Source organism: Equus przewalskii, chromosome 10 (assembly GCF_037783145.1).
Source record: "Equus przewalskii isolate Varuska chromosome 10, EquPr2, whole genome shotgun sequence".
Lineage (NCBI taxonomy): Eukaryota > Metazoa > Chordata > Mammalia > Perissodactyla > Equidae > Equus > Equus przewalskii.
The window spans coordinates 24565836-24702759 of record NC_091840.1 but is presented as its reverse complement, the minus strand read 5'-3'; the positions used below and the strand labels follow the sequence as shown (position 1 = coordinate 24702759).

Below are 136924 nucleotides of genomic sequence, written 5' to 3'. Positions count from 1 at the left end.
CATGCTAGTGGGTACGAAGTAGTATCTCGTGGTTTTGATTTGCGTTTCTCTAATGACTAATGACGTTGAATATCTTTTCATGTGCTTTTTGGCCATCTGTATATCTTCCATGGAGAAATGTCTACTCCAATCACTTGCCCAATTTTAAATTAGGTTATTTATCTTTTTATTGTTGAATTGTAAGAGCTCTTCCTATATTCTGGATACAAGATTATCAGAGCCATGATTGCAAATATTTTCTTCCATTCTGTGGTCTGTCTTTTAGCTTTCTTGATAGTGCTTTGTCCCACAAAAGTTTTTAATTTTGACAAACTCCAATTTATGTGTTTTTACTTCTTATGCTTTTGGTGTCATATCTAAAAAACCACTGATTAATCTGAAGAAAGATTTACACTTATGTTTTCTTCTAAGAGTTTCATAGTTTCAGCTCTTACTTTTAGGTCTTTGATCCATTTTGAGTTAATTTCTGTAGATTATGGGTGGGAGGGGTCCAAAATTCATTCTTTTGTGGATGAATCCGAATGTGGATATCCAGTTGTCCCAGCCCCATAGTTGAAAAAAATGATTCATTCCTCATTGAATGGTCCAGATACCCTGACCATAGATATATGGGTTTATTTCTGGACTCTTAATTCTATTCCATTGGTCTGCATGTCTATCCTTTGCCAGTACCACACTGTCTTGGTTCCTGTAGCTTTTGAAATTGAGAAGTGTGAGTCCTCCAACTTTGTTCTTTTTCAAGATTGCTTTGGCTGGAGAATACCAGCTTTAATACTAACTTTTTTTCATTCCAGGTGGTAAATACACGGCTGTTTGTTATATTATTCTCTTTAATTTTCTGTGTTAAGATTTTTGTACTAATAATAAGGGTGACAGTCAGGTGTGTGTGATGATTAAGTGATTAAAATGGGTCTAAAATGTAAAACACGTACAAGAGTATCTGGCACCGACAACTGTTAGTTGTCGTTATTCTTTCCAGTGAAATTGTTAAGAAGCATCTTTTGAAGCTAGACTGTCAGGGTTCAAATACCGGCCCTGCCACTCCCTAACAGAGTGGGCTTGGGCCAGTTATGAACACTCGCCATATCCTAGTCTGTAGCATGTGGATCATAACCCTGGCCTCACACAGTCACTGTGAGGATTAACTGAGGTAGACATAATTAAAGGATATAATAGACATAATAGGAGACACTTGAACCCAGTAGGCGCTAAACTGTTCTTCGCCTTCCTACAGTTCTGCCTGGAGTGATCAACGTGGTGAAAAGCCTGGAAATCATTCCACATGAAGGACATGAAGGAAATGGAGCATAACGCTGTTTTTAAATATTTCCAAAAGCCAGATGTGGAAGAAAAGATCTTTCCTTCGTAGTCTAGAGAGGAACAGGACCCCTGAATTTAAGGAACTCATTCTGGCCGCCCCCTCCCCCCCGCAACTTCTGGAAGCTCCCATAATGCTCAGTGTCATACATACCAGCACTTGCTAATTTGTAACGATAACTATTTGGTCTCAGTCTCTCCCATTGGATAGTCCCATCCGTAAATATTTACAGTGTTTACAGTTTACCAGACACTCTGTGTTAGATCCTGGGGCTCATGGATGAATCAGTCGCTGCCCTAGCCCTCCAGAAGGTCACAGCCCCGCTGAAAGCCCACTGGTGAAAGTTGGAAGGAGCCAGATCTCGGCTCAGTACAGCCGCTTGCTGTCCTCTCCTAATTCCCCCAAAGTCCTTAGTTTCCAAACCAACGCAGCCGCTGCTTCACCGTAAATCGTAAATCCCCAGACCCGAAAGGAAAGTTGCAGGGTGGGCTGTCCAAGCGCTCTGGCCGGAGCTCGCCGGGCCTGGAAACATGTGGGTTTCTGAGCACGGAGCACCCTCTAGTGTCTGTTCACGGTAAAGCAAGTCCAACGCGCAACTTTCCAAATATCCCTACTTACTGCCTAGAGTTTCTTCCCCTAGTTGACCGCAGCTGAGGCTAAGCTGCTCTCAGGATCCGCTGCAAGACAACACTGACAGTTTAGAAAATAATAAATAACATAGTTTCCAACATTTTTTGAGCACTTACTATGTCCCAGGCCCTGTGTTTATTGCCGTTCCTGGCTTACCCATGAGGCAGACACTAGTATTATTATTATCATACAGATGAAGAAATCCAGGCAAATGAGACAGCCGGCTGGGGGCAGAGGCAGAATTCAGTCCGAGTGGTCAGACTCCATAGTTACGCTCTTTGGGTTTACTGTCAAAGAGAAGCAAACACCACAGGGAACACCCAGATAATTCGTCAAATTTCTCCTAGTTACTTGGGAGAATTTTAAAGATTGGCACCTGAGCTAACAACTGTTGTCAATCTTTTTTTTCCCTACTTTTTCCCCCCCAAATCCCCCCGGTACATAGTTGTGTGTGTATATATATATATATATATATATATTTTTTTTTTTTTTATTTTTTATTTTTTCAGTTGTGCGTCTTTCTAGTTGTGGCATGTGGGATGCCGCCTCAGCGTGGCCTGATGAGCAGTGCCATGGCCAAGTCCAGGATCTGAACCGGTAAAACCCCAGGTCACCAAAGTGGAGCAGGCGAACTTAACCACTCGGCCACAGGGCTGCCCCGAGAATTTTAATTTATATACATCCAGCAGACTTATGTTGAAATATTAAGTATGGAATAAGAACAAGCCTTTCTTGGGTTCATACTGAAAAGGAGAGAAAGAAAGAATTTAAACTAGAGTTTGCAAACTGCGGGTTGTGACTCGCTGATGAGCTGTGTAACAATTTAGTGGATTGTGATCAGATCTTTAAAAATGAAATACAAAAGATCAGGAAAATACTAGAGTGCATGATGACCCAGAACATTCTCTCTCTATCTACACACACACACACACACACACACATATGTGACATATTATAGATATATATGAATATGTATGGCACTGATCAAAAGCATTTGAAAACCATTGATAGAGCAATCTTCCTGCCTCCCCAGGACTGTAGCCAAGCCATGTCGTCCAGGTGAAGCTGCCTTCTGTGCTTCGAGACCCATTAATGTATCTGCAGCCTCTTTCCCCTCTTCTTAGTCCCTAGTTTTCTTTCAGTGACCCACGCTGCCAAAAATGTCATCTTGGGCCTAAATTAATTTCTTCATGCTACAACCACCCATCTCCATTTTTGGAGATGAAGAATTGAGATTTCTTCTTTTTGTAACAGGACCTGTGGTTAAAAACAGTAAGTTTATTTTTAAAATCTAATTTGCTTATCCAATAACATTTTTTGTCTCAACTTCAGGGTTTGGAGTTAGCCTTCTCTGTGATGGTACATTGAAAGATGATAGGCATTAGTTATTCCTGATTTGTATTTGAGTTTCAGAGAGGTTAAGGAATTTGTCCCAGTTCACACAGCTAACAAGAGGGTGACCTGGGGTTTGAACACAGGGCAGTCTGACTCCAGGACAGCAAGCTTTCAATCACCACGTTAGGCAAAAGAATTACCCCTTCCGTAGCCAGAGCTGAGAGCACACAGACACAGTGTCCGGGATGCTGATGAACTGAGTAGGGCTAGAGTATGTGTTGAGTTGTATTGTAGGAGCTGCTACGTTATAGGGATGTTTGAGTTCCAGAGTGTTGGAGGTTCCATGGCAATGAGTTGGTGGTGGGTCCTTGGTGTTCGTGCCCTGATCTCTTACAATGAGGGTATATGTGTTTCAGTATGAGACACTGGGATAGGTTTCAAAACAACTCTGAGATGCTTGCTATTATTGTCCTCACACAACAGATGAAGAAACTGAGGTTCAAGTTGGTCCACAGAGAGTAAATAGTTGAGATGCAAATAAGGTCATAAAATGATAACTAACAGTTATTGAAGGCTTACCATATGCCAGACACTATGTTAAACTATTTCCATATATTATCTCATGTAATCGTCTGAAGGAATTATTAGCTGAGTTTTAAAGTAAAGGAAGCTGGGGCTCAGAGCAGTTGATTAAGGTGCCTGAGGTTACACAGCGATTGCAGAGCCATGAGTCAAACTTTGGTCTGCCTGTCTCCAAAGACCTAACCAGAAACTGTTGACCTTTGCTTGGGTCATAGGATCAAAGTGAATTTAAAAACAGAAAAAGTTCACAGCCATAAAAGAGTCAGGATGGTATGGTGGTTATTACTCAATAAGTGTTGGCTATTATTTCTTCTAGTTATCTATTGTTGCATAAGAAATCACTCACAAGCTTGGCATCGATGCCTCCTTGCTAAAATGAAAATGGTATCTGCATGACAGAACCAAAGCTCGTCTGGTAGCATATCCCGTTTGAAGGAGGGGGTGGCTTCCCCTGTCCTCAGTTCCTAGCCAAATGCCACAGTGCTGCAGGAGGTCATCCCTCTCCCAGACCTCTTGGCTACTTGGGGAGCCCACTGGGATCAAGTGGGTGAACGGCAAAGGGAGTTCGTACACTTTAAGGCTGACAGCGCCACAGTCATCCTTGATGAAGCTTGCTTTCCACCTGTGCCTCCTACCCCTTAACTCACATCTCTGAGAAAGTCCATGCAGTTTCCCAAATGCCAGCAGCCGTCTTAGCAATAAAGGACGCCTTGGCCAACAATTGGCCCTGTCTGCACATTTTTTCAGACTTTAGGCCATTGCCAGTGATCTGGTCCAACCAACGGCAACAACAACTCTTTATCCAAGAGTTGGGGTAAAGAACTCCAGGAATGTTCCTGCTTCAAAGATAGCCAAAAATATAAATCAAGGTCAGTCGTGTCTCTGCACGCACTAAAGCCACATACAAGGCCTCGCCAAGACACTCTTCATCTCCTTCAGCGTTCCAGACATTACTGAGAGCGACCAGGGCATTCACTTCCCTTCTAAAAATACATAACACTGGGCACTTGAACAAGGCATTTGATGGAACGTTCAATGCCCTTACTGGCTTCAGGCTGTAGGCCTTGTAGAGAACCATAATGGCTTACTTAAACAAGTTCAAATATAGCTAAATGAACAACACATTTTAATCATCAGTCAAACATCAAGAGTGAATTATAATAGAGTCTAGGCTTGTTAACAGGCTTGATCGTCTTTTCATATGATTATTGGCTCATAATCTGGGCAATAAAATAATTATTAATAAATTTAAAAGGACTGAAATTATGCAAAATATGTTCTCTGACCAAAACAGAATTAAACCAAAAATCAATAACAACAGATCTGACAAATCATCAAAATTTCTGGAAATTAAACAACACACTTCCAGTTAACTCACAGATCATATGAAAAATCACAAAGGAAATTAGAAAATATTTTGAGCTGAATGAAATTGAATAACACAGTATACTACAATGTGTGGATACAGCTAAGGCAGTGCTTACAGGTAAACTATAGCATTTAATACCTATATTAGAGAAGAAGAAAAGCCTAAGAGCAACACTCTAAGCTTGTACCTTAAGAAATTACAAAAAAATAAAAGAGCAAATTAAACCCAAATTAAGCAGAAGGGAGGCAATAATAAAGACAAGAGTGGAAACCAATGAAATAGAAAATGTAAAAACAATAGAGAAAAATCAATGAGACTAAACAGTTTTTTAAAAATCAATAAGGGCCGGCCCAGTGGCATAGTAATGAAGTTCATGTGCTCAGCTTTGGCAGCCCAGGGTTCACAGGTTCGGATCCCGGGTATGGACCTGCACACTGCTCATCAAGCCATGCTGTGGTGGCGTCCCACATACAAAATAGAGGAAGACTGGCACAGATGTTAGCTCAGGGCCACTCTTCCTCAAACAAAAAGAGGAAGATTGGCAACAGGTGTTGTTAGCTCAGGGCCAATCTTCCTCACCAAAATAAAAAATAAATAAAAATATCAATAGAACCGATCAACTTCTAGGCAGACTAATCAGGAAAAAAAGCTCAGAAGCCACAAATTACCAGGAATGAATGAGGGAACATCACTACAGATCCTATGACATTAAAAGAATAGTAAAAGAATATTGGGAACAACTTTACACCAATAAATTCAATAACATAGAATACAAATTCCTTGAAAGACACAAACTACAAAAGTTCACCCAAAAGAAAATATATAACCTGAATAGTCTTGTGTCTATAAGAAGTTGAACTTGTGGTCAAAATCTTCCCAGAAAGAAAACTCAGGCCTAGACGGCCTCAGTGATGGATTCTGTCAAACATTTAGGAAGGAATACCAATTCTACACAAACTTGTCCAGAAAATAGAAGAGGAGGCAACATTTCCCAACTTATTTTGTGAGGCCGGCATTACCTTGATATCAAAATGAGAAAAAAGATATTATAAAACCAAACAAAAACAAAAAACTGCGAATCAATAATCCTCGTGGACACAGATACAAAAATCTTTAAATTGTAAGCAAACCAAATGCAGCAATAAATAAAAAAGGCTGATATGTCAAAATCAAGTGAGGTTCATCCTGGGAATGCAAGGTTGGTTTAACACTTGAAAAATCAATCAGTGTACAGTCATGCTCCACTTAACAATGGGGATACGTTCTGAGAAATGCCTCATTAGGTGGTTTTGTCGTTGTGCAAACACCATACGATGTACTTATACAAACTAGATGATATATAGCCTACTACACACTTTAGCTTTATGGGACTAATGTTATGGGAGCACAGTCATATATGTGGTCCGTCGTTGACTGAAACCGTGATTATTCGGTGCAGGTAATTCAATTCACTATATCAAAAAACTAAAAAAGATAGAGACTAAAAATCATTTGATGAAATTTACCATCTATTCATGACAAAAACTCTCAGCAAACTAGGGATAGAAGAAAACTTCCTCAACTTGATAAAGAGCAACTAAGGAAAACTTACATCCAGCATCATATCTACTAGTCAAAGACTGAATGCTTTCCCCATAAGGTCAGGACAAAACAAGGTTATATGCTCTCATCGTTATCATTGTACTAGGGTCCTATCCAGTGAAATAGGTAAGAGAAATGAATAAGAGGCATATAGATTGGAAAGAAATAAAACTGTCTTTATTTACAGATGAAATAATCATCTATGTTGCAAAACCTTAAAAATCCATAAAAAAAGCAGCTAGGGGTAATAAGAGCTATTAACAAGGTCACAGGATACAAGTGAAATATACACCAACCATCCCACCCAGCTCCTGTGTATTTTCCCAAGAGAAATGAAAACATCTGTCCAGGGGCCAGCCCGGTGGCGCAGCAGTTAAGTGTGCTCATTCCACATCGGTGGCCCGGGGTTTGCCAGTTCGGATTCCAGGTGCAGACATGGCACCACTTGGCAAGCCATGCTGTGGTAGGCATCCCACGCATAAAGTAGAGGAAGATGGGCACGGATGTGAGCTCAGGGCCAGTCTTCCTCAGCAAAAAGAGGAGGATTGGCAGCAGATGTTAGCTCAGGGCTAATCTTCCTCAAAAAAACCCAAACCAAAACAAAAAACATCTGTCCATATGAAGAATAGTAGTGAATGTTTATGGCAGCTTTATTCATAATAGCCCCCAAATGGAAACAACCTCAATGTCCTACAATTGGTAAATTGATAAATGAATTGTGGTGTATCCATAAAAAAGATGCACTCAGTGATAAAAAGAAACCAACTACTGAAACGTACAATATGGATAAATCTCAAAATTATCATGCTAAGTGAGAGAAGCCAGACAAAAATACTACAGTCTGAGTGATTCCATTTGGACGAAATTCTAGAAAAATCAAGACAATAGTGACAACAAGTTCACGGATCAATGGTTGCTTGGGGATGGGTGGGGAGCAGATGGACTGCAAAAGGACACTTTTTGTGGTGATAGAAATGTCCTATGTCATGACTGTGGTAGCTAGTTACATGGCTGCATACATTTGTTCAAAATCATTGGGTTGGAGGCCAGCCCCGTGGCCGAGTGGTTAGGTTTGCACACTCCGCTTCAGCAGCCCAGGGTTTCGCCGGTTCGAATCCTGAGTGCAGACATGGCACGACTCATCAAGCCACGCTGAGGCGGCATCCCACATGACACAACTGGAAGGATCCACAACTAAAAATACACAACTATATACTGGGGGGATTTGGGGAGAAAAAGGAAAAATAAAATCTTTTAAAAAAAGACAAATTGGATTATACTCTTTAAAATAGTGAATCTTATTATTAGGGCTAATAGTTTGTTATTATATAGTTTTAGTATCACATCCTCACAGGCAACTTCCCTGAACCACCTTTCAAATTATGCTCCTCTTTTTTCTCTATCATAGCACCTAGTTCCCTCTTTTTTCAATCACTTTATATAAATTTGTAATTAAATGTTGGCTTCCATGTTAATAAATTTATTTAACATCTAAGTTCCCCAAGAATGTAAGTTTCATGAGTTTAGGAACTATGTCTATGTTTGTTTAACAAAACAAAAGGGCATTTTCATCATGGTTGACAGATGAAGCGTTAAAGATTAATACTTACCAAAAAGCTAAGAGCTCTCACAAAGGGACAGTGAAAAGACCAACAATTAAAGTGAGCTAAGGTTTTAAATAGGCAATTTACAGAAGAGCCAATAATCAAATGAAAAGATGATCGAGCCCACTAACACACTTGGACTTTCACACCATAAATACCAATAAATCTCAGCTGTATCAAAGGCTTACTTTTTTTTTTCTTAAAGATTTTATTTTTTTCCTTTTTCTCCCCAAAGCCCCCCGCTACATAGTTGTGTATTCTTCGTTGTGGGTTCTTCTAGTTGTGGCATGCGGGATGCTGCCTCAGCATGGTTTGATGAGCAGTGCCATGTCCGCGCCCAGGATTCGAACCAACGAAACACTGGGCCGCCTGCATCGGAGCGCGCGAATTTAACCACTCGGCCATGGGGCCAGCCCCCAGGCTTACATTTTTTTAAAAAAAATAAGGAAAAATAACATTTAGATGTTGTGGTAGACAGAATAATGGCCCCCCAAAGATCTCCACGCCCTAATTCCTGGAACCTGTAAATATGTTACCTTACAGGGCAGAAGGACCTTGTAGATATGATTAAGGACCTTGAGCTGGGGAAATTATCCTGAATTATCCGGGTGGGACCAATCTAATCACATGGGTCTTTAAAACTGGAGAAGCTTTCCTGGCTGAGTCAGACAGATGAGACCAAAGAAGAAGGAAAAGAAATTTGAAGCATGAGAAGGACTTGACCGGCCATTGATGGCTTTGAAGATGGAGGAAGAAAAGGGGCAAGGAATGTGGGTGACCTCTAGAAGCTGAGAACAGCCCTCTGTTGACAGCCAGAAAGGAAATGGGGGTCCTGCAGGGCAGAAACTTAATTCTGCCAACAATCCAAATGAGCAAGGAAATCTCCTCCCCTAGAGCCACCGGAAAGGGATGCAGCCCCTCCAATGCCCCGACTGCAGCCCAGGGAGACCAGAGTGCGAATCTGACCTATAGATTGTAAGATGACAAACCCGTGAGAATTTTTTATAGTAGCAATAGAAAGCTAATACACGTGTCTATGTGACCACCTTATAGGTTGGGGAGAACTTTCTAAATAAAGCCAGATGTCCCAAAATGCTATTTAAAAAAGGAGATAAGCATCTTTGATGTTATTTTTAAAACAGATGGAAAACACTATAAAAAATCAACAAGTTGGGGGGAATATTTGTAGTGCAGGTAATTGATAAAAGGTTGATAACTATAACATGTAGAATATTTTGTAACTTTCTAAAATACTAACTCAGTACAAAAGGGAGGAAAGTTTTTAAAAAATATATATACAAAGAGCACATCCAAATGGTCAAAAGATATAGGAAAAGATGGACAGCCTCTACGATATTCAGGTAAAGGCAATGAAACAAAGAGAGAAATTTTCTCTATCACATTGGCACAAATGATAAAGGATAACAGTATTAGTGGAAATGAGAGTTACTGTAGCCTTTTAAGAAAGTTGTCTGGCAACAGCTATTGAAATGTACATATCTTTTGACCAACTCCTAAAAACAAGCTGGCCATAAAATTATATATATATTTCATTACATATAAAGTATATCAAATCATATCAAATACATATATATATATAGCATGTTTCTCTCTCTTTAAAAATAGACAAACAAACAAAGAAAAGTCCTGTGTGTATGTGTGTGTTTATGTCTGCAAAATCAAGAGAAAGGTATGGAAAAATACACCAGGCTGCTAATATTGGCTACCTCTGAGGAATGAAGATGATTAGCTTTATTTTTATTCGTGTATAATAGTTTTTGTTTTGTTTTAGTTGTACTTGTTACAATGTTAATTTGTATTAATATAAATCCTAAAATTTATATAATTTGGAGGAAAAAAACAAATGAAGGATATTTTAAAACACACACGCATAAACTTTAAAAATGTGCAATGCTTGACTCATAAGTCTGTGTTGAAGAACAGATATATTTGAAATGAATGGAAGACTCCCCTCTCCTGCCCCTCACCCAGGTAAGGGCCCTCCCCAGGGTCCTGGGACCCGTTTCCTGACACTTTGCAAAATGGCTTCAGGCTTCCTCTCTGCCTTCCCCTCCAGAACGTGTGCTCTCTGACAGCAGGATGTGCCTAAGTCTTAGTCACCTCTATCCCTCCCAATGCTCTCCAGGGGAGGATACCCAAACTTCGATAAACACATGAAAAAGTGCTCAATTTCACTAAGCTTCAAAGAAATGCACATTAAAACCACAGTGAGATATCACCTCATTAGGATGACTGCTATTAAAAAACAAAACAGAAAATACCAAGTGTTGGTGAGGACGTGGAGGAACTGGAACCCTTGTGCACTGTTGGTGGGAATGTGAAATGGTGCAGCCGCTGTGGAAAACAGTATGGGGGTTCCTCAAAAAATTAAAAATAGATGTAACATATGCTCCAACAATCCCATTTCTGAGTATATATCCAAAAGAATTGAAAGTAGGATCTCGAAGAGATATTTGCACACCTATATTTGCAGCATTATTCACAATAGTCAAGGGTTAGAAGTAACCTAAATGTCCATCAACAGATGAATGAATAAAGAAAATGGGGTATATACATACAATGGGATATTATTCAGCCTTAATAAATAAGGAAATCTTGTCAAATGCTGCAACATGGATGAACCTTGAGGACATTATGCTAAGAGAAATAAGACAGTCACAAAAAAGACAAATACCGTATGATTCCACTTACATGAGATATCTAAAGTAGTCAAATTTATGGAAACAGAAAGTAGAATGGTGGTTGCCAAGGGCTGGGGGAAGGGGGAAAGGAGCTGCTGTTCAGTGGGTATATATAGTTTCAGTTTTGCAAGATGCAAAAGTTCTAGAGATCTATCGCACTACCCATGTGAACATAGTTAACTACTGAACTGTACACTTAAAATGGTTAAGATGGTAAATTTTACTGCCTTTACCACAATTTTTTAAATGGACACACACACACACGAACACATTGCAACATCGCTATAAACCCACCAGAACCCCTAAAATGAACAAGATAGGCAATACCATGTACTGGAAATGGATCTCTCACACATCGCTGGTGGGAGTGTAAATTGGTCAACCACTTTGTCTGGATCTAGCGAAGAGAAACATATCCCCACCCTACAACCCGGCATTGCCACTTCTGAATCTCCACATGCAGGTGTCCATCAAAAGGCACGGACACAAATGCTCACAGCAGCTTTTCCATAAGAGCCCCAAACTGGAAACAACCCAAATGTCCACCAAGAGAAGAACAGATAAATATGCTAGGATATATTCATACAATGGCATACGACACTAAATGGAATATGGCAAGAAAAGAGGATGAACTACCGTGATATTCAGCAACATGGGTGAGTCCCACACATACATTACTGAGCAGATGAAGCCAAACACAAAAGAATACATATCATGACTTCATTTGTATGAAGTTCAAGGACAGACAAAACTAATCTACGGTGTTAGAAGACAGAATGATGGTAACTTCGGGGTGGGGGGCTATTGACTAGAAGGAGTTCTAAGGGAGTCTTCTGGTAGGCTGGAAATATCTTGGTCTAGGTGGAGACTACACACACATGTACATATGCAAAACTACATTGAGCCATACACTGAATATTAGCATCCTTTGCTGCATTTATACTATATATCAATAAAAAGTACAGAAAAGGAAAATAGAAAAACAGACCCGTTCATGGAAGCAAAATTCAATTTTGTCATATTTCAATATGCACATTTAAGTGGCTATAGAATAAAATCACCGTTTGGATATCTTTTTCTCTCAGCAGTGCCAGTTCACCAGAACCTGCAAACCGGAGGAGGATGCAGAGGCAAAATGTAAATCACACACTCTGCCCTTCTATTTTACAGCAGGAACTTGGGGGCGGGGATGCAGTTGAAGTTCCACAATAAGTTGGTGGCAGAGCCAGGCCTAGAACTCAGATCTCAGAACACAATCCCACTCCCTCTTGGACAACCGTTTTCAGGAAGGGGCTGGATTATGAGCGAGTCCCCAGCCCTATGCTGGCTGAGGAGGAAGGTCTCAGTCTGAGGCCCGGCCAGCAGGGCACCTCCTGGAGACCACCCAGCTGGGAGTCAGGAAGGCCGGAACTCCGACTCTTTGTGGCAGCTTCGCTAATTGTCGGGAAGTTGGAACCTCTATTTGGGTCTCGGAGAAAAAGAGCGGAGCCTCTGGTTTCAGGATGACACTCTAGTAACCTGAAGGGCCAAAACGCAAAACCGTCTTAAGGGCTGGAAGGGAAAGTGAAACTTCCAAGCTCTCCCTTTGACCTTGGCCAAGGTCGTTCCCTCTAGCCTCACTTGTCCTGTTCATTCAGTGTAGGAGAATCCTATTTAAGGCCCAAGGAACAGAAGAAAGGAGCAGGTAGAAGGGCAGCTCTCGGCCTGGTGTGGACCCCCAGGCGGGATCAAGCCCCAGAGAGGCAGGGCAGCAGGAAGGGAGCTCGAGAAGTCGCCGGGTTGCTGCATCCAGCAGGCTGCAACAGGGCGAGGGACTGGGTGGGGGGTGGGGGGATGGAGGAGGGCCCGGGCTCTCCTTCTCCTGGTTGTGCGTCTTCTACGTGGATCGGTCTCCTCCAGCCAAGGGTCTGTGCGCCCCCTCCTCTTCTCAGACTCCTCTGCCCTCGCCCCTCCCTCTCACATTCCCAACTCCCAAGGACAACTTGTCGCTCACTTCAGAAGCTGGGGCTTCTTTCCGTCCCCAGACTCTGCCTTCTCCCCTACTTCTTTTGTCTATTTCTGCGTTTGACGGCTTCTCTGGGAAGCATGCCTCGGATCTGTTTCTCTCTTGTCTGTTATCTCTCTCTCTTTCTCTCTCTCTCTCTCTCTCTCTCTCTCTCTCTCTCTCTCACACACACACACACACACACACACACGCACGCACACACACACCCTCTCTCTCCTCTCTGCCGGCCATCTCGGCGCCTTTCCTCCGTGGCTCTGGCCTTTCAGAAGGCGTAAGGCCCTTTCTTTGAGCCGCGGTGAGGTGGTCCGACGGCGCCCCGGGGAGGGGGCAGGTGAGATTGGCGGGAGCCCCGCCCGGGCGGACGCGGAGGAAGGTGGCGCCCGCGCCAATCCGTCGCTTGGGCCCTGTGCTCGCCCCCATCTCGCTGGCGCCAGGGGGACGGAGGACGCAGGAGTCTCTTCGCGCTCCAGGGCCGTCGGCGCCGCCGCCCCAGACCTAGACACTGCGCCCAGAGGCCTCTCAGGGACGGGGACGCGGCCGACGACCCGGAGCAGCCCGGCCCCCGGCCCCCGGCGCCATCACCACGGTCCCTAGGCTCTGTCGCGCCCAAAGCCTCGGGCTCCTGCAGCCTGTGAAGACGCGCGGAGGACGGCGCGGTTCGGAGAGGTAGGTGAGACGCTCCCCGCCCTTGCTTTCGCCGCTGGGGGCCGCGACCACGCAGATCAGAGCGGCGGCGTGAAAGACCCCTCTGCGGCTGGACAAGCCCCCGGCCCACTTTCAGGACTGATCGGCCACGGCGAGCGTGGGCTTCCCGGGGCCAGCAGTTAACCTTGAGCTCTGGACCGATCCAGCCTCCCCAGTGGAGCCCCGGGGGGCCCCCGCAAAAGCCTTGGCCTTCCCCGCCCGCTCCTACAGGACTCTCGCTCTCCAAGCGAAGGTGTGTAGGGGGGCAGAGGGTCGCCTCCCAACCTTGCCCCGCAACTCTGGCTCCCCAGAGCGGGGTGCTGAGCGCCACGCCCAGCCTCAGGCCCTGCCCGCTGGTTTCCCCCGCTCACAACCGCGGATTCTAGGCGGATGTAGCCAGAGAGACAGGCCGGCTTCCCTGAGCAGCCTCGTGGGTGGGGTTCGCTTGGAAAGGGACAACGGTTATTCTTTCTCCACGGAAATTAGACATTGGCCTGGAACTCTGGGTCCAGACGGAAGCCCCAGGCCCGCAAGGTGCAGAATCAGCTCTCTCTCCAGCAGCCCCCTGGAAGGGATGGGGGGGGGGGGGGGGGAAACGCTTGGGGGAGTCTCTTGCTTCGGACCGCCTTTCACTGCTGGTCTTCTGCCTGGAGAGCATGTAGCTCAATCTGCAGGGATGCCTGGCGCCGCCATCTTACTTGAAACACACTCACAAAAAAGATGCGTGTGCATTTTTGTAGAGGGGCTTGTCGTTTACGGAAGGGGGCAGAAGGCCGGGAAAGCGTTTCAGTCTGTGTAGACTGACTCGTGGGTCAACACCCGCTGTTGAAAAGGCAGGTAGAGAGAAGCAGGCCTAGCGGAGCGTGCATGGTGGAGATTGTGGGGTCTCTTAGGAATTGGTAACCCTCAGGAGTCAGTGGGGAATCCTGTCTCAGGGCAGCTGTGCCTCCCCCAGTATTTAAGCACGGTGTTAAAGATTGAGGATTCCTACAAACATGCAAGAGAGACATGAAATTATACGCTCCCGGTTGTGCTCAAGTGAGAAATTCACATTTTCACCTTTATACCCCACCTTTGAAAGTAGAACAGTGCACAGAACATTTCACATATTCCACGTTTGCTAAATGTGGAAGCATACAGCACAGAACTGTAGTTTCCAGTATCAATAGAAGCATGAAGACCCACACCGGAGGGGAGGTGCTCCCTGAGTGAAAGACCCCATTTCTCAGGGTACTTCCCTGACCTGCGGAGGAAGACGCCTGGGGCTTTTGCTGCTATTATCTTCCCTCCAAATCCCCCCTTGGAGCTGCAGCTTCTCCCTTTCCCTGGAGTCCGGAGCACTTGGCTCCAAGTCCAGAGCGGCCTCCTCACTCCCCAGGCCCAGAAAGGATGAAGCCTCATTCCACTCCCAAGCACATCGCCCTGGGCTCCCCAGGAGGCGAGCTGCCCGGCCTCTGCCCTGGTTCAGAGCCACCACCCCATCACACTCAGACACGTGCACACTGCCCCAGAAGAAACGCAAGGAAAGGCTTTACTAGCCCCAGGAAAGGGTCTGTGGGAGACCTCAGGCGCCCTTAAGAAGGGCCCCTCACTCTTCCACCCTGCAGTTTGGGGGCACCCAGACCCCTGTTCCCAGCAGACTGTTGGCAGTTCTGCCTTCTCACCACCTCAGAAGGCAATGACCCCATAACTGGAGCATCTGTTAGGCTGGAAACTTAGACTCCCACCTGGCCTGCCTCTGACTTCTTTTTCTGGCCTGATTGAAACAAACATCAGCCTTCAAATGCTGTTGGATTAGAGACTTTGATTATTTTAATCTACTGGAATTCTCTTCCTCATTTTCTCCTCCCTCATTTTTCTCTTACTGTCGAGTTTTGTCTTCTGTTTCTCCTCCAAACATAGAAAGACAGAAAATCTATGGCTTTCTTGAGCTTGGAGGGAAAGGATAGAGACAGAAAGGAGGGAATATTTGACCCATCCAGGCAGCACCCAGAACTGTGACAGCAAGGCATCATAGTAAACTGCCCTCCGACACTTACGGATTATCTGATTCCACAATCCCCCCTCATCCCACAATCCAATGGGGGCTTCTGCATTTCTCAAAAACAAGAAGAAAACATGCTGCTGTTATTTGGGTGGCCAGATGTGGAACCACTCTGCAGTCTGGCCAGCAGGCCTGGACCCGCAGAGAAGAGTCCTCAGGGCTGAGGGCCTTGGGGCCAGGCCTGCCACTGACTGAGCCTTGGCAACGGCAGGCTTGGCCCCAATCTGGTGGACAGGGAACCATGGGCTGCTCACCAGATGGGGGTGAGATCTGGACTCAGGGTACTGGAGGTCCAGGCGCCTCTCCTGCCTGGCTGCCCCACTGGCCCAGAGCCCACTCTGGGCCCAAAATCAGGAATAGGTAAAAGGAAAAAAATTCCTGAAAACATCCAGGTTTGTAATCTGCTTAGACACCCAGACCCATCCTGAAAGCAGTGGAAACAAATGTCTCCTTGGCTGACTTGCAGCTTCTCACTCTTCAATTTGGCAGCGTGTGGATGGGGTCAGCTTGAGGTTTCAGATCTTGGGTCCAGAGCTCAGTGCCGAGGGAGCTAGACTGCAGGGTTTGGGGCCACTCACCTCCTTTTCCCATGCACCCCCCCCCCCTGCTTCCTTTCTCTCCCAGAGCTTCCCAGAAGGTGTCTAGGGCTTTCTTGTAGAGCCATGAAATCTCACAATTTCAGAGGATTTCAGACTCCTTGAATGTCAGGTTCAGAACTCCTGTTTGAATTGATCAGGGGAGTTTGTGTCTGGAAAATTCCGAGACCAAATATGATTGTTAATGTTGGTCTTCACTGTTTCCCTTTAGCTGATCCCTCCGTGCTTCCCAGGTCGAACTCCACCTGTGAAGGCACTCAGGCAGCAGTGTCTCCCCACCACTGTCAGCAAAACAAAGGGCGACAGCCACTGGGCCTGAAGGTTGGGCCCAAATCTCAACATCTTCTTCCTTAGGAAGATGCCCGAGCGGCCACCCTCAGCCCACTTTCCATCCTTACCCTACTCCCTTCCGCCCTCTCCTCAGCCGGAGTTATAGGAACAACAGCCTTTACCTCGCAGGGGTCATTAAGGCCAAAGTGCCCCCACCCCCATCCCGCCGCCCATCTTGGGGCAGCTCTGAGTTGCCTCCATGTCAGCCCTCCGCTTGTGCAGTATTCCCGTGCTACTGTTGAAGGCTGAATCTCGGCCAGAGTGGAGGTGAGGGCTTAGTCCGAAATAGTCTCGATATTAAGTAATAATAATGAGAAAAAATAGCCATGAACTCCCGAGTCTCCACCATCCAGAAAAGTTCCTCCTTAATATACGGCCGAGGTCCCCTCATTGGCCCAGACCCGAGAGGACTGGTCAGAATGCCTGAAACTCTTTTATGGAGAGAGAAGTCAATACCCAGAGACCTTATCCTTTAAAACAATAAAAAGAGAGAGGATCCAAAGTTTTACTCGTTAAACCGCTTACCTTTTCCTAGTCCCTTCGCCCCTTGGCCCCGGGGATCCCGGCTCCTAGGCTCCGAGATGAACCGGAGGGAACGATGCTCCTCACAGCAACCTTTTCCCTCCGAGGCGCCTCCGGGGCTGAGATGCCCCTGCCTTGCGGCTCCTGAGTGACTGGCTCCTGGGAGAGACCGCACCGCTGCTGTGGGACCAGGTCGCGCGTGGCGATTGAGATAGTCGCAGAGGTCGTGGTGAGGGGTTGGAGACCGACCGCTGCGCCCTCAGTCCCCGATCCCGGACGTACTTGAGACTGCGCGGGACGTATCCAAGTCCTGTCTAGGGTTCTCTTGCGCTGGGCCAGCGCAGCAGTCTCCGACGGCGCGCGCCCCGCGGTACTCCCTGGGGATCAGCACCTTCGCCTCCGGGCTGGGTTCAGAGTGAAGATCTCAGTGCAAGCCGCTGGCCTGCCCCGCGACTGCCTACCTGCTGCGGGTAGGAGGACAGGAAGGTCCCCAGTCCGGGAGGTGGCGAGCCCGAGCGCAAAGTTGGCGTCGGGAGCAGGGTCAGGGGCACCTCCGGGCCCCGCGCCCCTCCAGCCCCATCCGCCGACAGCCCAGCCGCAGGTTGGCGCCTCAGGGGTGGAACCTGGAAGTCTGGGAGGGCCTAGCTCGGAGCCCTGGCCCTCCGGAGGCGGGAGCCTGGCAGAGGGATTAGAAAGGCGGCTTTCAAATTCGGCAGCGGCAATTCAGGGTAGAAGGGAGATCGCAATTACACAGGTGCCCCTTGGACGCCACAACGCCAAGGGCCTGTATTCTTACAACCTCTGCTGTCTGATGGGCGGAGATGAGGTGGGGTAGGGGGCTCTGTCCAGCCACCAGCGCTGGGAGTGGCTGTAAACGCTGACCCAGCGCCTCGCCGCAAGCGGGGTCTCGGCCGCGGGGACTGCAGAGTCTGGGGCGGGCACCAGTTCCCAATGAGCATCTCCTTCCTGCTGTCCTGATCCGAGGGGGAGTGGGTCCTAGTCTCTGGGTCTTAGCGTTCGGCTGCAGCTCACGAACCGTTCATCTACTCCCTCCAGGCCGCAGGCGCCAGCACCATTCACCCCCCATTTCCCCTCCCCGGATGCGCCCTTCCTCCCCGCAATTGAGAAACCATCTAGAGCAACCCCGCCAGGTCCCGGCGGAGGGGCACCTCTATCCTTCCGAACCGGCTAATTAATCAGAGAGCCTCGAGAAAACCGAGGAGTTGTAAATGGGCGGTTTGGAACGAGGGGGCGCTAACGAGGTCATTAACCTCCAGGTAAAGTGGGAAGGGAGACGCGCCTGGTCGCTTCCGCGGCCCCTCTGGGCCCTTCTCAGCACGCGGGTTTTGGCCGCTCCACCTGCCCGCCTCCTGCCTCCTGTCCGGCTGTTTCACTTCGCTCTTTGCGTTCTCTATCTTCTCTCTGGTCGCCTTCGAGGGTCCCTTTCTTTGTGTCTGCTTCTGTCTACCTGCCCAGCTGTCTCTCGGCCCTTTTCGGCGGCCAGAGAACTTTAAGGTCATGGCGAGCAGCCCCGACTGGCGGTCTCGGTCCCGGGTCTCAGACGCGGCACCACAGGCCTGCCTGGAGCTGAGGGAGCTAGAGATCCGGGGAAATATTTCCCCTTCCTCCTTCTCCCCTGTCTCCCCCCAAGAGCGAGGGTATTTGCAAGGGGAAAACGGATCCTGAAACTTTCGGTTCTTTTCTGGTATGGACCAACTCTGGACAAGGCGACAAATAGTTGGGGAAGATCCAGGTCCCAGTGGAGAAAAGCGTCATATCATTTTGATTAGAGATACAGAGACCTTGCACACTCTTTCTCTACGTGGGCAAGGGTGCACCCGTTCGGGATTGGGCATGGTGGACCGCCTTGTCTCAGTCCTGGAGCCCTCAGCACCTGTGAGCAGGTGCCCATTGTTCACGGGAAGGCCAGGAGACAGTATCCACCCACCTTGTGATACACACAATTGTTTGTCCTCTTTTAATTCATCTTGTCGGATATCCAAGTCTATTTTACTGCCTCCCTCTGCATCACATTTGGGGTATTTATATATGAGTGGTGGATGAAAGGTTCTTGACATTTTGGGAGTCACTCACTGATACTTTAAAATGTAATGAAAGTTATTGATTCCTTCCTCTACAGAAAAAAAAATGCACTTATGTAGTACTCAGCAAATCCCACTATTTCAGAGGGCTTCAGACCCCTTGGGCCCAGGTTAAGAACTCCCATTTGGATTGATCAAAGAAGGTGCTGTTTGGAAAATGGTCAGTTAACGCAAGTCTTGACAGTTTTTCCTGTGGCTGATATCTTGGTGTTTGCCAGGTCAACTTTCACCTTTAACAACACCCATGTGGCAGTGTCCCTCTCCCTATCACTACGGTGGGGTCTGGGTTCCTAGTGGGGGTCAGTCTTTCCTCTCTCCTCAGGACCAAGGGGCTGGAGAACGTGGGAAGAGCTTTGCTGGGGAGAGCTGATCGCGGACTGGCAAGGGGTGGGACCAGCTGCTGGAGGGAATTGGGGCTTGCACATCCTCCCAGGGAATAAAAAACCTACCAGAACTCCTGGGAAGGGAAGGCTATCCAGCGACAACCCCCTAGATAAATGCTGTCTGTGAGCCAAGCAAATGCGGATCAGGCAATAGAATGTTCTTTTGTGTCCCTTATAGGTCTACCTATTCACTTTCCTCGGAGACTCCAACTCTTTGTGGGGCTGAGGGCTTAGCCAAGGCTAGAAGCTGGGGAACAACAAACTAAACTCTGGCCTGAAAGGGGAAGGGTTCACTTCCAAACATTTTTGTGATCTTGTTAGTAGGAACCAAACAGCAGGTGGCCCCTGACAAGCCTGGGGGACCTCCTGGTTTCACCCAGTCTCCTGTGTGGCTTGTTTAGATTTAATTTTCCTCCACAGCCTTCTCCCTACTTCTGTGACTTGATCCAGCCAGATCTCCCAGAAGAAAATTCAGATTTCTTTGGGGTCCAGGAAGTGAACAAACTTTCCTCTTTTAGGACTGTGTTCAGACAAATTAGGAGAGCTAGAAATCATCTGGTTTATTGCGCCCTCCCCCTACACGTGCACAAACACACACACACACACACACACTCTTCAAACCCAACCCCTCCGGGCTGGTCCTCAATTGCCTACACATTCCAAGCAAATGTGACTTGGGGCAGGAAAGACCCCACCCCATTCCTGGCTGGCTGTCTCTGAGCTGAGCTGGCACAACCTCCACCTACCAGCCCCAGCACTTCTGTGCTGGAACAAGAAGCCAATGGTTGGCTAATAGTATTCAGACCCCTGGCTGAAAATAAAAAGAAAAAAAATAGACAATTTTCTGCTTGGGACAACTTAAACTGAATAATTCTGGTTGCAAACACCTGACCTAAATGCTTTTAATCAGAGCAGAAGAAATACATGCCATTTGTTCCCTACTTTACTAATTAAAAAAGCTAATTGGTGTTCTCAGGAACTTCCGACTGAGGGCCAGGAGCCTTCAGTCATCTCTTCACCCCTCCTCGCTCTGCTAAGCTCCACCCCTCCCCCCACAAGGCCATCTCCACCGTGGAGTTGGCCTCTTTCTGACAGACAATGGGGGGGGGGGGGTGCCCTCAGACCAGCTGGCTCCGCCCCTGCACCAGGACTTTGGCCCTGAAAAGGCAATGCTGCCATTGGCCAGAAGTTCTTGCCTAGCAGGGTCGTCCCTCTTCCCGGGGTTTCTGGTCTAGTTTCTGGGAGCAGAGCCCTCTCACTGGCTGTGGGTCAGCACCCCTAACTGGTGGGATGGTGCTCACACTGGAGCCCCAGAGCCCAGCCCAGTGCTGGGCACACAGTAGGCACTCAGGATATGTTTGTTGAAGGTGGAATGAAAGTTCCCACCAGACAAAGGTCTGTGGCTTGTTAGGGGGAGTCTCTGAGGCCGATTCGTGGAGAGCTCCAAGGCCTCCTGGCTGCCCAGGAAACGAGCAAGATCTGGTTTTTCTCAAGCATTGCTCAGATGTTCTGTTTTCATTTCAGCTTTCTGGGCCCCCTATTTCTTTTCTACTTATCCTCTAAGGCAAGCTCTTGCTCCCTCCAGCCAAGGGAAAAGGCTCATTGAGAAGCCAAATGAGAATCTGCCACCACTCCCCAGACCTTCTGAAACCCCAGCAGATCCAGATCCTTCAGGCTAAAGGGAGTTTGAACCTGAAATGAGCCAGATAATTGCCGCAATATTCTATTCCTTATTGAAGAGGTAGGTACAAGCCAGGGGTTCAAGGGGCCTCATTTTACAGACATTGCTCTAAGTCAAAAGAATACATTACATACACAGGCCAAGACACACAGGCTCCAACCTAGACTGGTTCTCTGAGAACAAAGCAGGCTCCCTCCTCCTTCACCCCCTCTTCCTTCTCCACCTCCTCCTCCTCCACCTCCTCCTTATTAATAGTTACTATTTACTAAATGCTCCCTGTTCACCAGACATTGCGCTAAATCCTAGACCCATCGCACATTAATTAATCCTTAACAACCCTGAGAGTTAAGACATCCAGATTTTGCAGATGAAGAAACTGAGTTACTTTTTGGGGCATGAAGCCTGTGTGTGTGTGTGTAATAATGTTGGAGTGATATTGGCACATCTGAATGCTCAAGTGGTATAAGGAGGATGGAAATAAAGAAAATTGACAATGAAAAGATCTTAAAGTTTTTGAAATATGGAATGTTTTCACGGAATGCGGATAGTTTCTTCTGCCCTAAAGTGAACAAAGAACTGATGCAATTAACGGGCTAATTCCGAGCCCCAAATGCTTTCCCTGGAAATGGGCGGATAATGATGCCCACAGTATGTTCGCAGTCGTATTCGCCTGATGTCGCTCCATTTTCCCCCTAACTTTTGTGCATCGATTGGGCAATCTCAGTGAAATGCGCAGACGCCGCCCGCAAGCTCACATACACACACGCACACACTCCCACACACAAGAATGCTGACACACACAGACCCGACTTCATCCTGCTTGAGTCTTTTATGACTCAGCCTCGGGAATGAAAATAGGGTTTGTAGCAGAATAATGTGCCCGAGGCCAGGTTGGGCGCAGCTGCTCCAGATGTGCGCTCGGTAATTAGGCGACCGCGCGAGAGCCCCTGCCCCGCTGGGAAAGGCGCGTCTCGTGGGGCGCAGCGCTGGGCGGGCGCTACGTCCTTGTCTGCCCCAAGGTAGGCGCGTGCCCTTTGCTGACCTGGCCCCAGAGGCCCCCTCGCCCCTCTTCTTCCCCTCCTTCCCTGCAGGAGATTCTCTGGGACCTCTATCCTAAGAATAACTTTAGAGAAACGTCTTGCAGAGGGCTCGGCACTATAAAATGGCATCTCTGCCTTGGGGGGGAGGGGAGGAGGGACCCCAGTTTCTCCGACCCCGTGCTTCTCAGCTTCTGGAAGTCTTTGAGGCTAGATTCAGAGCGCTTAGGTCCCGAAAAAGGTTTCTTTTCCCTTACCCCACCCTGTAACTCAACAGGCGACATTCGGGCCAAGGACTGCCTGCCGTAATCGCCCCTTCTTTGGGTATAAAGAACAGTGGTGTGTTTGACACCTCCCTTAGTCACCAGGGCCTCATTTACAAAGTACTCAAACTTCACGACATCGCCATTCAGTAGGTCGTTTTCGTCGGAGCCTTTGAGGGCCTCAGGCACTTGCCCACGAACGCAGCTAGGGAGGTTGTAAGCGTCCAGCTGGCGGTGTCCTGGAAGGGAGGGGGTCGGACGCGTCTTGGCTGCCAATCCTAGAGGAGCTGCTCCTATATCCGCCTCCAGTTCTTTCATGTGCTCCCCCAAATCTTAAACCCAGAAAACCCCAAACTTCCAACATAGACAACCCCTAAAGGCTGCCTTTCGTGGAAATGAATTTTGCTTACAAGAAAGACACTTTTGCTGGCGTGGATGGCGGTCGTAATTTGGAGTAAGAATTTTCCATTCTGAACAGAGAACACGTCCTCCCGCCTTACTTCGCCACTTCTAATAGCTACTCTGATCGTGAGCTAACCACTTAATTTCTTGGGGCCTCAGTGTCTTCTTTTGTAAGTTGGGGGAGGGGTTGGAGATTCTGGCGCTGCCCTTGAGCAGGCTTCTGGGGAGATCAAAGGAAATTCGGGCTGTGGAAGGCTTCCTAGGGTGGGGGTGGGGGTGGGGGGGTGGGGGGGGTGGGGAGCGGATGGAGCCATGATTAGCTGTCGAGTCCTTTCCCAGCCGTCACTCGTTTAATCGTGTTTCTCTCGCTTGGCAGAGGGCGCCAAAGGCGACGCGCCAAAGGCGACGCGACGGCGGCCAGCTCCAGGCCGAGCCCTGCGTGTCTGAAGGAAGCGGCCCCTCCGCCGGCGCAGGACACAGAGCTGCGAGAGGATCTCGTTCAGCGGGGACTCAACGCCAGGGCGCCGCCTAGAGGTCGGCCGCGGCCTCAGCCTCACACGCCAGCGACCGCTGAGCTGCTTCCCCAGCCGGAGCCAGAAATTGCAAAAAAAAATTAATCCAGCTCGGGTCTCAGGGACGCAGCTTCTGGCACCTCTACTTCTCTGAGATCCAACCCCCCAACAACAATGAAGCCTAGGAAAGGAGACGGGCCAGGAAGGCTCAGAAACTTTTATTCTTAGAAAGGGGTCTCAATTTCGGTTTTTGTTTTGTTTTGAGGATCCTGTGTTCTCCATCTGTGTCTTCATTGCCTCCTCTCATCATGCAAATTGTCCAGCCCCCTCCAATTATGCTACAACTCTGTTTTATCTTCAAGGAGGGAAGGAAGTAGGGAAAAGTTACCCCTAAATCTTACAGCTTGGTCATCTGCATTTTCAGTTTTCTGAATAATTTGGAGATCGGTGTGCTTTTGGAAGAGTATCCAGAAAACTGTTGAGGGTGAAAAGAAACGTTGCCTAAGTGGCCTTTACTCAGAGTGATCATCAGCTCAATAATATCTGAGTGACATTCAGGAGGGGGCTTGTTGGCACGAGTGCCTCTGTCGGTGGGTGTCTGAGCTGAGTATTTGAAAGTTGACTGCTCTGGGGCCAGGCGACCTCGGAATGAGAAGGCTGGCTGGCATCTATGGGAATGGGTTTGAGGTGTCATTTGGCCCCAGGCAGAGAGTTTTATTTTTTAGGCCGGGATCCATGGCCTGGGTTCTGGGGATGTGGGCAGAGGGAAGCCACAAAGCCCCTGAAAAGCGTATGCAAAACTTGTGTATGCACAGGTGTGTCATTTTAAGGCTGTGGCCTCTTCAGATTTTCCAGAGTCTAAGACTCTAAAATGGTTCAATCTCCTTTCCACGGCCCAGGGAGCCACAGAGATCCTGGTCAGCAAGGGGCAGGGAGCCAGCACACTAACTTGCCCCCGCTTCAGGCCCTGGGGTGGGGCAGGGGCTCTGGAGTAACAGTCTTGACTGGTGTGGAAACTGCTGGCCTCTCAGTCTGGCCCTCCGCCCATCGGTAACAGCTCCCAGAGGCAAACCCTGATAGGAGGGGTGACAGCTGGTGGCTGCCATCACAGTATTTTTAATAAAAATATAGCATGATAAAGAGCGAAATAAGGGAGTATGGGGCACATAATGAGGAGGGGAGTTGGAGGGGCCTCGCCCCCAATATCCTGGAATATGAACGTTGGGATGGAAACAAGCTACTTCCTGTCCTCCTGCTGTTCAAGAGCTGTCCCCTTCCTCCTCCTTGGTGCAAGGAAGGGGCCAGAGGTGCCCCCACCCCAACCGGCTAGGGCAGAGTGGGACTGCCTGCAGCAGAGTTAGCGGTTCAGAAAATTCAGGAACTGTAGACCATAGCCTAGTATTTTCCCTGGCCATTCCATTTTTTGTCCATTTAAAAAAAATCCCCTGCAGAGTTTTGGCGCCTTTTCTTGGAAGAGAGGGTGGAGCTGGCTGGTTACCCAGGGCCGCACCTGTGTGTGAAGCATGATCGAATTCCTTGGCTCTCCCACCAAGAAGCGCACCTGACCAGGCCCCTCCAGCAGACAAAGTGAGCAGGAGATCAATGACTTCCCTCCCAGTTATCTGGAGCCCAAGGCAAAAGGGGCACCTCCCTTCCACAGACACACACAGGTGCGGCCCTGGGTAACCAGCCAGCTCCACCCTCTCTTCTCTTAGTTTTGGTTCACAATGACCTAATTGCGATTCCAAATCTGGATTCCACAAAGTTTTGTGAAAAAGCAAGGGGCGGAAAAGAACTGTGGAGAGGGTAGTGGAGGTCTGGGTGGTGGTGGTTTTTGTTTGATTTTGAGGCGGTTAGGGAGCCGGAGAGGAGGCGATGGCAGTGCTCTCGGCAGAGGCCAGTTTGGACACAACTCAGCGCCGGCTGGTCGCTTTCACTCCAGCGAAGACCGGCCCCTCGGTTTCTCCTCTGGGAGCCCCGCTTAGCCCCTTCAGGCTTTCTGACCCCCTGTCCCCTTCCAGCAAGTCCCTGGCAATAAACGGGCGGGACAGAGCAAAGGTCTGGCTGCTAGAGATGAAAAGGAGAAAAAAACCCGCTTTCTGCGGAAAGATGCAAAGCGTGGAGGCCCCAAGGCGTGGCGGGCAGGGCCAGGGCTTCAGCAAGGAGGGACCAGGGCCCTAACTCCGCTTGGGCGAAGGGCTGGGAGGCTGGTCCCGGGCGAACGGAGCCTGAGGATGTGCGGGGCTGGGTGAACTTTCCGTTTAGGCGGTGGCTTTCAGTCCCGCCCGGCGACTCCTCCGAGGGACCGCGCGCCCGGCGGCGGGGACGCGCGGCCGAGGCCGCTTCTCTGCACGCGGGCAGCGGCGCCGGCCGAGAAAGGGGCCGAGGCGGGGGCTTCCCCGGCTCGTAAATTTGTTTCCCCTGCCTTGTAACCCGCCCCCCCCCCCCCCCCCCGGCCGTCTTTCTTTTCAGGACATGAGGGGATGTAAACCGTTTGAAGTTCATCAACATGGTGAAGTTTTATTGTCTTTCCGGTCCCCAAGATTTATACCCGGGAGGGGGCGCGGGCGGCCGGGCAGACTCCTTCGCTCCCTCGGACTTCCCCGCCGGACACGTGGCCACTCGGACACTCGCCTCCGGGGCGAGGGCGGGAGGGAGCCGGCCGGCCGGGGACGGGGAGGCTCGCGCCGCACCTTCCGACGGTCGCTCCCGCCCGGCCCGCCGCCGCCGCCGCCGCCGCCGTCCAGGTAAGTCGGCCGCCGGCCGGGGCGCGGTGTGCGCGCGAGCATCTGTGGGGATGCGGGTGTCGGAGAGGTAGGGGTGGCAGAGGGGGACATCAGTGCGGGGCGGCGAGCGAAGGGCCCAGGCTGGAGGTCAAGAAGGTGGAAGCGAATTGGTTCTCAGCCTCCCGGTTTCTTTCGTGGATTCGGAATAGATTGTCTTACCTGGGACAGCTCAGCCTCTGCGGAGCCGGCCCCCGGACTTTTCGGGCAGGGGGACTTCACAGCGACTGTTCAGGTCAACTCGCTTTCCCTTCCAGTCGTGTTCTTCCGTTTGCTCCCTAGTGCTCCTGATACTTTCTCACACTCTGCTTTTCCGTCTGTTTCTCCGACCGTCACCTTCTCGGCCCTCCTCTCCTCTCTCCTGTCTGTATCCCAGTCTCGAAGCCGAGGTTTGGGGTAGGGCTTGAAGATTCGGCTTCTCAGAGTTCCCCGGGGTGACCCTGGACTACAGGCACTGAGCAGACGGTGAGTGTAGACCACCTGGATAACAGTTTGAAGTGAAGAAGTCTTTTTATCTATGGAGACCTCCAGCTGCTGAGACAGCGGCTGAGAGGGGGTGACCCAGCAGGTATATCCACAAGGCCCTGCCCAGGCCTGGGGCTGGGTCCAGGGTCCCCTCTAGCCAGGGCTTCCGGAAGAGAGCAAAAGTTTCTGGCATCTGAGCTGCCAGGACTGGTTCCAGATGGTTGTGCCTGGAGTCCTGCCTCCAGTTCTTTGGAGATGTTGCTTGCTGGCAACTGGGTTCTGTTGGGGAAGAGGTGAAGGAAAATGAAGTTAGCCAGCCAGCCGTTTGGGCCCACAAAATGGCTGCAGGGACCTGCCCCCAGTGAACCCTTGACCTGGAGCGTGAACTGGAACTGCTGAGTGAGTTAGGTAGTTTCATGTTGTTGGGCCTGGATTTCTGAACACAACGACATTAAACCACCCGACTCACGGCAGTTACTGCTCCTCGCTTAGCTGGAGGAGTTGGGGGGGTGGGGAGTGAAGCAGAGTCACGACTAGTCTGTCATCCTTGCAAAATGGTGAAGAGGTTTGAGGTCCCTCACCCAGGAGCCGTAAGGATGTTCCCCAGAGAAGAGACCTGGGAAGTTCTTGGTGTCTTCCCTGTTCTGTATTTTTTTAGTATGTGTTGGGGGGGAAAGGGGGGCATTCCACTCTCCAAAGGCACCTTGCTGGGCTGTTCTGTGCAGCCGAAGGATGATAGTTGGGGTTTCAAGCTTCCTGCGTTGAGGTCTTGGGCTCCTATCTACATTCAGGCTTTCCAAAGAAAGTCTCCTCAATTTGACAAATGCTCCATTTCAAGAGACACAGGGGGTCCTTGAGGTATTTGTAACCCTTTGGGGCACAGGGCTCCACCTCAACAGGAAGCTTCAGGTCCTTGAAGAGGGCTCAGTATGTCCCATTCTGAAAGGGAAACATCAGGATCCCTTGCAGTCTCAGCCTCTAGGCCCCCAGCGTCCTTCCTAGGGCCCCCTAGTGGGACAGATGTGAGTCAAAGTCTTCACTTTCCCAACCCCTCAGTTGGCTCCTTCCCCACCAGGTGGCCAAGGCTTCCCCATAGACCCTTGGGCTGGGCTGTGGGTTTACATACGTCGTCGGAGGGCCACCCCCTGGGTGAAGGGCCTGACTTATGGCTAGTGGGGACCCTGGGCTGTTGGGCAGCTCAGTCCAGACTGATGGAGTGACAGGAGATGAAGCTGGGGGTGGGGCAGGGGCAAAGCAGTGATACCCTCTTTGACCCCAGCCCTCTCCAGGCTGCTGGCTCTTTGCCCAGGAAAGGAATAACTAGAAGTGCTGGCAGAAGGAGGGGGACGCTCTAAAGCATAAGCTAACTTTTGTTCCCAAACTTTTTCCCCCTGCTTGAGGCAGAGGAAATATGGAAAGGGGCCGGGGAAAGAGGCCCCGACCGGATGAGGCTCAGGCGCCAGGCTGACTTGGAGGGTGAGGGGTGGTCTCTGAACAAGAGGCCTCTGCTAGGGTGGAGGGGCCCTGGGGAGACCCACCCCCAACCCAGAGGAAATGCAGCATTCAATCCACTGTCCTGGTGAGCAAAGGCCACAACGCTGTCCCTTGACATTTTATTGTCCTCTGGTCTGGGTGAAGATGGTCTGGAGTATCCTGCTGCCTTGCCTTCCTTCTCCCTGGGCCTCTCACAAACCTGCCCAGCCCCTTGGAGCCTGACTGTGCCTTGGCTCCCCCCTCCCAGGAATAGTGCTGTAAAAAGAAAAAAGGGGGATGTTAGAAAGGAGGAAATAAAGTCTTTGGAAAGCAGAGAGTTTTACAACAGCCACAGTTTTATGGAAGCAATTCCGCAATAACCTTCTACCTGCTCAGCTCCTTTCCGCCCCGCCTGCCGCCCACCCCGTTTGGCCTCCTGGATGCCCCCCTCCCAAAGAGCCAGCCACCCCCTTCACCCTCCATCTCCCTGATGGCTGAGAGTGGGTAAGGAGATTCTCGACGGCTGCTTGGGCCGCTGACCTCTCCGTCCTTCCCTTCACCTCTGACATCCGGGGAGGGAGGTTTGGCAGAAGATTTCGTTACTTTGTAATTAAAATCCCCTCGTGGAGGATGTGGAAGCACTGAGGTTGGAACCCGTGTGTGCAGATTTGATGTGATCCATTTGGTATAAAGGGTGAAGGTTCTGGGGACCTTGATTTCTTCCCCTCTGGAACAAGTGTCCCCACCCCTCATTCTTTCCCAGAGTGGGTCTGGACTCTGATCCTGGGTCAGAAAAAATGGCTCTGGGTTCTTGGAGACATAGACTTGGGGACTTTCCTAATTTCGTTGTATACAGCAATGTGTTTGTGTGACCTACAGAGCTGGCTGAGGGCTTTCGCATTCAGCTCATCTCTGCCCACTGGTCAGATTCACACTTGTGTGGGACACACTTGTGCACAAGTAATAATGTCTTTATCCCCGTGCCATCGCTACCACAAAATAAGCATCATATGATGCGCACTGTCCCTCTAGTTTTGGGTAAGATACACAGGAAAGGATTTCATGGTCTGACAGAAAAGTCACAAAATTTCATGACCTCCCCTAGGCAAATTTGAGGTGTTTCTTTCACTTTCCAGAGAAATATTTCAGAAGGAAATTGTAAAAGCATCCAGACTTAAGTCACATGCATTTCTTTGGAGTTACGGTATATATTTTGCTTGAATATCAAGTCAACAGGCAGATTTTCAAGTGAACCTTCTGAATCAGCTGATGTTTTATAGCCACAATTCAAGTACACAGATACTTAAGTTTTTGCCCTTTGCATAGGTGTGTGATGGTTATAAAAATGTACACACAAGCTTTTGGGTCATATATCTTCTTACACAAGCAGAATTGTAAACCCACATCACACACAAGGGTTATACACGCATCCACATATGCACCATTACAAATTTTATATATGAACGCCCAAGCACATCAGCATTACAGTTGGGCAGATTTATTTATTACATATTGTATACACAGCATAGCGCACAGCCCATTTGTACACTGGGCTCCCCATGAAGCAATATTGATTTGAAATATACATGCAGGATACACACATCTATTCAAATACAGCATGCGTAAGTTTCAGCTTAGCATATTGATTAAAAACAAACTTTTCCCCTTTTCCCATTTATTGTTTTCCTTTTTTTCCTTCTCTAATTTTCTTCCCTCCATCTAGATTTTCTCTCTTCTTAACAGGACCCTTCTAAAAGCCACCCCTAAAACACGGGGACTCACCAGCTGGTCCTGAGCAGGGTCGGCCTCTGCTCTCCCCACCTCGGCCTGCCTCTTGGCTGCTCTGGGCCCCAGTGTGGCCAGGGGCTGCAGCTTTTCCCTGCCTCCCCTTCCCCAAGCTTCTGGCCCCAGCTGTGTTCAGGCGCGGCTCCTGTGCAGGGAATGGGAAGAGGCTGCGAGGGAAGGCAGGGTTTTCCTTCTTTCTCTTTAGGATTGGGGGTGGGGTGGGGAGCCATTTTGCTTTCTCAAGACAAGGTGGCCCCCACTGAAACAAGCCCTCTATTAGGCGTCTTTAGAAACTGGGCTCCAGAGTCCCTGATCCTGTTTGCCTCCCTCCATCATGATGGGTACCATTTCTCTGGGAGAGAAAATAAGGATTTGGGGGTGGTCCATAGGCCCTCAGAGCACCCAAACTCTCCGTCAATCGACCCTTTAATCATTTGCCTGAGCTGGAGTTGAGCTCCAATTTGGGGCAGCAATGCTTTCTAGAAAGCCTGGCTGTGAAGGCACCCATTGCTTGGTGCATCCGCATCCCCACTTGGAGGGAGAAGAGCTGGGATGCAGACTCCAGGGCTCGGGCGCTAGTTCATTCTCCTCCCTCCAGATCCACCTCTCCTGAGAAGACTAAGACCTCTACAACCTGTCATGTTGAAGTTGTTCCCACCCTCCAGCTTCTTTGTAAGGAAAGACTAAGCTTTGCTCTCAGAAAAGAGGCTTGGGTCCCCTCCTCACTCAGCACCCAGGAGCCACCAGGAACAACTCAGACAGCAACCCACAAACCTGAACTCTGCTTGCTGAGTGACTCGGCCCTGGTGAGGCACAAACCATGAGCTCTAAGGTTCTTCCTCCTCTAACTTCTTCCCCCAACTAAGTGGCCCTCTTGACTTCTCTCTTGTTGCAAAGAGAAGCGGCGGCAAACCAGGGCCTGCAGTGGAACCAGAAGGGCTGCCGTCAGAGCCCAGCGCCTGCACAGCCTGGGTCTTAAGAACAGCCCAGCGCTGTGACTCTTCCATAAATAAAAAAGCCCCTGGCCACAGTCCACATGTCCTTTTGGGCCCTAATTTATATACTACAGAAAGTCATATACTCAGCCCGCCATGCTTCATAACACCGTTATTTATGGCAGGAGAGTTTTTTTTTTTTTCCTGAAGAATATATTTATTACAGGTAAAGCCAACAGCAGACTCCATGCGTCTGGCAAATCGAGAACAGGTGCCTGGCCTTAACTGTGATTCATTCGCTCTGTGCCCAGCTATCTCGCTGGCGAGTCCGGGGAGCTCCCTCGATGTTCCCAAGAGTCCAACTGCTACTTAGAAGAATTTGCATCAGACTTTTGTTTCTCTACTTGGGTCCCATGGAAAAAGCGGATCTTCACGCTGTTTGGTTCCTGATCTGCCCGGCTGCCGCCCTCCGAGAGCTGGGATGGAAAAGGAGGGGGCCGTCTGGGCGCCGGCATTGATCTTTAAAAAATCATTTTGAAATCGCCATAATGTGAAGAAATATGGCGCTTCACCCTCGTATTTCACACGTAATGACATGAGATGGCTTCATTTGGAAAGAAAAGCGGGCGGGAGTGTGTCTGTGCGTGTGCGGAGGTGATCCTCAGCCTTCTGCATGGCAGAGGGGTACACGGCCCAAAAGATAAAACCTCGAATTAGAATGGCCCCGCTTTTGTTAAAAGGACCAGGCTGGGGGCAGCCTATCTTATCAGGGCTCAGGGTCGGAGAATCCCGAGAAAACCCACCCCAGCATGCCCCTAAATCCAACCCGAGGAGAGTCGGGTCTGTGCAGAGGCCGCGCCTCCCAGAGCGTCCAGGACACAAGAAGCGGCGGCACCCAGGACAGAAGCTGGAGCAGCCGCGGCTGGGAGATGAGCTAGTGGTCCCGGGGGAGTCCCAGCGCAGGGCCGCATAGTAGGTACTAATAAAACAAGAGATTTGGAAGCTCCAGCCAGAGTCCGCAGGAGGAGAGGCGGCAGGAGGGCAGGAGACTGACCCCGCAGGCTCTCCATCCTCGCTGGTGTCCAATACCGGCGTTTGGAAAGCTTCCCGAACGGCAAGGCCGAGTGATAGGAGCCGGAAGGAGAGGCGAAAACTCGGACGCGGCTCCTTCATCACTGGGTGGAAGGGAGATAACTCGGGGCCTCCGCTCTACTGACACCTCACAGAAGTTCCCGTCACCCTTCTCACGTTCAGCTCCCCCATCTGGGCAATTCTAAGGGCTCAGCCCGTTATTCAGTGGAGGAAAGGAGAAATGGCTGTGCCCCTCGTCCCATACTTCCCTCTGGCCAGGACAGAGAGAGGCCCAAGAAATTTAAAGGCTCTTTGGCCAGTTGTATTAAACTCTTTCAGAGGCTCGACTTTGCAGGGCCTGCTGAATCCCTTTAACCTCACGCAGGTTCTAATTTCGGGACAGCTAAATGTTATGACTCGATCTTTAGACACTCACCCCCTCTTACCCTCTTCTCACTTCCCTCAGCTCCTGAAGTGTCAGGAGACGCTCTCAGGCCTGTACACCTCCCCAAATAGTTAGAGAGAGCCCCCTCCAAAGGGATAACATCCTGTGAAATCCCCACTTCTCCTCCATCCCCTTTACTTCCTCTCCAGTGGATTGCTGCTGCCCCGTTGTTTAATAAACATCTTGTGTCAAGGGGACAGAGAAGAGGAAACGAGGGCCTGCAGGGTGGAGTGGAGGTGTGCTTGTGGGGGGGACAGGACCACCTCCTCTTTAATTATGCTGTCGGCCTCTCTGGCTGCTCCCCGGCCCTCTCCCTCCTGCCCTGCTCTCCCTTTCTCCCTCCCGGACCCGCCTGGGGAGAGGGCTCCACAGCCTGCGTCCCTCCCGAGGCAGCCCGCTGCTTTCCCTCCGCCTCTCCTCCGCCCCCGCCGCCCCATGTCGAGAACTCCCCCCGCCTTCCTGCAAAAGGAGGGGGGGACCGGGCGGCCGGCAGCTCCGGCTGAGGTTACGTGGCCACCGGAGCCCTGACGTGATAGCACATTGCATCAGCATAAAACAATCCATCCTCGATATGGAATGCAGTGCGGACGGATGACAGCGAGAGCGCAGCCCCCTCGCCCGATTGATTTATGTCGGAGCTGACGCTTTATCAGGCAGTCGGAAAAACTTTGACCAATCATTTTGCAAGGAGCGCTGAACCGGGCTGCTCCACTGTACTTTGTTGGCTGAGAAGTTGAGCAGGGGGTGGGGGTGGGAGGGTGGGGGGCTGGGGGGGTCGCGTCCGAAAGCCCTCACACGGGTCTGGGTGCCACCTCTCCCTGCTTGGGCGCCGCCGCGCGAGCGCTTCCCTTCCCCCTGCGAGCGCCCGGATAATGTCTGAGAATGTCCATTTCTGGGACGCTTAGCAGCTATTATGTCGACTCGATCATAAGTCACGAGAGTGAGGACGCGCCTCCAGCCAAGTTTCCTTCCGGCCAGTACGCGAGCCCCCGGCAGCCGGGCCACGCGGAGCACCTGGAGTTCCCCTCGTGCAGCTTCCAGCCCAAAGCGCCGGTGTTCGGCGCCTCCTGGGCGCCGCTGAGCCCGCACGCGTCCGGAAGCCTGCCGTCCGTCTACCACCCCTACATCCAGCCCCAGGGCGTCCCGCCGGCCGAGAGCAGGTACCTCCGCACCTGGCTAGAGCCGGCGCCGCGCGGCGAAGCTGCTCCGGGGCAGGGCCAGGCGGCGGTGAAGGCGGAGCCGCTGCTGGGCGCGCCTGGGGAGCTGCTCAAACAGGGCACGCCCGAGTACAGTTTGGAAACTTCGGCGGGCAGGGAGGCCGTCCTGTCTAATCAAAGACCCGGCTACGGGGACAATAAAATTTGCGAAGGAAGCGAAGACAAAGAGAGGCCGGATCAAAGTAAGTTATAAAAAGTGAGGAAATACCCAGGCCGAAGGCCAGGCGAGGGGGAGGGGAGGGGAGAGGCAATAAACTGCGGACAATGTGAAGGGAAACCGCGGTGGTGGCCAGAGAGCGAGCGGGGGAGGAGGGAAGAGGGAGGAAGGAAGGGAGGACGCTGGGTGTCCCAGAAGGGGAGACTGAGGCCACTGTAGGAGCGCCGCCCCCACTATAAGTCCAGTGGGGGACTGGGGAGCAGGGACCAGCTCGCTGCTCTCTCGGCCTCCCTTCCCCCACTCTCCCGGAGGCCAGGGCTGAAAGCTGGGGAAGGGGCTAGCGATCGCCGGGCCGGGAGAGGACTGGCGGGGCCGGGGCGGGCAGCCAGCGAGGCCGAGAGCCCGCGCGGGCGAGGGCGGGAGCGCACGGGGCTGCCCGGGCCCGCGCGGCTGGCAGAGCACCCCGCGCCACGCGCAGACCGTAAACGCCGGCCAAGGGGAAGTGGGAGGGGGCTCATTAGGATTTTATTTGCGATGCAACAGCTTGGCGGAGGATTCTTCCTAGCAGATCTCGCGCAGTAGCCGCTCAGGGTCCGCAACCGGCGCCGGGAGGGGCGGGGGAAGCCCAGGACCCGGTGACTGAGCCCCCTCCCCGGATGCGCCGGCCCCTCCCCGGGAGTCTTCCCTCCGGCCGCCCCCTCCCCTCCTTGGCATCTTCGCCCCGGTTGCCGCTGGGTCTTCCGCGGCCCTTCGCTGCTCGCCGCTGGCTCCCTAGCCCCAGCCAGAGCGGTCCGCCTCGCGGGGAGTCGGGGAGAATCGCTTCCGAACTTTGGGGCGGACCGCCTGGGTGGAGAAGGAGAGATCCCGAAGGGACCCTGGGGAGAGGAAGGGTGGGGGAAGAAGAGAGGCTGCGGAGAGGCGGAGAACTTAACCCTCCGACCATAGCTTCTCATCACCTCCCACTCCTCCAAAAGCACCACCGCCAGGAACCCAAGTCTGGCTAATCTCCAGGAGGTGCTGCTCGCTGCGGGGAGAGAGGGGGGTGGTCTCATATTTTTTCCTTTTTGAGGTTGAGAAGGGCAAACTGGTTAGGGGCTCTTAGCCCCAAACAATAACGCTCAGGCTGGAGGAGGCAAATCGCAGCTTCTTACTCTCTTTGGGGAAAGAGGGTCAAATTTTTCCATCTCTGCTTGCCCTGCCACATTTCCCACCAACAGAGTGGCCCACAGGCCCTTTGGGGTGCCCTTGCCGGCTGGAGGGTAGAGAGCTGCCTTACTCCCCTGAGGTCCCTGCAGGGTCCCACTACCTCCAACCTTCCAGGATGAGTCACAAGAGCTGGTGTTTGGGTGATGGGCTCTTCCCAAACCCTCCCTGCTCACACCCAGACTCCCCACACCAAACCCCCAGACTCTGCCTGGAAAGCCCATTATTGCCAGGCAGTGGTTTGGCTAAGATCAATTACTAACAGTTTTTTTCCTCTTTCATATTTAATGCGGTTGCAGGTCCCATCCCAGGCAATCACATTCAGGAAATAGTGCTGCAAATTGGGAGGGCAAGGTACTTAGTGTAGGACGAACCAGATCAAAAAAAAAACCAAACAAAAAATTCAGAGCTTTTCATTTGGCAAGAAGGAATCTAGCAGAGGATGGGTTTTACTTTTAATTGGCTCTGCTTTATTTGGCAACTTTTCTGAGTTCCTGGGTAGGGAGAGAGATGGTAAGGAGAAGCCTGTATGTATTTTTGTTTCCTCTTTTTTTCTCTTCTTCCAGTCAATTACCCCTTTCTCTGTTCCCCTCCCCATACGGAGAGAGTTGGAGTTAGGGCTGTGCTGTGAAAGGATTTCTGATACCCCCACATCATCCATGGTTCCCCACCTTGGGACTGGAGCAATCTTGCTTCCCAATTTCCCTGAACTTGCTTTAACCAAACTGCGAGCTGAGCAGGAGCGGAAAAGGAGAGACTATTGCAACCATAAGTTATCTGTGAGCCCCCGGCGCTCTCTTGTCCACAGGCTGGAGTTGACAAATGGTTGCAATTGCATTGCATGTGAATTGGAGCGTGCTGGATGTTTGTGTCTCTAAGTATGGACTCATATTTGCAGGGTGTGTGTGTAGGGGGAGCGAGATATCTACAGAGACACACATGCTTGCTGCCATGTGGCCAAGAGACACAAGCTTGTGGTCAAGGCAGGGTGTACTCGGACTGGACCGGAGGGCAAGGAGGTCTCTTAGCTGTGGCTGATCAGAAGCTCCTCTCTGCTAGCCCAACCCTTCTCTCACCTCCCAGACCTAGAGCCTGGACCAGTCAGGTCAGCCACCCCTCGTCAGTCCAGGGGTGCTGGGGTTGGAGGGAGAGCTTTAGCCATGCTGTGCTCTGATCTGAGTCCTAATCAGTTTGGACCCAAGAGGAGAAAAAGACTGAGAGGAACCCCGAGGCAGGCAAAGCTTTGGAAGTGCTGAGAAGCCTGGAATGTGCTTGGCTCCATCCTGCCCAAATAACCTCTCACCTGGAGTTTTCTGTAGCAACTCCTGACCCATCTTTGGGACCCTTTCTGGGAACTTGAAGGCCTAGGTGCCCCTTCCTCCAATGCAAGATGGGGAGTGGAAACCAGGGATGCGCCCTCTTGGAAGAAGAACATGGGGGCCTTCATCCCCCGCTTCCCCTCTTTGATTCTATGCTGCTTCTCTTTCAGCCAACCCCTCCGCCAACTGGCTGCACGCTCGCTCTTCCCGGAAAAAGCGCTGTCCCTACACCAAATACCAGACGCTGGAGCTAGAGAAAGAGTTTCTGTTCAATATGTACCTCACCAGGGACCGTAGGCACGAAGTGGCCAGACTCCTCAATCTGAGTGAGAGACAAGTCAAAATCTGGTTTCAGAACCGGCGGATGAAAATGAAGAAAATGAATAAGGAACAGGGCAAAGAGTGAAGATTTCCCCCAGCCCTCCCCCTTCCCCATCTCACGCTTATTTATCAGTGGTGGCTGCAGAGCCAGTGCTGTCTGGGATGGATTCAAGTGAATGGGGAAGGGAGTCTTTCTCTTCAAAGTCCTTTTCTGCACCTAGAGCCTCTCCTTCCCTCCGCCCCTACCTGCCCTTCTCTTCTTCCTGGGCCTCAGGAGGAAATTTTGTTGATTTAGAAGGTAGATGTAGTTGGTTTCTAAGAAGGTGATGGGCCATAAGGAAAGAGAGACCCTAGTGGAGCTCATAGCGACCCCTCTAGTTTTTCTGGGAAGCCCCAGCCCCTCACCTCCAGCCTGCCTGTTACCTCCCCTACACCTATCCCAACGTCATCCTGGGACACCCCAGCTGCACACAGCCCGGCAGACGCCCGCATGTGTAAAGCCTGGAGCCCACAGTAAAAATGGGGAAAGCTCACAGCGAACAGTCAAATGCAGTGACACCCCAAACGCAGACCATAGCACCCCAAGTCTGGCAGAACAGCCCACCCTCAGCAAGCCCAGGTTCTACCCTTGACGCAAATACACACCCAGAAGGTATCTAGGGACACACTCCTGATGAGGTGCTGCAGCGCAAGGGGCTCAGCCTCACTGTACCGTCCCATCCCCATAAGTCCCCAACTATCCCTGGGGCAGAGACTCAAGGGAAAGTGGGGTACCCTCAGCCCTAAGCTGGTGGGCTAGAGAGGGCAAGGAAAGGCAGCAGTGGTCTTCTGGAGGCATCTATGGTTTATGAAGGTGTTCCACATACACACATTTTGTTGCAGGAAGCGTTTGATTCTGCATGTTATTTTCCTCTCCTTCCAACAAAAGGAGGTCAAATCGTGGGTCGTAAGCCTTGACCATGTCGTCCTCCCGCTCATCTGTGCCCCCTTGACTGAGACTATAGCTTCTCCAGCTCTGCAGCGGACCTGCATCCTTCCGCATCCTCCCCAGCTCTGACATCAACTCTGTTCAGCCAAATCCACCTTGCACCAGCGAGTCAAGCCGCCCCTTGTAGAAAAACCCCTCCACCCTCCATCTCTTGCTAGCTCAACCCCATTAGAGGCAGGAAAGCCAGGTCAGGAGAGTCCCATTGAGAGTTTATTGTGAATCGATTCCGAGCTCCCTTCCCGGGTAAGTTGTGGAGGACAGGAAAGAGCAACGGCTCCAGCGCACGGAGCTTGGCACCTTCCACCCCATCCAGCCCAGTCTCCAGCCACGAGGAGGAGCCCCGGGCTCGGCGGCTGCCCGCCCCAGCGCCAGGCCTTGCCTCCTGCGACTCGGGCCTGGATGGCAATACTCGCGGCTGCTGCGCGCACGCTCCTGGGGAACAGTCCCGCGTGCAAAGGAAAGACTGGAGAAATCGCACCTAAGCATCGTCCCGCAGCTTACTCTCTGCTTCCCTTCCTCGCTCGGCTCCCCTACCTCTCCAATCCCCTTCAGTCCCAAGGACTCTTGCTCCTGCTTCTCCTGACCCTGCAAGGGGACATTCCAGTAGAACTTTTTTGCTTTGTCGGTGGCTGTTGTGAAATTGTGCTGTGTTTTGTGATTTCTTTGGGGGTGATTGTCTCGCCTGTTTTCAGTTGTGCTTCTACGGGAGGGCGGTGGGTGGGAGTGGGGAGGGCGAGGGACCTAGAGTTCTGATTGTTTTGGAAGAAAAAAAAAAAGAAAAAGAACAAAAAATATATATCACTCTAGAAAATAAATCTCTCCTTGTGTCTTATTCTGTGTTGACTCTCCTCACCTGGCCAGAGGTAGAGATCCTAGTTCCAAGAGGGGGGCTTGGAAAAAAGACAGAGACTTCTGTACCCAAGAGGTTTCTCCTCAGACCTTGCAGAGCGGGCTTGCTGGTGGAGCCGAGAGCTGGTCCAGACCCAAGGTCCCAAGACCACTGCTTGAACTGAGCAAAACCCTGCAGCAGGAGAGCTGGGTGGCTGCAGAGGGGGGAAGGGAAAGATTAGCCATTTGGAGACGGGTCTGGATTTGCAGGGAACGATGAGATTTTCCTCCAAATAAAGTTGCACTGGAGACCTCCCCACCAACTCCAGGGCCGGATGGAAGGCAGGGGCTGTCCTGGAAGCAGTTTCTCTCTCAGAGGGCTGAGAATGTCACCTTGCTTTGGCCGCTTTAAAATATCAGTAAGCGAGGAAGGCAGCAACTTCCTTTTGCTGTTCCTTGCAGCAGGATGGCTGGGTGTAGAGCCAGGCCTCCGGAAGGCCGGGCTCTCCTTTGTCTTGCTCAAAAGAAGCGAACCCATTAGGGTTCTTGGTCCCCACCTGGAATTCTATGCTCCAATTCCAGCCACAGCAGAGCAGCTGCAGGGGAAGGCAGGTGGAGTGTGGTGGGGGTGGAGGCCTGGGGAGGCAGCCCCCAAAGGCCAGGAGAGGCGATTGAGTGTGGAACAGAAACATTTCGGGAGAAAAAAAAATCCGCTTCCCAATCGGACCCCAGAACTAAATTCGGCTTGGAGAGGCACCTTTCTGTCCCTTTCAGACTGTGGTGTCTCTGCCAGAGCCTCATACGCCAACTGCTGTTATGACAGCCCTGCCTTTCTCATCGCGGCTTTGAGATTCCACTTCTGCCCGGTTGGCGCTTGGGAACCGACCTCCTGCCGCAGCCTTCCACCCGGCCACCCTAGCGGCGCTGAGACCCTGAGGGTTGGGATAGACGTGGGGACAAAGCATGGCCCAAGTGAAAGGAGCCTAGAAGTGAAAAGTCCAGGCCTACCCCTCTCCAGCGAAGGAAAGGATGAACTAATCGGAGAGAGCAGGAGGCAAGAGAAAGCGAAGCTCCTGGGTATGGCAGGGCCCCGACCCGCATCCTCCAAGGAGGGTTCCATTCGGGATATAAAATGAATCTGGCTTTAGAGCTTGTGTAGACTAGGCTCCCTCCCGCTCCTGGGCTCCCTGGAGCCAGCTAGCGCCGAGAGTGAGCCCGGAAGGCCGGATTCCGCCAAGAGGAAAAGCAGAAAGCGAGGCTGGAACCGGACGAGTGCTGCAGAGCAGAGGGCGAGGGCGCCCGGAGGAGCCTCCGGCGGCGCCTGGATGCAGAGCCCGGGGTGGCTTCTTTAAAGACAAACAAAGGCGAAGATGCGGAGGCTCGGAAGCCGGAGATGGGGAAATCTGTTGTCATAAAAGAGAGAGAGGGATTCAGAGAGGGAGACCGCGAGAGTGCGAGACGGAGAGAAGCCGGGAGAAGAATTCAATGCCGTGTGCGCAGCAATAAAAGAATATGACCGCTATAAAAGTTTATAGCGTATAAATTTCTGAAGGTTAAGAAACTAAACAGCAGCAAAGCAAACAGTGAGGGGAAACTTTCCGGAGCTGAGAGAGCCGCAGCTGGGCCTGGCCTCCGGGCCTGGCGGGGTGAATGGGTGCGCCTGGCTCTGGCAGCCCCCTCGCTCACCCGCGCAGGACGCGGGACCTGGGGTTTCCGGGGCCCTGGGGGGCAACGAGGGGCGAGGAGGGGAGGACGGGGGGAAGAACACTTTGTTGTCACAAACACTTCAGAGAACACAATTCGGACTCTTGTCTTTGTTCCTCACACCCCCTCCAGAATCGGGCATTATAAATGAGAGAAGCCCCCTGCACAGGCGCGCGTGCACACACACACACACACACAGGTCCAGCGGGCCCAGACGTCTGGGCGCGGGCAGCCTCTTGATCCTTTTACAGTCCCATCCCACCCTCTCAGGCCTCTTCTCCCCCCACCCTCAGAATTTGAAACAATCGTGTTGGGTTTGAAAAGTGCTCGGCTTCCCTTTTTACGGGCCATAAACGGTACTACTAGGCGGTCTCAGCCAGAAATTAGGGGCTTGAGGTGGGGGGGCGGGTGCAAGTACCGCAGGAAAAGCTTATGATTTCTTTTTTCCTTCCCTTCTTCGTCCCCCCCGCCTTTTTAGCTTATCTGCACAATTTCATGAACCATTTCCTGATTTCCGATGCCTTTTCTTTCGTCCATTCTCGTTCCCCTCCCCCTCTTTTGCTAATAAAGTTAGTTTCTCCCGCTGGTCCGGTGGCTGGCTCTCCGAGAAAGTGGCCGAGCTGGTAGCGGCGGCGCCTTTCTCAGAATGGCCGCTAGATGGCACCCTTGCTCCACGTGAAAATCCCCGGTGCGGCGGCTGTGGACGCCGGCGGCTGCACATCGCACCTTGGTCGGCCCTGAATTTACGAACTGAGCGCTACCAAAAGTCATGAATAATTTGAGCGTAATAAAAATATAGGGTTCCTTGTGGCCGTTCCCCCCATTTTATAGATTTCAGATATAATAGTGTTGCCCCCCTCTCCTCAAATGGTCAATTTCCTGAATTTCCCCCAGGAGGAGAGCTCAGTGCCTCTCACCCAGTTACTGTGTTTGGTGGGGCAACAAATGCATGGAAATGGGGAATAATAATAATAGGAATAATAGGTCCAAATAACAGGGAATTGATTCTGAAAAATGGGATCTTCCGGGGAGCGGGGCACGAGGAATGTCTGCGGATGCGGTGAGCAGGTCAGGTGAGAGGGCAGAGCCGGCACAAGAAGGTCGGATGGAGAGGAAGCTGCCCCGAAACCGGTTGCCGGGATCGGCAGGAGAGGGAACGGGGTGAGCCAACCAGGGGGGTGGGGGGACAATTTGGGGGAAATGGATTCGTGGCTTTGGCGGGGACTGGAGGTGCCCATAGCCTGCGGGGCGGCCAGGCTCCGCGAAGGCTCCGTCCGAAGCCTTTGTACGTGTCCGGGTTCGGGCTGGGTGCGCGCCGGGCCAGCCAGGCGCGGGGCAGGGGCTCCCCAGAACGGCGAGATGCGCGGAGACTCAGATGTTTCCTCGGGTTATTCTGCGCCCCCAAGTTGGGCCGCCAAAAATAGGCGCGTTTTCCGGAAGGCTGTGGGGCAGGCACGGCGGCCGGGGAGCAGGAGCTCGGGTCTCTCCGCGGTCCGTGGCTTCCAGGTGAGAGCTGCGGCTCTCTACACCGCGGTCCGGGCCCCAAACAAACCTGGGGGACACAAGTCATTTTGCATTTAGCGGCTGGAGGCCTGGACTCTGGGCATTTTTCGTTGGAGACCCGCACGCTGTCTGCCCGCAGCCCCTTCGATTCCAAATCGCCGGTTTCCTCCCGGCCCATTCCGGTCGGTGCCCCCCATCCAGACGAACCTGCACGAGAAATAGATGCCCCCCCCCTTAAAATTAGCCCCGCCGCAGCCTCTCCTCTCTCCCCCAGGACCGGGTGCGAAGAGGCAAGCGGAGTTTCTCTTCAACTTGAGTTTCTCTAATAAATCTGCTCTCCGTTGGGTGTTTATAAATTATCTCCTCGCTCTTTCTTGTTTTTTCTTATAATAGAAACATTTTCCTTCCATCAGGAATTTCTGGCACGGTGTAGGGATGATTTAGAACAAGCCATTGAATTTCTACCTCACCGGTGAGTCCTCAAATCATGACCATAATATCCCCCCGCACTTGATAAAAATGTTCGCTTCGGCAACAACTTAACTCTGCCTCCCGCTGCCTGGCCGCCCCCTCTGCCTCGCGCTGAAAATTCAAGACCGGTGCCCTCCTCTCCTTTTCTCCTTTCTCTCCCTCTCCCTGCAGCCCCTCTCCCATTCTCCGGATTCACTTTTGAAGGATCAAGTGGCCCCACTGGTAACCTTCCCTTGGAAAAGGCGATGGTTTCATTTTTACAAAGGTTGGGGTGAATGGAATCCCCAGAATGTCCCCTTCCAAAAGCAAACCACTCTCTGATGAATAAACAATGGATTGATTGTGTCTGTAAAGCCTCCACCTTTGTTGCCAGAAATTTCCTTTCTCTTTCCCTTCTTTCTTTCTTTCCTTTCCTTGGCCAGTGAGGTGCTGCAGGAGGCCACCAGTTCTGACGCTCAGAATGGGGCCTTCTAAAGCCTGGCCACCATGGTCACTAGGCCGGGTAGGCTGGGAAAGGCAACCGGCATGAGAGTGTGGCATCCGGTCCGCTCTGTCCTGCAGCCTGTGTCTCAAGTCCCAGGTCCTCAGGTCTGGAGGGAGAGCTGGGTTTAACTAGAGGCTCCCTAGGGGGAGAGGAGAGAAAATGGGGACCCAGTGGCCTTGCTGCATCCCGAGCCCTTTACCCCAAGGTCAGTTTAGGTAGTGACAGTGGCTCAAAGGACACTGAAGGCAAAAAGGTACCACCCCCAACATACACTTTGCAACCACTGCCTAGGGCAGAGGAGGGCACAGGACAGTGGGCACTACGGCCAGGTGCCCGGGCCTCCATGCCCAGCAGCAGCCTCCATTGCCCTTCCCTCCCTTTGATGTGCCAATGGGTTTGGCGGTGCCCACTCACCCGAGGGTGCTGCCGGAGGTGAGGAGGACCGGTCTGGGAAGGCAGGGAGCCAATGGGCTTGCTTACTGGGTCCCAACGCCTGGGTCCAGGCTTGGAGCAGCCCAACTGCATGTCATCCTGCTGGTGGCATGAGACCCCTCTCTCCCTCACACAAAGTTCGTCCCCAAAAGCGCTGACTGGGCCCTAGTGCCTTCTGGAGACACCCCCTCTCCTTCCAGCACTCCCCCCAGACAACCGAGATGGTGCAAAACTGCAGAATTGGCTGTTGCAAGATGAACTTTGCTCCCTGCCTCGCCACTGCCCATTAACCAGAAAGTTTCTTCTCCCCCTCCTGGTCCCTCCTCACGCCCTCCTGGACCCCATCTCCACAGAAAATCCTTGCTTGTTTGTTTAATGAGGGAAAGTTGGTGACTGGCTAGGGTGGGGCAGAGAGGGGGCGGCTTGGGGGCTTCCGAGAGGGGATGGGGGCAGGTGCTGGCCACCGCTGAAGGAGGCGAAAATCTCGGAAAAGTCACCGTTTGCGCCGAAAAGACCCATAATCGTTCTCATTTCAGCTTCGTCACCCCCACCGAGCAGCAGTCCTGCGGCGGGGGCGATCGAAGCTGCAGTTTTATAGCTGTAGAGGAAAGAACTCGTAAAATGCTAACAGCTTTTATGCGCTGCGGCATAAACAACAACAGACTCCGGCTTTATTGCGTTTTATAGTTTGTTAAAGAGTTTACAGCCGTTTTTTGGGGGCCGGTTACCCAGCCAATTCCCTCCACACGATAGTTAAACCTTTATCAATAATAAGGAAATTGATCATTAAAGCTTTAAATATGACTACCTCGTTTGTTTGAAAATATGTTTAGGAGAAGAAGCTGTATGATTTGATAACTTGTATTAAAATACCAATTACATTTATAGGACCTTTTAAAACTCGGCGCAATTAAACCGTGTTCTTTTACATTTTTCCGAAGCGACCCTGACATTTAAAAAGACTCCAACTGCCTCGTTAAAAATCGCGAAATTAACAGCGTGCCTACGCCTGGCGCGTTGTGTATGTGTGTGTGCGTGTTTTTTTCCGTGACTCCCCCACATCAGTCTTTGGGGGTGGTCTGCGAAGGTATTTGATTTGTTGTGAGGCGAGAGATATCTCATTAATGTAGGTAGTTAAACAGATTTAATCCGCATTCATTCTCTCTCTCACCCCCTCTCCCTCTCCCCCTCTCTCTCCCCCTCTCCCCCTCTCCCCCTCTCTCTCTCTCCCTGGGTGTTTTTTTTTCTTCCCCTCCTTTTTTTTTTTTTTCCGCTCTCTCCTCACTCCCTGGCGCTCTCTCGCTCTAGCTCTCTCTCTCGCTCGCTCTCTCTCGCTCTCACCCTCGCTCTGCGTTCTGTCCGGGAGGAGTACGGAGAAGCCAATAGGATGCGGGGTCTCTAATGGATGCAAATGATCATGAAAAGACAGTGCAAAATATGAAACAACTCATTTGCAGGGAAGTAAATCACCGAAAACTGTTTATGAACTGGCATCCCTTCTTCGAAATGTAAAGCGAGGACCTCTTTAAGTGGCGGTATATTTTTGTTTGGGGGGTGGGGGGGTGGGGGGAGGGCGCGCGAGCCGCGGCTGCCATGCAAGCTTAGACTTTTGGAGCCTTCTCCGTCCTTTTCTATTCCTGGAAATCACAAAAAGTGTGGTGGCTTCGAGATCTTCTTCGCCTTTTCTTTCTTTTCCCCCCTTTTTTTTCCTCCTCCCTTTCCCTCTCCTTTCCTGGCGAGGGTGACTAGGAGCCGGCGAATCCGCGTTTTTTTCTCTCTCTCTCTCCCTCCCTTTCCCCCTCCCCACCCCCTCCCCAACAGCCCCCAACTACAGCCGCCGCCGCCGCCGCCGCCTCAAAATTCAATAAAATGAGCTCTTATTTCGTCAACTCACTGTTCTCCAAATACAAAACCGGGGAGTCCCTGCGCCCCAATTATTATGACTGCGGCTTCGCCCAGGACCTGGGCGGCCGACCCACCGTGGTGTATGGTCCCAGCAGCGGCGGCAGCTTCCAGCACCCGTCGCAAATCCAGGAATTCTACCACGGGCCGTCGTCGCTGTCCACGGCTCCCTACCAGCAGAACCCGTGCGCTGTGGCGTGCCACGGGGACCCCGGCAACTTTTACGGCTACGACCCGCTGCAGCGGCAGAGCCTGTTCGGGGCGCAGGATCCAGACCTGGTGCAGTACGCCGACTGCAAGCTCGCCGCCGCCAGCGGCCTGGGCGAGGAGGCCGAGGGCTCAGAGCAGAGCCCGTCGCCCACACAGCTCTTCCCCTGGATGCGCCCGCAAGGTGAGCTCGCATCGGGGCCGGACGGGCGGAGGGGAGAGCGGAGGGCCCGAGGCCGGGCAGGCCAAGCGCCTCTCCTCCAGCCCCTGGAAGACGTGCCTGCTCCTTTCAGGTCGCCTCCCATTCTTTCCTTCCTCCTTTCCTTCTTTCCCTTCTTCCTTCCTTCCTTTCGTTTTTTTTTCTTCCTTTTTTGTTTCCCTTGAAGGGGGGGGGTCGCTAAGCAACATTTCCTGAATCCATAAACCCCTCACCCTGCCTTACTCTTTTCTCTTCTTCCTCTCCTTTTTCCCCCCTTTTACTGTTTTATGGGGGGTAATGGAGAGAGGGTGGTGGGAGTAGGGGCGCTCAACTTTTGCACTTCTCAATTGCTTTATAGTTTAATTACCCTGAAGAAACTTTTCTTCTGGGGCAGAGGCTCTGGGGGCTTTTCAAGGTGGGTCCATTCGTCCCCATCCTGGCTTTTTTATTCTTATTCCCCCCCCCTCACATCCTTCCTTCTAAAGTTTATGGCACTTATAATAGATTTGAACCCCCCCCCCCAAGTCTCTGGTGCTGGTTACCAGGGGAGGGGGCTCCCCCTTTCTGGCTCCCTTAGATTCAGTGGTGTCTTATCCCCTCCCCCCGTCCGCTGACCACGGCCTCCCAGCGCCCCCGCCCCCGCGCGGGGGTAGAAGGTCCCCTGCCCTTATTATACTGGTCTCCTAGGCTGGTTCACGAATCTTCCAACCTTCTCCGTCTCTGCCCCCTCCCCCACCCTCCCCTCCCCTCTGTCTCGCCCTTTCCCCCATTCCCAGCAGCCGCCGGACGCAGGCGAGGCCGACAGACCTACAGCCGCTACCAGACCTTGGAGCTGGAGAAGGAGTTCCTATTTAATCCCTATCTGACTCGCAAGCGGCGGATCGAGGTATCGCATGCGCTGGGACTGACAGAGAGACAGGTCAAAATCTGGTTCCAGAACCGGAGGATGAAGTGGAAAAAAGAGAACAACAAAGACAAGTTCCCCAGCAGCAAATGCGAGCAGGAGGAGCTGGAGAAACAGAAGCTGGAGCGGGCCCCGGAGGCAGCGGACGAGGGCGACGCGCAGAAGGGTGACAAGAAGTAGGCTCCAGCTGGGACTGCCAGGGCCGCGGCCGCCCTCCGTCCGCGGGTCCCCGACCGCGCCGCCGTCGCCCGCCCCCGCCCGAGAGAGCTCTGGCCCCGCGAGCGGGGCCGGGAGCCTGGCCTCCCGCCGCAGCGTCCCCCCGCCGCGCCAGTCCCTGCTAGTGGTAGTATCTCGTAATAGCTTCTGTGTGTGAGCTACCGTGGGTCTCCTTCCCTTCTCCTGGGGGCCGGGGGAAAGAAAAGGATTTTAAGCAAGGACTCCCTCGCCCAGCGAGGGTGAGAGGCCGCGGCCTGGCTGAGCCCCCACCCCCCGCCCCCGCCCCGTGTAAAAAGCCTCCTTGTGCAATGGTCTTTTTTCCTTTGAACGTGCTTCTTTGTAATGACCGAGGTACCGATTTCTGCTAAGTTCTCCCAACAACATGAAACTGCCTATTCACGCCGTAATTCTTTCTGTCTCCCTCTCTCTCTCTCTCTCTCTCTCTCTCTCTCTCTCTCTCTCTCTCTCTCTCGCTGCGTCCTCATTTCCCCCTCCTAACCCCTCTCCCCCCGCTGCCCTCCCTAGCTCGCTGGCTTTCTCTCTTGCTTCTCTCTTTTCCTCCCAACCCCCCCCCCCCCCGCCTTTGGTTTGACAATTTCGTCTTAAGTGTTTCTCAAAAGAGGTTACTTTAGTTAGCATGCGCGCTGTGGGCAATTGTTAAAAGTGTTCTTAGGTTTACTGTGAAGAGAATGTATCCTGTATCCGTGAATTGCTTTATTGGGGGGAGGGAGGGCTAATTATATATTTTGTTGTTCCTCTATACTTTGTTCTGTTGTCTGCGCCTGAAAAGGGCGGAAGAGTTACAATAAAGTTTACAAGCGAGAACCCGAGACTGGCCCGGCCCGCGCTCCTCGTTGGCTCCTGGCGCCTTGCAGAGCTGGGGGGAGCCGGTCATCGGGCTCCTGCGCCCGCCAGGCCAGGCCGCACAGAGGAGGGGGCGGGGGCTGGAGGCAGGTGGTGCGAGTCCCTAGGCCCAGGGGCGCAGGGGGTGAGGGAGGCGGCTGCGCGTGATTGGAGGAGAGAGCAACGAGGGAGAGGAGCCAAGAGAAACCCCCTCCCTTCGCGTTCCTAGGCTCCAGGGCCCCGAGACCCGGGCGCCCAGGCCACGCTGCAGAGATGCGCCTGAGCTGGTGGCTGTGTCCGCCACCACCTCCCCCTTTGTTTCTGTGTGCCCTCTCCTGTGTATGTGGGTGATGGGGGGCGGGTAAAGGTGGAGTGCAGGGCTGCTGAACAAGCTCATATTTTTATTCTTCCCGGACTCTGGTGGGAGGAGCAGGACAAGAGGGGAGATGCTCTTTCTAGCCTCTCCCTTTTTGGGACTTGGCCACCTTCGCCCAGTGCCCAGCTCCGAGGTCGTGGCTCCCAGCCTTCCTTCCTTCGCTCGCTCTGTTTCTCCCGCAGCCAAGCTTGACTGAGGCATCCGCCTCCCGGAACCAGGAGAGTAGCTTACCCTGACTGCCCTCCTCCCTTCCTTTCTCTTCCCACCCACTCCATCCCCTTCCTTTTTTTATTTTCAAACCGTTTTTTTAGCCACCAGAAACCGCAGCATCCTACGCCCTGGGGCTAGATCCCGCGCCTCTAGGAGAACCCACGAAGCCTCGCTCCATCCCTGCGCGTATGTCTGGGGCACTAGAAGAGAGAGCCGTGAGGCCAGGCTCACCTCGTTCCTCACCTCGGGGGAACCGGACTAAGTTCACCCAAAGGCCCAGCCAAGCTGAATTGGTCCGGATTAATAAAGAGCTGACCTCCTCCCCACCTAGTTGCGTGCAATCCCTGCGTTTGTTTCTCGCTGGATAACGGGCTGGGGAGGATGGGTAGGGGGGTGACAACACAGATCACTCGGAGGTTATTTATTTTCCCTTCTACTCAATTCTTTCCTCCCCAAATCTCGCCTGCAAGCTGCCTCCAGCCCACGGGGGTCGACAGCAGCCCTTGAGCCCCCAGCCCCAATCCATGGGGCTTGGCTTTCCCATTCATTATTGATCATATTTTATAAATCCAACGCCACACAATTTTTTCCACATTACCGGGAGCCGAGGGGAGGCTGCCCGGCCATTGGCGGAGGGGATGTCACGTGGGCGGGGTCACGTGGTCCGGAGAGGAAAAAAGGGGGTCCTTTTTGGTGTAAATCTGGACTCTAATTCTGTAATATATCAAGGAATCTCGTAAAACCGACACTAAAACGTCCCTGCCTACAAATCATCCGGCCAAATTATGAGTTCATTGTATTATGCGAATGCTTTATTTTCTAAATATCCAGCCGCAAGTTCGGTTTTCGCTACCGGAGCCTTCCCCGAACAAACTTCTTGTGCGTTTGCTTCCAACCCCCAGCGCCCGGGCTATGGAGCGGGTTCGGGCGCTTCCTTCGCCGCCTCGATGCAGGGCTTGTACCCCGGCGGGGGGGGCATGGCGGGCCAGAGTGCAGCCGGCGTCTACGCGGCCGGCTACGGGCTTGAGCCGAGTTCCTTCAACATGCACTGCGCTCCCTTTGAGCAGAACCTCTCCGGGGTGTGTCCCGGAGACTCCGCCAAGGCGGCGGGCGCCAAGGAGCAGAGGGACTCGGACTTGGCGGCCGAGACTAACTTCCGGATCTACCCCTGGATGCGAAGCTCAGGTAACGCCGCGCACCTAACCGTCTCCCGAGCCGCAGTGGCCCCGGGTACATTCCCCGAAAGGCGCCCCCTTCTCGGCCAAGTGTCCCTTTCCGCGTCCAGAGTGCTCCTGGCAGGAGCTCGGCCCTGGGGACGCGGCACCCCCTGGGCCGCGACCAGGCGCGCCGCCCCCACCCCACCCCCATTTTTGCTTGGTGCTCTCAGGCTCCCTCTGCTTCCCAGGCGGATCTCTCTCCGCCGACGCCGTGGCGCTCCGAGCCCCCAGCCCGCCCCCTACCCTTCCTCCCGGCCTTTTAGCTTTAAATATTTATCAACCGCGCCGGCACGGGCTGGAGACGAGGCCGTTTGTCTTTCGGAGGAAGGCTGGGGTTTGCAGAGAATAGCCATTAGGGTCTCCCCCTCCCTTCTCCCTTCCCCCGCGGGGGATCTCAGCTCTGGGTGTGTCCCCCAGCCCTAGCTTGGATAAGGTCTGGGGGAGGGGACCCAGCGCTGAACAATTCTCCCCTCCCCCTTCCTTCCCAGCCAACCCAGCTCCCCCATTATTCCCTTTTGGACAATTAGAGGTGGGCTCTAGAGGCCTGGCGGCAGGAGGGGGTATGAAAGGAGATGAGGATCCAGCCAGGGACACAGAGCCAGAGAGGCAGGTGGAAAGAGAGGGGCTGAGGCCAAGAGAGATGAGGCTCTTGACCCCCCAGTGAACTTGGGAAGGGGGAGGCAGAAGAACTAGGGAAAGGGGCAGAGGCCTCAGGGAAGTAGAGCTGGCTTCCTCAGGTGCCCTCCCTAGAGCTCCTAAGTGCCCCTGGTGAACTGGCTAACAAGTTTGCGGGTATCATTCCAGGAGGGTGAATGTCCTTTTGGGGGAGGGACTAGGACTCCATGGAGCCAAATCAAGAGTTAGAGAGTGCAGGCCACTGGACCCCATGGGGTCTCCTGACAAGCCTGTCCCAGACATCCTTCTTAATGCTGCCCTGGACTCCTGGCCAGCCCCAAGGTCTAGAAGCCCCAAGACGTGTGGTCAGAGGCTCCCAATCCAGCCAGGGTTGAGAGCCAGGAGAAGCCCAGCTCTTACACCATCAGCATTGGTGGTCATGGTCCCCATTACCTGCTCCATAATTCAACTGCATTTCCGGTTGATTTATCAAAGCCCAAATTTTTCTGCTTGTAAACATTTCAGTTTGGCTTTTATCTGACTTGAAATTAGGGCCCCAGCCCCTCCTCCCACTGTCCCCTTCCCAGGAGGGCTGGCACCAGCGCCTCCCCCAGCACCACCTCCCCCAAGCTGCCTCAGGGTTCTGGGCCCAACTTGGGCAGCTCTCCTCTACCCTTCAGCCCCCACCACGCAGATATTTCATGTTCCACCCCAACCCAGGCTGCTGTCTCTCCTCTCCCCGTGCCTTCCTGGAGGCCCAAAGATTGCTTTGGAGAACTGGGCAGGTGGCAGGCAGGGCAGCCTGGGCCTGTCTGAACCTCAGCCACTCACTGGAAAATAGCCGTCAGAGGGCAGCTGCTCTCAGACCAACTCCATGCTCCCTGCTCGGAGGAAATCTACAAATTCTCACCTTCTCCTCATTCCACAAGGGGGTGGGGGTGACATGGGACCTGTGAGGATTCTTTGTCTCCTATTCTTCTTGGGAAAAGCACTCAGGCCAGGCCTACAGCCCCACCCCAGGGTCACTTGCATGGTTTCCATTCCCCCACTCCCCCAAGACCATCAGAGTCAGCATCCGACATGAGAGGCCCGGGGTCCCTGGTCCCCAGGGTGATGGGAGGATTAACCTCCCTTCCTTCCACATGCTCCCCTTAGGCGCCGGGCCTTCAAGAGCCAGCAAATTAGATCTCGAGTTCAGAGCCCTGTGTTGGAAGACTTCCTGGATGGAAAATGGGAATGTTTGCCTCAAGAGGCCTATACAAAGGTTTGCACATTGAGAGAAGAGGGCAGGCATAGGCTGGGGTATGGAAAGTGAGAATTTGGTTTAATGGGAAAATGGGCTCTTCACCACCGACGCCAAGTCACACACAGGATCTAAGAGGGTGGTGGGCACTCTCGGGACTTTTTCCACACGCACTGATTTTTCTTCTCTAAATCCTGTGCGCAGGGACCGACCGCAAGCGAGGCCGCCAGACCTACACCCGCTACCAGACCCTGGAGCTGGAGAAGGAGTTTCACTACAATCGCTACCTGACCCGGCGGCGGCGCATCGAGATCGCGCACGCGCTCTGCCTCACCGAGAGACAGATCAAGATCTGGTTCCAGAACCGGCGCATGAAGTGGAAAAAGGAAAACAAGACCGCGGGCCTGGGGGCCAGCGGCCAGGACAAGACCGAAGCGGAGGAGGATGAGGAAGAGTGAGGGATGGAGAAAGGGCAGAGGAAGAGAGAGAAGAGAAAGGGAGAGGCCCAGCTCTGGGAACTGAACCAGAAAACAGATCAAATGCGGGGGGGGGGGGGGGGTACTATTTAAATGGTAAAGCAGTTAAGTTTTTAAGGAGAGAAGGTGAAATTTTGAATTCTTAACACTGAGAAAAAAATACTACCTATAGAAAAGTACGTCGGCTTTGTTTTGTACAGTATGGGAAGGACATCTTCTACCTGTTCTGTAGCTTTCTGGAATTTGCCTGCCTTTTCTATGTCGCTATTGTAAGGTCTTTGTAAAATCTCGCTGTTTTGTAGGCCCCCTTCTTGACGCTGTCTTTGTGGTCTCTGGGTCTGGACAAACGTGTGTGCTTCCCCACCCTTCTGAGCCCCCGACTCCCCAGTAGTGGCACTGAAGGGGCCTTAGGGAGCCCCAAGGACCCACCGAGTAGCTCGAGTGTCCCCTCTGTGCACCTGGCCTGCCCGATGCTCCTTGCTCCCGCCAGCCCCTGTGATCCTCTTTACATTCTGTGTATATCTGAAGGATGGAGAAATAAAACACAAATAAAAAATAAACAGGTGCCCTATTTTCTGTGTCTCTCTAAGTTTGTCATGCAGCCCAATGTCCCTCTGCTCCAACTTCAGCCGCTGGCCCATTTCTTTCTGTGCTGGGTTCAGCTCTTTTTCCTGGTGCCCACCTGCTATGGGGGCTGCCAGCTCGTGAACACCGATATCAACCACATTCATTCCCTTTACACTTTCACACCCGTTGACGTACACAAATGCATATAATCACATATATTTACAGGTCTCATCACACATAAATAAATATATACACTGTCACATACAGTCATAAATAAAAACCCATATTCCTATGTTCACAGATAAACATACAGGCATTCACACATCCCAACTCCACACTCAGAACACATGCATTCATGTTCACACACACTCACAAGTAAACACACATTCACACTCACTCACAGACACATTTGTACGTACCAATGCACATTCACACGTTGGCTTGTAAACACACAGATTCACATCTGCCCCCAAGTAAACACATCCATGAGCCACATGCTCAGTCACACACATTCATGAAACAAAACAAAACAGGCACAGTTCCCCAAACTTCCTTGTCCAGGCCTTCCAATGAGGCTGCGGCGGCGCGGCTGCCCGGGTACAACTGCAGAGCTGAAATCCAGCGTGCTAGGCCGCATACGAGGGAAGGGGGGAAGGAAAGGGAAAATGAGCACCCAGCTCCACTCCAGCTTCTTGGGCGGCGTCGGGCAGCGGCCAGGCCGGAGAGCAGAGGCCTCGTGCCGGCCCAGGGAGGCCTCCGTCGCCAGGGTGCTCCCCGCTTCCCGCTCACTCGGCAAAGATTTTCCGCAAGAGCTATTCGGTTATTTTACTGCAATTTATTTTACTTTCATTTATTTCAATTTATCTCGTTCTAAATTAACACAGCGACCCAAATAAAACTTATAAATGAACCGGGGGCGGGGGGTAAATGAGCCCGCAGAGCGAGAGCGTGAGCGGCGAGTTTCCCGGCTGGGGTGGCCGCATCCCGGCCGCTCTGCGCCGCCCGCCCGCCCGCCGGGGTCCGCCGGCTCCTCCGCGCCTTTCTCTCCGCTCTCCGCGCTGCCGGCAACCTGGAATCTTCTCCGGAGGCAGAGAAAGAGAGAAAAAAGAAAAACATTTTGGGGGGAGGTTATTTCGTTTCCTGCATTTAGGCACTGGTACCTCCATTCAAAATACGGGAGTGTTTCAGGGGACCTGGGAAATATGGGGGGAATTTTGTTGTTGTTTTTGTCCAAAACACTCCCTGATGGAGGATGGCGTCTAAGCCGCTAGACCTGCGGAGCTGGTTTTTAGTACTTATTCGATTGTAAGCCCTGCATTATTTAAATTTAAAGAACGGGCATCCGGCCAGAAAGGGGTAGAGGGTTGGAGGGGAAGTGTGTCTTAAGAGAAGCTGTTGAATTTGAATTTGTAAGAAAAATGCCCTTAAACCTGCAGTTTCCCCCATTAATGACCTCAGAAGCCCCTGGAGAGCACATGAGTTGTGACAGGGAACCCGGGCATTCGGGCATTTGGGCGGGAGAGGCCAGAATCCGGCTTTACCCGCCTCCAAATTCTGGGGTGTGGAGGCGAGAATCCGCTTGCTAGACTGTCCGCCTTGGCCTCCATCCGGGCCACCGTTCCTCCTGGGGGGCAAAAACTAGGCCCTAGGGGATCTAGGGCCCCCACACCCGCAATGCTACAAGCCTCACAGGTAGGGGTCCCGCCATCTATAGGGCTGGGAACGAGGGCGGCGTGCAGAGGCGGAGAGGGGCGCTGAAGCTTTCATTTTGCCCTGATGTAAATGGCAAGTCTGGACACCGCATGCTGCTTCCGACTCACCCCCAAATTGTCTTAGAATGGTCCCTGTGTGGAGGATTTGGGGTGAATTTTTACTAGAAGAGCGAGGAGAGCTCCTTCGAGAATAGGGAGGTTCCGAAAAGGAGACCCTTCCCAGCTGAACCCTTGTGGCTCCTCCGCCTGATTCCCTTGCACCCCAAATCTCAGCCCTTCTCTGCATGGGGTTTCCCCAAAAAGCGAGAAGGAGAAGAAAAGAAGATGGCGACTGAGAAAAGGGTTGCTGGTGGAGCAGCCATGAAGAAATGCAATAAATTCCTTGTTGTTTTATGAAAATTTACAACTTTGTGATAGAAGTTTATGAGTGGTTGAATCCGCCGATTGGCCGGCGCCGGTCATGTGGCCGGGCGGTCGTGAACATGAACTTTTTATCATTTCCCTGGTGGTTATAATGCAGCATTCTTTTGGACACCACACCTAGGTCGGAGCACTGTCGTCCTTCAGGGCTCCAGCCTCTTGATATTTTTATACTTCAGTATCAGCTCGATAAAGCAAAAGAGAGAGAGGGGGAGAGGAAAAGAGAGAGAGAGGGAAGGAGGGGTGGGAATTACACAAAAGAGAGAACCAAAAATAATTTTAATTTCTAAGTTAATTTGCTTGCTGATCTGGGATTTTAGTCATCATGGAGGGTAAATGGACAATCTGCCCAGGACCGCAGCCTGATACCATTTTTCAAAGCCAGAACTTACTCCATTTTCTATGCAAATATCAGAAAATCGAAACACCCTCTCTCCCAAGTCAGAGAAGGGGAAGCGACGGCTCTCAGGTTGGGACAATATTATCGGGAAGATGAAGACGAAACCGAACGCTCTTTTTTTCCCCTCCTTCCTCCCCACCCCTTTCAACCGGAGGAAAAAAATCCCAAGGTCTGCAAAGGTAAGGGAGATTCTACAATTCTCTTCTTATTCTTTTGCATCAATTTTATAGGGGGTGGGGCTTGGGTTTGTCTCCCTCCCCCACTCCAAGACGGGGCCGAACCCCACCTCTGGGCGCTATAGGGAGAGGCTTCCCAGGATATTCTGTGACCGGAGAGAAGGGTGGCTGCTTCCTGGAGGGGGAGCCAAGGCAGGGAAGACGGGAAGAGGAACCGAAAGGGGACACAGAGGCGAGCTCTAAGTCGCCTTTTTAAGCTGGGAGGAGAGGCTCAAGCGAAGGGGCTGTGAAAGAGAGGATGGGGGTGTCTGGGCTTCTGGGCGCCCGCAGAAGCCGGTTGCTATGGCCTCCGTGGTTTGCGCCCCCTCCCCCTCCCACCATCCTTCCCTTGTCCCGGCCGCCCCCAGTTGCCCCGCGCAGTTCTCTTGCCCGGTGAGGGTATCAGCGATTTCCCAGCAGCATTGGCACGAGGGACGGTGGCGCTGGAGGGAGTCCTGGTCTCTGGAGGGCCTAGGCTGGCGAGGGCGAGGAGTAGGCTAGAGAGACACAGAAAGAACAATTCACAGAGAAATGCTCATTATCTCCCTGAGGAGGAGATATTTCTGAAATTAAAGGGTTGTGGGTGGAGGCACCCAAATCGAGCAAGACCCCCCCAGGAAGCCTGCTTGAGAATGCCCAGGTCTCTCACCACTTGCACAGGAGGAAGCCTCGCTCTGCAGGGAGACAATTTTGTGGTTTTGACGCGGTAGGTTACAACGTGTTGGCTTCTGTGTAATATTGATTCTATTACTTGTGTTTTATTGGTATGGGGTGTGTGGATTTCGGTGGAGGAGAAAACTGCCATGTGTGTATCTGACGTGAAATCATTTCAAACTTTCTTGTGTGTGGCGATTGTGAAGAAGCTGTTTAGAGTGTTGTTGTTTTAGGCTTGTAAACAAAAACAAGAATTTAAAAAAAAAAATTAAGGGACCTGACGGCGTGCAGACTGGAAAGCTGCCTGGCGCTGAGCTCAGACAGCTACTCCTGTCCCTCCGGCGCCTGATTTCATTCCCTAGCCAGACCTCCTGAGGGGGGAGGCGGAGAAGAACCATTTTGGGCGGGAGACAGATCCCTCAAGTAGCTGATGGGGTGGAAAGAAGGCGAAAGCCGCGAGGTGAACACTTAAAAATAGAGTGAGAGGGTTTCTGGGGAATCTTCCAGCCTAGAAATAAGCGATTTTGGGCACGGAGGACAGGAAAGACTGATTTAGTTTGCACAAATAGGTGACTGCTTTTCTCTGTTTAAAGACCAGAGCATTCAGCCTCGGGCATCTGGTTGCCCAGGGATGGCAGGGTCTGGGGTGTGTGGGGGTATGTTGGCTCTCTCAGTCTTGAGCTGGGAAGACAGCGACGCAGCCACTTGTGGCACAGGAGGGGGCCCCTGGAGGCACAGGTAGATGACCTGAAAGCAGGCCCGCACTGGGTGCCTGGAGGAACCCCTTGGCTGCGTAGCGAGAGAAGTTCTCGGCCAGCACCCACGGCACTCGGAGCCTATTCTCAAAGGAAAAATCCCACAAACCAACCCAGACTAAAGGTCTTTTTCTCCTGGAGTCTTTGCGGGGTATAAATCATCCCTTAGTATGCTCTGACCCAAATTATGCGGTTTGCTGCCATCTACCGTCCGTTCGGAGACATGCGGCTTCCGCGCCGCGAGCCCCGCGTCGCTGCTGCACCGCGCCCGACGCCTGGAGCCCGGGCCGCTCAGGTTTGGCGGGATATTCGGGGGATTTCAGGCCCGGATTGTCGCTTTCCGCTGGATCTTGGTTCCCGATCGCCCGCGTGTGGATTAGAGAACAAGTATCCCTCTCGTCCGCCCTCTCCATCCCAGCTCCCAACCTGGCGACTGGCTGAGGAAGCGGCTTTTTCCAGGGCGTATTTAAAGAGAACTAGTACTGCATCCCGCGGGCAGGGGGCCCTGAATCAAAGGGTTGGGGGATCACAGCCGTGAGCCCTTCCTCCCCCGCAACCCAGGCGGGAGAGGGGATCATCCGGGCCGCTCGAGAGATCCGAGGCCAAGGCTGTTCGAGGTTTATTTGGTTTTCTTTTCGGCCAAGGGAGGGGGCCGGCAGGGGAGTTGCCGGCCTCAGCAGTTCCACTCGGTTGTCAAAAGACAAACCGGGTCTGTTTTCTCCGGGTTGGCTGGTGGGTCTTGCCAGTTCCTTGGCCGGTGAGTCCTCGATGAAGGAATCGAGCCGAGTTTTCTGGAAACTGTTGGTGTCTGCAAGTGAGTGTGGGTCCCCTCCCCCATTCTCGATCGTTTCAGGCGAAATCGACACAAACATGCTTTGCGAAAAAAATTGAGAGTGGGAGTGGGAATCAATCATTAGGGAACCAAACCATTGTTATTTCCGTTCCTGCCGGACCCCTCACACCCGCTTAACTCGACCGCTTTCCCAGAAGGGGGTGGCGAGGGCGGGGTGCGCGCCTCTGCTGCCGCCTTTGAATATTGGCCCCTGTCTCACGGGTTACTGATTAGCTCGGGCTTTCAAGCCGCAGGAGGAAGCTCTGGCCGCTCCTTTCAAGGTGCTGTGGCCCCAGTTCCTGGGCGGGGGCTCCAGGAAATTGCCTGTGGTGCCAGGCAAGCTGAGGTGTTACTAGGGTCTGGCCCGGAGCTGCCGAGGTCCAGGGGCCCGGCGGTGCTGGGGGCAAACGCTACGGTGTCTGCCCCACGTCTTCGGCGCCTCCTGATTCTGGGCCGCAGGAGCAGCCTTTTCAGCTTTTCTGCAGCGAGAGTGACTTTCTGGCGGCTAGAAGGCTCAGCCCCAGCGCGGGAGGCCCAGAGGGAGCGCGCCCCGAAAGTCTTGGGCCCCTCGGAGATTTTTTCTTATGGGTAATCCGAAAGACAGGTAGGGAGGGGAAGGGGGCTGGTAGACAGGGTTGAAATACTTGAGGGCTCTGCTCCAGGGTGCCCCTCTACCCGGGGGAGGAACCGGGAGAGCGAGCCGCACCACCGCCCACTCCCCCCTCAAGATCACAGACTATGCCGTTCATTTGCATAATGGAAATGAGGTCTTTGTAAGCAGCTTTGGACCGGACAATTTCAAGCCAATGTCCCATCTAAACAGCTCCCAGAGGTTGGGAGCAGCCACACTGCTCCCTCTGGGAATATTATGTTCCCCAAACCCAGAGTCCAGGGCAAGAACTAGGGTGAGATATTTTAAGTCGCCCCACCCCAGCCAGAGTTGAGAGTGAGGAGGGGAAAGGTGCCCACAACCCAAAGAGCTGGGGGTGGGGACAGCTCTGTAGCCAGAGGAAATGGGAAGCCTGGACAATGTCTCAGTCCTCCTCCCCTCCATCCATATACAGAGACCCCTCCCTGAGGTTACCCAGACAGGAGAGTTTTACTCCTGAGCCGAATACCACTTGGATATTTCCCCGGGAGCTGGAACGTGTGTGCAGCCACAGGACCGCAGACCCGAAGTACAGAAAATTAGAATTATAAATCCCGCCTGTGGGGTTTCTGTATAATCCTTCTGTTGTGTACTCAGACTCAGTACACATTTAGATCCACCTCTCCATACACACTTCCTCATTGAGGCATGGAGAGACACCCCAGACCGGCAGACAGCCGTGCCTGCTGTGTATTTACATATTCCCCCTTGGAGACAGACAGACGGCGGTGGACAGAGCCACAGACAGATTCGTAGAGACCTGGCTCCAGAAACCAGGCGGCCTCTGGCCGGGCCCTGCCTGCCTGCTCTTTCTCCCAAACAAACGGATCAGACGAATAAACGCTCATAAATACCTCTGGGCTTAGATAAGAGCGATGAGGCGCTATTTCCTTTCATGCCGGACTCCAGGCGCCCAGGCCCTGCCTTTGCGGCTCCATCTTATGACAGGCAACCTGCAGAGGTGAGGTTAATTTGGGGCAGCAACTCTAAGGGTAAGGTGATTTTTGTGCCTCTATCCCAGAGGAAGCCTCCCTCCCTCACCGCATCTTACTTTGTCCAGACTCCACAGGAAAGCCCACTCAGTCCAGTCCTAGGATGGGGATATTGTGGCCAGGGAGGAGGCAGGGAGGGCTGAGGCCCAAGGCCCAGCCTCAGTGTCAGGGAGAAGGGAGGTGCACTTTCTCCACCTTGCTCCCCTGCCCAAATATTCCCCATTCCTCTCTAGGAGTGGGCCCAATCTCAGCTAGAATGCAGCGTTTGTGATCCTCCATCATTAGGAGGCTTGAGTTTATTTTCTTAAATCTTGATAACCGCCCCCCCCCAGAGGTGGGCTAGGAAGTGGTCACTGGGATATCCAGGGATCGCCACTTGGCCATGAAGCTGCAGCCTAGAATTTGTCCTCAGTTCAGGGAACCTTGCAGGCCACTTTACAACCAACCAAGTTGCCATCCTTGGTCACCAATCTCAGCCCTCCAACACTTTCCCTAGTGTTTTGTGCTGTCTTCAGTGGGTAGAGGTGACTCATAAAAAGGAATCCAAAGAACAAGGCAGAGGAGGGTCAGTCTAGCCCTTTCATCATCCGACTTTGTCTCATACCCTGGACCATTCCTGGCCCCAGGTCTGGAGGTTGTCACTCTTTAGTGCCCGGCCTCCACATGCATATTAGAATGTTGAAAACATGTTGTGGCTCAGTCTTCCAGCCTGGCTTCAATGCTCATTTTCCTTAGGTGAGAGAGGGAGAGTGAGCACTGGAGAGAGGGAGCCAGAGACGTACACTCTCTCTCACACCCAAGCTTGTAGGGCAGCAAAGCTGGTGATACAAACATGGGGTGTCGGAGGGATTGTAGAGATGCTGAGAGACAGACAGAAGGGTGGTGAGCATCTGGAGAGGGGATGCAGGCTGATAGTTGTAAACTGCCTGCTGAGTCCCCAGGAGGACCCAAACATCCCTCCCTCAATTATAAAACTAAAGCAAAATCAAGTCTTGGAAAATTAATTTTAAAAAGAACTGCCAGCTTCTGGAGAGACCTAGAAAAGGAGTGCGAGCACCTCTCTTTCCGGTGGTCTCTGATTGCCTCAGGTATCAGGAGGGTTTGAGGACCCCAAATTGGAGAAGGAACAGTTTCCTCCCCGGACTCACTTACTGAGACAGTCTTGATTTCTATGAATCTGTAGCCCAGGACACTCATGTCTTCTGGGGTAGGAGGTGGCGGTCCAGTGAGGATTGCAGACAGGAGAGGGATCAAACAAACCGAGGCTGGGGGATGCCCCTCACTCCTGTCCATATCCCTGAGTGAGAAGCCAGCTAGTCTGCTTCCCCAGTGCCCCTTCCCGTGCCAAGAGCGAGCAGTACATACTAGAACCAGGCGGGGTGTCTTGGGCAGCGGCAGCCTTAGTCTTCCAAGAAGCTCCTAGCCTAGCTGCAGAGCCAAAGGGAGAGGCTTGGGCTCAGACCCTCTTTCCATTTCCCGGCCTCTGGGTCCTCTGAGCAGCAGGCTCTGGCCTGCCCCTCAGACCATAAGAGTTGTGGAGAAGCAGGAAGAATAGACCTCGGCTTGGAGGAGACAGTAGATCTGAGAAGCAGGAAAAACGGTTCTCAAAACCTGAGAAAGTGTTTCTTCTTTAGCTTCTCTTTCTGAAAACGATGCCATTAGTGGAGAACTCTTCTTCCCTCTACTAATACAAAACGAGAGAAATAAACCTTCTCCTTTAGTCCTTTCCTAACGAGATTAAGATTCGAGATTCAGGCACATTTACCCACCCTTCCCTCGAGGGAATGGGGCTCGAGCAACGCAGGGGTTAACTTTTCTGAAAACACAATTAACTTTTTCCTATCCTGCGTGGGGAGGGGAGGGATATATTTATTTAATCACTGGGGGATGGGGTGGTCTCCATCCAAATGCTTCCTCCTCCCGCAAAGGCACAGACGCGTCCTTCACAGATCCTACGTAGGTGGAATAGGACGTGTCGTGTTGTTGGGGAGAGAGAGAAAGGAGAAGGAGAAGAAGGAGGAAAAAAAAGGTTGATAGGTTTGTGCGCGGGTCCCTCGTGCGGGCTGCGCTCCTCCTGGGTGCTATTTGACAATTCCTGCTTCTGCCATTGGTCAGTGTTGGATCAGATGGTTGTATTTCCTTCTGGCCCTCACTGGCACCTCGCCATCCCCCCTCAGCTAAAACCCAATCTCAGATATACTACTAATAGGCGCGGCGCTCGGACTATAAAACACAACAAATCATAAAGCCGGCGAAGCAGCAGCGGCCGCGCGCCTCCCCTCCCAATGAGTTCCTATTTCGTGAACTCCACCTTCCCCGTCACTCTGGCCAGCGGGCAGGAGTCCTTCCTGGGCCAGCTACCGCTCTACTCGTCGGGCTATGCGGACCCGCTGAGGCACTACCCCGCGCCCTATGGGCCCGGGCCCGGCCAGGACAAGGGCTTTGCCTCTTCCTCCTATTACCCGCCGGCTGGCGGCGGCTACGGCCGAGCGGCGCCCTGCGACTACGGGCCGGCGCCGGCCTTCTACCGCGAGAAGGAGTCGGCCTGCGCGCTCTCGGGCGCCGACGAGCCGCCCCCGTTCCACCCCGAGCCGCGGAAGTCCGACTGTGCGCAGGACAAGAGCGTGTTCGGCGAGACCGAGGAGCAGAAGTGCTCCACTCCGGTCTACCCCTGGATGCAGCGGATGAATTCGTGCAACAGTGAGTGAGACTTCTCGCCCTCGCCCAGACCCCCGCGGGTCTCCACCTCCGGGAGACAGGACTAGGAAGGCTTCCCCGCCCCCCCTTCTCCCCCAGGGTTCTAGGTGGGCGTCTCAGTGAGGAGCCGAGAGGAGATTGGGCGCCTGCACTGGGTCTCCCGCTCTGTCCTTTCGCCCTCAGGAGTTACAAAGTTTGCAAAGTCCCAGCTGCACTCGGAGCCAGGGGGAGCGAGTGGGCTCTCTGGGAGTATCAGGCCAGAGCGGGATTCCGGGTCAGGGAAGGGGGCAGGGGCTGCTGTCACGGGCTTGCCTTTCCCTTGGCGCCCCCAGCCCTGGTCGGGTCCCCCACCCAAAGACTGTTCCCTTAAAAACGGAGTGCGTCATGGGAAGGGGGCGGCGTGACGCTGGCAGAGACTTGAGTCTGTCCCGGACTGTGTTTCCCTGGGGGTCGGGGGCTGGGGAAAGATGAGGCACCAGGAAAGGGGTGGTAGTCAGAGGAGGGAGGGAATAAGGGGAAGAAAGAGAGAGGGAGCGGGCCGAGGGGGAGACAGGGAGAAGCAGGCGCCTGAGTCTCAGGTTGGATTATTTGTCGGCCTTAAGTCCCAAATTGATGTCCATTAGAAGGACACGAAAGTGAGGAGCCGTTAATGCCGACTATGGATCGATCCAAGTCATTACGGATTAAGGGCCGGAATCTATCATAGGGTGGTGGCGGAACCAGATGGATGGAAAGAAAAGATGCCGCTAGGAAGAGACACACCTGGCCAGTACTTCCCCAGCCCCTCCCCTTAGGCTCAGGTGGGATTTTAAACTGCTCCTCCCATCCCCCCATCGAGAGTCTAGACTGGAGGCGCAGGCCTGAGAGACCCGGAGGGAATCTGGAGGGGGCGCTGGAGGAGTGAGGAGGGGCAGGGAACCAGAGAGTGGAGGGCATCCCGAGACAGGCTGGAGTCCGTGTTTGAGGGTTGAGTGGGGGAGGGGGGCTCTGGCCCTGGTGACCCCAGGCCTCAGCATCTCCTTTCTGCGTAACAGGTTCCTCCTTTGGGCCCAGCGGCCGCCGTGGCCGCCAGACTTACACCCGCTACCAGACCCTGGAGCTGGAGAAGGAGTTTCACTACAATCGCTACCTGACCCGGCGGCGGCGCATCGAGATCGCGCACGCCCTGTGCCTGACTGAGCGGCAGATCAAGATCTGGTTCCAGAACCGGCGCATGAAGTGGAAAAAGGAGAGCAAACTGCTCAGCGCGTCTCAGCTCAGTGCCGAGGAGGAGGAAGAAAAACCAGCCGAATGAAGGCGCTGGAAAGGGAGGGGGAACGTGAAAGGGAGAGGCCTGTGGGGCATCGAGAGCCCGGTGGAGGCTCTGCGGGTGGGGGCGCCCGGGGACCTGCTCTCCAGCGCAAGACAGGCGGGGCCCAGCGCTCTCCTGGACGCCCCCCGCCCGCAGAGCTCTAGCTGGGGGCTGGGAGGCCGTGCCGCTTGAGCCCACCCAGCAGCCCGCTCACCCCCTCCAACCCGGTGGAACCCGCCTCCGCCCGATCAGGCTCCCCGTGAGAACTGAGGACCGAACTCACTTGGTGTTTCCTGGAAGCAGAGCAAAATACTCTTGTCCGTGTCGCGTCTCATTTCGTCCATGTCCCCCGTGCACGGTTCAATGGTAGATTCGCAGTCCCCTCAGCGGGGGCCTCGAAGACTCCCTGACCCCAGACCTCTCTCCCACCCCCTCCCCAAAGCCACTGGAAGGAGCACATACTACCTAGAAGTAAGAAGAGGAGCCTCAGAAGAAAACAAAGTTCTATTTTATTAATTTTCTATGTGTTGTGTTTGTAGTCTTGTCTTAGCTCTGGACGTGAAATACTTCGGTAATAATATTAATAATAATAATAATAATAATAAAGACGTAAAAACTCGCCGCTCAGTCACCTCTGCTCCTCCCCTGCCACTCCCCCGCCCTCACGCCACCCCATCGTCCCCGTGCCGGAAGCTCTGCAGCAAAAGCAGGAGCCCTGGTCGGCCCAGCGGGCCGACAAGACTCGGAAGTTACAGTTGAGATAAAGGCTGGAGCGGTCCCGCCCCGGCTCCAGCGCCGCGCCTCCCCGGTGCTGAGGCTCAGAACCGTTTCTCCCGGTGCAGACTTGGGGGACGGAGAAGGCCATTTCCCCTCTTATTCTCTAGCATTTCCTCGTTTGTCCGTGGCAGGAGGGCCACCATCGAGGCCCCCTCGCCTGGAGCTCCTGCAGAGACTGAGCCAGGCGGGTCTCCGGCTTTTCTGTCCTCGCGCTCGCGGAGGCCCACGGCCTTTGGCCTGTCCACATGGCCTGATCTCCGCCGGCCTTGGCACTCAGCTCCGGGCCTGTGGCTCCGGAGACTAAAGCGGAGCTACTGACTATCTCTTGGCCCGCAGCTGGAGGTTCCAGGCGCCCCTTCCTGCCTCAAGCAGGAGCTCAGCGACAAGTAGGGGAATGCGAGACCGCCGCCAGGCGCAGGGCGAAGGGCACGACTTTCCCCTGCTCCTTGGAGACCTGAAGGCAGGAGGCCAGGTGATGAGGCGGTTTGGCCATCCCCTCAACGAAAAACGACCCATTCTCTCCCCACCCCCACCCTCACCCAGGCGGCATGCTGCGGACACTGTTTTCCTTTCTTCCTCCTCCCTCTCTCCCTTTTTTATTTTTAAAGAAAATAGCCGCCCTGCAGAAGGGCCCCAGCTGCGTTGGTCTCGGGCCGCCCAGCGCGCTCAGGAAGGCGCCGCCGGCCCTCGGAACCCCTTCCCGGGAAGGCGTGGGCTGCCGGGCGGATCCTGAAACTGCCCAGCCGCCAGCGCGGGCTCTCGCGTGGGGCCTCCCGATGCAAGAGCAGTCATCTGGCAGGAGGGACGGGGTCCTGCCTTGATGTCAACCCTCTGAACCACGTTTCCATCTAAACCCCAGCCGGTGACGCGGTCGCCGCCACCTTTTTCCCCCGCGACTAGGCCGCTTAGCTGCAGCCCTGCTCATCCTCTGGGGTCCCTGTCTTGCTCTGTCATTCCCTGGGCCTGGCTAAGGATGGGGAGGAGGTCAAGAAGAGGATTCCAAACTTCTCTGGGGCCCAGAAGTGAAAGCTTCTCCTTCGAACCCCTGGCCCCGCCGTGCCGGTTGGGCCTGGACGCCTTGGCTGGGCCACTGCAGCCTGGTTATGAAGCAGGCCAGGCCGAGCTCGCGGGGGATCCCCGTTGCAACCATTGTTTTTCACACACATCTTCCAACCCTCCCCCCCATTTCCGCCCCCAACTCGGAGACTTACAAAGCCCGAGTAAGGGAAAAGCAACTCAATCTTTGATCATCTCATCCAGAGTTAAAATAATGACAGGGAGAAGGACACAAATAGACTAACTCCACTCCCAAGAAGGTGGTTAAAGGCTCAAGTGGGTCCCTCCTCTAAAAGACTCAACCCTGCTGGTGAGCCTAGGCCGGGTTTCTTTCTCGCCCGGCGGTTGCAGGGACCCAATAGGAAGGCAGCCGTCGCCGCCATGGCGGTCTGCGGCCCGCGCTCCCGCCAATCGCCGGGAGGTGGCGCGCTCTGCTCAGAGGCGGCCGCCAACCTTCTCCCTGTTTCTCCCCCTTCTCCTTTTTTCCCCCTCTCTCGGAGGCTCGCATTGAATCGGCCCTAACGATTCTCGGATCGTCATTATTTGTAACCATAGAGCATGAATTACCTCTTGAGGTCATCAGCGAGAATTTACGACTGGTCAACAAAAGCACGTGATTCCCTAACGCCCCCCCATCCCCCTTCCAACCCCCCCCCCCATATTTGGCCGCATACATAGCAAAACGAAGTACAGTGCATCGCTATAATTCATTAATACATCATAAATCGTGAAGCACAGGGTTATAACGACCACGATCCACAAATCAAGCCCTCCAAAATCACCCAAATGAGCTCGTACTTTGTAAACTCCTTCTCGGGGCGTTATCCAAATGGCCCGGACTATCAGTTGCTAAATTATGGCAGTGGCAGCTCTCTGAGCGGCTCTTACAGGGATCCCGCTGCCATGCACACCGGCTCTTACGGCTACAATTACAATGGGATGGACCTCAGCGTCAACCGCTCCTCGGCCTCCTCCAGCCACTTTGGGGCGGTGGGCGAGAGCTCGCGCGCCTTCCCCGCGCCCGCCCAGGAGCCCCGCTTCAGGCAAGCGGCGTCGAGCTGCTCCCTGTCCTCGCCCGAGTCCCTGCCCTGCACCAACGGCGACAGCCACGGCGCCAAGCCCTCTGCTTCGTCCCCCTCCGACCAGGCGACCCCGGCCAGCTCCAGCGCCAATTTCACCGAAATAGACGAGGCCAGCGCGTCCTCGGAGCCTGAGGAAGCGGCGAGCCAGCTAAGCAGCCCGAGCCTAGCCCGGGCACAGCCAGAGCCCATGGCCACCTCCACAGCCGCGCCCGAGGGGCAGACTCCGCAGATATTCCCCTGGATGAGGAAGCTTCATATCAGCCATGGTAATTCTCGCTCTCGCTCCCTTTTTTTGTCTTCTCGGCTTTCCTTCTCTGCGTTTGGGGGGGGGGGGTGCGGGTGCCAGGAGAGCTTGGCTTTTCCTCAAATAGAGATTTATTTTTTTCCAGAGAGGGAGAAATCTCTAAGAGGGTCCTCATAGCCCGGGGGGGAGAGAGAGAAAGGTCTTTAGCTGGGGGGCTGGGAAGGAGTATTTTAATAATTTGTTCCCAGATTCGGCTTAGGTTTTATTCGCCCAGCTGTCCTAGCTTTTGGATGAAGGATGGGGTTTATATAACATGGGGAAGGTTCCTGCTTACCCCCGAAATTTTGAGACTGCCGCTAGCAAAGGAGGGGCCAGCAGTAAAACGAGCTTTCCAGGGCAAAAGTGCAGCCCTCTCCTCCCTCCCGGGGCGAGCGGCCGCCTGAGCCCAGCGAAGGGTGAGGCACAGAGAGGGAGCGAGAGACAAAGCCGGGCGCATTTGCTGCCGGCAGAAGTGGGGGCTGTAGGAGAAGGGGGTGCAGAAAGCAAGCTTGAAGGCGGGCGTCTGGAGTGGGGAGGATTGGAGCTGCGGTGAGCTGGGTGCTGGGGACGCCTGGGTCCTGCTCCACGCCCCCCTCCCACCCAGTGCCCCCTCCCTTAACCGGAATAACGTTGCCTCGCGGCTCTACTCTGTCTGCTCCAGATATGACCGGGCCTGACGGGAAAAGGGCCCGGACCGCGTACACCCGCTACCAGACCCTGGAGCTGGAGAAGGAGTTCCACTTCAACCGCTACCTGACGCGGCGGCGGCGCATCGAGATCGCCCACGCGCTCTGCCTGTCCGAGCGCCAGATCAAGATATGGTTCCAGAACCGGCGCATGAAGTGGAAGAAAGACAACAAACTGAAAAGTATGAGCCTGGCTACAGCCGGCAGCGCCTTCCAGCCCTGAGCCTGCCGGGAGGAGCCCTGGGCGGCCCAAGAGCCCGCGCCGCCCCCAGCCTGGCCCCTCCAAGCATCCCCACGCTGCCGCTGCCCCCTGGGGACCGGTCCCACGAGCCTGCCTCGCCCCGGCCTTGTGTTACGATTTTTCGTTTGGTCTTAGGTCTTCCTGTGGCTCCCTCTCTCTTGGACTGGTTAATCTTGTTATTATTGTTAATAATAATGGTAATTATTTTCCCTCCATGGTCCCCACTCCCCTCCGCTCGCCCCAAATCCGCCAGTGTTTCTGAATGTTCGTGTCTGTGGTTGCACTCCTTCCCCCAGGAAAAAAAAGAAACTCGCATGTTTAATGTGAACTTTCCCCTCCCCATCTGTGTTCTAACTTATTTATAAAAGGATGATCGCTGTATTTTGAGTTTCAGCTTGAAACTTCTCTAAGGGGCAGCAGTTGAGGTGGGGTAGTGCCGCAGCGCCGGGCCCAGCTGAGCTGGCCTCGGAGACGGAGTCCATGACTGTGTCTGTTTCCACCCTCCTCTTCCTCCTCCCTCCCTGCTCCGCAGGCCCAAGTCTCCCAGTGGCTTGGTTCTGGGGTGGAAAGGGGCCAGGGAGGGCCAAAGAGGTGATGTTGAGAAGAGGGAAGGTAAAATAGTGAGATTTAAGTTCCTGCCGCCTGGGGAGGCCTTGCAGGGCCTGGTCTGGGAGTGTACGGAAACAAAAATAATCCTCAGTGTAAAATGTCTTGTGTATTTCTCTGTGAATCCGTGGGTCTGGCATAGAGGGCCCAAAGCTTGTACATATGGGGATAGTCTGGGTCAGACCCATCCCCTCCCCCCTACCCATTTCGCTTCCAAGACCATTTGTAGTGAGCGAGTGGATGCTGTGCTCCGTGTGAAATCTGTCTTTGCCGGGCCTGTCTCAGTGATTCGCTTTTGGTATTTGTTTGTAGCTTTCCTTGAAGTCAAATAAATGTCTCCCCTACTCCACTGCCCTTCCACTCGTCTTTTCTCTGGCGGCCTGCCTCTCCCATCACCAGGCACACCCTAGACCATTCTTGATAGATCTGGGGTGTAAGGAAGGGAAAGCAGGAGGCTTACCAGCAGCCCCTCACAGCCGCCCAAGTCCCTGCTTGGCCAGCAGTGCTTGGGCCAGGGTACAGGCTTTCATGCCTGGGGGGCTGAGAGACCCAGAAACCCCCTGTGGGGCTAGAGCTGGGGCCAAGGAAGGCTGAGCTGGATGCAACCCTGGCCTTCCACCAGCCAGCCAGAAAAGCCTCTGGAAACCTCTTCAGGGAAAGTATTTGGGCCTAAGACCTGAGCAGGAGGCCCTGGCCTTTCAGGCTTGGCACAGGCCTGCCCAGTCCTGCTGTCCCCTGCTCCAAATCCCAATTCAGCTCTGCCACCCACTAAGGCAAAAAAAATTGTAAAAATCTGCTTGATTTCAAAGGTTTCCTCTCATCTTTAGTTTTCTCTACACTTATCAGGGGCTCCCTCTCTCCAGGGGCCCAACTGACCTTCCCTCTTGATTATGAGCTGGGGTCCCTCCTAGAAGACCCCTGGTTTCCCCTCCAGCCAGACTGGCCCAGGGCCAGGGCCCAGTCCTTCTCCATCCAAGTCAGCCTCCACCCTGAGCGCAAGAGTCAAGTCTGGACACTTACCCGGTCAATCCCTTCCAGCTTGGCCCAACTTCTTACAGGACCTGGGGGGAGGGGGAGCTGGTGAGGAGGCAGCCGAGGGTCGTGGAGGTTCTACTGGGCCCTACTTTCCCCTCACCCCTTGACTTTGTTCCCCTTTGTCCATAGCAAACTATCCCAAAAGTCGCTATGACATTTAGATGTCAAATGGATAGGGGTTTTATCTCGAAGTTAGATCGTAAAAATCGCCGAGAAGTCAGACAGATACCCCTCACTGGCTCGAGAAAGTCACGTGAGGTCCATAAAGTTAGTTTTATGGTTTTGGGGAGTTGACACCGCGCGGTATATTTCACATTCTCCAGAATGTTAAGTGACACTTTAACTGCTTGCTGTGGTGGGGAAGGGGGCAGAGGTAGGTGAGCGCTCTCCTAGCCCAGAAGGCGGTGGCGGCAGCCCAGGCCCAGCACGCCCGCAGTAAGTCGCTTCCAGCTTTTGCTTTTTCCCCTTGCAATTTTGGGGCTTGGGACTGGGGAAGGAAATCTTGCCTCCGGCAGGGCTGTAGGATAATAAATAGGGGAAATTCAGTCTGCTTTTTGCACCAAGTTCTCACAAGCTGGGTGTCCGAAGTGGGGGCACTCGGTTTGATAAGGCCTCAGCAGCTAGGGTGCCTGGTTTTTATTTGCTGGAGTGTCTGGTTCTTTGTGGGGAAAGGGCTTGTGTGGGTTCCTTCAGTGCCCTTGGAAATTTAGGGGACAAGAAGGAGGGGCGTGTACTGCTGAAAGAAGGGCCCCTTGTGGGGGGCCACTTCACTGCTGGATATCTTCAGACAGACATCTCCCACCCCAGGAAAGAAAGTTTATGACATTCATTTGTCAGGGGGGTGTGGGGGCACGCCGCTGGGCACTTTTATCTGGATACATCTGAGCTGAGAAAAAGTACCGGGAAGGCTAACGCAGCTGCTGGGGGCTGCCTTGTGCGGGGCACTCTCTGGTTTTCAGATCTTTGAACCTCATGAAAGGGGGTACCTCCAATTCTGCATGGCTTCATCAGGGTTATCCAGAATGGGTAGTACGGCACCTCTGCACACAACTTCAGCCTGTGGGTCCCAAGCCAATCCCTCTGCTAGGCTCTAAGTAGGGTCCTGAGGTCAGAGTGGGGAGCGGAGAGAGGGGGGCAGTCCCTCAAATCCAAAACCTAAATCCTGGCCGGGAGTATGGGGAAGGGGAGAGCTTCTTCCCTTGTGTAGAGTTAGATATTTAAGTAGAACCCTGGCAATCCCTCCATAAATGAAACTTGCTCAAGAACACAGACCCCCAACTGTCGGGAGGGAAAAAAGGGACTCAGGAGCTGAGAGAGAAAATTAAAAAGGTGCTCTCTTTCTTCTCTCCTTTCCTCCTCTCTCCCCACCAGACCCTTAAAAGCCCCTTTGTTTTGTGGTGCCACAAACCAGAGGGATTTCATTATTTGACCCCCAGGGGACCTGTTATTTTCTAAGAATGTTACCCTTCTTCTAAAAAACCAGAGGCCTCTTCTCCACCAAATTGATCCCCCAATTTTAAGACCCATGGGGTCAACCACCCTGTCAGTCCTGCTTTTGCCAGCCCGCCATCTCTTGAGTTAGCTTACCAATTCCTGCGGATAGCCCCTGGAATTGGACATGTGGCACCTTAAGGGGCTTCTGATCTTTGATCACGGGGAGGGGCACAAGATTCCCTCCTTTTCCCACTGAAGGACATCTTGGCACTCTCTCCCTCTCTCTCCTGTAGCCGCTCTCTGTTTCCTGAGCTCTTCAAACCCTTCCAGGCCTGACTTACAGGAGACGCTTCACAGGCTTTGAGAGCAAAGAGGACAGAAAGCTTGGGGTCCTCACCCTGATTGGAAGGCACATCTCCCCAAGAATGATAGGGCCTTTGTATTCCTTGGAAAGGAGACTCTGGTCAGCTCCCAAAGGATTCCCAGCACCACTTAAAATACTAGTAAATTTTGGAGGCATAACTTCTACAGGCTTCCACTCTGGACAAGGCAAGCGAGTTGAGTGAGGTGCAGAGGAAGAGTGCCCCAGGGGCAGAATCAGACCTGAGACCTCCTGGGAAACCCCATTCCTATTGTGCCCCTGGCCTCCCTCTCTCAGAAACCTCAGATTACCAGGCCTGCCCTTGAAGATTTTTCTGCCTCCACTCATGTCAATTCTGCTAACTCTGATAGTGTGTGGGGTGACCCGGGGACATCTGCTGGGCATATCTAGACAGATTTTCCGGAATGTTGAAGAGCAGCCCGGGTGGGGGTGCCCACTTCCACCGTGGATGCCAAAACCCTTGGAGGGTCTCCTCCTGCTCTAAGCAGACCCTGGAGAAGATGCTCTAGCTGGGCTTTCATCTTCTTTGCTTCAGCTTCTCTGGGCAAAGGTCCCTTGAACCCCAACAAGGACGCATTAGGTGAGGGGATGAGCGGGCGCAGTGCGAAGGGATTTCTCGTGCAAAGGAACTCTCTCCTCTGCCGCAGACCTGCACCCTCCCCTCCCGTCTTCCCAAAGATATTCTCTCGGACTCCCGGATTCCAGGCTGGGTCCAGGCCTCCATCCTCTGAGCTACAGGCCAGCACCCTCTGACCAGATCCTTAAGCCCATCGGCCCATCCGTCTTAAGCCCATGGGCCCATCCGTCTACCCTCAACCTGAGGCAGGGACAAGGAGGCAGGCGGCCGATGGAGATTCAGGCGGCAGTTTCCCTTTTCCTTCTGAAGCCAGCCTGATCACGACTCAGTGGACAATTTGATCTTGATTTTTTTTGTTTTATTTGGTTATTTTTTGTTTTGTTTTGTTTCTGTGTGGCCGCCGGGTGGGAGGAAGTATAAAGAAGTGTAAACAGGAAAGCCAGCGGGGCCTGGAGTTCCAAGCGTCCATATTTCATCGGCTTCCTCTCCATAACTGCCGCGGGGACACTTAACCCTTCCCTGGCTGTGAGAACGTATTCCCTGGGGGCTAGTGGGGCAGGGTGTGGGGGCCGGAAGCAAGTAGAAACTCTTCTCCAGGCCTGGTTCCTTTATCCCCAGGGTCTGGATGCTGGGGCAGGAGGATTCAGAGCAAGGGAGAAGACAGACCAGATGGCTCAGCAGAACCCCCAAACTCAGTCCCTTCCAGGACAACAGGAGAAGGCTGTAGCCTGCATGGGCTTCCCAGTGTGGGGACCAACACAGCCAGCCAAGGAGGAGAGGGCTGGCAGGAACCTGTCCCCTCTTTTAGGGGAAAGCCCACTGATCACTCTCTCCATTTTCGGAGTTTCTCAGAGTAATCAGATTTTGAGGCTGGGATCTGCCCACAGCGGGATTTATCGATTGCTCCGGCGCTGTTACACATCCATATTAATTAACCCAGACACCGCCTGGAAACCGAGCTGTTTGGGGAGGGGGAGGGGAGAAATGGGACCCCTTAAGGAGAATGGACTTTTCTCCCTAAGCGCCCCAGGGGTGCAGGTTGGAGAGTCGCTCCCTACAAGAATCACGTGGGCCTCCCCAGCTCAAAGTCCCTCGACTTCTGAGCAGGAGTAAGCGTGACTTACTCTCCACAGCGGGACTCGGTGCGCGAGTCTCCTAGAGGTGGAATAAAACACCTCCAGGACTCTTCCTTGTCAGAGTTAGATTACCCCAGCCCTTCGGGGGATGGATCTGGTGGATGTTCTCAGCACGACCTTTCTGGAGGGGTTAACACCTCCTCCCCACCTTCCTTTCAACTTCCCCAAGGTAGAAGCTTTTTATGATTTTCCGGCTTGTTTGGTTTTAGTGTTTGTTGGTGGTTGTAGCGTTGGTCTTCCCCTTCCTCCCACCCCTCCCTCCAAAAAGTGATTAAAATCTGTTAAAGGATTTAATTAAGAGAATTAAATGAAAAGGAAGGAGGCGCAAATGAGTTGGGGGAAAAACCCACACCAAAGCTATTCGCAACGATTAAATCGCCATTTTAACCATATAATGGAGTTTGCATCCTGAAAGGGGAAATCAACGCTCATATCTCATCAATAATTCATAGAGTCCGGGATCACGCAGAGGTCAGCAGACGGGGCCCTGAGCGTTGGCCTGCTTGGGGCTCCGAGCGGCTGCCTCATATATTACCCTCCGGCCACACCGCGGCCACCTCCACCACTCCCAGCCCAGGGCATGGGGCATGCTGACAGGTTTAGGCGGATTTTTCATTCTTTCTTTTGTTGAATTTACTGAGACCAGTTTGCGGGCTCCAAGAGGAAGTGGGGAATTTAGGGGACTGGAGAGGATTGGACTTCGGGCAATTCGAGAGCTGCTGGACCCGAATATCATCACCATCCCAAGTTTTAATCTCTCTCTTCCCCCTCTTTCTTCTTTTCTTTATGTTTTAGGCATCTTCTGATCTCTCTTCTCCCCAGATTTCCTCTTGGAGAGGAAAATGCTCTCTCTGCAGCATCCTCTAGCTTCTCCTCCCTGGAAAAGGCTCCCAGGCTGCCCAGCCGTGCTCTGGCCTTGCTCTCCCGAGTGGGTTCGGGCTGAGCCCCGAGCGCTGCGGCCTCGGCGCCGCCCGCGCCTGGCTTTGGTTGCAGGGATCCCTGACCTCAGAGCCTTGTGGGGTAGGGATGGAGGCATCTAGGGAGGAAAGGTACCTCGCAGTCCCCAGTCAAGCTTGCCTAGCCAAGAGATGACCCAGGCCAGGGGGAAAGGAAGGGCTGAGCCTGGGAAGCAGCATTTAGGAGAGAAGTGAAGGGAAAGTCCCAGCATGTGGGAACGTCTCCGCTTCAGAGCTTGGAGGCACCAGAGAGGATAATCCCTATAGATCGGAGCTCCTGCGGCCCGTTCCATTCTCCTTCTCTCTCTCTCTGTCTCTTTAATGAGCTCCCTTTTCTGTTTTCCAGCTCCCAAGGGCCCCTAGGAAAGAAGAACAAACGCTTCCCTGTGAGAGGTGGGGGCCTGGGAAGCGATATTTGGGTACAAGGGAAACCGAAAGAGCGCAGGTCATCGGCGCGGCCGCTGCGCTGGCCGGGAGGCAGAGGCTGTAACGTCCCGAAGCTGCCAGTAGAGTCCGCCTTAGACCAAGTTCACAGCCAGGCTGGGGCCTCCGAGGCGCCAGCGAGCGGCCGCGCAAAGTGGCCCCGGGTCCGCTGGGCCTTGCATGGTCTGGACACGGAGCGCTCTCCCGAGCCCTAGGGGGGTCTATGGCCCCCTCCGCTCCCAAGGAACCCTTGCTCCAAGCTCTTTCCGCTCTTCAGCCCAGAAACACCCTTGTCCAGGTTATGCTACCCATTCTACCGCTCCTCACACGTCCCCTTGCGCAGCAACGGCGGCCCCACCCTGGGGGACAAGAATAGAGAGGAGTGGGCGGTCAAAAGCTCTTCCAGGCATCCTAACACGACAGACCGGTGAAAATGCAGCAAGTGGGGTCAATGCAGAAAGTGGGGTTGGTGTCTTTTCCAAGGAGTTATTTAATAATCAAAAGACCCCTCTTGCCCAGGTCTAAGGCCCTTAGTTGGGGGGAGAAAGGACCGCGTGTAGGGGGGAGGGGTAGGGAAGGCGTTTTGCGCTTGGGTTTCTGCAGCCGGCGCAGCGGAATGAGACTCTGGGCGGTAAGGCCAGTGTTATTGCCGGAGGGGTCGCGAAGTTGGAGGGTCAAAAGTTTACAGCGTGCGTGAGCGTCTAGTGGCGGGGGCGGGGTGGGAGAGGGGAGGACGCTGTGTGTGCGAAGCTAGGACAGAGCGAGCACGGGATGCTCGAGGTAAGGAAGAGTTGTGGGGTCGGGGAGTGGGGGAACACCACTGGGGCGGGGGAGAGGTAGACATCTGGGGAAGGAGAAACTGAGGGAGGAAGAAACCTTTCTCCAAAAAACCGCGTTGGTGCCGTGGGGAGCTGCACCAAAGAGAGCGCTGCGGGCATGGCGAATCTTGTGCGCAATTTTCTCCCCCAAAGATAACCTTTGAGTCACCACATAAAATTTAATTAAAACCTACCCAGCCGCACACATTAAAAAAAATCCAATTACCCACACGTCCTTGCAGGACGTTTGCTGGGGCCAAAGAAGGCTTCCAAGGTGAAGGCCTGATTCTCACCAACATCAGCACCACCGTGCTTCCCCTAAAGGGGTCGAACTGCTGCCTCCCCCAACCCCCTTCCCCCAGGCAGGCCTGCTTTTCAGGGACTCCTCACCCCCAGGCTGGGTCCAGGCAGCAGGAGTCCACGACCATGGGCCCAGACTGGAGGGTTTCTAAACTTCCATCCCTCTTTCCAAATTGCTTAGGTTTAAGAACTTGGATATTGAAAGAAGGCAGGCTTGTTCAGACTCTCTTTCCCAGACCTCCACTTGCATGTTCATCCAGAATCCCTCTCTTCCTCTTTAAAGAGGAGGGACGGGAAACGAGGAGGAAAAATACCGAATGGCCTCATAGAGATTTTTTTAACTGGAGTTGAAACAGGCGACCTGAAATGAACCTCGAATCCATGCATTGAGCTTAGTTCTTAAGTAAAATGCTTTAGAGAGACTATAATTATAACACCAGGGCATATGCCTACTTTGGGTCTTTAAATGACTGTTGCATTATGAGATGCCATCATAGTCTCTTCCAAGCATTTAACAAAGAGGGGTGCTGTGGGTGTGCTGTGGTTTGTCCTGCCAGAATAGAGAGAACCTGAGAGTTTTCACAAAGATGCCTTTTAAATATAGCCAGAAGAAACAACGATTTCATGTCAAATTTTGAATCAATATGACCCCAGTTTTTGACCTAACCAACTGGATGTGGGTCTCCATTTCTATTCAATCTTCAGGCAAGTTTCGCTGGAGAGTCAGGCCAGGAAGGAATTCCTGGGGCCCAGAGGAGGTAGAGGTGAAAACCTGAACTGGAGGAATCTGTCTCCTTCTGTTCCCCCTCAGTCTCTTTTCCCTCCATTCCAGGACAAAATGGTAGCAAATTTATGGTTCTGTGGGATAGACTGGAGCAGCCCAGGGTCCTAGGCTGGAGGGGCCTCAAGCTGTGTGCCTTGGGATGCTCTCCCCTGACCCCCCTTCACTAGGAGAATACCACCCTGCTGACACTCCCCCTAGACTTGAACTGGGTGGAAGGGAAGTCACCTAACCCTCCTCTGCTGGTCCGTTGGAGGCTGAACAAATGGGGAAATGGGTTGTTGGCAGTCCAGCAACTTCTAATGCTGAAGGGACAAACCAAAGAAAATCTTTGAGTATTTTCAATATCTCCTTGATTCGCTCCTGAACCTCCTTGTGGTGGTGATGGGGGCAGGCAAACAAATTACTGTATAGATGAGAGGTGGTTTTAAATAAATTAGGGGAGGATGTTGTTTTGTTTTTAAAGGAGAATTAAAGCCTCTGAAAGCCAAGTGCCCAGCTTTGACCAGAGCAGTCCAGCCCCTCTCTCAGGGTTTTCTCTGTTTTCCCCAAATGCCAGCCTATGGACCAAATCTCAGCAGGGAGGTGGAAAGGTCATTCCTGGGGCCCTGGAGCCTCCAAAGTTTGGGCAGAAATGGGGGTATCTCTGGCACTGGGGAGGGAATAAAGCAGATGGAGTGTGCAATGGGGTCAGGATACAGGCCCTGCCAGTGCAGCCATTTATAGGGAAGACAGGAGAGAAGGGGGCTCTGGCTCAGGCCTGCTCTCTGGGACCCAGATCCCCAAGGCCACATTGCCTCTTCTCCAGGTGCCAGCCTCCTTCACAGGCCATAAAGGGAACCTCCATGGATTCCCATCCTCTCCCTCTTTGCCCTGGAAACCCAAACTGACAAAAATATAGGAATGACGGAATATCAAAGCAGGGGCCTGCCGGGCAGAGTCCTATCCAAATAGGGTTTTTGGGGGGATGGGAGCTGGGTGAAGGGAAGAGAAGGTTCTGGCAAAAAGTCGAGCTGGAGAGGATGAACTGAATCAAATTCCTGCTCTGTCATTTTTCTCCCAAGTAATGACCTGCGCAAAATTCAATATGACCGAGCGAACTGCGCGAGCGTATTATGGTAACTGCCTGCTCGTGGGGGAGGCCCGGAGAGGGGTGAACCGCAGGTCACGGCGTCTAAAAATTATTAAAATGTTCGAGAGCCTCGTGACGCGCCTAGCTGTTTAACAAAGACTGCCAAAGTATGAGATTAATACGAAAACTTGCGCTTCAAAAACAAAAACACATCAAAAAAAAGTCTTGTTCCGGCTTCCAAGGGGGCCCGTAGCTCCTCTGCCCGCAGCCGCGGTTCGGTTTTCCGGATACACAATAGTGGACAAGAGCGAGCTCATCCGCTGCCGGCGGGTCCGCGGGCGGGTCGGCGGCCGGGAGGGCGCGGGGAGCGGCCGGGTGAGTACTCCTGCCGGCTCCCCTCTGGGCCTTCCACTCCTCCGCGCCGCTGGGCTGCCGGCGCGCCGGCCGGCCGGCTGGGCGCTCGCCTCCACGGCCCTTCGGTTTCCCTCCCTCGCTCTGTCCCTCCCTCCCCGCCGACAAAAGGTAGATGATTTCGCGAGGGCTGGACACGCCCGGGCTGGTGGAAGGGGCTGAGCAGCGACAGGTCACGCTAGCAACCTGTGGCTGCGGGAGAAGGTGGCTGGCGAGCCAGTGAACGACCCCGGATCGCAGGAGAGGCGGCTCCGAGCGCGCGCGCGGAGCCCTTGCTCATATTTTTATTATGCGTATTGATGTTAGTATTCTTCCGGGGAGTGGAGGGGAGAGGCAGCCTCCCGCTCTGGTGAAACCCGTCTTGAGAGTCGCTGATAAATCCTGTCCTCCACCCACCTCGGCTGGGGTGGGGGTGCGGCGCCTCGGTGGCATGGGCAGGTGGTGGCTCCCAGCGCGCAGAGGAGAAAATCTCCGCGCTCTGTCCCTAGGATCGGCCATACCCAGCCCCGCAGTGGCTCTGCTTCCCATCTGTCTCTTGGGGTGCTCTGGGCACCTGGGCCGCGTCTCTTGTGAAGTGTAGAGCAGCAGAGAGGCCCAGTGGCCAGCCAAGCGGCCCTCCCAAAATTCTGAAAAGCCGACGAGTTGGACGGGTTTCAGAGAGCGGGCAAGTTGAGAAGGGCAGGAGGTATGGGGTGGGGGAGGGGCCTGGCCAGTTGGAATGGGTCGTGGAGCCCCTGACTGCGTGGCCTTTGACAAGACTGGGGAAAGGTCCCTGCTTGACACTGGGGGGCTAGTGGGGGTCCTACCTCACACATTTTGTCTGTGGGCCCAGGGCCAGACTTCAGTGTCCTTGGGTGCCCAGATGGGGGTCTGAGATTACCAGCTGGACCCTCTCTTGGCAAAGATAACTACAAAATAATTGTGTGTGTGTGTGTTTGATTTTTCAAATGTACGTGAGTCCAGCCTGGCTGGGAGAGTGTTAGTGTTAGAAATCAGGCCTAGAGGCCGACGTTGGCAATCTAGATGTGGGATAGAGGGTCTCTGGACCTGGGTGCTGGCAGGTGGAAGTTCTCTTCATGCGCACCTGCGAGGCTTCCAGGACTGGGGATGGGCAGAGATTTCTGGAGTGTGGCGGTTAGAGGGTGGTTTTTTGTGTTGTTGCTATATTTGTTAATTAAATTTTTATTATTCTGACTTGCTCACTAGGGATGCAGTGTTTCTGAGACCCAGGGAGATGGGCAGGGAGTCTGGGTGGGGAGGAGGCTTCTGTGCACACTTCCCCTCACCCTGTGAAGGCCCTCAGCTTTCACATTCTAGGACTCAGTTCCCTCCAGCCCAATCCCATCTCCCAGTCTAGCAAATTGAGCAGCTCCTGGGAGCCTCAGGAAGTTCGTTTGGAACCCCCAGACCCCCTAGATTACCCAGATCCCCATTTTGGTCCCACTGCCAGCAGCCCGAGCAGGTGGCCAGATGAGAAACTTTAGACAGAACCTGCCTGGGGCTAGGGAGGTGGGGAAAACAGGATTCCTCCCCACACTCCGGGGATTATCCCCCTTTTCTGGCCCCAGGGGGTGTGGGAGGTTGGGAGGGACGGGAACATCATCTGGCTGCATCTTTTATGGTTCCTCATCGCCCTTCATTCGGAAGTGAAACGCCTTTGATCTTTTTCTCAGGTTATAAACAGAATTGCCCGTCATTAAATATCCGGGGCCCCATCTGCTTGGTCTCCTAGCATTTTTCTTTACAGCTGTTTCTCTCTTTTTACCATAGAATTTTTCCAAAAGGACTTTTACGACACCTCCCTTCACACCCAGCCGCCTCTCTCTCCTCCCTTTGCTGAGAGGCGCCTTGGAAAATATCTAGATATTCGTTTGATCACAAACTAAAGGCTGCGAGGGGCACGGAGGAGACGATTGGGGTTTTGTTTTTCTTTAAAAAAAAATAAAAGTCCTGGGGGGGAGGGGAGGGGCGTGAGGGCACCCAGAAGGGCCTGATTCTGACTTCGAGGCAGCCTCAGGATGACCCTTCCTCCTTTTGTGCCTAGCTAATGTTTACATCTCATAATTCATGCGCCGCCGAGAGTTTCGCTGCGGCCGGCCGCGAGGTTCGTGTCCTTTGCGGACTGGCTGCTTCTATTTCTCTTTAATAGAAGAGAAAGAGAATTGAAAACCTTGTAATCCCAAGAATGGACCCGCAGTGCCTTTGCCCGTTGCCAGAGCTCAAAACTAGAACAAAACGAAATAAAATCCAAGCGCTCAAACCATACCCCAAACGAAGAACGCGCCGAAAGTAGGAGAGCTGGAAAATTTCTGGGCCAAGAAGATGTCTGTCTTCTGTATATACCCTGTAGATCCGAATTTGTGTAAGGAATTTTGTGGTCACAAATTCGTATCTAGGGGAATATGTAGTTGACATAAACACTCCGCTCATTTTTTTTCCCCGAAGAAAGATTTTTTTCTAAATGAGGACCATCAGGTGACTGACCACGCGACGACGCCTTCCTTTTTCTTTTTTCCTCTTTCTTTTCCTCCTTGCGCTGGTTAGAGATGGAGGAATCATCTACCTGGAATCTCCCCACGCCTGCCCCTGGGAGCCTTGGTCCTTTTGCACTTCTCTTAATAGGTTAATGTTGATGTTTTTATTTTATCCTCTCCCTCAAGCCTACTTATTATCTATTCCGGGCTCAGGGAGGTTTTACTGAAAATCCGGGGAAAAAATAACTGTTGTCTTCAGTGTGCGAAGGCGAAGGAAATTCGCTTTTCAAACGGATGCTGAGGTCGCCTTTCCGTTTGGGTTCAGAACAAGATGCCCTGGAAACACGCGATTACCAAGGGGTGTTATTGTGGGGGGGGGGGGCACCTCTAAGGCTCTTATCCCCAGAATCACAGGGATGTGAGATTTCTATTCGTTGGGGAGGAGGCTGCATTAGTGGCAATTAGAACGTCTGGACGCCGTGGTTAGTATTGCTCCGGTGGCTCTGGAATTAGCAAATTGCCATTCAATGTGCTCTTAAAAGTTGTAGGGTTTTTACTCCAGGGCTCATGTTCAGTGTGGGAAATCAAGTCGTTTATCCCGGTTGGGCCGCGTGGGGTAAGGGGAGGAATGGATACGAGAGGGGAACAGACGGACTGACTGACACAGCCAAACTAATAGCGCAGCTAAATGCGATCTGGAAGGCGAGGTCTCCCCGAATTAGTGCATGAATTTCCTATCGATCCGCCCGCGGTTCCATTCATCTCTGACAAGTCCCTCCGTGCACCCGCCTGCTTGCTCCCGACGCCTCCTCTCTCACTCCCTACCCCTCCCCATGCGGCTGCAGAGAAAAGCCTTGCGCTCAGAGCCTCGCCCCCATGTGGGTTCCCTTCTCTGGGCGGAGCCCCCAGTCAGCCCCTCACTTAACTCCCCACACAGACGCCGGCGGGGCCATGGGTTCCCTCCCGTTGTGAGGAGGTGATGGGGGCCTATGGAAGGCAGAGAATGCTGGGCGGAGGTGAGGCAGGGCAGAAGGGACTACACCAGGAGCCCCAACTTCTGGGGGGATCCCGGGATTGCGCTCTGCCCAGCACCCCAACAGGCCCTCCGGTGGCAACCTGCTCGCTCGCTCGCTTGCTCGCTCTCTCCGTCTCCCAGATTCCGGAGAGAGCCGGGCGGGCGAGGAGGCGGTCGCCCCGCAGGAGCCCTATGTAAATCCTGGTGTTGGGTGGGTGGGGAGGGGGAAGAGAAGAAGGGGAAATAAACCTCTTTGGCTGGAGTAGGGTCTGGGTGAGCAGATTTCCTTATCCGGGAATCGCAGGCGGGGCGGCCATTGGTTCCGAGGATCACGTGGGCCCCTAACTTTGTTCACTTGACAGTAAGTAGGAGGGCTTTCGGAAACAGGAAAACGAGTCAGGGGTCGGAATAAATTTTAGTATATTTTGTGGGCAATTCTCAGAAATTAATGGCTATGAGTTCTTTTTTGATCAACTCAAACTATGTCGACCCCAAGTTCCCTCCGTGCGAGGAATATTCACAGAGCGATTACCTACCCAGCGACCACTCGCCGGGGTACTACGCCGGCGGCCAGAGGCGAGAGAGCAGCTTCCAGCCGGAGGCGGGCTTCGGGCGGCGCGCGGCGTGCACCGTGCAGCGCTACGCGGCCTGCCGGGACCCCGGGCCCCCGCCGCCTCCGCCACCACCCCCGCCGCCCCCGCCACCGCCCGGGCTGTCCCCTCGGGCTCCTGCGCCGCCGCCCTCCGGGGCCCTCCTCCCGGAGCCTGGCCAGCGCTGCGAGGCGGTCAGCAGCAGCCCCCCGCCGCCTCCCTGCGCCCAGAACCCCCTGCACCCCAGCCCGTCCCACTCCGCGTGCAAAGAGCCCGTCGTCTACCCCTGGATGCGCAAAGTTCACGTGAGCACGGGTGAGTGCGTGGGCACCCCTTCCCCCTCCCGCCCCCGGCGCTTTACACCCGAAGGGACCAGGAGGCATGGGGCGGGGGGAAGCTGGGGGAAGCCAATTGTCCCCGCTATAAACTCGCCATTGCCGGAGATTTACGGTCGCCTGTTTTCAGAGCCACATAATTACATCCCCCATAAATTTTTATGGCCCGGTGGGCCCCGCGCCTTTGAAGTCGGTTCCCCATCCTCTTTGCCATTCTCACCAGCGACTTTTTTGCCGGGGAGATGCAGTCTCAGTGAAGTTGGAGGTTGGGGAGGGGTGTAGGAGGTGGGGGAGGAGAAGGAGGAGGAGGTAATCTGTATTTAAGCAGAGAGTGGAGTCAACTCCCAGTATTTATTTTTCCCTTTCTTTCCTCTAGTCTGGCTCCTTGGCTGGAGAAGTAAGCAAAACTTTTTACTGGGGGCAGGCACCGCTTTGGAATCTGAGCAGCGAGGGTGGGAACTAACAGAAGAAAGGTTTAGGGACGCTCCCCTCCCTCTTTCACCCCTCAATTTCCCATCCAGGGCCCCAGGCCAAGGGGGGAAAGAGGAGAGTTTAAAACCTTGTGAAGATTTCTCAGTCCCCCACCCCACCCCACCCCACCCCACCCCCTCTCCAGACTTCTGAACAACGTAGAGACAACACAACCTTCCAAAACTTGGAGGTCTCTTTCTCTTCCCGGGGTCTCGTTTTCTTCCCTTTTCGTCCCCACCCCCCCCCCCCCCCCCCGTGGAGGAAGAAGAGGTGGCGGGAGTGGGAGGGATGGAGACACTGTGCTAGCTGGAAGAAAGAGCTCTCCCTCCTCCCTTTCGGGGCAATAAAACTTTCTCTTTCTCCCTCTCTCTGTGTGTGTCCAGTAAACCCCAATTACGCCGGCGGGGAGCCCAAGCGCTCTCGGACCGCCTACACTCGCCAGCAGGTCTTGGAGCTGGAGAAAGAATTTCACTACAACCGCTACCTGACGCGGCGCCGGAGGGTGGAGATCGCCCACGCGCTCTGCCTCTCTGAGCGCCAGATCAAGATTTGGTTCCAGAACCGGCGCATGAAATGGAAAAAAGACCACAAGTTGCCCAACACCAAGATCCGCTCGGGTGGCACCGCAGGCGCAGCCGGAGGGCCCCCTGGCCGGCCCAACGGAGGCCCCCCCGCGCTCTAGTGCCCCTCGCGCGGGAACCGCGAACCTCGGGGCGGGGGTGGGTTGCGAGCGCGAGGGGTTTGGGGGAGAGAGGCGGGAGGGGACCCTGGGGCCTGGGCCCGAAAAAGCCTACCTACCCCCCCTCCCACTTTATCTATTTACAAGAATAAACGCAGAGGAGGGGAAGGGAAAGCTTTATTTATAGAAATGACAATAGGGAGCCGGGCGAGGCCCCCCAAAAGCAAGGTTCAAGTCTCTTGCTTTCTTCCTTAAAAAAAAAAAAGAAGAAGGAGGAGGAGGAGGAAGAAAGAAAAAGACAGAAAGAGAAATAGGAGGAGGCTGCACTCCTCGTTTTCAGCTTTGGCGAAGATGGATCCACGTTTCATCTTTAATCACGCCAGGCCCAGGCCCATCTGTCTTGTTTACTCTGCCGAGGAGAGGACGGGCCTCGGTGGCGACCATTACCTCGACACCCGGCTAACAAATGAGGCCCGGCTCGGCCGCCGCCGCCTCTGCTACTGCCGCTGCTGGAAGACAGTCTGGATTTTCTTTCTTTGTCCCCCATTCCTGACACCCAGCGAAACCACTCTGACTGCCAGATAGCGCAGTGTTTTGGCCACGGTAACAAACGCACACACACAACCTCCTTCTCCTCCTCCGTGCCCCTTCTTGGGGACACTGACTGCTCACCGCCTTCCACCGCGGGGCTGGGGTGGGGGGCAGCAGGAAGGGGCCAAGTGGAGGTGAGGGCAGCCTTGGCAACGCAGGAGTGGGCAGGGAAATTGAATCCAAGAAAAAAAGAGGCCGGGAGACCCAGGAGGGCCTTCCTCTGGAAGATCAAGCCGTTCCCGGCAGGGTGAGGGTCCAGTTCAGTTTGAAAGCTGGGCACAGCCTTCTCACGAACTTAGAGTTGTACAGCGGCCGGGGGAGCCTTCTCTCCTAGACTGAAAATGAATGTGAAGTTAGGAAATAAAAGGTTGTGCCCCTCTTGGTCTGGGAAATGATGCTACAGAGATCTCTCCCATAGTTAATCATTGTTGCATTGATTATTATTATTATTATTATTAATTATTATTATTTTATGTCATGTGCGTCCTTTCTCCTATTCCCTTTCTGACATTCCAAACCAGGCCCCTTTCCTAGTAGTGGGGCTGCCTGAGTCTAGAACCCTTTGTTGGCGTGAAAATTTGTGTCCTGTACAGAGTGACTATAGAAATAAATGTTTGGTTTCTCGTGACCAGCACGGCGTGTTTTTGTTGAAACCTTGCTGTAAAGGTACAAATGCCCCCCAGCGTATATCCTAAGCACCCCGGTCCATTCAGCCTCATGGTGTATGTGGTTGAGGATTTTTTTCAGAGTCTGATGGGAATTTCTATCTCAGAGGACTCGAAATTGTGGTAGCTGGTTTGTTTTCCTTTTGGGGTGGGTGTGTTTTGTTTGGGGCTTTTAATTTGTTCTTTCCAGTCCAAAAATGGATTGAGAGGGCTGACTCCAATCCCTAATGGGGGGGAAAATGTTTCATTCTAGGACACAAGAGGCTTAAGTATGGCAAAGCCTTTCATATTGTGATTTATTTGTCATAAGCAAATAAAATGCAGTTAAGCTGTCTCCTTCTAGACAGACGGCTCTTTGGTTATTAAAGTTCCGAAAGAGAGGATTCTGCGAGGCTGGCCTCTTTCCTCCCGCGTAAGAAGGTACTGTTTTCCTCTGAGGTGTTTAAGGCTTTAATGAGTCTAATTTTTTGCACAGATGTTTCTGGGTGTTTGCAGGTTTTCAGAGTATTTTTATATTACAAAGGAGCTAGCCGATGCCATAGCTCAAACTCTGACAAGCAAATAGATAATCAAGAAGACAAATGGCCTCTTTTGTGAAGCCCTGCTCCTGTATTAATTTTCATTTTCTTTCTCATAGAAAGTATTGAAAGTACAACTGGGGACCAAATAGCTTTCTGCCTCTGAGGTCCCAGTCACCCCTAGAATGGAATGGGGGCAGGGAAGGGAGTGCGGGTGACCCTCAGAAGCTGCTTTTGTGCAGCACCCAAGAGAAGTTCTAAGGTCTCGGGGTTCCGGCCTCGGGGGCTCTGGTCCTATGGTGGTCCAGAGTACAGCCACCCTGCCTCCAAAAAGCTGGGGGCTCAGGAGAGCATATGCAACTAAAAGTCATTTTTCCATCCCGTCTCCCTTCAGAAAATAAAAATAGCCAATTCCACCCGCACGTTTTATTGTTATTTCTTTTGTGTTCTTCTGGTTTGCAGCGCCCAGGAGTTTGAGGCTGGGTAGGGCCCAGGGACAGACGGGGCCCAGTGTCCACAGCGCAGGAAAGGGCGGCTGAACCGCCTGTTTAAATGCTGCCGGGAGACTCATAAAAAATCGCCCAGGACCTGGAGGATGAGAGTGGCGAGCTTTGTTTCGGTGGAATCGCGGTGCGATGCTTAGCTGCCAGGGGATGCAGCCGCTCTTACGAGAGGGGGGGAAATAGTTCTTAAAAAGCATATGCCCCCCCAGGAATGCCCCTATAGAACCAAATCAAAGCTGCTCCTTGGAAGGTATGAATAGAATTAAAAAGATTTCTATGGAGCTTAAAGTTCACAGCCATTCTGTGTAGACAAGAGCTAAGAAAAATGTGAGAATTATACAGAAAACCATTAATCACTTCTTTTCTTTAAATACGTATCCTCTCTCCTTTGTTATTATTCAACAGCAAATCTCCGCAGACCGGCTGTTGGGGGAAAAAAGTGTTAGCCGTCTCTCCCGGATCTGCGAGGGGGAAAAAATTTGGAACCATAAAGTTGAAAACTTTTTTCTCTCAGTTTGGAAGAAGCCCTTCATCATGAATGGGATCCGTGGAGTTCGGGCAAGAGGAGGGGAGAGGCGCAAAGGTAACAAAGCCCCTGCCTGGGCTGGCATTTTTCTTTTCTTTCTTTCTTTCTTTCTTTCTTTCTTTTTTTTTTTTTTTATCGTTTTATGGGCTCTTTTTACAAGGGAAAGAAGAAACTCTCTCCTCCTTTTCTTTTTCAACTATCTTCACGGGGGTTTTTATGGTGGATGCTTGGTCAGGTTTGCTGCCTTTTATGATGACTGATGCTTGGGTGAGAGGGAGAGAGAGGGGCCTGACACCTGGAGAGTGTTTGAACTGGTTGGGATGGAAGTGTCCTGGCCCCTGAAAAATCCCAGAGAAGGTTGTTGGTGAGGCAGCTCAGAAGTGCTTTTCTGGTTTTGGAAAATGCAGGCGGGCCTGAGAAGCCCAGCCTGTGTGCATAAGTGTGTGGGTGTGTATAGCAACATGCACATGTGGCCAGTGTGTTCCGTGACTCTGTCTACACTGGGAGCTGTGTCCCATATGTCTGTTTACCGGTGAGCTGTTGGCACTGCCACCTCCTGGAAAAACGGAATGCAGTTCTTGAGTGGAACTCCCCAGCCTTGAAGCGGGGTATCGGTAGATGTCTGCGTTTTGTTTTTTCTTTTTGTGTCTAGCTTGGGATTCTAGACAAATATTTGCAACTCTCTGGAGCAGGAAACTGCTCCGTTCACAGGCAGCGTTCGTTGACCGGAATCTTCCTCCTCGGCTCTCCCCCCCTCCCTTCTTCCTGGAGGCTCAGTGTGCAGTTTGGGTTTGCTCTCTTGGTTTGGGGGCTCTGTTCCCCTCTCTGCGGCCTTCCTTCTGAGGGTGAGGGAGCCAGTGGGCTCTGCCTCAGACCTGAATGTGCTGGCCCTTTTTCCCTGAGGCTCACTGAGGGTTTGGAGGCAGGAGGCTGGCAGGAGAGAGAGTTCATGGAGAGGCCACGTTTTCTAGGCGATTAGCTCAGTATTAGAACCACAAAATGACCTCGGAAGCCCCTTGACCTCTCTGAGACTGGACATTGTGCTGGCTTTTGCCTCCTGCCCAGGAGGGAAAGTCACACCTCCACAGGGAGGGGTCCTTGGGCTGTTGTGTGTCCCATCTTCTCCATCCCCCTCTAGCCTCCAACCCCTTCTTTGCTATCTTGGAATTTCTGGATTGTTTTTCCATTACTGTCCGTTGAGAAGAAAAGAAGTAAAACTTTTAGCCGAGGGGTACAGTGGGGGAGGGAAGTAGGGTGCTGGTCTGTCTCTGTGAACAGCGCCTTCCCTCCCTTGGCTAGCCTGCAACCACCCGCCCCGTGTCTGGTTCATCCCTCCTTCTTTCCTATTTTGCTTGGAGGGGGCTGAGGGAAGAAAGACAAAGGGAGGCAGTATGAGAAGTCTATAGGGTTTCAGAGGGGTAGGGGAATAAGCCCCTGGGTGCTCCTTAGAGGGAGAGGGCTCCCCCGAGAGCCGTCCCTCGGAGGCTGTTGTCTCTCCAGTTCTGATAGCCAAATCCACAGCCTCTTGGCCCACTTGTCTGAAGTTCCTTTGTTTGGGAAGCTAGCCCTGTAATCACTCTCACCCGCTTCCTGTAATCCCCAATCCAACCCCAGCTTCTCACAGAGCCCAGGGAGCACCTCCCCACCAGAGGAGCAAGAGAGAGGGGAGAAGGAGCAGTGTAGGCTGTTCTGATCATTTCCAGGGGATACGCTGCCACATTGACCAAAGTTTCCAGCAACTTTTAATTTAAGAGATGGGTGGAGGTTTTGCTAAGAAGTGAACTCGGAACATAGAGCCTTTCCAAATCTGTACTCTACTGGCTGTATCTTAAAAGTCCACACCAGCAGCTGTCGTCTTAGGAGGAGACAGAGACAAAGAGAAGGAGACAGACAGACAGACAGATTCCAGCTGGGAAGAGGAAATGCTCCCTTCGGGTTAAGACTAGGAGAGACAGAACCTTGCTGGGATGTGTGGGGGGTGTTGGTTTGCATTTTGTAAATTGTCTCCTGTAACTTGGGGACTTTGTCAGACAAGAAATAACTGGCATTGGTTGGTATCCTCTCTTTTGTCCCTGGGTGGCATAACAATGCAGGGGATGGAGGCCTCAGGAAGGGAAGGGAGTGAGTGGAAAGGTAAGCTGGGCTGCTCCTGGACTGAAGATATCTGGGGCTCAGAGGAGATGTGCACCCATTACTCATAAAGGCAGGCAACCAGTTGTGGCCCCTCTATAGGCCCAGGTGACAAAGATCTTGTTATCCAGGACTTTACAAGCTACTGTGTGCAATGTGAGGATTAGGGGCCAAAAAAAGGAAAGAGGAGGGAAACAATGGAAAGGGAAGTTTGGGGTTCACTCAAGGGGTTCGGCCCCACAGGTGGAACTGTGAGGTCCCCTCTTTCTCTTACTCCCAGACTCTGACCTTTGCAAAGCTGAGCACTGCCCTGCTGAAAGGCTCGTTGGCCCCTTTGGCTCAGCTCCTACAATTCCAGCAGCCACACTAATCTTTTGACCTCTCTTCCTCCAGGTCCCTCAGCGGCTCGCCCCACTCTGCCTCCTACTTCCACCCGCCTGGGCAGACCCGGGCTACCCGGTCCTACCAGAGACGGGAGGTGGCCCCAGGGCTGGTGGTGGGTCTCCCTGGGAAGCACCGGCCGGCCCGGCCAGGGGGATCTGGTTGGAAAACGGAGTTGGGAAGTTTCCCAGCGTGAGTTGAGCGCTGACGGATTTGTGATCGGCCATAAAACCAGCGCGTTTAGATTCGTAAATCAATCTCGCCTTTCTCACAGTATAAACCTTCGCTTTATCGGCAGCAAGAAAGTGCTCAGCTCGCGCCCGGGCGCTTGTTTATTTGAACATGGACATTCCCAGGAACCAGAGAGTGTGGGCATTTTAACAGAACCTGCCCGGCATGCCTTCGTGTCATTTTGCAGTTTGTTTTCTCATCCTTAAAAATAATTTCTTGGTTGCAGAGATTGCTGTCTTTCCCTGCTCCAGCAGATTATCTCCTCTCTCCCTGGCTTGTATTTTTCTTTTAGACTTCAGTGGAGTGTTTTTATTTGGGGGACTATTTTAATGGGTTTGTGGCCAGGACCTTACAGGGAGTTGCCCTCGCTGGAGCCAGCCCGGGGCCCACGTTGGGAGGAGGCTGAATTCAATACCAGTCTGTGTTTTGTATCTGGACAATCAAAGCCGACTACCCCCCTACAGAGTCTGGGCCAGCCGGCGCCCCACCCGTGTGTGTCTCGATCGAGATTCCGAGGAGGCCAGTCCAGCTCAGTGCCTCGGGCAGGGGCCGTGCTGCTGCCACAGCTGGACCGGCCTGAGGCGATACCGCGGAGGTCGTTAAGGCAGCTGAGTCCTCAACCTTCTCCCCACTGAGTTGCTTCTGGTTCAGACCCCTTCAAACAAACTAAGGGCGGCCCCACAGCCCCATGCTCCCCTAAACCCCATTTGTTCTTCCCGTCCTGCCTGCCCCAGCCGCTTGGCCAGGCTGCCCAGAGCTGCTGAAGATAAAGCTGGGAATGTGTGGTGAGGGGCTTCTTCAGGAATATCTTTTCTGCTCCTCTTTGCAACTCCCCCCCAACCACTGTGGCCAAGGACTCCACTTCTGCTTGTAACTGATCTGCTCATTCTGGAGCCAAGCTGTATGTGAAGGTTTGGAGGATGTTTTGTTTTGTTTATATCTGAGATGAAGGAGTCTGTGTATGTTTCTCTCTCTAGGCCTGGGGGATGGATTTCTCCTATCTTCCCCATAGTTAACCCTTTAATATGCACCCCCTCCCCCTGTTTTCCCCATTGATCAATCTCCATTGTCTGCTGCTGGAAGCTCAGGGTACTAACACCTGGGAAATAGGGACCCCAGGCTGCCAGGCCAACTTTAAAGTCTCTCTCTTCCCTTTCTCTCCTCTTCCCTCTGGTGCGAATCTCCAGCTGTCTTCACTGTGTGTTGGGGGTGGAGGGGACTGAAACAGGGTGTGACATAGGTAGAGAGACTGAGTGTCCACTTCTTTTGTGTAGAAACCTTAGTCCGGGTCTTTGTCTCCAGAGCATATTCTTAGTGGGTCAGTTGAATTTGGCTCCTGAGAACAGTGACAGCACAACGAAAAAAAGTCCCCCTTGCGGTTATCCTCAACTCTGGAAGCTCCAGAGTCATCTCTTCACCCTGTCCCTTTTCTGTCCCTTCAAAAGGTACCACAAAAGATCATAAAGAGAATTGAAGCCAGAAACCCCATTCTTTATACACATATAACATGGACTTATGAAGTGTTCAGTTGAAGCCGGTCCTTTTGGAAATTTTGTCGATTATTTAGGAAATGGGGAGTGGATCTCTCCAAAATATCCTAGGAGTGAGGGAGAGAATGGAGTTGGGGGGAATCTAAATCTTAAAGGATGCTGAGAGAAGAACTGGAAGCTGAGAAATCCAGGGGCTTGGAGAAGGGATCCGCGCCCACCCCACCCCCACCCCCCAGATGCCCCTGCAGACTATTTCTGCACCTCCAGGAACTAAGCAGAAGCAGGAGGAGAGAGGAGAGAGGAGAGGTGGGCTGTGGGTAAGTGTGTGTCTGGGGCGGTGTTAGGGAGCTGTAGATATAGTAGGTATAGATGTGAATGGGGGAGAGAAGAACTCGCTACTATTCCATTGGTGGGTTAGGGGGAACCTATTTTGCAGGAAAATTTCTCCTCCTGAAGGGGAAGGTCATAGTGGTCCTTTGAGCCTGAAATCGAAAGACCCCCTTCCCCCTCCTGGTCACGTGATTCATTAAATAATTAATGCCGAGGTTGCAGAATAGATATGTATTCGTCAGGAAAATCGCAGGCTTGGTCTCCCTGTTTCTGACGTGCAATTCAACTGTCCTTTGAAAAACAAGCCTGTACCCCGAGAAAAAAAAGAGAGAGGGGGAGAGAGAGGGAGAGAGAGAGAAAAAGAGAGGGAGACAGCAATAAAACAGCCCCGCAGCCGGAGCCACACCGCGGGCTGGGGTATTGTAAGTAGAAGGGATTTCTCACTACCTACCGCGTCTTATGTGTCCATGTAAATTTATTGTTTGTTATTAATGTTATTGTCGTAAAATGTGACAAATAGCCATCTTCATTTCCTGCCATTTCTCTTCACACGGTGCTCTGTGTATTTATACCCATTGAGGCATTGCATAGAGATTTTAGGAATATTCCTCTTCTCTCTCTCTCTCTCTCTCCCTCTCCTCCAACCTTTTTCTTGATTTATAGCAATATGGGTGTCAGCTTCTCGGCCGGCATGCCAGCCATTGTGTGTGTGTGTGTGTGTGTGTGGGCGCGCGCATCTGCGTGTGTTTGTGAGCGAGTTGTGTTGTTTATGGCCATGTCTTCGATAAATCATTTCTCACGGAAAATGATGTGGAAGCTGGGCTATTTCTGCGGCCGGGAGAGAGTTGCTCTCGGAGGTACTTCCTCCCTCTCTGCTCTGCTCCCAGGAGTTGGTTATTTCAGACGATTTACAGTAATATATCAGCAGTTAATATGAAAGCTCTATAGCTGGAGGTCTTAAATTACAGCATCTGTGATTATCAATTAAGGCGAGATTTGTATAAATTTGGTAAACCAGAAATGCCTCATTGGCATATAAACCCAGTCAAAGACCACGACCTAATATAAAAATTATATTTGCAAGCCTGACAGAGCCAACATTCCTGCAGCAGCAGACAGAGCTTCAGTTTTCAGTGGTTCACCTCCAGGAGTTTGGCTGTTCTGACTCCAGCCCGGGGTAAAGAACCAACTCTGAAGGCAGAAGGAGGCTGGGTGGAGGTGGAGGAAGGAATTGCTAGAGTTGAAGGCAAAGATTTTTGTAATCAATGGGGACCCAGTCAAAATTGTCTGCAATTGCAAGGGGGCTCAGGGGACTCAGTTATAGTAGTAAAGGTTAATCTACAGGACTGTTGTGTGCGGCAGGGTGTCGAGGGTGGAGAAGGAGCTACCCAAATTGGGGGAGACAATGGAGGCGGAGGGTGAAGGGCAGGGAGAGAAGCTGGAAGCCTTGGCTTCCCACCCTCCTGGCTAACAAAACAAGGAAATGAATTCACACCCCAGTAGCCTTTCTTCGACCTCCTGAAACAAAGCAAGTTTCCTCAGTAGTGAGGGACTATGTGTGTTTGAGGCTAAAGCAGGGAGAAGTTCTCTAAGTTTTTCTAGAAAAGAAATGTTCCAGGAATCATATGGTCCCAGAAAGTTGGAGAGTGTTCCAGGACATGGGGTGTGCTCCCCTCCCTAAGCGTTCAGATTGGTAGGGGGCGAGCTGGTAACTTTCCCCTCAAGTTTCATGTGGGGATCTCAGTCTCTCCCCATTAGGCTAGAGTCTGCTGGTCAAGAGCAAAGCCAGAGGTGGCTCCTGGGGACATTCTGCGCTGCACCCCAAAGTTCTGATGGATGAGGGGCAGAGGGCCAGAGCATTTGCCACAACCAGTCCAGGCTGCTAGCTGTTCCTTTCCTGGCTGGAGCCCAGCCAACTGACTTTATAGCCACTATTATCTGTGATATTTAACTCTGCCTGCTAGTGTAAACCTTTGAGCAGGAAAATTAGAGTGATGCCTTGCCCAGGTGTTAATTATTCATGGCATCAGCTGGCCGTGCGAGTGGCGGCTTAGGCCCCAGTCCTGGAGCATCCAGGAGCTTGCTCCCAGCTCCCACACTCTGCTCCAAGTGGGTGCCGAGCCCCATCCTTGTTAACAGGCAGACTTGTGGGTGGTGGTGGGTGAAGCCTCCAAATTTGAGAGTCTGGGCTGAAAAGGGTTTAGGGAGAGAGAAGGAGAAGTCCAAGACCCTAGGCTGGGATGGGCGTGGGTATTACCCCGCCTGGATAGAAGGAAGCGGGGAGAGTCTGGATTCAGGGGCAGCTTTGACAGGGCTGGAGATGGGGAGCGGGGAGGACTGGGGGAGCCAGCAAAGAGACCTGAGGGATAGGGGTCTCCAAACCCTTCAGGGCCCCCATCCCTGTGTATTGGAGAATCACACACACACACTCAGTGTGGGAGGTGAGTATTTCCCTCCTCCTCACCTGGGAAGTGAGGGGGTGTAAATCTGGAGAGGGTGAATTCACCCCCAAACCAGTGCTCCAGAATTTAGGTGAATGTCTTCGAATTCCTGAGAGAGCGGGGAAGGATTACTTCTTCCTTGGAGAGGGGAAGAGACATGGAGAAGGAAGAGGGTAGAGTTGTCTTTCTAGGCTTCTAAATCCAGCCTGTTTTGGAGGATGGGGAACAAAATGGGGAGGCTGAAGGGTTTGCTCTTTGGCACAGGCCATAGTTAGTGGGGAGAGCTGGAAGCCAGTCCTGCAGGCCCCTACCCCTGGGTTTCCAACTCCTCCCCGCTTCTCCATCCCCCCCCCCACCTTCGCCTGTGCCTGTGACGTGGAGGTCTGATCCCCCCTCTTTTCCTCTCCATTCTCTCAGCCCCCTTCAGGTCTTTGTCTCTCTGGCCCTGGGGATACCCCCTCCCCTTCCCTTTCCCCAACTCACACACAGACTCTTCCCCAGGAGACAAAAGCAGGGAGACTGTCCCGCTCCTCCATTATCTTTTAGTTGCTGGCCCCTCGCTAAGTCTCCCTATGTGAGGCCTGATGCCCTCCATCCAGGCGCACTGGCCTACCCCCCAAACCAGGACGTTTGAGAAGAGTTGGTTATTTTTTAAAATATATATATACATTTGGTTCATTTAGCCGTGAGGCACCTGCCTCTTACCAGTTCTGCACACACACCCCCTTTGCTTTTGTGCTGTCCAGGGGATGGGGGAGAATGCATTTGATGGAAGGGGCTTTAGGAAAGCTGCTGACTCTGTCTTCTCCCCAGACGCTGCTGGTGTCCACTTTATATAACTGTAGTGTTTATTCCCGGTGCCTTTAAGAAGCTGGGCTGCCAATGCTTTAATGACTAGAGGAATTGGATAGAAAGATGAGGAGAGAGAGGATGAAGGAAAAAGAGAGGGCCCCAGAGAGAGCGCAAGCAGCAGGATCTGTCTCTGGGGTAGGAAGTCAAGGCAGAACCCAAGGAGAGGATGACAGGGAGAGTGGGGACAAAGGGCAGTCAGAGGGGCCCTGCAGTCTTGCAAGAATGAGTCCCACAACTTGGATGAGTACACACACACACACACACAAAGTTAAGTGAAAAGAAGGGAAGAGGAAAGGAAACCACACACTCTGCCACCTTCTCTGTAGAAGAGAATGTCTCCATGACAGGAGTGGATTTCCCTTGCAGAGGAAAGGGCTCTGAAGCCAAGGGCTCCAGGTTGCCCCCAGGAGAGGGGCAACCTAATAACTGATTTCTGGAGGCACTCCTAAGTCCTTTGCAGGGCTCAATTCAAATTCACTTAAGACAGAGAGAGGCAGAGTGTGAGAAGACAAAGGGGCTATGAGAAAGGGACAGGGACAACAGAGATGGTTAGAAAAGGCAGAGAGAGAGAGAGAGAGAGCGCGCGGGACAGAAAGCACGAGAAAGAGCCCCACCCCTAGAGGGGCAGGCACCTGCGGGGTCTGGAAGCTCCTCCACACTGTGCTTTCTTTATAGACAACTGCCCAAAGGGGAGGCCATCCCAGAAGCAACTGCCTCTCCAGGAGGCCCTTGGGGGTGCTCAATCAGGTGTGAGGCAGCTGGGGTAGGAGCTGAAGTGTCAGAGAATGGCTGAGATGTCCTGGGCACTTCAGTCTCCTCTTCCACCACCACCAGCAGTAACTTAACGAGTGGCATCTCCCAAAACAGAATTCCACCGTGGGGGAGGGGGGCCTGGGGTCAGTCTCTCACACCTGGACCCTGGGATCTTTCCTTGGTCTCTCTTCCCCCTCGTGGGTTCGGTCTTCCCTCTTCAGGGACGGGAAGAAGATGTTGATCCTTCAGCCGCCTAAGAACTTTCCCTTTCATCTCCAATCCACATCTCCTCCCTTGAACCTACAGACTGAACAAATGGATGCTACCCTCACTAACCTCCTCCCTCCCCATCTTTCAGGAAAGAAAAAGAAAAAGGAAAAAGGGAAAGAAAGTTTCTACCAGCCTAAGCAGCTTTAGAAAACTCCAGGGAAAATGGAAAATGCAATCCTTTCTCGCCTCTCCAATCCCTCCCTCCCATTACCCCTCGCCACTGCTCCCTCCATTGCGCACCGCCCGTCCCGCCCCCCCCCCCCCACGTCCTGTCCTGCCCAGAACTCACTCTCTCCCTTCCCCTCCCTTCTCCGCCGGGCCGGACATATGGAACCCATTTCGCTGGTGACATTGAAGAGCCGCCCGTGCGCCCGCCTTCCGCCATGGCGCCCCCGGCGCTCCCCGCGCCTCGCCGTGGCCCTGTCAGTCGCCGCTCCTCTCGCCTGGCAACTTGGCCAGCTCTCAAAGCCCGACTGCAGCTCGGGGCCGGGCCCGCAGCCCCACGCGGGCCCTCGCGGAGGGGAGCCCCCGCTTCTCCGGAAAGGGGCGCCGGCCGCGCCCCAAGCGCAGCCACCGCGCGCGCCTTGCCGCCCGGCGGCCCCGAAGGCCGAACAAAGCCGGGGGCGGGGGCGGGGGCGGGGGCGGGGTGGGGGCGAGCGCTTCCGGGCCTCTCCCCTCGCCAGGCGGGCCGCTGCGGGGCTGCGGGGGCTGAATGACCGCGATGCCGCCGGTCGCGGCGCCCCAGCCGGGGCCCAGGGACCCGGGCCTGGCCGTCGGCTCCCGCGCGCCCCCCGTTCCCGGCCGCTCGCCGCTGCCCGCGCCCTAGCGGGAGAGCGCACAGGTAAGTGCACCGGGCTGAGCTGGGGCGCCCAAGACCCGTCTGGGGTGCAGAGCAGGGGTGGCTGCGTCCCCGTTCCCAGGCCTCTCTTGGGTCAGGAAAGAGGCTGGATGAGAAATGTGGAAGACAAAGATGAGGGCAACTTAAAGAGGCGGGTGGGGGCTGAAGTGAGAGAGGGGTCCTGGTGTGCAGGGCAGTGTGGAGGAAAGTGGTGGACAGGATCCCGGTCAGGGGATCAGGAGCTCTCCCACTCAGGAAGGGTGTTGGAGGCTGTGGAGGGTTTTCCAGGGGAGTTAAACTGTGGGCTGTGAGGGGCATCACTGGGGTAGGGGGACACGCCAGCTCTGCTTCCACAGTCCAGCTGCCACCATGGCAGAGACTTTTAGCACCTAGCACCCTATTTGAAGCTGAAACTACAAGGGGTTGCGCTGAGGCCGGGTGTTAAACTGAGAAGTAGGAGAGAGGGTGATTTATGGCTTCAGAGAAGCAGTGTGTTTACTCCATGCCTGCTCTGGAAACCAAAAACCAAACAGAGCAGAGGCGGGAGAAGCCCCTCTTCTTGGAGTGAGAGGCGATGCCAGGTTGATTCCCTGGGATTTATTTTCCCAGGTGTGGGAGATGGTGGGAACTGTCCCTCACAGACACAGGATGTGATGGGTCTGTGTGAGGTATAAGGAGAGTGTGCAAGCATGCACACATGTAGGTGTGTTTGTGTACTGTGTGAGTGCATCCTACATTGGGGCGAATGTGTGCTGGAGGTGGGGTTTGTCGGGTGCCCATCGCTTTGTGCATGGGCACACATGGAGCCAGGAGGGAAACTCAGTGTTCTCTGATCTTAGAATTCTGGGATGGGGCAGCTCTGGAGGCACTTTGCTGGCCGGTGCCCTCACCATGAGTAGGGCTTGTTCCCTCCTGTGCTTTCTTTCCTCCCACAGCCATATGCAGCAGAGCCCACTTGGCCTGGCCCCTGGCCTCTCTTCGCCATCTGCCCACGCCACGTCATCTTAACTTTGAACCTTTAACTTTGCCATAGGAGACTGAGGAATTAGTGAGCATGGCTGCATGGGGAGGGGAGGGAGAAAGGAGAAAAAGGCCTGAGGTGGTAGGGGAGATGATGGTTTAAGGCTGGGCCTTGGCAGGCGTGGGTTCCACCGTCACTGCTCAAATTCCCCCGAAGTCTCTGCTTGGGAGGGGGCAAGTGAGCACAAAGGGGAACAGAGCAAGGGAGCCATGCAGGATGATGGGGGTGGGAGAAAAATATTTTGACCCGCAGATAGTTATTTCCGCAGGCCGACTGGTGGCTTTTGCATTTCTGTCCAGACGCCCGGCTTTGCCTGGAAATTGTTTTGCATTAAATTTTCTCAGCCACAGAATTATCTTTCCTCGCCTCCAGCTAAACTTGCATTTTTCCACCAGACACTTGGGCCCCGCACCAATGAAATCTGAGAGGAAGCGGCTGGGCCCTAAGTGGCCGTAATTTAATTGATTTTATCATAAATCATCAACTTGATGAAGAACCCGAGGTTTCAGTGAAGTAAATTGATATTAATGGGAGTTTCTTGAAATGCAAACTCGCGGCATTGTTGGGGCATCTTGAGCTGGGGAGGTGGATTACGTGTGTCCCAGGAGCAGAGAGAGCCTGGACCCGGAGCCCAGCACAGCTTTAGAGGGTAGTGAAAGCAAGCTGCGAGGGGCAGCTGCAGGCCGACTGATTTCTGTGGGGGAGCAAAGCAGTGAATGGAACTCTCTTGGGGAGGGAGCAGAGTCTGACTCTGTGAACCCTGCTGGCCGTCTTGGAAGGCTGGTCTCCAACTAGGGGGGAGGCCCTGGGGAAGCTGGTAGGTATGTGGGCAGAGTTGGGGGTGGGGTGAGAAGGCCAGGCTGGTACAATGGGTGCATTGACTCCTGGTTAAAAATTGCCAGGTTGAAGCCTTCCTCCTTTAATTATACAAATTAATTATTTACTGCTCAGGTTGTTGTGTCCAAAAATAGCAGTTTTGATTTGGTAATAAAGGTAGAGAACAATCCCCCCCAACACGCATACACAGAAGAGCAGTAAAAATCAGCCCAGGAGCCTCCCTGGAGGCAAGGAGGACCAGGAGTCGGATTGGTACTCAGTAGTGCGGGTGTAAGCATTTAAATCCCAAGAGGAAATATTCTGCATTTGGTCTCAGTGGTGACCATTATTGTCTGAACTCAGTTTATTACTGCTATTGTCACTCACTTTTATATCAGCCTACAGAGAACCACGAACTGTCAGTCCAAAAATGGATCTCAGAAGATCATCTAGCCCAACCCTTCCCCTCCCCTCCACATAGACACTCACACACACACACACACACACACACACACACATGTGTGCGTGCACCTTCCTGCACTCTGGCTTCACAGAAGGGAACACTGAGGCCCAGGGTGTTCTCTGCTTCAGAGCACACAACAGTCTGGACCACCTAGAATCCAAGCCTCCTGGCTCCAAAGGAAATCTCAAGTATTATAGTAGACAAATCACTTCCTGGCTCTGGGCCTCAGTTTCCCTATCTGTAACAATGGCAGGGTTGGACAGGACACTCTCTGAGTTCTCCCCAGCTCTGACCTCGAGTAACTCTCTATTGCTTGGGAGCAGCTCCTTTGTGTATCTTGGGGTTCTGAGGGCATCTGGGTGTCACTGCACGCTTATTTGCAGTATATAGGGAGTTTGTATATGCACAGAGAAGTGGATGGTTACTCAAACTGGCTCTAGGAAATCCATTGGAATCCGGACCATTCCTCCTCCTGAATGCGTCCTTATTCTCAGCAGAGGAGAAGCCCAGGCCCAGAGCAATGGCAATAGAAGGCAGTGGAAGGGGGCTGGCTAGCTGGGTTGGGGTGGGATTGGCATTTGGATGGGGGCTAAGGAAGGAGGGCTCAGCCTCACAGAGAAAGGCACTTTCCATGCCAGGCACCCTGGCTGAGGCTGGAGTTGTTCAGAATGCAGCATTTGAAGTCCCTACTACCCCAGCCCAGGGACTGAATTGTGGTTTCAGAATTTAGATTCTGTGACAGCAGCCCCCCTGCCCCACCCTCACCCTGACCCCTGGGCCTTTGGACCCTCTCTTTCTCGGAGAGGGCACACAAAGGGTGCCACCGCACTATACCAGGTCTCCTCCCAGGGCAGCCAGGACAGGAGGCCTGCAAGGTGGGTGACCCCCGCCCTCTTTATTCTTGCTCTTATTTTCCATCTTCTCCAACTGGGAGAAGGTGAAATTCAAAAGGGATGGGGGTTTCTCAGAAGTTGCATGGTTGTGAGAAGGGAGATTTCTCGTGGGATCAGGGATGTGAGGAGGCCAGCAGGGGAGGGGAGGTTCCCAGATTGCCTTGGGAAGTGTGGTCAGGGATATGAGTTCTGGGGGAGGAAGTGGGAAGAGATGGGAAACAACTTCATCTTTTGGGTTTTGGAAATCAGAATCTCTGGCCAGATAATCCATTTCCTAAAGCCTCACCCCAAACCCTATTTTGAGAGAGAGAAAAACAAAAGGGCTGGCGGGCCCAGACTCTGGCCCTCTCCCACTCTGACTTTGGAGTTTTATATTTGGAGGCACCTCGGAAGGCTTTGCGCTGATTGGTCATTAATCCGGTGAGTTATTGTCTGCTAAACAGAGGTCACTGGGAGAGAGACATCCAATCTGTCAGGAGGGACCTACGCAGTCACTCGCAGCGGGCTGGGCCGGGGTCCTCTCTTGCTTGCTTCTCCCTCCCTTCCCCAGCAACCCCACCCCCAAGCTGTCCAAGATTCGCCCCTCTCATCTTGCCTTCTCCACTCTGCCCACTTTTGTCTCAACATCCGCCAGCGTGGCGTTTGTCAGGCCAGGACTGAGCTTCTAGATGAGGCGGGACCCCTGATCCAAAAGGGGCTCATACGCCCACACCGCGCCCGCCGGCCTGTGACTCCGGACCCTCCCGACCTGGCCCTTGGCGCCGCCATCCGCTCATCCGCGCGTTCAGGCGTGGCCTCCGTGGTCACCGAGTGGACGGACTTTGCAAACCCTCGCAGCTGCCCCGTTTTTTCCTGCATCCCTCTCGCGTCCCGACGCCTGGGACGGAGGGAGAATAGAGCTTGGATTTTTCTTCTCCAACAGTAGCGAGCTTTTTCTTCTTTTCGATCCCGCTTCTGCTGAGCCGGGTCTACACCGGCCTCTGCAGAGGCGCCGAATCTTCTCTTTCCTGCTGCCGCTTTGTTCCCTCCCGCTCCAGGCATCTTAGAGAGGTGGGGGCTGGGGATCCAAAGACCAAAGGCAGTCTTCGGTAGCAATTCCCAATTTACGACCTCCAGCTTTGAAGTCTTTATTAACATTTAAGAAGAGATGGAGATTCAGATGCGTGTGTGAACTTTCCACGACTCTCCTGCGGCCACACAGTTGGGCAGTGAAGCTGGAAAAAGTGTGTGGGAGCCAGAACCCAGGCAGGACTAGAAAGAAACAGATCGCTAAACGTCTGGCCCGGGGCTCCAGGTCCCAGTGTCTTAGGGAGCCATTCGGGCCACACGAATTTGGGGCCGGCTGCGCTGGGAGCAGGATCCTTGGTGGCCCCAGTGCTGTTATCAGAAATCGATTTTAAAGGAGTCAGCCAGTTTGTCATTGTTGAGAGGAAAATTTTCGTTTGCTCTTTGATGGGGTTTTTTTTGGGGGGGGGAGGAGGGAAACAGACGTGATCCCCCCAAAGTCTGGAAGGGTAGGCAGTCAGTGATGGCTCAAGGGGGGTTAAAGTGCTCCATGTCTCCTGGTCCCGGGTGTGGAGGAGGAGCGGGGGAGGGAAGTGCCGGCGCGGGTCCTCTGACTGTGGAAACTGAAACCCAGAGGAAAGAATGTCTATGAAGGGGAACATTTTCCCTAATTTTTACCTTTATTATTAATTTTTCTATTTATTAGATTGCGCTAAGGTCTCTGTGTCTTAATCTTTCTCTCATTTTTTGCTTTTTCAATTTCTCTCTCTCTCTCTCTCTCTCTCTCTCACACACACACACACACACACACACTTAGTTGTCCAAGTTTCCCTCCTTGAATCCAGAAGGAAATTGTCTCCTCTTCTCTCTCTAGTCTTCCTGAATCATGACTTCACTGTCAGTGGTGAAAAACTCCTCCGGGTCCTCTTTTTCCAGATCCCAAGTTTTCCCTCAGACCCCTCTGGAGTCTCCCACCCCAAGCTCCTCTCTGCCCCGCCTTTGTCCCCTGAAGTCTGAAAGGTTCCTGGCCTGCAGCAATGTCTCAGACAAGATGGGCGCGCTCTGGCCGCCACTTCTACCATCTACCCTCTACCCTCCCAGCCCCAATCAGGGGCAGCCAGCCAGCCAGAAATCTCTGAGAAAGGAAGAAAAAAGGCAAGAAGGAAACCAAACTGGGCTCTCATTGCCTCCCCAGCATTTCAGATGGGCTCTGTTTTCCAAGATTAAGAAGCTCCCACAACATTTCCTACCACAATTGGGGGTGCATGTCCTCTGAAATTTTTTTCCAGGTTAGCTTTCTTGCTCCCCAGTCCTCCTTTTTGCTCTCACCCTGCTGCACCCCAGCTCTTTGTGTAGCCTGAAGGGACCACAAGGAGTCAAGGAGGTTCTGAGAGGGGAGAGGTCCATCGCTGTCTCTGGAAACTCCTCCACCCTTGGCTGGGCTCCAGGCCGGATCCTCCTGCAGCCTGGCCTTGCAGGCCCGCAGCTGGCTGGGTGCCCTCCGGGCTCTTTTTTTATTCCTTGAGGCAAAGCTGTGCAGCCCTACAAGTGACCAGGCTCTCCTCTTCTCTCAATTTCACAGTGTCCTTCTCTAGCCAGTGGTAGCAACAGCTAGGAGAGCTGGAGGGTCTGAGTTACGTTCTTGACTTTATTTTGGGGAGTGAGAGGAAAGACTCAAAGGGAATGATTGCCTTCAACCTCTGGAAGCCCTGGCCCAAGCCCCTGACCCCCCACCAGGCCCAAAGCTACACCGGCTCCAACCCTGTGGGTCTCTAACCAAGGTCCAGAGATCTCAGGACAGACCCCTGCAGCTACACACTCAGGCAGCCCTCAGGGCTCTCTTTGAGGGTCCTGGCTTGAGCCCCAATACTGGGTCTAGCTTGGGCATTTTCTTTTCTTGATACTAGTAGTAAATACATAAAAATGTCTCCCACTCTCCATCCTCACCTTTCTTCCCCCTTTCCCTCAGTCACCAACTCTCTAGGGAGGCTGTAGGTTCCTGGGGACATCACATGCAGTTCCTATTGCTGGAGGGTAGGGAGCACACGGGTTCCCCACTCTCTGTTCAGCAGGATCCCAGGAAACTGGCTGCTGCAGCCCAGGAAGCCTGACTTAGCGGGCCTGGAAGCAGTAGGGACCAGAGGAGGCCAGGGGCCTCTCCCTGAGAGACTAGGACACTTTCTCAGCCCAAAGCAGAGCCTGTAATTAGGGATCAACAGGGTATAAAGGAAGCTTTGCCAGACATAGCCACCCTCTCCTGGAGGGGAGATAATAGCTGGAAACCATCTCTCACCTTTGTTCTCCCAGTCCCATCTCTCCTGGTGCATCCAGATGGGAGAAGGAAAAAGCCAAGTTTTCTAACCAGGTGGTCACAGGGCAGTGGCTGGCTCTGTCTACTCGAACTTAAGAGAACAAGTTTTCCAAGCTGCCTTCGTAGAAAAGAGAGACTGCCTTCTATTTTATCCCCTAAGCCCCGGAGTCAGCAATTAGGCAGAGTTGCAAACACTCCTGCTTTTGGAAGTGTCCTGGTGCTCTTTTTGTCTTTTTCCCCATCGGGAATGGCTCTTCCCCACCCCCGCCCCAGATCTGCAGACACCTACATTCTTGGCTCCTGTCTTCCTCCTACAGGCCTCCTTGCCTTTTCCTGCCCTTCTCACACACGCTAGGAAAAGTTTAGCTTTTGTAGTCTTCCTCACTTGTGCCAAGAGTCATAAATCTTGCAGCGCTAAGAGAAACAAACAGGTTTGCTCTGAATAATAGTAACTATCCCCCGTCTCTTCTGCCAGTGCATGTAAAATTAAGCTGTTTTGCTAGTTCTTCTCATCTTCTTAGAAGTACAAATGTCCTTATCACCTCTTAGCCCCTTCTGCCTATGCGGAGGTGAGAATCTTAACAGAAACTTCTCCATGAAGTTCTTACAGCCTCTCTATTGCCGGCCGTGTCTGAAGCTCGAGCTAAACACAGGGTCCTCCTTTTGTCACCCTCTCCTCAACTCCCCTCCCCCGTGCAAGATGGTCTGGATTTTTTAAATAATCACTCACCGCTTGTTGTCTGTTCTCAAAAAAAAAAAAAAAAAAAAAAAAAAGAGGTCTGGCCTTCCCCCCTACCGGTTGGAAACTGGGCCTGGAGATTTTCGGGAGAAAGGATGAATAGAGAGGGTGTCGGGGAGAGAAGAAACAGACTGGGAGACTCAGAAGGAGGGAGCCAGAGCCAGAGGGCGGGAGACCCAGCCACCAGTCCCAGAGGAGTGAAACTACTTTAAAGGAAATTCCTCGTGTTCCCACTGAGAAGGAGTGCAGAGGGGCACCCAGCACCCCCACCCCCAGGCAAGCCAGTGCCTTTGACTGGGTCTCCCCAGCCACTTCTCAATTAGCATAATGGTTTGCTAGTGGGGCTGGGAGAGCTGTGAACTGCACCGGCTGTGCCTTTCCTCTGCTCTCCTCTTCCTCCCTGGACAAAATCTCAATTTAAAAATGTACCTGTTCTTAAAAAAAAAACAAACCCAAAACAAAAAACCTCTACTTTCTTCCCTTTCCCACTTTTTTTTGCCGGGGGGGGGGGGGGGGGGGGGAGAATTTAAAAAGTTCCCCCCTCCCCCAACACCACCATCACCTTCCCTCCTTATCAGGCATCTAAGCTTGCTTAAGGGGGAGTGGTGGGGGTGTGTGTGAGCTTGTGTGTGTGTGAGTGAGTGAGTGTGTGTGTCTGTGTGGTTTTTTTTCCCTGTGCAAAAGCAGAGGCCATTGTTACGGAGAGTAGGGCGTACCAGTCTTATAGGGCAACCACACTGTGGCGGCTTGGCCGTGCCGGAGCCCGGAGCTGGATTCTCGGCGAGCTGAGCCGCCCGAGCACCTTTCGGTCTTCTATTTTTTTCCCGCTCCCCCACCCCCTCCCTCCTGCGCACCCCCGCTCCTAAGCCGAGTGAATTGAAGCGGACGCCGCGCGGCTCCTCCGGCCGGTCTGCCCCTCGGGCTCCCCAGCCGGGGTGGCTATTGGGGGGGGGGGGGGGCGACGCAGCTTTAAACAGTGGTCTTTTTTTCCTTTGCCTTCAAGGAGGGGAGATTTCTCGCCTGCCGCTCGCGCTGGGGCTCGATGTGAATATATATTATGTCTGCCTGTTCTCCCCTCGTCGGTGGCTAAGGTAAGCTGGACTGAAATAGGCTATCAGTTTGTGAATGGCGGAGAGTATGTCTCAATGATTTATGGCCCATATGACTCCAATCTCGGTTCAAGAAGAGTTCACAAGCTTTAAGCTTCCTTCCACGCAGCGACTCTCTCTCTCTCTCTCTCTCTCTCCCTCTCTCTCTCTCTCTCTCTCCCTCCCTCCCTCTCTTCCCTCTCCCTCTCTTCCTGCTTCTCTCCTTTTCTCCTCTTTTCTTTCAACAGCCAGATTCAGGGCTGAGTTTATTCCCGGCTGCTAAGAAGAGCCTAACATTTCTCTCTCTTCCTTTCTTGTTCTTTTATTTTTTCTTCCTCCCATTAATTTTTTTTTAAGTCCTGGAAGGTGGCCTATCCTCTACTCCCGGGGCTTCCCCAGCTATTGTTACTCTGCCCGGCTCTTCCGGGGGTGTGCCTGGAGAGGTGGGGTTCTTGGGGTGGCTCACCGCCCTTCTCCAGCGAGACCCTGGGGGGAAGCCGGGAGCCACCGTCTCCCTCCCTCCCTCTCTCCCGAGAAGCCATATGGAGCCTGGATTTTTCCAACATGGAGGCAAGGGAAATAGACATGTTTGGCTTGGTAGAGCTGCTCCCCACCCCCTCTTCTCCTGGATCCCCAGATCCCGGACCCCCACGGCACCTTTCCGCCTTCTCACTGTCCCGTCAGCCAGGCCTCTGCGCCCTCCAGCCCAGCCGGCCTGGCAAAGTCCCGGAGCCGAGTTGCTAAGGCGCCTTTTAATTCGGTTACCTCCAGCGCCCAAACTTACTGCCGCCCTTAGGGCTCGGCCCTAGGCCAGGGTGTTGGGAACCTGCCGCCGCTAACCGTTTTAGCATCCTGAACGCTTTCTCTTCGCCTCCTTGGGCCAGCATAGCTAGTCGCCAGCCACCGCGGCAGCAGCGGTCGAGACTGCCCGGCGGCGGCAGCCAGGGGCTCACCCGGTCCACAGATCTTCCCGGCCCTGTCTCGCCGCCGGCGGAGGCTCCATTCTTTCCTATCTCATCTCTGGCTTCTCCGCTTCCCACACTTGCCTGGCCTCGGTCCTGCGATGGTTTGCGGGTTTATTGCAGGGGGAACGACAGGAATTTCGGCCCCAGGCGTCTAGTCAAATTATTGTTTTATTATTATTATTATCATCATTATCATTACTGCTGTAACAATCATTTAGACTAAATAAAGCCAGGGCCCAGCCAGCCAACCCCCTCCAACGTTTTTATTTCATTCTCCTTTCTATTAATAACAAACTCAAGTGATGCCTGTTAATTAATTCCCCCTTCAGCCAGGGCTGCTCCGAAGCTAATTTTGGTTAAATCATCAGAGGCTAATGGTAATAATAATAAAAGGATTGGGTCAGCCTGGTCAATTGAACTCCAGTGCTCCTCCCTGGAAGGACCTGCTGCTTTGCAGACCCATGTGCATTTCTCAGAAACAAATTCTTCCCAGAAACCAATCGGAGCTCAGGGCTACCCCAGCTCCCTTTTGAGTATAAATCTGTGCCATTAAGAAGGGAATTTATGTGTGGGAGGGACTTCCTTCACCCCTACTCCTTTTATTTTATTTTCCTATTTCTAGTTTTCTTTGGAGTTAACCAGCTGGGCTGAATGAGATTTAAGTAGTCCAAACTCACATGTCAGGAGAGAGGGTCAGTGTTGAAGTTTTCTGAAAAGTGATGGTGAGGGGTTGGGGAAGACAGATGGGGGGGGGTCATGCAGTCAGAAATTTCAGAAGAAATACACAAAATCCTAAGACAGCTTGAACCTTTATTTCTCTGGCACACTTTTAAAAGGCTGCATTAAAATGATGATTTTTTTTTTCTGTCTTGGAGAACTTCAGGAAACAGGGGTACCCTGTTTTCAACCCAGAGAATAATACTGTTCAGATTGCTTTGTTGACTTTCTTTTCTGCTAGGGAAAATTTTTCTCTTTTAGAAAGCCCTTTCCCATCTCTTGGTAGAAAAGTCCAGCAGTTATCCAATTTCTTTCTTCTTTTGGAGAAATCAAAGGAAACAGACTGTCAAGAAAAGGGTGGGAAAAAATTAAGTCTGATGAAAAAAATGAAGGGGAGGGGACCTGGGCCAAATGGTCACAGCACCACCCAGACTGGTCAGGGAAATTGAAACAATCCTGCTCCATTTGGGGGCCCATGAGGGCCGCTGGCTGCCGGCTTCCAGACTTGGCTGAGCAAAGACTCAGACCGGAGGTGGTGGTACCTGCACCATGGGCCATGGAGGAGGCTCTGTTCCGCTGGCTCTGGAGGTTAAAAATTTTGAAGAAGTTTCTAGGTCAGGCTGCTGTGGTCTTCATGAGGTGGGAGGGGAGGGAGAGGACCCTTCACACAGAAGGTTCTCTGCTCAACTTGCTTCTCCCTCCTGTCTCTTCCGGACATCCTGTTTTTTCTCCAGGCTAGACTCTGCTGGGGTGACAGAGACCTAGGTAGACAAGGAAGGAGGCAGAGGCCTCTCAGCTCAGAGGAGGGTGCTGATGATGCTTTTGTTTTGGTGTTTCCTGGTCTCCCCCGCTCCTTAAGACATCCTATCCCAGAATTGGGGGTGGGGGGAGGAAGGGAGAGGGAGGAGGAGAGGTCAGGGGCCAGTGCCCCGGCAGGAGAGCAGCAATGGCCCCTGCAGTAGTAAGATTCTATACTTAGGCAGTCCCCAAGGGAGTAGAGTCCTCATTTGTTAAGTCGAAATAAAAACTGGTGGGCCTTTTCTTTAAAATTAAAACGTTGAAATAAAAATTTCAGGTCAGGGAGGCGGGCTCAGCGTCTGCTGTGAAGATGTTGAGGTGGGGGAGAAGAGAAAACTATTGATGTCAGTTCCCTTTTCAGTCCGTAAGATGGATTCGTGCCCTAGTCCTCTTCTCCCCCTTGTGTCTCTTCTCTCACCCCGCAGGTCAGCCGCTCCGAACAGACCCGGGAGGAGGGGGGCGGGGGGGGGGGAGTCCGGCGCGCCACGTGACCCCCGGGGGTGCCAATGTCTGGTCGTGAGGGTATCAGGCTCTTGCAAGTTGCCACCCACTGCCCGGGCCTCGCCCAGCGATGCAGAAAGCCACCTACTACGACAACGCCGCGGCCGCACTCTTCGGAGGCTATTCCTCGTACCCTGGCAGCAATGGCTTCGGCTACGACGCTCCCCCCCAGCCCCCCTTCCAGGCCGCCACGCACCTGGAGGGCGACTACCAGCGCTCAGCGTGCTCGCTGCAGTCCCTGGGCAACGCCGCCCCGCATGCCAAGAGCAAGGAGCTCAACGGCAGCTGCATGAGGCCCGGCCTGGCCCCCGAGCCGCTGCCCGCCCCGCCCGGCTCGCCCCCGCCCAGCGCCGCACCCACCAGTGCCACTAGCAACAGCAGTAACGGGGGCGGGCCCGGCAAAAGCGGCCCCCCCAAGTGCGGTCCTGGCTCCAACTCCACCCTCACCAAACAGATATTCCCCTGGATGAAAGAGTCGAGGCAAACGTCCAAGGTGAAAAACAGCTCCCCCGGCACAGGTACCCGCTCTCTGCCTACCTCCTCGTCAGCTTTTGTCCGGGCCAGGAATGTCACTGTTATTCTAGCACCCAGCCCCTAGGCGCCCAGGCGGCGGCCTGGGAACAATATTAGGTGGCGGCGGCCGTGGCGCATTTCGGCCCCCCCCCCCACCACCACCTGATGACCCCTGACCCCGGCAACACCCTCTGCCTCCAGCCGCCTCCACCTGAGCTTCTGAGAGCTCCAGAAGGCCAGGGGCTCGGCCTCAGCCCTTCCAAGGCTGCGGAGGCAGGAGACGCTGCCAGTAGACGCAGAGTCGTCAACGATTGATTATTATTAAGTATGATTACTGTGGGTATTAATCACAATTGCTCGGGCGGCCCAGGGTCCCGGCCTCCAGGCATGGCAGTCTCTTCGCACCACATTTCCGTGCCCTGCCCACGAGTGTCCAGATTCCCCCTAAGGTTCTCCCCAGCCACCCACCCTATCCACAGGACGGGACGAGGTGTGTGTGGGGGGAGTGTCTTCCCAGACCTACAATTGGGGATGGGGCGGGGGAGAAGCGGGCGCGAGAAAACCCAGCCCTAAATAAATGGCCATGCGGCTCTGTCTGCGTGACATGATCAAATTTTCATAAGCTGGGGCAGCGAGAGGAGAACAGGTCTCTTAATAAATGCCACTATTATAGAGTGTCCGCTAATGCGACGGGCGTGGGGGGGGGGAGAGTGAGGAGGAGGCGGGGACGGGAAGGGGAGGGCGGCGGGGGCTCCGAGTCCAGGCCTGGATTTATTAAGAAACGATGCATTCAATTTCGGCGTGTTCAGTAATTATCTTTTATTTCATTTTCTCCCCTTCCCACCCCTCCCCCGCGGATCCAGCGGAGGGCTGCGGCGGCGGCGGCGGCAGCGGGGGCGGCGGCGGCGGCGGGGGAGGGGACAAGAGCCCCCCGGGGTCGGCAGCGTCCAAGCGGGCGCGGACGGCGTACACGAGCGCGCAGCTGGTGGAGCTGGAGAAGGAGTTCCACTTCAACCGCTACCTGTGCCGGCCGCGCCGCGTGGAGATGGCCAACCTGCTGAACCTCAGCGAGCGGCAGATCAAGATCTGGTTCCAGAACCGGCGCATGAAGTACAAGAAGGACCAGAAGGCCAAGGGCCTGGCCTCGTCGTCTGGGGGCCCGTCCCCCGCCGGCAGCCCCCCGCAGCCCATGCAGTCCACGGCCGGCTTCATGAACGCCTTACACGCCATGACCCCCAGCTACGAGAGCCCGTCCCCGCCCGCCTTTGGCAAAGGCCACCAGAATGCCTACGCGCTGCCCTCCAACTACCAGCCCCCTCTCAAAGGCTGCGGCGCCCCGCAAAAGTACCCGCCGACCCCGGCGCCCGATTACGAGCCCCACGTCCTCCAAGCCAACGGGGGCACCTACGGGACGCCCACCATGCAGGGCAGCCCAGTGTACGTGGGCGGGGGCGGCTACGCGGATCCGCTGCCGCCCCCTGCCGGCCCCTCCCTCTATGGCCTCAACCACCTTTCCCACCACCCTTCGGGGAACCTGGACTACAACGGGGCGCCCCCTATGGCCCCCAGCCAGCACCACGGACCCTGCGACCCACACCCCACCTACACAGACCTCTCCTCTCACCATGCGCCTCCTCCTCAGGGTAGAATCCAAGAAGCGCCCAAATTAACACACCTGTGATGGGAGAGGGAGGGCAGGAGGGGCGAGATCGTGGGGGTGGGGAGAGGCAAAAGAGGCAAGGGCTATGGAGCTCTGGGGGGCAGCTTGGAAGTCTGAAAGAGGAAGCCGGGAGGAGGTAGCCAGGCTTCCTGGGAAGAACGGGCCTGGAGCTCCTTCTCCTTCCTTGGCTTGAGAAGTTGCTTTTTTAAAGTTCTCCAACCCTTGTTCCATCTGCCTGCCAACCCGTCGGAGAAGAATCCGCAGCAGATTGGAGATGACCCTATCAACCCTAGGGCTCCAGCAGTACCCCGTTGGAATTCCATGCTCGTTGGAGAGTGGGGTAGAGGAAGGAGGAGATAGAGAAACAAGGCAAAGAAGCACATTTTCAAAAACAGACAAGATGGCTAGGCCATCACCAACAACTTACTTTCCATCTCTGTAGGTTACGCCTCCAAATCTTGAATTTTTTTCCCTCAATTCTCCTTTTAAAAAAAGTAAGAAAACACATTTCAAATCCAAGGGCACAAACCCCACCCCCTCCTACTTCCCTGAAGCCTCAAATTTCCTCCCATCTATTTGAGGTTTATTGGGCACTCCCTCCATTTCCAGCCTCGTATTTTTCTGCTCTACGATATTAATATCTATACGCTGCCCCCCTCAATTACAGATTCCAGAGGGCTCAGGGATGGTGAGAGATCCTGGAAGTCAGAGCTGTCTATATTATAAATATATATTTTTTTCTTTTATGGAAAACCTGGGAGGTGAGGGCAGGCAAGTCGTCAGGACTGAAGCTCTGTCACTTCTGCTGCCTCCCATCTCAGCTCCAGGTCCATCGCCCTCTCTCCACAGCAGGCAATCAGCGACACGAGGTTCTACACTTTTCTTTTCTTCTGTTGCTCTCTTGACTTAACGTGAAAACAGGGTATATTTTAACAAACTGTCTGTCCCAGGCAGGAGCTGCAGCTGGGCCTGCGCCTTGCTCAATCTCCTGACAGGACACTTTTGTTGCACTTAGAGTTTACATTTTAATGGATATAAAAACAACTGTGAGAGATGCCTGGGCCTGCAGGAGTCCAGCATCGCTCAAAAAGCGTGTGTTCTAGTGAACATTTTCATATATATTTATTGGTTATAGCTTGTTAAAATATTTTCTTTTTTGTATTATTTATCCCCCTACATTATGTATTTATATGAGGGAAAAAAGGAAAAAATTGTACTTTTTTTTAGTATTTACTTGTTATAAAGGACGTTGTGTTTCCTGTCATGTAAAACCAGCTATTTTAGTTATTATTGTACTCTAGAAAAGAGCTGTAGATTTATGTTACCCTCGTACTTATGAGCAATTGTAATTAGTTCTAAAAGGCATGAACTCAGCTCCTAATTGTCACTGTATAGTCCTGAATTTGTAGAATTAGAGTTAATTCCCTCTTGGAACTTTCTTTGTTCTTCTGTAGTTACTTTTTTCCTTACTTAAAAGGGTTGTCTGTCAAACAATTCTTGAATAAACTTTCTGTTATCAATTTTATCTTGTCCTGGTGGTCCAATTTAGATAGCAGAGGGAGGCTACTGACTGCGGACTTCCCCCGAGGGAAGAAGGACACTGAAGACCCTCTCCTGGCCTTTTTGTCCACTGCCCAGGCCCTCACCTCCCCCTTGCTGTCTCAGGTTTATATAGTTTTTCTCACTCACAGGAGCCTGGAACATTCTGCCAACTTCTTTAGCTAAGATTCAAGTAACAAGTTGGGGAAAAGGGACTCTTGGGTGCTTTCTTTGGGCCTTTCTGTTTGGCTTCTTTGCCTCTTAGTTTTTCTCATTCATTGACCTTTTGTCCCCTGGCTCCTTTGGCCACAACCTCCTCGCCCCCCCTTCTCCACCATCAACAAAAAAATCTGGCCGATTACTGCTTCTTCCACGCAACCTAAACTTCACAGTTCTCTTCCGGAGCTACAAAGAAGTCGTCACGTGACCCGAAGCCCAACCACCATTGGGTCTAAAATGAAAACAAAGGAAAATGATTAATCTAAAAAAAAAAAAAATCTGAGGCTTAGACTTCTCAGGTCAAACCTTAAAACTAAAGTGAAATTAAATCACTAAATAAAACTCGGGGTGGAGGGAGAGGAGGTGCATTTGATTTCCCCGCCAGGGAAAGGGGAGAGGAGGAGGTGGGAGATGCTGCTGGATCCACGCGTAAATAAAATGGTCCCCAGGCTAATGTGCGCCTCTGTTTCCACGATCCTCGGGAAAACTTCATTTCTCAGTCGTGGTTCCATAAAAGTTTTATCACATTGGAGCGAGGATAGAGAGGGTCTGTCAAAGATGAAATGTCACCGCCGCGTCGCTGGAGCCGATAAGAGCGACGAGACAGGGCGGCTGAAATATGGAGCTAATTCGTTGAAAGAGAAGCGAGGGCTGCTTGCTGAAGAGTTGCATAATTCTAATTGTGAGCGATGCGCCCGCACTGCTTAATTAGGAGCATATATTTGGCGGTAGTGATGGCGGTGGTTGGGTGGGGGGAGTGTCGGTGAGACTCGTTCCAGGCCCTCAGCCTTAAAGCGATGGCTCATTTTCATTTTTATGTTGCATCCTGGCAGTCCAAGGTTAGTAATTACAGTCTTTATGCAACAATAAATAACAATAAAAATGCAACCTGAATTCTACACCCTCCTACTCACCACCACCACCACCACCAAGTAAGATTTTAAGCGGACTGCGCTCATTCAAGCAGCAAGCAATTTAGCATTGGGTCAGCCTATAATTTAAAGGCATAAGAGCGTGCAAAGTTTGGGATCAAATAACGCTCAAGGGTTTTTCTTTCTGTCTGTCTTTCTCTCTTCCTCTTCCCTGAATAACATTTTCTGAATGATGTAACTAGATGAAGCGCCATGTTTGGCTCTGTGGGTGGATTATGTATCTAGTAGGAGAGAGGTAGGCCAAGAGAGAGAATTTAGCTCCAGTTCGAAAACCAGAGGTTTGGCTTGACGCTGGCATTGCAAACCAGAAAAATAAAGGCCGACTTGGCCTGGTGTCCCCTACCCTTCTCTCTGCGAGATTCCAGGCGCTAGCTAAGCAGCCAAAGTCGTGGGGAAAATATCTGTGCTGTAAGACTCACAGCACAACAGAGGGGCGGGGAAGCGGTCTCCAGAAAGGGGGGTTCTCTTGGCCCCTTTTCACACCCAAGTTTTCTGCTGTTCTCTAATCTGGCTGTAAAATCTGTCAGCAGGGTTAGAGAAAGCTGTATTTCCTGCAGGGACAGTCTCTCCCGGAGTTGTTTCCGAGAGGAGCGCGCTTGGCTCTGCAGCCAGCTGGAGAGGCTGTGAAAAAAACTTCCAGGGCTTCTCAAGGGGGTGGCCCGAGGGAGAATCCTCTCTCAGGCCTCACTGCACAACTTCCAGACAACTCCTATTCGGATTCTTCGCTGTCCACCCCCACCCACGACCCCACCCACACCCATATCCCCATCCCCATCCACGCCTCCAAGTGGCAAAACTTGCTTGCTTTGGAACCAGACACAACCGTCTCTGGCCAGTTCGCCCAGTTCAAAGCAGCTCTCTCTGTTCTGAGCCCTCCAGAGCCTGCAGCCCCCACCTCCAACTCCCCTTTCTCCATCCTGGCTCTCTTCCACCCCCACCCTTCCCCTCAGACTTCTCTGTCGTTTTTAAATACTCACCGCCACCCACGCGGCTGGCTGTTACATTGACAGAAAGTTTCCAGTTCCAGCTCCGGGCTGAGTTGCCATTTCTCTGCTAACCAGCCTTCTCCTCGCTGGGCGTCAGAGAGCCAGGAGGGGGAGGGGAGGCCAGAGCCGTGGGAGTTCTCCAGACAAACTTTCCACCCAACTTAGCGCCCTTCCCTCTGTCCCCATTTCCCATCTGTTTCCCCGCTCTCCCGGAATCACCTTTCTCTTTTGCTAACACCCCCCACCCCCAGGCCTTTTAAAGGGATGTGGAATTTCGGCTGTTCCCTCTGCTTTCCCAAAGAGCCAAATTCTTTGATGCCATCGGAGGGAGCTGTCAGGGGGCTAAGATTGATCGCCTCATCTCCTCTCGGTCCCTCTGACCCACTTATTTAAAAATCTTCCCCCAGATCGACTTTTCATTTTCTGCTTTGAGATCTAGTTTCCCACCAATTGCTTGGGGCCCTGAGTCTCGTGCCCCCTCCCTCCAGTAAATTAACAGCACTCCCTAAAGTTCAGACAAACGTGGTCTCCTCAAAAGAAATTAAAAAAAATTTTTCCCAAGGTGCCAGAAGTGGAATATCATCTCAGTGGTAATTTCCACCCTTTCCACGTTCAAGGAATTCTTTCTTGCCAAGGATTTCTTTTTTTTTACTAGCACAATGGCAAAAAGTGTGTGGGGGGGAGTCTCTTTGTCCTGGGGGGGAAAGGCCTCCCCCCATACATTGACCTGAGCTTTGAGAGCGCTCAGAGTTAAATTGGCGGCTACCTTGGTGGTTGTTCATGTCCCTGGATATACATGCAGATACAGGCTTGAGGCTTGAATGAGTGCGTATGCATCTTACACCCTGCCTGCTGGAGGTGTGGTAGAGGAGGGCAGATGCCTCCAGGTGAGGAAGGCAGGTGGACATAGAGCAGGGGCAGAGCTGCAAACCCTGGGCAGAGAAGGGACTGAGACCACACAGCTATGGAGGCCAGAGGCCCAAAAGGACCCCTCACCATCCATCTCACTCCTCTGTGTCAGCCTGGGAGTGCCTGTCGATTTTCCGGGATTTATCTGTTGCTTTTGGGGGTTGGGGCGGGATAGTGATACTGATGATTGTAAATCTCTTCTCTTACTTATTACACCTTAACACTGACCTTTCCCAAAGAGTGGAAGCCTCTTTCTACTACCTCTTCCTCTCACAGTGAGATCCTCACTCAGGTTTCCTTTTTTTGGGGGGGGGGAGGGGAAGAGAATGTAAAGAGAGCATTAATTTACTGTATTAAAAAATAAAAAATATTTGGAAAAGAGGAATATTTTTTCCCTTAGATTCTCTTGTTTCTTGGGCTTCCAGAACCTCTGAAGGGGATGAGGGAAAGGTTCCTCTAGTTTTTCTGGAGAAAGGGAGGCATTGGAGAGAAGGCGTGTAGGACTAGGGGGCTCTTGGTGTCCAGGTCGTGGTCCTCTAGAGTTTTTGAATCAATTAAAGCAAATAATGCTCTCTGTTTTCCACTAGGCCCAGACGAGCGATTGGCCAAGGCCAGTCCCGTGACCACGAATTCCCTGCAATTTCGCTGGAGTCCTGGGTTTAATAGAGAGAGTCCCCATACGCTTGTATTTATCAGCAATATACAATTATAAAGGCCCAAAATTAAAAAAAAAAAAAAAAAAGAGAGCGCAAAATCCCTCCTCCCAAAATCGCTCCATCATATAAACCTGGGGGGGGCAGGAGGGGGGGTCCCTTCCGATCCTCCCTCCTGACGCCCCCCCAGCAGGCCCCCTCCCCCACCATTGAAAGCCATGAATTTTGAATTTGAGAGGGAGATTGGGTTTATAAACAGCCAGCCATCGCTCGCCGAGTGTCTGACTTCCTTCCCCGCTGTCTTGGAGACATTTCAAACTTCATCAATCAAGGAGTCGACATTAATTCCTCCTCCTCCTCCTTTCGAGCAAACCTTCCCCAGTCTCCAGCCCGGCGCCTCCACCCTTCAGAGACCCGGGAGCCAAAAGCGAGCCGAAGATGGGCCCGCTCTGCCGCCGCCGCCGCCGCCGCCGCCGCCGCTCCCCGCCGCCCCTCTGGCCCCCGAGTTCCCTTGGATGAAAGAGAAGAAATCCGCCAAGAAACCCAGCCAATCCGCCACGTCTCCTCCGGCCGCCTCTTCCCTCCCGGCCTCCGGGGTCGGATCGCCAGCAGGTCGGTAAGCGGGGTAGGCGTGGGGTGAGGGGCAGCTGGAAGAGGGGGGAGAAAGATCGATGAGGGAGGTAGAAAAGGTGGCTAGCCTATTGGGGTTCCTTGCCCTTGTCGATTCCAGGGACGAGGAAGCAGTATATACCGCTGGGGTTCAGGCCTGGTCGCTGCCAGCATTTTTTTTTCCTTACAGCAGCTTTTGGAAGTTGGCTGGGGAAGAGCTTTTTCTCTCCTAGAAGAAAAGGATTCGATGGAGGTTTTCACCTTTATCTGAGTGGAGGAATGAATGTGTTGTTGCTGGGGTTGAGTCTAGGGGCAGGAAAAGCTTCATTCAGTCCCATCTTCCCCAGCTCCAAGACAAGAGGAGGAATTTGAGAGCTGGGAGGAAAAGGGGTGGGAAACAATCTTTATGAGCCCTCTCCTCGGGTTGAGTTGGAAAGTGCTGAATTGAGAGGTGCACTCGGAGGACTTGGGAGGGGGGCTCTGAGGTTCTGGGGGCGAAGAGGAGCCGCTCCCTACCCCCTGCGTGGGCCGTGGGCGGCTCTCTGAATGCTTTGCCCTGCCCTGGTCTGGGTCTGCCGGCGAGAGGTAGACGGGAAAGAACGGAGAGCGAGCTGCCTGGGTAGGCGAGAAGGCCGGGGGTTACTGCTGAAATTGTTTTTGGCAGATATAGTCGTCTTTATTTCGGCTAAACTAAGGTTGGCCCGAGGACACGGCCCGCTCTGACGCCGAGCCTGCTTTCCCTGTAGATGGTCCGGCAGTGCCGGAGGCTGCCGGCGGCGGGGCGCGCAGGCTGCGCACGGCTTACACCAACACGCAGCTGCTGGAGCTGGAGAAGGAATTCCACTTTAACAAGTACCTGTGCCGGCCGCGCCGCGTCGAGATCGCGGCCTTGCTGGACCTCACCGAGAGGCAGGTCAAAGTCTGGTTCCAGAACCGGCGCATGAAGCACAAGCGGCAGACACAGCACCGAGAGCCGCCCGACGGGGAGCCAGCCTGCCCAGGAGCCCTGGAGGACAGTGGCGAGCCGGCCGACGAGCCCGTGGCCAGCCCCGGCTGCCACTCCGCCTCGCGGGCGGCGCGGGACGCCTGCTCTCACCCGCCCGAGGTCGCGCCGCGTCCCCCGGGCCCCCTGCCTTTGGCCTCTCGCGTGGAGGACGCGGCTGCGCCGAGCCCCGGCTGCGCCCTGCGCCGGGCCGGCGGGCTGGAGCCCGAGCCGCTGCCGGAAGACGCCTGCCCGGAGCGGCAGGACTCGCCTTTCCTGCCCGACCTCGACTTCTTCGCGGCCGATTCCTGTCTCCAGCTGTCCGGAGGCTTCTCCCCCAGCCTACAAGGCTCGCTCAACAGCCCGGTTCCCTTTTCCGAGGAAGAGCTGGACTTCTTCACCAGCACCCTCTGTGCCATCGACCTGCAGTTCCCCTGACCCGCTTCGTGCTCCCGGCCCTTTCCACCCCCGGTCCCCTGGGCTGTCTGCTGGAAAACCCGAGGACCCCACCCCCAAGTCTTTTAGACTTTGTTTTTTGCTACAATTCAGGTATTATTGAATTAGTGTTTAATCCACTTCATTTCTTCTTCTCTCTAAAATATTGGTCACTCGGGCGTCTTTTAAAAATCAAAACGGAAAAATTCCGTTTGGCAGACTCCTTCCAACAAAATCTCAGGAATAAACTCTAGGGGGGACTTTCTTAAAAAAGAATTAGAGGAACCTATTTTCCTCTTTTTTTTTTGTTGTTTTAGACGGTAGATTATTTATTAAAATTCTTTAATAATAGGAAAATGGAAAAGTATTTATTGTACATTATTTTCATAGATTAAATAAATGTCTTTATAATACAAAAACGAGTGTTTGTGTTGGGACCCAGCCCCTGTCGCCGCATCCCCTGGGCCGGCCCTCCCTCAGGACCTGCGCGACGTTTGTCTGGCCTTGGGCCGGCTAAGTCCGGCTGGTACAAAAGTGGCCTTAGATGGCCGCCGCTTCTCCGCCCGCAGCTCTAGAAAGAGTCTGGAGTTTGCTGGAAGTTCCGTCACCTCGCCAGCCCCTAACAGACGGCCTTTGGCCCTGCGCGGGTGTTCCCGGGCCTCTGCTTAGACAGAAAGGTGGGCGGGAGGAGGGAGAGGCTGTGCTGCCAACGGAAGAAGGTGCAAGGAGAGGCGGCCTGGGGACAGGCTTTGGAGCCGTGGCGCGGGGCGCCGAGGTTCAGCTGAATTGGGAGGGACCCTAGGGTTTCCCAGGCTTCTCGCTTCAGTGCCCCAAGCGGGGTGGAGGAGCTTTTTGCCCCGCAAGGCAGGAAACCTGGGGATGCGAAGAAGCCTGGGGACATGGGCCGGGCCAAGGAGTGGAGTGGGGGTCGTGGGGTTTTCTCTGGAAGCGTGGCCTGGTGTCCGGGATGGTAACTGGCCTCCAAGAGGGCAAGAAAGGAGGCCGGGCACCAATGCTCTTTGACCCCGCAGTCACCCTAGGGCTCCTGGGGTTGGGAGAGCGGCCGAGGAACGGTGGGGCGACAAGCCCAGGGAGGCCCGGGCGGCGTTGGGAGGCGCTTGGCCTGCAGGGAGGGAAGGAGGAGCGAGGAGAGCGGGAGGGAGACAGGGAAGCAAAGAAGATGCTCAAAATGGCGCTGGGGCCGCGCGGCTGGGAGGGTGAGCGACGAGATTGTGGCGGCCATGACAGCCGCTTCTGGACGCGCGGGTCCCAGCCCGGGCATCCGTCTCCGCTCCCGCCTTCTCCTTTACGGATCTTCCCGACGACATTAAAAAAAAAAAGGAGCCAGGGAGCCTCCTTTTAGTTTTTCTTTTTGTTTAAAAAATGAGCCCAACGGATGCTGAGGCCGCGAGATGGACGGAAAGTCCGCGCGGGGTGGGAAGGGGAGGGGGCGAGCGGCGGCTCTGCAGGCCCGGGTCTGCCTCGCCGAGTCTGACTTTTGATCTTCGCTCTGGGATTTGAAGCCCTGCCAGAGCTTACTCCAAATGCAAACCTACCTGTCTTCACCAACAACTTCATTTGCCATCTCAACACTGTCTCCTATCCCCAATTGCACCCTGCCTGGCTCCTTGCAAACCTGGTAAGCGGGAAGCAAGCATCGATCTCCCCCATCTGCCTCCTGGTTTGTTCTGGGGAACGTGGAGATTTAAAGGGCCCTGGAAAGCCATCCATCCTGCTTAGGTTTATTTAACATTTCTCCGGCTCAGAAACAGACACCACCAGGCTACCTCCCCGGCAGATGCTGCCCTTCTCTCAAAGCAGTTTATTTCCTGGGCCTCCCAGACTTTCCTCTGGACCAGCAGGACAGAAACTTGGAGTACCAGGCACCGAGAGGCAACAACTGTCAGGAAAAGCCAGGAGCCAGCATAGGTCGTAACACGTAGGACTAGACAGGCCCCAGCATATTTTTTAACTGGTCCCTCAGTGTGGAAAGTCCACACATTTTATTCAGCTGGAATTTAATCCCTTAAACTGTCTTAATATAGAATTCATCTCCTGCATTAAATAATCTTATGTCATGTTAAATTGCACTCATTTCTTTCATAAATAAATTAATATAGAACAATTAGATGTGTTATTATAATAATATTGTGTATCTTATTAGTTTATTTTCCCTCATAAAATATATAGGTAAGAAATAAATTCAATATATTAAAGTAATAATACACAGCTTATTGGCTTGTGTGTTTATTTTCCCCATAAATAAGTGAATATACAATATATTAAAACCACACTATACATCTCATTGGGCTGGGTGTTTATTTCTCCATAAAATATGCCCAGAGGCAGTGTTTAACATCTTAAAAATCACAGCACATAGCCATCTCTACACTAACAAAATGATACAGACATTTCAGCTGGGGCTTTGATTTCTATGGACAGCCAAACTGGATAATTTGGTCTAATTAAAAATGCTCTTTCACCTATAGCTGGTTGTTACAAAGATCAAGAATACCAGAAGGATCTTGCTAATTGCCTACCTTCCAACTTTCTTTGGTCAAAAGCAGAGCACCCTTCATCAATGCCAAAAATGTGGGGTCCGCTCTGCTGGAGAGAATTCACATGCTGGGATCATGGCTTGGTCTGCAATACCCAGGGGCCTCAGAGGCTCCAGTTCTTTGAGAGCCTTACTGCTCCATGGACCAGCAGCAGAGCACTACCTGTGAGCCAGTTAGAAATGCAGAATCTTAGGCTCCACTCCAAACCTACTGAATCAAAATCTCAGGTTAACAGATCTCCACGTAATTTATAGGCAACATTAAAGTTTGAGAAGTACTGCCAGATACTGCAGTACCTTGCTTCCTGCCTTCCTTTCATGCTTAAGAATTTTTGACCCACTTTACCTGACCCCTGCCTTTCCATCCTCTCCAACCCAAACCAGTGGCCCAAAGGGCAAGAAAGCTCAGCTCCTGCCTGAGGCTGCATCAGTCCTGAGTCCTCACTGCCAAAGTACATGGGGAGCCAGGAGGGTCCAGCCAAAGGCTCACTCTACCTGTTTAGATCTAGGTATTTCGTGTATCCTGGGGGTGAGAAGCAACCAATCCAGAGAATCAGTAAGTCTAGCATTTCCCTTGGTTGATTATTAGAGAGGAGTTGGAACTCTTTTTACAGGCAACACTCAAGGCTTTCTCTCCTCTTCTTTCCCATATTCACAAAACTCCCCATCTCTGATGCCACTACAGCAGAACAAAGAGGCAATGCATTTCCAGAAGGAGGTGACTCCTGTTTTCAATCTCCCCACCCAATTTCAAATTCAAAGGAATGCCTGGCAATTTAGGATTCATCAAGAATTGGGATTCAGGATGCTTGTATCCCAAATTAGCTCCTTCTCCTTGTTTTGTCTCTGGGGTCATCCTCTTTAGACTGAGTTTTCCTGGCTGGCTATGGAGAAGGAGGGAGAAGAGGAGGGGTTCCCAGAAAAGGCAGTAGACCCCCCAGTGATGGCAGGTTAGAGGGCACCGCCAGGCAGCTGTGCTCACTCATCCCGTCCTGATTGGGGCAGGGCTCCTCTTGGGTGAGGACCAACTGTGAGTGGTCTGTAGCACAGACTGGTTCTAAATGGGCTGTGGTTGCAGTGGGAAGGTTTCAGTGGAGTCCCCAAAGCGGCAGGTCAGTCTGCCCTGCTCTTGGTGAGTCATTCTTTTAAGAAGAATGGTTCATTAATATTATGGTGAAAGCAAAGGACCATTAGATTGAGGAATTATTCGAAATCATGATAACCTTGAGTCATTAAAAAAAAATTTAACTTATGCCTGTGCGAGTCCCTTCCCCTTTCCAGACCTCAGTTTCTCCATCTGTAAAATAAATGGAAGAACTAAATGACTCTAATCTCCTCTGCAGCAATATATGCCAAAAGTATACTTGTTAGTCTTCACAAAATGTATTAAGTATTTCAGTTCGCACATTCCTCTTTGGCGGCTCGGGGTTTACCGGTTCAGATCCCGGGTGCAGACATGGCACCGCTTGGCAAGCCATGCTGTGGTAGGTGTCCCACGTATAAAGCAGAGGAAGATGGGTACGGATGTTGGCTCAGGGCCGGTCTTCCTCAGCAAAAAGAGGAGGATTGGCAGTAGTTAGCTCAGGGCTAATCTTCCTCAAAAAAAATAATATAAAATAAAAAATAAGTATTTATTACGGCTGGTGTCATGTGCTTTAAAATGGAGGCGGTGACTCGATGTTTGACAATAATCCACCTCTCCAGTATCCGGTAGAGCCATTTTAACAAATATTAATTCCTATCTTTACAACAAGAATCATGCTCCCAATCATTATTTAAATGAATGGGGCAAGAAATCTTTTCAACAAGCGTGTAATTGGATGCAGTGCTGTGTGCCAGGTGCCAGGTATTCAAAAAATATGAGTATTAAGAAGTGTCCTAGCCACGTTTTCCTCTGGCTTCATCCTCTGCCACCTTCCCCAACATTTAGTTACGTTTACTCTTGTTTGAAAAAGAGGAGGACATTTTATACAAAAAAAAAAAAAAAAAAGAAAGAAAAGCCACCAAACTTCTTCTTTGACATGGTGTACTAGACCTTAAAAGTCTCCTTTAGTGAGGTTTTATCTGGTTGCTGGGGCATCAGCATAGGTACAAATTCTGTGTCTCTCTAAACAGCCCTGTTGAATTCTTCTGCCCACCTTTGCACTGGGTCTCTGACAAGTACTCACTCGATGGCCCCGCTGTACATCTTCCTGAAATGGGCAGTGGTCAAATACATGTCCTCAGTTTGCAGAAGGCAGCCTTTAGGGCCTACATTATCCCCTCTACCTGCTGTGGCTGGTGTGGCCCAAATCCTCCATTGACCCCTCCAGCCATCCTGCCCCTCCCGCCCCTCCCCCCATCCCTCTCTCCATGCTCAGTGCTAAGGCACATACTTAGTGCCTGAAGAAAATCGAACAAGCTGCTTCCTCCTCCTCCGAGAGAGTCAACAGTGAAATAGCCCTCTTAACACCTTCTCTAACTCGAACCATCACAGCAAAATTATTCAGATACAAATTCAGCTTGATCAGTAGTTTGATGAGGTTTCCAAAGTGAGTATTTTGGCCAAAAGTACCACACTTGGATAAACCCAATTAAGTAGAAAATTATTTCAATTCTTTATGTCACTCTGATCTTTCCTTTTAGGAAGATCCCAACTCTCTGACTTACTTTTCACTACAGATGAAAATGTACATCCTGTTGATCTATCTGGATCATAGAAGTCAGGTCCCCCCTCCCCAGGGAAGGACACTTTCTAAGATAAACCCCTCGAGGAAGGAGAGACAACAGCCTCCTGGAAAATTTTTCCCAAATATTTGGAAGGTCAGGAAGTTCTTGCTAATATCCAGCTTCAAACCTTTCTGCTGCAATTTTCACTTGGATTCTTTATAGATGCATAATATTAGGCTTTAGTTTTCAAAAAACTCTTCAGCTTAGAAGAAAATCCTTTGCCTAAACAGAGCTAAACTTCTCAATGCTCAATGAAATTTGCATATGATAAAGTACATGTCGTATAATACATGGAGATATGTTACATGAAAATATAGTACATATGCTATTTTCCTATGACATATTTCTATATTTTAATATGCTAGTTATTTAAAAAAACAGAAGACTGACATACTATTTCAGAATGTGCATGTAAATGTTAATATCGTACATTTATAGAGTTCTCTACGGTTTGTATTTTCTTGTTTGCTCTAATCCTACTAACAACACAATGAAATAAGTAGTATTAAACCCATTCTTCTTCTCTGAGCCTGTGACTCAGAGAAGCCAGGAAACTTGTCCAGGGTCAGAATGCTAGGAAATGGCCCAAGCAAGGACTTGCACTCAAGTATTCTGGCCCCAAAACCTAGTAGTCTTCTTATTATAATACGCACCTCCCACAGTCTACAGCTCTCAACCAGATTCATCACAGTTTAATTAGCTGGCATTACAAGAAATACCCCTGAATTCAGATTCTGTCCTCCCTGCAAACAGCAACAAGAAACCATATCTTATAGAGAAAAAAATATGACTCTTTTAATTCTTTAAAAAAAATTTTTTTTTGAGGAAGACTGGCGCTGAGCTAACTGCTGCCAATCTTCTTCTTTTTGCTGAGGAAGACAGGCCCTGAGCTAACATCCGTGCCCATCTTCCTATACTTTATATATGGGAGGCCTACCAGAGCATGGTGAGCCAAGTGGTGCCATGTCCGCACCCGGGATCTGAACCGGCAAACCCCGGGCTGCTGAAGGGGAATGTGCAGGCTTAACCGCTACATCACCCACCGAGCCAGCCCCTATGGTTTTAATTCTTAAGTTCTAGTCTTTGATCTTGCGTTTGGCCTCCAAGATCTGGGTTGGGGAGAGCAGGCAGAGAGACACTTAAGGGACTAATAAAAGAACTGCTCAGATTGTTCCTGCCAAGCCCCAGCCAAAGGAGCTTCCTCTACAGAAAAGGCCAGAATCAGGTGTCAACTTCTAACGCTAGGCCATTCTGATTAGAATGGCTGCCCTGCCTGCATTCTCAGTGTGATAAGGACCAGCACCTCTCAGAGATAATTCAGTTCTAAACACGCCCATGTTCCCCTTGCTCTCCTATATGTCTAAGCAGATTGTATAAGAGAGGGAATCAATTTTACTTCACTTTGGTGTTGGGTCCACCCAGACCTTCTCTGATGAATTTAATTTGGTCAACAAGAGTGTCCTGTCACCCATAGGTTACTCCAGATGTGGATTTCTTCTCTTGGTTGGTTTGTTTTGTTCTGCACTCAGCTGTGGGCCTGGCAAGCAACCAGGTTCCACAGACTTGCTCCTCAGGCCAGGGGCCAGTGAAACTTCTTTTAAGGAGGAAGAGATTTGGGAACCTAGGAAGCCGAGTTGCTTTTTCTCCCCGTCCTTTCAGTCAGAGCTGGGAGTGCCAGCAGGAGTTTTGGAAAGTTTTAATCTTTCTGCTACACAAGGGAAGGTAGCAAGACTCATGGATAAGCTGGAGAGCATAGAGAATTTGGGGAGCTGAGGCCACAGCAACTACTGGAACTGACAGGATAACTTGAGGCCTTTTTGCTCCATCCCTTATCTTCTTGTCATTAATAAGAGGTGATGGGTGACTTCAGTTGTTACTGGGGGACTGCATTTCCCCAACTCCCAGACCCATTTCTGCTTTTATTAAACTGATTTGGAACTTGCTTCCTCCTTTACGCCTCCAATTGTTCCCTTAATCAGGAAGGCAAGGGGTGAGGTGAGTAGGTTCTCCCTGGGTTGAAGGAAAGGTGGAAAGTGAAGAAGTCTCGAGTCTCTCAGAAACAGGCAGCCAGGTCAGATATAGGCCCAGCTCAGATGTGAGGAAGAGAAACCCCAGTTCCCTATACCCTTCTTCTCCAAGGGCCTCAGTGGAGAACATCTTGAAGGGAGAGGGACAAGTTGGAAACATGTACAAACCCAAACAGGGGTAACAGAAAGAAATATGCTTGCTCTCACCTCAACACCCCTTTTCTCCTCAATCCCTGTGCAGGCCGCCCCACCCCCATCTCAGTTCTCCTTCCCTTTGTCTGCCCTCATCCCTTTGGCAGTGAACATTCTCTCACCCTCCCCCATTGTATCTCTCCTAAAGAAGTTACCAGCTGGTCCCCCTCCCCCCAGCGTGTCCTGGTCTGAAGCAAGGTCTGAAGCAGAGCACTCCTGAGGAGGGAAGGGGGCAGGGATCCTGTGAAATGCTTGAGTTCTTTCATAGTTGGGGGCTAATGGAGGCTCCCAGTTATTAAGAGAAGAGAAAGGCAGTGTGATTCTGGTGGTAAAGATAGACAGCAGGAGAGGTGACTATAAAGGAAAGGCACAACGAGGGGGAATGGGAAACAGAAAGACAGAGAGACACAGAGACTAAGAGAGACAACTTCGGAGTTCCTGGCAGATGGATGAGTACTCATCCTGCCCTTTTTGGGGTAGGGAGACCTGAGAAGTTTCGAGGGTTCTCTCTGGACCTGTCCCACCTGCTGCCCCTTCCTCTCCGGAGCTGAATTGTTTAGAGATCCCTCGCTGAACTCTTGCCCTCCTGGACTTGCCCTAGCCCCGGCTGCAGGCCCTTGGCCAGGCAGACACCCTGACAGGTTACAAATGAGTGTGGGTGTTGGATTGCGCTGAGCTCTTGTCCCGGAGTCTGGAGGAGGAGAGTCAATGGGCTCTACCTAAGAGCTTCTCTTCCAGTCCCATCCCTGTCTGAAGAGAGTAAAGGAGGCACTTCCTGTTCCCCTCCCCTCCTCCAACCTTAACCCAACAGACACAGCTCAGAAAAGGGTGAGACTCCTCTCCTGAGCCTCAAGACCTCCATGCTGATTCTCCCATTCTTTGAACAAACTCCCTTGATCTATTCTAGAAAATTCATTCAAAATTTGAGTAATCTCTAAAATGTAATTTGTATTGAATTTATGAATTTGAGGCTTGGGATTTTTTTTAGGGGGGGATGGAGAAAAGAAATGGAGGGTGGTGAAAGAGAGAGGGGAGGAGGGAACTAGAAGAATGCAGGATCTATGCTAGTTTAAAATCCTTCAGAAAGAGAATACAAATCCTCTCTTCTTCACCTGTAAACATCACCTAGCTCTGTGCTCATTGTGGCTCTCTGGAGAGATACAGGGAGTTATTTGAGACTGAGTGAGTGAGCCAGCTACAGCTATGGATGGCTAGAGAGAGGATAAATACATCTGGATAGATGAGTTGATGGATAGGCAGGGAACGAATATAAATATGGAGAGAGATGGACGAACAGAGAGATGGATTGAGACAGAGAATATAAAGAGAGGCCGAGGGAGGGAGATGGATGTGTGAATGAGAAGAGAGCATTTATGCGGAGAGACAGAGAAAGAAATGGGGCATTTCTCATCCTCCTCTCCACATTTCTGTCGTCCTGTCTTGCTCCCTGAAATGCCAGTTTCCCGTCCCTCACTTACTGAATTTTTCCTCTGGATTCTAGACCCTGCCTCACACCCTTAGGTGTTTTTGCACCCTCTTCCTTCACAGTCACCCATTTGGCCCAAGATAACATACCTCACCTGGCTGTCCCAGCCCATCACCCGAAGACAAATTGAGAGAAAGAAACTCAGAGTGGGCGTTCTGGGCAAAGTAAGGAGGATGGATTCCTCACCTCCTGGTCTACAGACTTGAGGGAAGGGCTCCTTGGGGGTGGGGGGAGAATGAAGGGCAGCTGGGTTGTCCAAATCTAATAACCCAGGAGCCTGTTGAGGCCTTGGAGGTTGGGAGGGGGGAAAGTCTTGAATATTCCTCTAACTTTCCCCCCCTCTCCCTCTGGTTCCTTCTTTCCAAAAGTCTTTGAAGAAAGATGTTTTTGACGCTTCCATGTCGCCCTCAGATGGATGGGCTGCGGGTGATTGAAGTGTCTTTGTCATGCTAATGCTTGGGGGGTGATGGATGGGCGCTGGGGCTGCCAAACTCTGGCCCGAAGCGCCCATTGGCCTGGGAGAGATCACATGTGCCCCTCCACCCCCACTCCCTACCCCCTTCCTGGGGAGCCCTGGCCCAGGCAAGCTGGGCCAGGCCATGGATGCAAGCTTCAGCGCTGTGACATACTGCCGAAAGGTTGTAGGGCAAGAGGGTGTCTCCCCCAAACGGGCCGACCCTCCTGAGGCCTCCACGCATGGACTATAATAGGATGAACTCCTTCTTAGAGTACCCACTCTGTAACCGGGGACCCAGCGCCTACAGCGCCCACAGCGCCCCTACCTCCTTCCCCCCCAGCTCGGCTCCTGCTGTTGACAGCTACGCAGGCGAGACTCGCTATGGCGGGGGGCTGCCCAGCCCTGCGCTCCAGCAGACCTCAGGCTATCCTGCCCAGCAGCCGCCCTCGGCTCTGGGGGTGCCGTTCCCCAGCTCCGCACCCTCGGGGTACGTGCCGGCCGCCTGCAGCCCTAGCTATGGGCCTTCCCAGTACTACCCTCTGGGCCAACCGGAAGGAGATGGAGGCTATTACCATCCTTCGAACTACGGGGCCCAGCTAGGGGGCTCGTCCGATGGCTACGGAACCAGCAGAGCCGGCCCGGGACCGTACCCCCAGCCGCAGCCCCCTTACGCGAACGAGCAGACAGCGAGTTTTGCACCGGCCTATGCTGATCCCTTCTCCGAGGACAAGGAATCGCCCTGCCGGTCAGAACCCAGCACCCCCACGGCCCGGACCTTCGACTGGATGAAAGTTAAGAGGAACCCACCCAAGACAGGTAGGGCTCAGGCGTGGCCACCCCTCTCAGGGGCCCAAAGCGGCTCCTGCACTGAGCTGGTCTGGGCCTGGGCTGGGTTCTCTCGGAGCCGCCCTGGTAGACGCTGGTAAGAGCGCTCCGCCCGTATCAGGTCAGGTGGGGTCTCCCTATCCAGTGAGTGCCCAGTGACCCTCAAGAGTAAGTCTCCACACACCCCAACTTCCCGATCTGTGTGCCCAGCACAGGCCCAGGACCTGGTGTGCGTCGGGGGGCTGTAGGAGGGGAGCGTGGGGGAGGTCGCTCTAGATTTGGAGATCACCTTGGGGGGTGCCTGGTGATCCGTGGGAACTTTGAGAGCTGAAGTTGGACAGAAAAGTGAATGGGGGTGCAGAGCTGGCCGGGGAGGAGGAGGGGGGAGGAGAAAGAGGTGAGAGAACTGACGTGGCCCTTCTCGCGCCCCGCCCCTAGCGAAGGTGTCGGAGCTGGGTCTGGGCGCGCCTGGCGGCCTCCGCACCAACTTCACCACGCGGCAGCTGACCGAGCTGGAGAAGGAGTTCCATTTCAACAAATACCTGAGCCGGGCCCGGAGGGTGGAGATCGCCGCCACCCTGGAGCTCAACGAGACGCAGGTCAAGATTTGGTTCCAGAACCGGCGAATGAAGCAGAAGAAGCGCGAGCGGGAGGGAGGCCGGGTGCCCCCAGCCCCTCCAGGCTGTCCCAAGGAACCGGCTGGAGACGCCTCCGACCAGTCGGCATGCACCTCCCCAGAAGCCTCGCCCAGCTCCGTCAACTCCTGAACTAAACCTCCCAACCCAGGGGGGCTGTCCCGCACCGGAGCGCCCTGGTCCAGCCCTTAACCGGAGCCTCCGTTTCCTGCTCGGGCGGTCCTCAGCAAGGCTGGGGATGCCAGTTTAGGGCTGCCTTTGGGGGGAACGGGGAAACACTTTTCTCCGGTCTAGGCGGGCTGCTGATGGCTGGGGATCCTACAGGACCAGAGGCATGGGAGACACTGAAACTGTCATGTGGAGAGAAGGGTTTCCTTCTGCCTCTGGTCTGGGGATCAGCACGTGGGTGGGGTGAGAGCAAGCAACATTCTCCTGGATTCTCCTTTCCCTTCCAACATGGGTTTGTTCAGTTCAGTGCCTTTGAGCTGTGAGGACTCTCCTCATGCACTCCTATCCTAACTCCCCCTTCCAGGCCCGGAACAGAGAGAAGGCCTGGAAGCTTCCTGTGTGGGAAGTGTTTGGGTGCAGGCCTAATACCAATGCTTAATCTCTCCAGTCACCACAGACCTTACAATAGCACCAGCTGCCTTGTCACAGACCAAAACCCTCCCCAACCCAACCTTTGAACCCCCTCCCTGCACATTTGTATTGCACTAAGGCAGCCTCCAGAGGTTGTTTTCTGAGACCTGCCTCCTCCCACCAGCGACCTCATCTCCAAGCCACCAAAGTGTTTTGGAACTTAGTACTCCGGAGACTTCTGGAATGTTGTGTGAGGCCTGCCCCTAGCAAGCCTCTACCAGGAAGGCGCAGGCACGCCCCCACTAGTTCCTCCCCTATTTATTGCCTCCTGCAGAGCCCAGGACCCTCCTCCCCATCTCCACCCCTAGCCCTGGGGCAGCCCAGGGAGGCTCAGGTGCAGAGAGAGCTCCTGGCAGCAGCAAGCATTTCTCTGGACCTTGGAGACAGTGGAGGCACCTCCTGAGTTTCTGGAAACCTGAGCCCCAAGCAAGCCGGGTTCTCTCTGTACCTCCAACTACCTCATTTCAATAAAGTCTGTGTTTCCCCCTCTTCCTGCCTGCTTCTGCTCCTCCACCTGGTGACGGTGCTGGAGGAGGCTTCACACTCCAGGAGCCTTGGGGAGAGGCGAGGAAAGAGTTGGTGTAGGCTGGTTGGGCTGGAAAGAGCTGAGCTTTAAGATCTCAGCTGGATTAAAAAGGACTTACTGGGTGCCCATCAGGAGCAGAACTGGGCCCCAGGCCTCAGGGTCTGACAGCCACAGTCCTGGGGTCATTGGAAGAACCAGGAAAGATATGGAGGAGGAACACGGTGGGGAGGAAACAGTTCAGAGAGGGTCCTGTGAGGAAGGCAGGAAAGGAGAGAGAGGGATCTGTTTGGAGAGAATCGAAGAGGGTGAGAAAGGAGGAGGAAATGTGGGAGTCCCTCGGCTTCCCTCCCCCACCCCCAGCAAGGCCCGGCCTAGGGTAGGCGCTCAGGAAACACTTGCTGAAGGAGGGCAGGGCGCCGGGGTAGGGGTGGGTGCTGTGTAATTTCGCCGCTCCCGGCCAATTCTTGCTCAGAGAGGTCAGACTATGGGTCGCTGACAAACTCCAGATTGGCACCTTCCCATTCCTGCCCCCACCCCAGCGCCTTTCCACCCAACGGAGACGTCGGGACCTCTGAGGCCGGAGTGGCTGGGAGACTCGGGCGGCAAAGCGCCATCCCGCCGTCCCGGCCGGGCTCAAGGTGAACGGCCCGGCTCTCCCGGCGCCGGGCAGCAGGAAGGGGAGGGTGCGGTGGGGGAGAAGGGGAAGCAGCCCCAGGAGGGGGCAAGTCGGAGGACCTTGGGAGGCACTCGGGAGGGGCCGAGGAGGCTGAAGTCAATGTGAACCCCGCGCTGACCTTTTTACCTCGAAGCGCCCCTGGGCTTTCCAAACAAGCCAACAGCGCGCCCGCGGGGGCACCTATTGTCTCGGGCCGGTCCCACTGGCAAATCTTTGGTCCGCGGAGGCGGGGGGCCCGGGGCTCAGGAAGCTCGGCGACGGCCAACAAACCGCCATCGCTCACTCGCCCCGCTGCGCCGTCGAGATGACACGGGCCTGCGGCCTCCGGCCCGGTTTATTGATTCTAGTTACCCAGGGAGCCCAAAAGGCCTGGGACCGGGACAGCCCGCGCCCGGGGGCGTCAGCGGAACCAAGGGGCGTCTTATCCACCTCCCCATCTATTTAATTCTTGACCTTTCAAAGGAAGAGAGGCAGTGAAAAGGACCAGGAGTGTATATAAGAAACGCTGAGCGTTTGCTTCCTAACCAAATTGGTACCATTATAAGGAGACGCAGGCGTTCTCAATAACTGCACTGCCCAGCTGGAGAGGGAGAGAAGTGTTGCAAGAGGAAGCCTAGCTTTCTCAGCGGGTGCTGTCTTGCCCTCTGTCTTCAAAAAACCTATTAACTGCTTTTCTGCGTTTAATAGAAATTGCCACCAAGGTTGGCTTCCCCAAAGGGGTCACCTTGACAGAGGAGACAGAGCAAGTGTCTGTGAACACAAAATTCCCCTTGCTTGGGGGCATTCGCTGTAAGCCGGGAGAGCCTTCTGGTCGCCATATTTGTGGGTCCAGCAACCTTTGGCCCAGTGGGCAGGAAAGTGGTGGAGGAGGAAGGAGCAGTGGTTAGAGCAGGAGCATAAGGATGGTGGAGCTGGGCCTCAGACTGGGGCTGACAGGTCCTTAGGGAGGCTGGCCGGTTTGATTTTCCGTCATAAGCAGAAGGAACCATCAGATTCCCCCAGGGAAGGGTGAGGGGCAAATCAATTCTCTGCAACAGAGGGGCAGGCTCAAAATAATCCACAATAAAGCTAAGCTTCGCAACTGCTTCAATGCAAAGGTCTCTAAAAAGTCTCCTGTTTTGAAAATAAAGATCTTGAGATTTTTTTTTTCTTGATTTTTCGTGGGAGGGAGAATTCTTCTCAGGGCTGGGTGAATGTTTGTCAAGGTGTCTGAGGAGCATCTCCCGCCCCCTCCCCTGCTGTCTGGGGGCGCAGTGAAGCCCCCACTCTACCCAACCCTCCGCACCATCTGTTTCTCAGCCCCAAGTGTGAACTTTTCCTCTTTCATTTGCCTTTTTCTTCAGCGTTTGTTCTCCCAACATGAGGCCCTTTGATCTCCTGAACAAGAGAGACAAGAAAAAGAGATTTTAAAAACCCTGAAGCTCTTACTATTAATGTGGGTTTCTTTGTTATGAACATTCCTTGCACCAATAGCACTTGGCTGCTGGAAGGGAGTTTGTGGGATGGGGAGTAGCAGAAGGTGTAGACGGGGAGGCTGGGGGCACCTCCGGATGACTGAGATGAGGGAGATCCAGAAGAGCCCAAGAGGAGGGCCTCAGAGTTGGCGAGATGTCCACATCCTTCCACCCTGCCTCTCACGGCCTTATGGCCTTGGGCAGATGACCTAATTCTCTGTGCCCAGTTTCATTATCTACAAAGTGGGGATCATAATAGTACCTACTTCAGAGGGTTGATGTTGGGATTAAATAAATATGTGTAAAATGCTTGCAGCAGTCCCTAGTAAATAAATGTGCGCTATAATAATAATTACCATTATGAAAAGGGACACGTTCACTCCCCTTTCTGTAGTCCCTAATCTATTCCAGGGCACATCTTGACCCTGTGGGATGTGCACACGCTCTCACCTCTCACGCTCATATCTTGTTTGATCCCTGATAGGTGTATGGGACCAGAGACAGGCTACGGGGCTGGGTACAGGTACAAGGGATTCCCTTCCTAGTGGCTGAGAACACCTCTAATGGGTCCGGCTGGGAGCCTGTCCTTCCCTGCAGGTCTCCGCCAACACACCTGCAGACAAGGAGAGTCATCCGGGCCTCCCACGCTCTTTCCCTCCTTTCTCCCTTGCGAGGATGGATGAGAAGTCTTGAACTTTGAGTTCCTGATTTAGAGCGGTGGAGGGCAAAGATTTGGGAGGACAACTTAGTTTTCAATGTAGTCCCCTCTTATTAGCCGGATGAGCTTACGCCAATTATTTAATTTCCCTGTGGTTCCATTTCATCAGATGTAAGATGGGGGATGTTGAAGAATAAATGAGGTATAGGAGACATGCTTAGAGACGTGCTGGATGGAGTCCTCCAGCCTTGGTCCTCCTCTCTGCACCCGCAGACCGATCTGGTACCGCAATCATCAGACTTGCTGCTAGGGAATAAAATACAACAATTACGAAGAGAAGGGTTCAGGGTTCCCACAGAATACTGGTTTACAGTAAGTACAGTATCTTAAGGAGACGTGCTCTTGGCAGGACAGCCCAGTGCCTAACTCTGGAAGTACATTCTCGCTGTAGTCCAGGAGGTTGGCACTCCCTGCACGAGTGCCAGATTTTTTTTTTTCATGGTTCAGTCCTGGCTCTAAGGATTTCCTTGCATGACTTCCTTTGCATGACTCAACCACAGTACTCCAGATGCTTCAGCTTTTGCTATTTCCCTGGCTCTGTAAATACTTGATATAATCAGAGTGAGTCCTGGGTGGGACAGGAGTTGGAGATGGAAAATATTTAATGGCCATTCCTAGGAGAACAGAAAGACTCAAGCAGCTATAGACTTCAGCTCAAAGACAGACTTCCCAGCCCTTGCCCTCTGTCATTCTCATCACTGGGAAATAAATGGCTCACATATTTCAGAGAAGAAAAAATTTTGTAGGAAGTCAGGAGACCAGAGTTTCCTCTACCAGGGGCTTCCTGTGTGTCCTCTGGTAAGTCACTTAACCTCGCTGGGCCTGCTTTCTCAGTCTTTAATACAAGTTGAATTATCCCACTACTGCTTGACTCATCCTTTCCTCTGAGGATAGAAGAAGAAGGGCGTAAGAAGAAATGTTAAACTTGGTCAAGATATGGTCAAGATTGGTTAGGGGGGAAAGCATCCTGTTGGATACAGTCTACTGGCCTAGTTAGAGCTAATTAAAATCACTTTCTGTCCCCTATCCCAGGCCATTTCCTTCAGGCTCTCAAAATCACTGGCCTGGGTCCAGACAGTTCTGAGCCTTGCAGCCCTTTCTGCTTGGAGGGGAGCCTAGGAGGGAGGGGGCCCCACAAAGCATGCGCCCTCTGCTCCTCAGAGGCCCGAAGCTCCCTTCAGTTTACTCTGGCCTGACAGCTCCATTTCAACCCCCACCTTGGAGATGAGGCAGCTCAGTATTTACTCAGCCAGAGAGGTTGGCCCAGCAGCCTTGCCTCCCCAGCCTGCTCCTGCTGCTTCTGCTCTGCTGCCCCCACCCCCTTCCCTTCCTGGTTCATGGAAAGTTCAGCCCTGAAATGACTTGCAGCCCCCCACCCCCAGCCCTGGTGGAGCCGCCTGTCCAGGGGATTGCTGAGGCCAGAAGGGCGGGGGAAGGGCCCCGGTCGTAGGGTCATGCCCTGGTCTCTCCAGTCTTGCTGGACCAGCAGCCTGGGCCTCCCAGAGGAGAGACCACTGAGCAAATGATTGTCTTTTTGAGGAAGGAGTACATGGAGATTGGCTGAAATGGAACTGTTGGATTGGGGAGATGATCCAAGACAGCAGAGGGTCACATATCTGCATGTTATTAGTATCGTAGACTATGTTTAAAGGTAGAAAAACTTGGTAAACTTGTAATAGTTTGGACTCTTTTCCCAAAGATACCAAAAGAGCTAATACAATAAAGAAGTGACCTACATGTTCCCAGCAACCACATATGAAAACACTCTCTCACCTCCTAACTTTCTAGAATGTGAGGCCCATGAAGGCTGAGGTTTTTGTCTGTTTTGTTCAGAGCTCTATTTCTAGTGCCTCGAACAATGCTGGCATATAGGAGGTGCTCAGTAAATATTTGTTGAATATTTGAATAGTGAACAGTGAAGCAAAATTCTCCTGTCTAGAAGGCAGGCAGCCACCAAATGGTGTTCTGAAATGATGCCACTTTCAGATGCTTGATTAGTCCAAGAGTATTATCATAATCAATGTATTCATGTGAAGATAATGAAAGTAAGGTTAGAGATGGGAGGGGGCTTGAGAAGCATTTTCTTTTTCTCCTACCTTCCATTGGTTAAAGGTGTCCATCTCAGCAAATGACACAGTTCTCTTTATAGCTTGGGGAGAGTCCACGCCCAGGGTTTGCCCACAGAGTTTTTGTTTTGTTGGGGCTCCCTTTACTTTAGCAAGTGTAAACTCAAGAAAAGACTCAACTTTGGAAATGGAAAGGATTTGAAGGTCCCAGCTGGATGTTTAGATTGGTAGAAATGTTGGCAGGAAAGGGACAGAGAAGCCATCCTTTCGCAGGGAGATCCAGGCAAGGGGCTCCAGTCACAGACAAGCCTACTTTTCTCTTCTTCATCCCCTGACTCAGCCCCACAGAGTCCAACGTCCTTTATGCATCAATGGAGCAAGGTTTTCTTTTATCTTTTCTAAAAATGTTTGGGATGTCTTCCCCTTCTATGGTCAATAAAGTGAACTCACACAGGACAGTGCATGGGTTATTTGGGTCTGAAAGGGCACAGCGAGGGGAAGCATTACTTTCAATGCTTAATGGAACTGCGGGGCAAGGACAACCACCCGTTGGAAGTTTCACAGAGCCCGCGGGATGATCACCCTGTCTGGAGCGGTTGGTTACCATCATTGAAAATTGTTGGGAGTTGATGACATCCTCTTGCTTATTCCTACCATCGATCTGCACACGTGGATCCTGATCACAGAAACAGGAACCTGACTTAAGGCAGGAAAAGGGAAGGGGAAGCTGTCAAGGAAAAGGAAAAGTCGCTTGCTAGCGCTTACTCCACTCTGGGGTTAGATTTCCAGATCAGGGACCCCCTAGGAAGAACGACATCGAAAGAGGGAATTTCTGCGACCTGAGGAATGCAAAGGTTCCAGGGTCCCCGGCATGGCTCTAACAATTTTGGCCAGAGTTCTCTCATTCCACATTTTAGTCCAGTCTGCAGCCTCTGCCAGGAGCTGTTGTTTCTCAGGCTGGGGAGTCTGAAGAGGTGAAATCTGGACAACAAGCAGCACAGTGGGAAAGCCTTCAAGGTGTATGTAAGGAAACACAGGCTGGCGGGAGGTGAGAAGAGCTATCCCATGTTCTTCTCCAGCCCTGAACTTCCATTCCCGCCTCTACGGCCTCCAGTTACTCCATTGTCTCTCCTATTTACACACAGCCGTTTTCCAGAACTCAATTTTCAATCTCCACACTTTGACTTTTCTTAGGAGAGACCCTACCCAGGGAGCTGAAGCTAGAAAGAGTCAGAGGAAGGCAGGAAGGCATGGGTGGGGTGGGGTGGGGTAGGGTAGGGTGATGTGGCGTGGAGCGAGTGCTGAATCCAGCATGGGGTCTCTATTCAGCAATTCAAATTCAGTAATTTGGGTGCCTTGGAAATGGGGAATTGCAAAGATACCTTTGAAAGGGGCTGCATGCTTGCAGGCTCCCACCTACAGTGTGAACATTTCAAAACCCGTTGAAATCCACATGCTGACACATTCCCACAGACACGCTGGCCTCCTTCACACATTCGCAGACCTTTCTGTGAACAGGTGTCGTGACTTGTGTCCCCGACCAGAGAGCAAACTGACCTGTACACAGCTTTGCAGATGTGGCTGCAACAACCAGAGAAAGGGGGCTAGGGAGCTGGGTACCGTTACCTGTGCAGAGAGCTGCTCTTTCTCTTCCACGCTTTGGAGTTTGTATTTCGACTGTAACTGGTGCAAAATGAAACTTCTGAGAAGTGTGAGTGGGAAGCAGAAAAGTTCTTGGCATTGAGGTGAAAAGGAAGAGGGCCTTTTGCCCAAAATCCCTCAGTCTAATCTATCTCTACACGATTTCCAGAATGGAAATAAAAAGGCAAGGAGGTGAGAAATTAGTCATCTCTCCGTGTTCAGTGGTGTGTGGTTAAACTCAGAGGAAAGCAAAAATTAAGACAAAGCAAAGCAACCAAAAAAATCCCAAACAGGACTAATCTCCTACATTTTCTTCACAGAATACCAAAGATCTGGAAAGCTGATTTTTTTCCCTGGTTTTCATTTGGGTGTTTGGACCCAGAGTTTAGCAGGCTTTCCCTCAGTCTTCCTGCCTTGAGTAGGAAAAAGAAAAAGAGCTTGTGTTTATCCCTAGAATTTAATAATAAAGAACAGAGGAACAGATATGAAAATAAAAGAAAAATAGCATCCAGTTAGTGCCTAATACCAGTCCTGACTTTGGATTCTTTAACATCTTAAGCTATTTTGAAAAAAAAATCACACTTTCAAAAGAGCGTTAAATAAATCTACTAAAAATAATCTGTCTTCCAAAATCCTCCCGTTGTGAAAACTCTATCTCATTAGAGAAAAATTTGTTTTTAAAAATTCCTCTTTTTGAATAAGAAAAGGGGTTTGTCTGTGATAGACATGGGTCTGCCTTCTCTCTGTTTTTTCTAAGTCAGAGTGATATGAGAGACTGGAGCAAATTCAAGGACGCTTTGCTTCGCTCTCTCTCTTCCTCCGGCTCTCCGGCACACACATCTTCAGAAAAACCAGAGTCTTAGGTGTGCATTTAGTTTAATCAGCACACGCACCTCCTGCTCTTATGTCTTCTGCATCGGCTGCTCCCCACGTCCGACTCCTGCCTTGGGAAACAAGAAAAGACCTGATTCCCTCTCTTTTTTTCTCCCCAGAACTTTTAAGTTTAGTTTTAAGGGTTTTTGTGTTTTGGTTTTTTTGGTGACAAATGTAAATGTTTGTTCAGTTGCTGAGACATAACTCAGATTCTTCTTCGGGTCAGCAGCAGTCTGCAGGAGCCCCCTTCCATCCTCTCCTTTCAACTGAGGCGAGGTTCAAGACTCAGTTTTCCTGCAGTCACAGAGGGTCCCATTCTTCCCCCCAGCCCCTTCCTACTGCAGCCTGGGGCTGGGCGTGGTTTCCTGAGTCGCAGCAGGGTCTACTCTCCAGCGAGGTCTGAAGCCCTTGATTGGGAGAGGAAAGAGAAAAGCTCATAGGTCTCTGACAGGTCTGATTAGCAAGTCTTTCTATACTAGGTGTCCCTGGGGAGAAAGGACTCTCCCTTCCTGACAACACACACACACACACACACACACACACACGCCCCTGTAAGCTTAAAAACTTAATGGAGACGGGGAGGAAGTTACCTGTAAATCTGCTTCAGGCAACAGGGAGAGAGGTTTTTCTCCCGGCTTTTGGCAGATCTGGAGAGAAATTCGCGCCCCCAAGTGAGATACTAACCCAGCTTTCAGATCAACATCGCCTTTGGATGTTTTAATGACCGTGTCGCTGCTTCTTAGCTCACAGAGAGAGCTGAGGAAAGTGCATTGCTGAACCCTCCTCTGTTCCCTTCTCTCTTTCCCCACGTACCCGCTGACGGCAACCCGAGAACCCTTTATTGCTCCTTCCAGGTGAGTGAATTTCCCGAGACACATCAGGGCTAAAGTCGACAACTGCTGGGAATTTCTTGCTTTTCTCAGTCTCACTAGTTCCCACCTGAGATGGACTTAGAGGATAAAGGTGGGGCAAATCAAAGCCAAAGACTGAGCAAAAGTTTGGAGATGCAAGGAATGGAAAGACCTTGTCCTTTATACCCTAACCCAATCTTTACTACAACGTCCTGGGCTTGGACGCCTCTAGCAATGGAGGGATCATTGTTTATAAGGAAGATTCCTCTAATGTTGGACTACTCCAAGTGATAGAAAATACTTCATATGGACTGGGAATTTGCCTCCTTGGGATTTGCACCCACTGCTCTTACATCTTTGCTGCCTTCTGGAGCCAACAGAATGACTCAATTCCTTTACCACATGTTGCTTCTCCAAATATTGAAGACAGCTGTCATGTGTGTCCCTAGGTCTTTCTGTCTCTAGAGTAAAACACATTCCTGATTCCTTCGTTTCTTTCTCATATGACCTGGTTTCCAGATCTTTCCTCATTCTGCTCTTCCTTCCTTAGTTAAAATTTTCCATAAAATGAAGTGTCCAGAACTGAGTAGAAAATATAAAGTATGATTGGACCAGTTTTAAGTAGAGTAGGAATATCATATCCCTTGGTCTGGGCACTATATTTCTGTTGATACAGGCAGGATAGCTTGGGCAGGGAAGGACCATGGGGCAGGCTGGTGGCTGGTGAGAAATGGGAGGGATCCTTTATCTTGTACAAATTGTGTCCATCTTCTTGACCTCTAGGGCTGCAGCAGTCTGATAACATAATCCATACAAATCCCCAAGCTCAAAGAGAGAGCTG

General features: G+C 52.7%; 9 protein-coding genes and 3 long non-coding RNA genes across 25 annotated transcripts; 9 read left to right on the top strand and 3 right to left on the bottom strand.

The window, feature by feature from the left end:
• The first annotated feature begins 33424 nt into the window (after positions 1–33424).
• Positions 33425–39786, top strand: HOXB9 (homeobox B9). Its single transcript, XM_070560588.1, has 2 exons — positions 33425–34038; positions 36706–39786. The coding sequence occupies exons 1-2, from the start codon at positions 33522–33524 to the stop codon at positions 36939–36941; spliced, it is 753 nt and encodes a 250-aa protein (XP_070416689.1). The 5' UTR covers positions 33425–33521; the 3' UTR covers positions 36942–39786.
• On the top strand, positions 34024–47524 carry HOXB8 (homeobox B8). Of its 3 annotated transcripts, none has more exons than XM_070560592.1 (5): positions 41410–41537; positions 42293–42351; positions 44575–44801; positions 45088–45559; positions 46354–47524. In XM_070560592.1, exons 4-5 carry the CDS (start codon positions 45136–45138, stop codon positions 46656–46658), a joined length of 729 nt encoding a protein of 242 aa, XP_070416693.1. In that variant the 5' UTR covers positions 41410–41537; positions 42293–42351; positions 44575–44801; positions 45088–45135; the 3' UTR covers positions 46659–47524. The 3 variants fall into 3 exon arrangements, with proteins under 3 accessions (XP_070416692.1, XP_070416693.1, XP_070416690.1); XM_070560589.1 differs by having other exon boundaries at positions 46351–47524; XM_070560591.1 differs by lacking the exons at positions 41410–41537; positions 42293–42351 and adding an exon at positions 34024–34038 and having other exon boundaries at positions 46351–47524.
• Positions 47525–48779: 1255 nt separating this feature from the next.
• Positions 48780–52245, top strand: HOXB7 (homeobox B7). Its single transcript, XM_070560593.1, has 2 exons — positions 48780–49308; positions 51403–52245. The coding sequence occupies exons 1-2, from the start codon at positions 48909–48911 to the stop codon at positions 51654–51656; spliced, it is 654 nt and encodes a 217-aa protein (XP_070416694.1). The 5' UTR covers positions 48780–48908; the 3' UTR covers positions 51657–52245.
• Positions 52246–53060: 815 nt separating this feature from the next.
• On the bottom strand, positions 53061–68837 carry LOC139073903 (uncharacterized). Its single transcript, XR_011523054.1, has 3 exons — positions 68610–68837; positions 54062–55485; positions 53061–53317 (listed from the first exon to the last, which is right to left on the bottom strand). It is a non-coding gene; the product is annotated as an uncharacterized lncRNA (long non-coding RNA).
• Positions 54814–110012, top strand: HOXB3 (homeobox B3). Of its 8 annotated transcripts, none has more exons than XM_070560577.1 (6): positions 68950–69059; positions 84715–85005; positions 85161–85338; positions 103249–103336; positions 106239–106832; positions 107691–110012. In XM_070560577.1, exons 5-6 carry the CDS (start codon positions 106385–106387, stop codon positions 108506–108508), a joined length of 1266 nt encoding a protein of 421 aa, XP_070416678.1. In that variant the 5' UTR covers positions 68950–69059; positions 84715–85005; positions 85161–85338; positions 103249–103336; positions 106239–106384; the 3' UTR covers positions 108509–110012. The 8 variants fall into 8 exon arrangements, with proteins under 8 accessions (XP_070416680.1, XP_070416682.1, XP_070416678.1 ...); XM_070560578.1 differs by lacking the exon at positions 68950–69059 and adding an exon at positions 83849–84154; XM_070560579.1 differs by lacking the exons at positions 68950–69059; positions 84715–85005 and adding an exon at positions 54814–54952.
• On the top strand, positions 55480–63477 carry HOXB6 (homeobox B6). The gene is made up of 2 exons (XM_008532827.2): positions 55480–61570; positions 62602–63477. The coding sequence occupies exons 1-2, from the start codon at positions 61156–61158 to the stop codon at positions 62859–62861; spliced, it is 675 nt and encodes a 224-aa protein (XP_008531049.1). The 5' UTR covers positions 55480–61155; the 3' UTR covers positions 62862–63477.
• On the top strand, positions 64177–67938 carry HOXB5 (homeobox B5). Its single transcript, XM_008532826.2, has 2 exons — positions 64177–66039; positions 66718–67938. Exons 1-2 carry the CDS (start codon positions 65478–65480, stop codon positions 66963–66965), a joined length of 810 nt encoding a protein of 269 aa, XP_008531048.1. The 5' UTR covers positions 64177–65477; the 3' UTR covers positions 66966–67938.
• On the top strand, positions 77616–83697 carry HOXB4 (homeobox B4). 2 transcript variants are annotated; one of them, XM_070560587.1, is made up of 3 exons: positions 77616–80404; positions 80900–81308; positions 82183–83697. In XM_070560587.1, exons 1-3 carry the CDS (start codon positions 80378–80380, stop codon positions 82479–82481), a joined length of 735 nt encoding a protein of 244 aa, XP_070416688.1. In that variant the 5' UTR covers positions 77616–80377; the 3' UTR covers positions 82482–83697. The 2 variants fall into 2 exon arrangements, with proteins under 2 accessions (XP_070416688.1, XP_070416687.1); XM_070560586.1 differs by lacking the exon at positions 77616–80404 and having other exon boundaries at positions 80411–81308.
• On the bottom strand, positions 105089–106955 carry LOC139073904 (uncharacterized). Its single transcript, XR_011523055.1, has 2 exons — positions 106852–106955; positions 105089–105776 (listed from the first exon to the last, which is right to left on the bottom strand). It is a non-coding gene; the product is annotated as an uncharacterized lncRNA (long non-coding RNA).
• Positions 107622–115087, bottom strand: LOC139073902 (uncharacterized). 4 transcript variants are annotated; one of them, XR_011523053.1, is made up of 7 exons: positions 114477–115087; positions 112155–114372; positions 110310–110477; positions 109242–109392; positions 108915–108969; positions 108440–108502; positions 107622–107913 (listed from the first exon to the last, which is right to left on the bottom strand). It is a non-coding gene; the product is annotated as an uncharacterized lncRNA (long non-coding RNA). The 4 variants fall into 4 exon arrangements; XR_011523052.1 differs by having other exon boundaries at positions 110389–110477; XR_011523051.1 differs by having other exon boundaries at positions 107622–108502.
• HOXB2 (homeobox B2) lies at positions 113944–116115 on the top strand. The gene is made up of 2 exons (XM_070560585.1): positions 113944–114337; positions 115081–116115. Exons 1-2 carry the CDS (start codon positions 113944–113946, stop codon positions 115752–115754), a joined length of 1068 nt encoding a protein of 355 aa, XP_070416686.1. The 3' UTR covers positions 115755–116115.
• A 9303-nt stretch (positions 116116–125418) lies between these two features.
• HOXB1 (homeobox B1) lies at positions 125419–126771 on the top strand. Its single transcript, XM_008530767.1, has 2 exons — positions 125419–125995; positions 126443–126771. The coding sequence occupies exons 1-2, from the start codon at positions 125419–125421 to the stop codon at positions 126769–126771; spliced, it is 906 nt and encodes a 301-aa protein (XP_008528989.1).
• The last annotated feature ends 10153 nt before the right edge of the window (positions 126772–136924 follow it).

Bases quoted from the DNA above. Each gene is read 5' to 3' on its own strand.
- HOXB3 (XM_070560579.1), top strand. From the start codon at position 106,385: ATGCAGAAAGCCACCTACTACGACAACGCCGCGGCCGCACTCTTCGGA. The intron at 106,833-107,690 runs GTACCCGCTCTC...CCGCGGATCCAG, and splicing joins AAACAGCTCCCCCGGCACAG to CGGAGGGCTGCGGCGGCGGC.
- HOXB5 (XM_008532826.2), top strand. From the start codon at position 65,478: ATGAGCTCGTACTTTGTAAACTCCTTCTCGGGGCGTTATCCAAATGGC. The intron at 66,040-66,717 runs GTAATTCTCGCT...TGTCTGCTCCAG, and splicing joins GAAGCTTCATATCAGCCATG to ATATGACCGGGCCTGACGGG.
- HOXB1 (XM_008530767.1), top strand. From the start codon at position 125,419: ATGGACTATAATAGGATGAACTCCTTCTTAGAGTACCCACTCTGTAAC. The intron at 125,996-126,442 runs GTAGGGCTCAGG...CCCCGCCCCTAG, and splicing joins GAGGAACCCACCCAAGACAG to CGAAGGTGTCGGAGCTGGGT.
- HOXB6 (XM_008532827.2), top strand. From the start codon at position 61,156: ATGAGTTCCTATTTCGTGAACTCCACCTTCCCCGTCACTCTGGCCAGC. The intron at 61,571-62,601 runs GTGAGTGAGACT...TCTGCGTAACAG, and splicing joins GCGGATGAATTCGTGCAACA to GTTCCTCCTTTGGGCCCAGC.
- HOXB2 (XM_070560585.1), top strand. From the start codon at position 113,944: ATGAATTTTGAATTTGAGAGGGAGATTGGGTTTATAAACAGCCAGCCA. The intron at 114,338-115,080 runs GTCGGTAAGCGG...CTTTCCCTGTAG, and splicing joins CGGGGTCGGATCGCCAGCAG to ATGGTCCGGCAGTGCCGGAG.
- HOXB8 (XM_070560591.1), top strand. From the start codon at position 45,136: ATGAGCTCTTATTTCGTCAACTCACTGTTCTCCAAATACAAAACCGGG. The intron at 45,560-46,350 runs GTGAGCTCGCAT...CCCCATTCCCAG, and splicing joins CCCCTGGATGCGCCCGCAAG to CAGCCGCCGGACGCAGGCGA.
- HOXB7 (XM_070560593.1), top strand. From the start codon at position 48,909: ATGAGTTCATTGTATTATGCGAATGCTTTATTTTCTAAATATCCAGCC. The intron at 49,309-51,402 runs GTAACGCCGCGC...TCCTGTGCGCAG, and splicing joins CCCCTGGATGCGAAGCTCAG to GGACCGACCGCAAGCGAGGC.
- HOXB4 (XM_070560586.1), top strand. From the start codon at position 80,852: ATGGCTATGAGTTCTTTTTTGATCAACTCAAACTATGTCGACCCCAAG. The intron at 81,309-82,182 runs GTGAGTGCGTGG...GTGTGTGTCCAG, and splicing joins CAAAGTTCACGTGAGCACGG to TAAACCCCAATTACGCCGGC.
- HOXB9 (XM_070560588.1), top strand. From the start codon at position 33,522: ATGTCCATTTCTGGGACGCTTAGCAGCTATTATGTCGACTCGATCATA. The intron at 34,039-36,705 runs GTAAGTTATAAA...CTTCTCTTTCAG, and splicing joins CAAAGAGAGGCCGGATCAAA to CCAACCCCTCCGCCAACTGG.